Source organism: Ailuropoda melanoleuca, chromosome 11 (genome assembly GCF_002007445.2).
Source record: "Ailuropoda melanoleuca isolate Jingjing chromosome 11, ASM200744v2, whole genome shotgun sequence".
Lineage (NCBI taxonomy): Eukaryota > Metazoa > Chordata > Mammalia > Carnivora > Ursidae > Ailuropoda > Ailuropoda melanoleuca.
In genome coordinates this window covers 78,398,838-78,520,733 of record NC_048228.1, presented here as the reverse complement: position 1 = coordinate 78,520,733, position 121,896 = coordinate 78,398,838, and the positions used below count along the sequence as shown (strand labels likewise).

At 37.4% G+C, this 121,896-nt stretch overlaps 2 protein-coding genes and 1 non-coding gene across 4 annotated transcripts in view; 2 read left to right on the top strand and 1 right to left on the bottom strand.

Annotated features, from left to right (window-relative positions):
* The first annotated feature begins 900 nt into the window (after positions 1-900).
* On the top strand, positions 901-69,545 carry UBE2K (ubiquitin conjugating enzyme E2 K). Of its 2 annotated transcripts, XM_034671927.1 has the most exons (8): positions 901-1,146; positions 6,530-6,574; positions 42,543-42,636; positions 46,746-46,804; positions 54,639-54,721; positions 64,246-64,345; positions 67,625-67,753; positions 68,071-69,545. In XM_034671927.1, the coding sequence occupies exons 1-8, from the start codon at positions 1,084-1,086 to the stop codon at positions 68,143-68,145; spliced, it is 648 nt and encodes a 215-aa protein (XP_034527818.1). In that variant the 5' UTR covers positions 901-1,083; the 3' UTR covers positions 68,146-69,545. The 2 variants fall into 2 exon arrangements, with proteins under 2 accessions (XP_034527818.1, XP_002925212.1); XM_002925166.4 differs by lacking the exon at positions 6,530-6,574 and having other exon boundaries at positions 907-1,146.
* On the top strand, positions 15,973-16,121 carry LOC117804524. Its single transcript, XR_004629006.1, has one exon. It is a non-coding gene; the product is annotated as a U12 minor spliceosomal RNA (small nuclear RNA).
* Positions 69,546-114,535: 44,990 nt separating the features above from the next.
* Positions 114,536-121,896, bottom strand: part of PDS5A (PDS5 cohesin associated factor A) — a 76,230-nt gene continuing 68,869 nt past the window's right edge. Inside the window, exons 27-30 of the mRNA XM_034670955.1 lie at positions 121,493-121,555; positions 120,566-120,711; positions 119,069-119,177; positions 114,536-114,892 (exon numbers count right to left, since the gene is read on the bottom strand). Of these exons, the coding sequence (XP_034526846.1) occupies positions 114,536-114,892; positions 119,069-119,177; positions 120,566-120,711; positions 121,493-121,555 (675 nt within the window). The remainder of the gene's footprint in view (positions 114,893-119,068; positions 119,178-120,565; positions 120,712-121,492; positions 121,556-121,896) is intronic.

Here is a 121,896-nt window from a genome sequence, read left to right as displayed (position 1 = left end):
AGACAGCCAGTGAGAGAGGGAACACAAGCAGGGGGAGTGGGAGCGGAAGAAGCAGGCTTCCAGCAGAGGAGCCTGACGTGGGGCTGGATCCCATAACGCCGGGATCACGCCCTGAGCCGAAGGCAGACGCTTAACGACTGAGCCACCAAGGCGCCCCCAACCTGGTTTTTCTAACAAGCTCTTCAGGGATTCTGATGTACGCTCGAGGTTAAAAACTATTTAAACTCGGTATTAATTATTTAAGTAGCTCAAAGATCAACATCTGGCTTCTAAATCCAACTCAGGCATCTACCTGGGGTACCTGTTTCAAATACACCTGATGGGACCCAACAATGACCGCTCTTAATTCAGTGACGCGTAGTACCTGGAATGATCGTATTAGTAGTGGCACTCTAATGGCTTCAGAACAAAAACGGACCGCAGTGGATTTTTCTGGGCTATACCAACAGAAAATGTGCCGGATCGAGTTCTGGAATGGTGTTTTTATACACTAGACACAGGCACATTAAGTGTGTGGGTTCTGCGTCTGGCTGAGTCAGGACGGCGCTCCTAAGCGCTCGTAGCCGAGCGGGGCCGTGTGAACCCGTTAGGTTGGACTCAGCGTTCAGGCAGAGGCCATGGACTGGAAGCCCTGACCACACCACAGTGATTTCAAGAGGGGCGGAGGAACAAGAGAGGACCCGGGAGGCCCTGGCAGGGCCGGCCAGCGCGGAAGCCGCACCCTCCTGGCCCCAGACGTCTTGCAGGGCGGAGCCGCGCGGCCGCAGCTCGGGCAGAGACGCGCGGCGCGGGGCGGCGCGGCGCGGGCTCGCGTTTGAGGCGTATGGGGCTACAACGGGAGCGGCTGCGCCGCCCGGCCGGGTCAGCGTCTTGCGCATGCGCGGACCCGGCGCCATTTTGGTGGCCGGGCGCGGAGGTGATTCCACACTGAGGAGAGCGCGGCGGCTGGGGTGGCAGTGGCAGTATTTGTGTGCTCGGGTGTGAATCGCCGAGGGAGGAGGCGGTGGTGGAAGAGGTGGCGGCGGTGGCGGTGGTCGTAGCGGTGGCGGAGGAGGCGGGTACGAATCAGCTGCGGGCGGAGACATGGCCAACATCGCGGTGCAGCGAATCAAGCGGGAGTTCAAGGAGGTGCTGAAGAGCGAGGAGGTCAGAAATGAACTCCCGGACATCCCCCACCCCAGCCCAGGGCGGGAGGGTTCTTCCAGCGGCGACCCCAATATCCCCGGTAACCCCTGGGTGGCCCTCCTTGCGGTCGCCCTTCTGCCTGTGGGGAAGCAGCAGTCTCCCCCTGCTTCCGTCGCCTTCTCCTCCCCTCCCTGGGCCCTGGGATGGACCGCCTCGGGCGGGGTGGTCTGGAGAGGAACACGGTTTGGGGGGCAGATGGAGAAGGGGGCACTTCTTGGAGAGGTGTGAGCTCTAGAGAGAGCCCCGAGGCAGTGGCAACAGCTGGAAGTGTGGCTGTAGGGTGTGGAGGGAGCAGGCCGAGCCTGAGAAAACCCGGGAAGTGGGTTGGGGGAAGGGGAAAGGTGGTAACTGGATCCGGAGAGCCGCGCTGCTCAAAGGCCCACACTTTTGAGGGTATTCTACGTTATAGCTAGCCTGTTTGGCCTCCACTGTCCTTTCCTTTGGGAAGGAGCGGTAAAAGGCCTTAGGTATTGATGAAAGAAGGACGTTCAGAGTTACTCCCTCCCTAGTTCGGTGTTGGGAGAGAAGAGGAGACATAATGGGATACTATTTTATTTGAGTGGGAGATAAGGGAATTTTCACCTGAGGTAGGAAATTAATTCCAAATTAGATCATTATCTCATTTTCACCGACCCCAGCAACCCCCAGTTTCTAGGCCTCTTTTCTGTTGACATCTAAAGCTTTTTGATTGGGTGAAGGCAGGTTGTTTGGTGTCTTAAAGGCATTTAAATATTTTTCGTTAGGAAAAAATGATGGTACGAGTAGCTTATTTCAAAATATTGTTTACAAGTTACAGATCAGAGTCTCTCCTAAGACAATGCCTCTGTGACTGTTGTGTTGTGCCATGAAACTTCATTATGATGTCCCTCATAGTTAACTTGATTCTTACTTTTGAAAAACAGCCCTATTAAAAACATGGGATTTCACCAGATCAATACATTATTATACTTCCTTATCGAGTAGGTTTGTCCTGATGTATCATATCTGAAATTATAAAAAACATTTTTTTGTTTCAAGCTGCTCTTGAGTCTTGCAGAATTTACTCTGATGTTGCCCATAGTTATTTATATAGTATATTCAGAATATCCTAGTGATTTGACTCAAAACTATGCAAGAATCAGTACAATTTTTCAGACCCAAATCAACAAGAATGCCAAGTTGTTTTCCTCCTTGGATTTAACAAAGAGAGATGAAAAAGTAATACTGAAATAATTATTATTTTGAAGATGTCACATATCATTATTGAATGTATCATTACTATTTGTATTTTCTCTTATGTTGAAACTTTGATAATCTAAATGATTTGTGAAATTCAGCATTCTAAGTACGTGATGAGTAATAGATATAAGTGATAGTACTTGAGCTTTGTCACTATTCTACAGTGATCATTTTTCCAGTTAGACATGTTGAATATAATTCTCTAAAATTAACTTAAAAATAACAAATACTAGCAGATTTATTGAATGTAGTAGTCTATAAGAAATGATCTGTTTTACAGAGCATGTGTATGAACTCTGACCTCTGTATTTGTTCAAGTGCCAAAACTCTGAATGGAAGGATGACTTTGTATTTTTGTGGTACAGTGCAGAAATAGGGTCATAAGTGTCTGTATTGTTAATACAGTGAAACAATGATTCTAACTTTTAATTTGCAAGAAAATATATTCCAGGATAGTTGACATATATATTCCTAATGAAAGATTGAGTTATACAGTTGCCAACAGCCTAAACATTTCTTCTGTAATAAAGTTGTACAAGCCTGAGACTTAATATAAAACTTTCAAATGCTTTATTTTCTGTTACTTAAAAATGGTAAGTTACTGCTCTCGTAATTCATATGGTATCTTTGCTTTATGTGAGGTGACTTTTACGATATTTTTAGTACTTCAGTTAAAGCTTAAAAGAAATCTAACATTGCTGTAGTGTGCATATTGTTAAAACAATACTGCTCTTTATATGTAAGGGATGCTGAAGCCTTGCTTCAAGTAAGCATTATAGTAGTTCAAAGGAAGAGAATAGAAAATGCAAACAAATTGTTTTTTTGTTTTAAGAGTACCTTTATAAGTCTGTACGGAAACTTCTTCTAGAAAATAAGTTGCAAAGTACATTTAGGAGAGGGTCAGATAATTTAATCTTGCATTATAACCAATAAATAGCTTTATTTTCACCAATATTTTATTTCATTGGTAATTAGTAGGCCCAGTTCTATAAGTGGATTATGTTGATTACTTTCAGCTCATTGAAGGACTTGTTCCACGTGTTTCCTTTTTAAGTGTGGGAATGTAGTATTTTGAGTGTCTGGTCAAGTAATCAAATATTTCATCATTTCATCTGTGTAAATCTCCATGTTTACCAAAGTTTGTTTCATACGCTCTTGTTTCCTAAGAATACCAGTTGATTTAAGGACACTTTTCCCCCCCCTTTTAAGTTGTCTTATAAAGCTAGCTGACATTTGGTGAATTCTGACCATAAGAAGTTACAAGTGGCCATTCTTGGAGTGTGTTAATTAAAATATAGTCTCCAAGATAAATCAAATGTGAAAAGCAAGGTGCAGAATAGTGTGGAGGAGGCCACCATTTGTTTTGAAAGAAGGGGAAAATATGTGTATTTGACTCAATGAGAAATTGGTGAAATTGATTATTTGTGTATAAGGGAGCTGGGTGTCTGGGGTAACAGGCATCAAAGGATCCGTTTTGAGTTTTGAGTCATGCCAATATGTTATTTACTTAAAATAATAAATAATGGCATCTAGGCCTTTTTTCCTTGAGACTGTCTGGAAATCCGTCTCCTTTATGTGTCACACATGAATTGTAAATGTGTATGAATTTTAAGTAATATTTCAAATTGCCAGGAGTGGAAAATTGATTAAAATACATTTTACAGTTATTTTATGAATCGAATTACTAAGTGTTGATTGTGAGGATATAATAAAACTATAATCTGTATTCACATGTTGTATTATTATTGCTGTTAACTAACCACCATTTGTAGAGTGGCTCTTAGTACCATTTGTTTATGCATTATTGCTGATTTTCAAGAACAGTTCTTTGAATTAGATTTACTGTTTCTTAGATGAGGACATTGAGATTCAAAGAAGTTAAATTATTTGTCTACAAACATACAGCTTTGGGATTTGGATCTAGGTCTGCTTTTGTTTATATTGTACCCCACTGTCATTACTTTCCAAGGATAGGCATGCTTTAATTATTTAAAAATAACTGAGACTGGTTTGTATTATGGGTTATGGGATTTAAAAACAACCTAATTTAATAGTTTAAACATTAAAATAAGTGTTACCTGTGGCAGCCTGGGTGGCTCAGTCGGTTAAGCATCTGCCTTTGGCTCAGGTCATGATCCCAGGGTCCTGGGATGGAGCCTCACATCAGGCTCCCTGCTTGGCAGGGGATCCTGCTTCTCCTTCTCACTCCGCCTGCTGCTCCCCCTGCTTGTGCTCTCTCTCTCTGCCAAATAAATAAAATCTTAAAAAATAAAAATAAAATAAGTGTTACCTGTAAATTACTTAAGATTTACTTGCATGTCAATATGCAAAATATTAAAAAAAATTTTTTTTGAGAGAAGGCGTGCATGCACTCTATCTCAAGCGGGGAGAGGGGCAAAAGGAGAGTGAGAGAGAGTCTCAAGCATGCTCCCCATTGAGCTCAGAGCCCCACATCGGGCTCCATCTCAGGACCCTGAGATGTGACCTGAGGTGAAACCAAGAGTTGGACACCTAACAGACTGAGCCACCCAGGCACTTCTGCAAAATACTTTTAAATTTGAAGCTCAGTGAGGTAAAATGCCCTTAATTCAGTGCACATGCTCTTGTTTGTTATATGTTATCTGTAGTTTTTTCATACTGTGATTGTACTTTGCTAACATTTTCTAAGATTTCAAGAGGGAATATTTAAAATTATGGCATTACAAATTGATTTCATGAAAACTGCTATCGTATAAGTTCTCTTTTAAGTGTTTAAATGGATTTTATATTTAGTGTTATTTTAAATTTAATATACTTGATCTAGTTTGATCTATAGAACTAGTTGGCAAGTCTTTAGAAGGAAGTCTTTTGATTTCTGTAGACCCTAGTTTCTTATCCTTAGCACTATTGACGTTTTAGGCAGATGATGAATTCTTTGCTGTGAGTGGCTCTTCTTTGCATTGTAGGTTGTTTAGTAGTACTCTGGCTTTTATCACTGATTTCCAGTAGCGCAGCTAACCCTTCTCCCTACCTCCTTACCCTTTCTCCTTGCCAGTTATATCAACTAAAAATGTCTCCAGACTTTGCCAAATGTTGAGAACCACTGCTGTAGATGAAACTCTTTAGAAGAACATTTCAGACTATTAACTTTGTAAGATGTGTGTAGTATATTTTATCTAAAAGGTGGACAGTAAAGGTACAAAAAGATTTATAGCATGGCTCCTACTAGCTTTGAGTGATGTTTTTTAAGATTTTATGTTTGTTTTCCCTTTGTAAATGATTATTTTTTTCTTTTAAACTTCTCCTTTTTGATTGAAAGAAAAAGGTGAAATTCCTTGCTGGAAATGAATGTAACCAGAATTTGAACATTTTTTTTTAAGAGTAGAAAAGCAGTTTCTACAGTTACATAAGTTACAGCTCTGTGTAACTTATTTATATAGTGTGCCTTATGGGGTTCTGGGTGTGGGCTGACTGAGGAAAGCTTTTGATGGTATTAAAAAAAAATTGGAGCCTGTCCATGTAATACTGTTTGTGGTGCATATCTTGTTTTATTTTACTATTATAAAGACTTTGACCTCTGTCCATCAGGGATCTGGGTGCATCTGGGATTCCCTAGCATGTCACCCCTTTGTGAAGAATATATATTCTTATTTTCCAGTAAATAATGTTATCAACAGTGATTGAGCATATTGACCACAGCCCCAGAAAATTTACTTGGTTGGAGATAAATAAAAATGTTAGGTGCAAAGAGTAAATATTATGGGAGCTTTGAGGGTATGTGTATGGAGGGAGGGTTTTATTTTGTTTTGTTTTTTGTAGTTTTTATTTTAATTCCAGTTAGTTAACATACAGGGTTATATTAGTTTCAGGTCTGTAATATTGAAGGGAGGTTTTTGAGCTAGGTTCCAAGGGGAAGTTAAGACCGACCTCAGATTTCACATGACAGTGCCAAAGGAATTACAGGAATACTGGAATTTATAAGTAAATGATTTTTTTCTGTAGGCACCTGAGTTGGAACTAGGGAGCAGAGATTATTGACAAAATTAAGCAGGAAACACATTTACATATTTGGAAAGGTTGCATGCACAGCTCTGATACACACATAGTTGTGGAATTAGCATCTAAGTATCTTCTCTGTTTTCTTTAGGAAAAAAACCACCTTCTTCACGTTGAAGTAAAAGGTAACCATAAGGTATGACCAGTACCCAGATCAGGTCTGAAACAATATTACCAACGCCACAGGAACGCCCCAGCCATCCCTTTCCAGGCACTTTCCTGACTTAAAATAGTATAGATTAGCTTTGAGTATGTTTGAGTGAAAGAATAGACGCAAATGTTTACTATATGATTGTTTTAATTTTGAAGGTTTTCAGAAGATGCCCTTCAAAATCTTTGTTCAGGGGGCACTTGGGTGTTTCAGTCAGTTAAGCATCCAACTCTTGATCTTGGCTCAGGTCTTGAACTCAGGGTTGTGAGTTTGAACTCTGCATTGGGCTCTGTGCTGAGCGTGGAGCCTACTTAAACACAAAATCTTTGTTCAAAAAATAACATTAGTAGTGTCTTAGAAAATGTGTTAAAATGCATTGCGTATTTGAGTTGAAAGATCTAGGCCAAATTTCTCATCTATAAGACCAGGAAATTGAGGCCTGAAGAGATTATTTAGTGATAAACAGATCTGGTTAAAGAACCCAGGCTTTTTGCATAACAGTCCATTCTAACCATTGTATATGGTTGCTTTATGGGACTATTTTTTTCATAAATGATACTGTAAATGCTAAATGACAGTTTAATATTGACTAGTGTATTTAAGTATATTTTGCTTTTTTTTATCTTGGTGTGAGAACTTAAATTTGGCAGGAGGCAGAGATATTTCACTCCTTAAGCATGATACAGTAAATTTAGCTTAGTGATTAAGAACGTGGGCTTTGGAATTAGATTTGCTTTGAGTCCTGGCTTTTCTATTTAATACCTGCAGCAGTGACTGTATCTTAGTTTTCTTATCTGTAAGAATGTATGAAGATTAAAGGATCTTTATAGTGCTCAGAGCAATTCTGGGACATATGAACGGATAGCTGTTGACATGTCAAAATTAGCTATATGTTCATATTCTGCTTGTTGCTGTGTTGGATCATAAAGGTTTCCTTAGGTGGTGTAGTGATAGCTCTATGTGAATTTGCCTGAAGAAAAGATTTAAATATAAGGGGCTTTAGTACTTCTGATAGAGTTTCTTTGTCATCTGTGTGCGAACAACCTGTGGCACAACCTGTGGCGAAACGGGAATGCAAAAGAAAAATGTGGGCCTTGTTCTCAAGGTGTTAATCTTTCTTTAGGAGACAGTTGTAAATTGGGCAAGAGGTTGTGTTAAAATGTGACCTTTTTAATTGAAAAAGAAGTACTTTATTTGGAAGTCTTTCAGATAATACAGCTTTACAGGATTATTTGGGATTTCTTGGTGTGGCTCTGATTGCCTTGAACTGCACCAAGAAGTCTAGATTCTAATCCTGTGGTATATCTAAAGTAATCTTGAATCCCTTGGTGAAATTCCTATTTTATTTTATTTTATTTATTTATTTTATTTTATTAAGATTTTATTTATTTGACAGAGAGAGAGACAGCCAGTGAGAGAGGGAACACAGGCGGGGGGGGGGAGTGGGAGAGGAAAAAGCAGGCTCCCAGCGGAGGAGCCTGATGTGGGGCTCGATCCCAGGACTCCAGGATCACGCCCTGAGCCGAAGGCAGGTGTTTAACGACTGAGCCACCCAGGCGCCCCAATTTTATTTTATTTTTTTTAAAGATTTTATTTGAGAATGAGAGAGTGCACTCGAGAGCATGGGTGGGGAGAGCGGCAAGGGAGAGGGAGAAACAGACTGCTGGCTGAGCAGTGAGCTCGATGGGGCTCCATCCCAGGACCCTGAGATCATGACCTGAGCTGAAGGCAGACGCTTAACTGACTGAGCCGCCCAGGCGCCCCTAAAATTCCTGTTTTAGAATTGGGTGTTGGAAGATAGAAAGTGGCGGTCACATCCATCTGACATCCGTGGTGTTCTCTTATGTAATTTTGCAAAGGAGAGAACGTTAGTTCATTCAAAACCTTTGTCCTTTTTCTCCCTTTAGTTCTTTGCTTTTACTGCAAATTTAAAATACTAAATACTTAGAGTTGAATGCCTACTATCTGACATCTTATATGTATGGCAGCCTTATGAGATTGATGTTGTTCTTATTTTACAGATTAGAAAATTACAGCTCTGAAGAAAGTAGGTAACTTTCTCTGTATCAAACAACTTGTTGGTGGAACGGGTTGAAAAGTAGGTCTCTGACTCCCAAATATTTACTGATTATGGTGGAAAGACTAGTGTGTACAATCATTTCTGCTCCTTGCTACCTGTCCATTATTTTTAAAGGTGTTTTTTAGAATTACGCAATGTTTTAGATTTAGAAGTTTAGAAAACATTAGGTGAGAATGCCTTTATGTTCATGGTATAGATTTAACAGATCTTAAGTCTCTCATACTTGGTTAACTGGCCCTTTCCCCCAAGAAATAAAACATACAGATAAAGTTCACTTTGTAACCTTTGCCCTTTTCCATTCTCTTTCTTAGAAGTAACCGGAAAATGCCTATATCCTTCCCATTCATACTTTTGTTTTTACTATTGAAACCATAATATTTTTGAGTGTAAAAGCACTTTTTAGTGTTTTTAAAAGTTTAAAATTTTTTTTCATAGCATATTGTTATATTCTACATCTCCTGCAACTTTTCTTTTTATTTTTTTTTTAAAGATTTTATTTACTCATTTGAGAGAGGCCAGCGACAGAGCGAGCACAAGCAGGGGGATAGGCAGAGGGAGAGAGAGAAGCAGACTTCCCGCCAAGCTGGGAGCCTGACATGGGGCTTGATCCCAGGACCTAGAGATCATGATCTGAGCTGAAGGCAGACACTTAACCAGCTGAGCCATCCAGGCACCCCTCCTGCAACTTTTCTTTTTAGTGTTATTTTTTTTTTTTAGAATTTATCCATGACAATGCATATTGCTTTGGTTCTTTAAATTATGTAGTATTTCACATCAGTTTTTTTTGTTGTTGTTTGTTCATTTTCTATGTGCAGCATGTAGTTTCAGCATTTAGCTTTTGTACCAAAAAAAAGCATTGAACATTATTATATAGGTTTTCTTGGACACATACGAGTTGTTCCTACGAAGTAATATTGTAGGATCTGAGTGTTTTTGCATCTTCTGCATTACTGGATATTGCTTCAAGCTACCAATGATTGTATCAATTTACACGCTTCCAGCAGTGTATAAGAGTTCTAGTGACCTTACATTTCTAAGACTTATATTTTTATCAGTCTGATGGATGCGAAATGGTAGCTTATTTTAATTTTAATTTCCCCTGCCAGTAGAGATATTAAACATATTTTTGGGTTTATTGGCCATTAGGTTTGTGGTTTTTNGGTTTTGGGTTTTTTTTTTTTTTTTTTTTGCAAACTTAGTGTTTTCATTCCTTACTCATTTAAAAAAATTTGGGGCACCTGGGTGGTTCAGTTGGTTAAGCATCTGCCTTCAGCTCAGGTCATGAGGGATCGAGTCCCACATCTCTTGCCCTGTGCAGCCTGCACAGTGGGGAGTTTGCTTCTCCCTCAGTCCCTCCCCCCCTGCTCGTGCACCCTTGCGCGCGCTCTCTCTCTTTCTCTCAAAAATAATAAAAATCTTTAAAAAACTTGCATGGTTTGTATTTTTCTTACTGATTTGCAGGAATTCTTTATATATAATTTTATCTACTTCCATTATGTGGGTTAATTTTTAACTTTTTTTATGCTTTTTTTTTGGTAATTGTGGTATACTACACATATAAAACTTACCATCTTGTACAGTTTTAAGTTACAGTTTCATTGTACGTTATTGTACCACCATTACTACTATCTGTCACCAGAACTCATTTCATCTTTTAAAACCGAAATTCTGTATCTATTAAACAGTAACTCTACTTCTCTGTTGCCCAGCCCATGGCATTCATCATTCATCATTCTACTTTTTGTCTCTGTGAGCTACTGTATTATACGTTACTTGTCCTTTTGTGACTGTTTCATTTTGCTTAACTTTGTCATATCTTTTGTCTGAAGTTTAATTTTTTTAAAAAAGATTTTATTCATTTATTTGACAGGGAGACAGTGAGAGAGGGAACACAAGCAGGGGGAGTGGGAGAGGGAGGAGCAGGCTCCCCCCCCACCCTGGCAGGGAGCCTGAGACGGGACTCAGTAGCTGAAGGCAGACAACCAACGACTGGGCCACCCAGGCACCACTGAAGTTTAATTTTTAAGTAGTCACACTTTTAGGGGGGCTCCTGGCTAGCTCAGTTGGTAGAGTGTGTGACTGTATCTTGGGGTTGTGAGTTCAAGGCCTGCGTTGGGGGTAGAATTCACTTAGAAAGAAGTAAGTCACATTTTTCTGTTTTTTTTTTTTTCCCTGTATGGTATGCTTTTTGTATTTTGTTTCAGAAATCTTTTCCTTAATTATCATAAAGATATTTTATATTTGGTTATAGGAGCAAATAAAAGTTATATTCCTTAACTGCTGTACTCAGGCTTCTGTCTCTACCATAGCATATGGAAACTACTTCTCCAGGCATTACCAGTATCTTCCCGTTTGTCAAATGCAGAGTAACTTCTCATCAGTCCATTTTGTACATCTTTCACTTCATTTCTCAGAGCTTGCCTCTTGGGTTGCTCTGATACTGCTGGTTTTCCTTCATACTATGTTATTACCCTTTCTAAGTTGATTTCATCCCTTATTCTCCATTTATCTCCTAAATCTTTGTTTCCTCTTTTGCATTCCTTTTGTTAATCACTCTAGGTCAGGTTGTCATATCCCAGATGGACTATTTATAGTGAAACAGCTTGCTTATTTACATTTATTTCTCTGTAGCCTTTGTTCAACCCTCCTGGTGCCACGCCACAGGATTTATTTATTAATTAATTTGTTTGTTTATTTTTAAAGATTTTATTTATTAGAGAGCAGGGGGAGGAGAAGCAGACTCCCCACTCAGTAGGGAGCCCGACACGGGGCTCCCTCCCAGGATCCTGGGATTATGACCTGAGCCGAAGGCGGACGCTTAACTGACTGGGCCACCCAGGTGCCCCCATGCCGCAGGATTTAATTTTTAAGATATGATCTTGTTGTTTTCCTTTAGTTTCTTTACTGCCTATTGCATAAAGTCAGAACTTTGATACTTTTGTTGTAGCCTACCTTTCTTGACCTATTTCCTGTCAAGTCTCAATACAGTTGCATGCATACACATACTTCACTCTGTCTCAGACCTTCAGCTACACTAAATTGCTCACCATTTCATTGTTTTGTTTGCCTGGAGTAAGCCCTTACCTCCTCCTTTGCCTTCGAAATGTACTTATCCTAAAATGCCACTCCTGATAAACCTTTTGTGAAAACACAGTTCCCCCCTGTTTTCCAGTGTCATTTTGTCAGGATTTTGTTAGTACATATGTCTTGGTAATTGTACATATGTCTTTCTGCTCCGGCCAGATATCATTGAGCTCTTTGAGGATACTTATTCATCTTTTTTCCTTCATCTTGTATAGTGCCTGGAATTGGTAGGCTTAGTAACACAGTAAGTCAAAAAATTTTTGATAGACATCTTTTTTTTTTTTTTGGAGTTGCTGCTGAAAGTGCATAAACCTTTGCATAGCTGTTAGGGCAGGCCTTTTATTCTGTTAATTATTTTCATTAATTAATTAATTAATTAATTTTATTTATTTGACAGAGACAGCCAGCGAGAGAGGGAACACAAGCAGGGGGAGTGGGAGAGGAAGAAGCAGGCTTCCCAGCGGAGAAGCCTGATGTGGGGCTCGATCCCAGAATGTTGGGATCACGCCCTGAACTGAAGGCAGACGCTTAATGACTGCGCCACCCAGGCGCCCCACTGTTAATTATTTTCACCATTTTTGGGATTATGTATTTTTCTAGTGATTACAAATGCAGGGCTAGTATATGTAGCTTTCTTTCTCAAGTGACTGTGGGTACTTTACTTTTAGGTTTCTTTGTTTTGTTTTTGTGGGGTTTTTTGTTTGTTTATTTTTGTTTAATTAAAGAGCGAGAGAGAGCAAGAGAGAGACCGAGACTGAGAACGTGAGTGGGGAGGAGGAACAGAGGGAGAAGCAGACTCCCCACTGAACAGGGAGCCTGATGTAGGGCTCTATTCCAGGACTCTAGGATCACAACCTGAGCTGAAGGCAGAGGCGTAACTGACTGAGCCACCCAGGTGCCCCAAGGTTTCTTTGTTTTATGTGAACTATCCTATTTGGGATTGGCATAAAGTGTGGGTTGTCTGATACTATGGTTTTTCAGCAGTGATAATACATTTTGCTTCATCTTTCTTAAATCCTTCTTAGTAGTTTCTTTTTTTTTCTTTTTAAATAGAATATACTGAAGTTTATGCCTCTATTGAACATTTGGTTATTTCCAGTTTTTGCTGGTGCGTGTGTGTAAGAATGTTAGATGTGTATCTGAGAGTGGTATTACTAGGCTGTTGGGTGTTTGGATGAGATATTAAGTGTTTGGATGAGATATTAGGTGGTTATATGTGTCAGACATTATTTTTATCTGTAGGCTTGGTCATACTTTGATTATATCCTTTGGTGTTTACTTAGGTGCTTTGTCTGCTCTTAGGAACTGTGAGTGTGAGTCATTGAAGGAAGAGACTTATCTTATATTTTCAGTTCTCTATTGCTGAGCTCATTGCCAGGTAAGCAGGAGGCTGTTGTTTTCCCAAATGAGTTTAAGGATTTTTTTTTAAGCACCAGGGAGCTTATCCCCAACCATTATGAAAGTATAACTGCTTATCCTGCTTCTGAGACTAGGGACTTTATAATATGTTGATAAAGGTGGCCCATAGATGAGGTTGGGTTTCTGTTCAGTGTTAAGTGTTGGTAATTTGGTTAGTTTGTGATTTGGGGTGTTATAATGTCAAAGCCAAAAGCTGGGAAGTAAGATGGTGGGAAGGCAATTTATTTATTTATTTATTCTGTAGTTTTCTCTGTTAAAGATCTCAGGGGGCATCTATTCTGTATTATGTATGACATCATGTGTATCACCATGGGTTAACTTTTTAGTTTAAGTCCACATTTTTCTTCATTTTATTCAAGTATTTATTGAATGCCACCTGTGTTGTTAATAAAACATAGTCCAGGGCACCTGGGTGACTCAGTCTGGGCGGTTCAGTCAGTCAAGCCTCTGCCTTCAGCTCAGGTGATGATCCCAAGGTCCTGGGATTGAGCCCCGCATTTCGCTCCCTGCTCAGCAGGGAGTCTGCTTCTCCCTTTGCCCCTCCCCCTGCTCATGCTTGTGCGGGCGGGCACGCGCTCTCTCTTGCTCTCTCTCTGAAAGAAAGAAATAAAATAATAAATAAATAAATAAAATCCTTAAAAAAAAAGACATCGTCCATGCTGTTATGGAGTAAATTATAGTCTAGTAAGGCAATGAAACATTGAACAATTTTATGTGTGTTTGTTGAGTGTAAGTAAGGAGAACGGTTGGGGTGGGGTAACCTAACCTCAGGAAAGAGTTCCTTGGGAATAACCCTTAAACTGATAGTTGGGAGGGTAAATTGAAATTAACTTAGTCATACATTAGGATGATCAATTCTTATATGCATACAGAAAGCACTGGTAATCATTATACAGTCAATGTAGAATTGCTTTTCAGTTTTAAATAAATAGCCAGTTTCTGTGAATACAAAAGTAACAAATGTTTGCTTATTATTGAATTTTGGAAAATGCATAGAGCTATAATAAAGTAAAAATTATCTGTAATCCCACCCCTGGGGATAAGTCTTGGATTTAAAATATTTTTGTTTGGGGCACCTGGGTGGCTCAGTCGTTAAGCATCTGCCTTTGGCTCCCGGGGTCCTGGGGCCGAGCCTGGCATCGGCATTGGGCTCCCTGCTCAGCGGGAAGCCTGCTTTTCCCTCTCCCACTCCTCCTGCTTGTGTTCCCTCTCTCTCTGTGTCTCTGTCAAATAAATAAATAAAATCTTTAAAAAAATAAAATATTTTTGTCTATGAAATATTTCAAACATGTAGAGATACACCTTAATTTTGGTTATTCTATTGTTTTTTTCTTTTAATGTACGTGTACATATATACACATGTTTAGAAGTTTTTAAAAGAGCTTTGAATATAATTCCAATCTGACTTTCAACCCAAATTTGTAATTTTTAATTTTTTTAGTGATTTGAAGCTGTCTTTCCCTACTAAACTCCCTATTTTTTTTTTTTTTAAGATTTTATTTATTTGAGAGAGAGCGGGCATGCACAAGCAGGGGAAGGGAAAGAGGGAGAGGGAGAAGCAGATGACCCACTGAGCAGGGAGCCCAGTGCTCCCTGAGAAGCTCAAGAGTAAGCGTCATGGCTCATCTTTATATCATCGTTACCAACAGCTCTTTTATTTATTTAACAAATATTTGAGGGCTCTCTTTTTCCTAGGTACCATGATATGTGCTGAGACTATAGCGATGAGTGGGGCAAGGTAAGACAGACAAATAAACAAGTAATAAAAGCAACACAGAGAAATACAATATTGTATAGATGAAATTGTTTTTGAGTGGGTGTTCAGAAAAGGCCCTTCCTAGGACTCTTGACTTAAATTGAGATCTGAATGATAAAGCTATGTCTTTAGGGGATGAAAACATTCCAGATCAGAGGAAATAGTGAATGTAAAGGCCATAAATTAGGAAAAAATTTGCTATGTTTAAGCAAGCAAAAAGTTATTGTGGTTGGAGTATTGTAGGTAAGAGACGGTGAATGATGCAAGATGAAGTTGGAGATGTAGGCGGAAGCCAGATCACGTAAAACTTCTAAGTCCAAAGTAAGGAATTTGTATTTTATTTTTTATTTATTTATTTTTTTTAAAAGATTTTATTTATTTATTCGACAGAGATAGAGACAGCCAGCGAGAGAGGGAACACAAGCAGGGGGAGTGGGAGAGGAAGAAGCAGGCTCATAGCGGAGGAGCCTGATGTGGGGCTCGATCCCATAACGCCGGGATCACGCCCTGAGCCGAAGGCAGACGCTTAACCGCTGTGCCACCCAGGCGCCCCAGGAATTTGTATTTTAAGTGACTCTGAAAGCCATTTGAGGATTTAAAGAAAACCAAAAAAAATTTTTTTAAAAGATTTTATTTGTTTGACAGCGCGCACAGCAGGGGAAGCAGGAAGGAGAGGGAGAAGCAGGCTCACTGAGCAGGGAGCCTGATGCGGGGCTTGACCCCAGGACCCTGGGATCATGACCTGAGCCGAAGGCAGATACCTAATGACTGAGCCACCCAGGCACCCCTCAGAATTTTTGTTTTTAAAAGACCACTTTGAGGGCCCCTGGGTGGCTCAGTGGGTTGTGTCCAGCACTTGATTTCAGTTCAGTTCATAACCTCAGGGTTGTGGATTAAACCTCTCATCGGGCTCTGCACTGGGTGTGGACCCCACTTGGGATTCTGTCTTTCCCTCTCCCTCTTCCCCTTCCCCCTCACCCACCCCACCCCCGTGGTGCAAGCTTTCTAGATCTCTCTTGCTTTAAGAAAACAAAAAACGCTTTGATGCCTTTAACTTTTGACTAAGGAAATAACAATTCGGGGTGACGCCTGATTGCTCACTGCTAATGTGAGACGTATTTTTGAGCAGGTAAAGGTTGCCCCTAAGGTTACTTGTCTACTTTGCGGGATTGTTGGGAGTCAAGATCTTCCCGTCCCCCTTTAAAAAACAAACAAAAAACAAAAACAAAAAACACTTCGGCTGCTGTGTGGAGAATGAATTTGAAACTGAAGATGTAAAGAAAAAGGATTTAGGAGTTAGGGGTTGAGTTTGGCTGGAGTAAAGTCAAGACTGGAGAGAAGTTTCCCAGAGTTTCTTGGTTAGGGATTTTACGGTGTTAATAGACTACTAACTTTCAATTTGCCATTCTTAGGAGTTTGACCCTTGTCCTTAAACTCTCAAAATGCCTGTCAGAGGTTCAGACCACATGTCTGAATTTCAGAAAGGGAAAGGCATAACCCACATGTCAGCTGAGTTCACCCCTTTAAAGAGCTTTCTGAGAAATCCCATTCAAAGATTTTATTTATTTATTTGACAGAGATAGAGACAGGCAGCGAGAGTGGGAACACAAGCAGGGGGAGTGGGAGAGGAAGAAGCAGGCTCCCAGCAGAGGAGCCTGATGTGGGGCTCGATCCCAGAACACTGGGATCACGCCCTGAGCCGAAGGCAGACGCTTAACCGCTGTGCCACCCAGGCGCCCCTGGTAAATGTTTTTTTAGCTGAGCACATTGCTCCCCAGTTAAAATCAGGGTTTCATTAAGAAGGCAAAAGGAGAAAGGAAATTGGTTAGGCATCTTGCCCTGTGGAGGTGGCGAGTGGCAGGAATGAACTAAGGAAGACTTTTTGGGAAGCCTTTCTAATAGCCTAGGCATGAGATGATTGTATTTTGGGATTATAGTTGAATAGGAGGCTGAAGAGAAGTATTTGGGATATATTTTAAAGGTAGAGTCACAGGAGCTTGTCGATGGTGCAGATGAAAAGTGAAGAACCTAGAAAAACACCTAGAACTTTGTCTTTAGCAACTAGACAGTTGGTGGTGCTATTTTCCGAGATGGGAAAGAGTGGGAGGAGCACATTGAAAGTGTCAGGGAATTAGGAGTTTTGCTCCGTTCTTGTTAGGTTAAAGCTTAGACTGGGTGACTTACCTCTAGGAGAATTTGGTTAGAAAAGGAGGGAGCCTAGGACAAAGTTCTAGTTTTTGTCATGGACCCCTAGCATCTTTTATAGTTGAGCCTAGAAGAAACATTCAAAGGTAAGGAGAGTGAACTATTAATGATATATTAGGAAAACCAGGGGAGTGTGGTGTCTTTGAAACCAAGAGAAGACAGAGTTCCAAGAGTGGTCAACTTTGTCGTGCTAAGGGAGAGAAATGACCACTGAATTTGCAGCACGGTTATCATTGGTGACCTTGACTAGAATATTTTCATTGGAATGGTGAAGGTGGATGGAGTTAGTAAGAGGAAGTGAGGTGAGGAACTGGCAGCTGTAGTCAACTTTGTAAAGTTTTGCTTTGACAGAGGAGCAGAGAAGAGAGGGAGGAGCTACTGAAGAATATGGCTTCAGAAATCTTTAAAAAATTTTTTAAGATTCTGTTTGTTTTAGAGAGAGAGCGTGCACACAAGTGCGGGCAGGAGAGGGACAGGCTGCCCTGTGCTGAACTCAGAACCCGACTCGGGGCTTGATCTCAAAACTCTGAGATCATGACTTGAGCCAAAATCAAGACTCAGATTGTTTAACCAACTGAGCCCCCCTCCCCAGGTGCCCCTTACAAAATTTCTCATATTCTGTTATGTTTATATGTTGATGAATGGGGGAAATTGATTATGCTAGAGAAAGGAGGAGTGATTGAATTTGCGAAGTCCTTGAGAAGAACAAGGGAGGTATTACTAGCATAAATGGAAGGATAATCTTTAATAGGAGCGGAGACACTTAGGGCAATGTTTTCATTTGGGATTTGTGGTCTTCACTTGAACATGAGACCAATTAATGATAGTTGTGGGGCAGACACAGGAAGGTGGTTTTGTTTTGTTTTTTTAAGTTAATTGGGGAATGAGTTTAACTAGCAGTGGGGCTTTGCCATATGAATACCATGAAGGAACAAAAGTATCAAGGTTAAGGAAGGGAATGATTGATAATGACGGAGAGTGGGTGATGTTTCTTTAAGCCAGCTAATAGCTGGGTTTGGAGTACTAAATAGTGAACTTCATCTAAGGAGGTCGGGAATCTGAGAAACTTGAAATGGATTTCAGAGAAGGTGTGATTTTTGGTGATAACAAAATTATGTGTATGACCATGGGGATAAGAGCTTACAGTCTTTAAATATTTATTAGAAGCACAGTCTTTGTCTCTTTACTACTTTTTGAGAATTTAGAAATGTACGAAGATGTTGAGTATAAGCAGTAGTCTCTCATCAGGTACAAATAGCTATTGCTAGTAACATCCTTTTTTTTTGTTTTTTATTTTTATTTTTTTATTTTTTATTTTTTTGTTTTTTAAACCAAATCAATGTCTTAGTATGTAGTATACTGCTTTGCATTTTTTTTTACTCTTAATGTATTTTATATTTCCTTCCTCCCTCCCTCCCTCCCTCAGTATGCTCCATGGCGGGGGGGGCTTGAACTCACCACCGTGAGATCAAGACCTGAGTTGAGATCAAGAGTCAGACATTTGGGGCGCCTGGGTGGCTCAGTCACTTAAGTGTCTGCCTTCATTTAGGGTCATGATCCCTAGGTCCTGGGATTGAGCCCCGAATTGGGCTTTCTGCTCAGCGGGGAGCCTGCTTCTCCCTCTCCCTCTGCCTACCGCTCTACTACTTGTGCGCTCTCTCTCTCTCTCAAATAAATAAAATGTTTAAAAAAAAAAGTGTTGGATGTTTGAGTGAACCACCTAGGCACGTGGTATATCTTATATTTTCTATGTGGCATTAAATATTCTTTAAAAATGTTTACTGTTTAGGGGTGTCTGGCTGGCTCGGTGGAGTGGGCAACTGTTGATCTCAGGGTTATGAGGTTGAGCCCCACATTTGGTGTAGAGATTACTTAAAATCTTTTTTTTTTTTTCAAGATTTTATTTATTTATTTGACTGGGAGAGAGGGAACACAAGCAAGGGAGTGGGAGAGGGAGAAACAGGCTTCCTGCTGAGCAGGGAGCCTGATGCAGGTCTCGATCCCAGGACCCTGAGATCATGACCTGAGCCAAAGGCAGACGCTTAAAGACTGAGCCACCCAAGCACCCCAAGATTACTTAAAATCTTTTAAAAAATGTTTATTTAGCATTAAATAGTAGTAGTATTTAATTTATATATTTAATATTTAGTATTACCTGACTAAACCATTCTTTTTTTTTCTTTAAGTTTTATTTATTTAAGTAATTTCTACACCTAACATGGGGCTTGAACTCAACGACCCTGAGATCAAGAGTCTTGCTCTCTTTTTTTTTTTTTTTAAGATTTTATTTATTTATTCGACAGAGAGAGCCAGCGAGAGAGGGAACACAAGCAGGGGAGTGGGAGAGGAAGAAGCAGGCTTCCAGCAGAGGAGCCTGATGTGGGGCTCGATCCCATAACGCCGGGATCACGCCCTGAGCTGAAGGCAGACGCTTAAGGACTGAGCCACCCAGGCGCCCCAAGAGTCTTGCTCTTCTAACTGAACCAGCCAGGCGACCCTAAACCGTTCTTTCATTGAACATTTACAAGTTGTTTCTGTTTTTCCCTGCGTGTGTGTGCATGTATTGAATGGAGTATCTTTATATAACTTTTACATGAATTTATTTCCCTAAGATAGATTTCCTGGAAAAAAGTTACTGGGTCATAGTGTCTGAACTTTTCATATGCTGATGACCAAAGTGCTTCCCAGAAAGTTTGTTGTAAATTACTCTAGCACTGGCACTGCATGAGGCAGCCAGTTTCATCATATTCTCACCATTAATACAATTTTTTAAAAGTCAAACAAAAATCATTTGTCTAATTTTTTAAATTTATTTTTTTATTAGAAATTTTTTTCTTTCTTTTTTTTCTTCCTTTCTCTTTCTCTTTCTTCCTCTTTTCTTTTTTCTTTTCTTTTTTCTTTTCTTTTCTCTTTTCTTTTTTCTTTTCTTTTCTTTTCTTTTCTTTTCTTTTCTTTTCTTTTCTTTTTTCTTTTCTTTTCTTCTTTTCTTTCTTTTCTTCCCAGAATTCACCTATGAATTTGCGAGAGAGAACATGAGCATTAGTGGGCAGAGGGGCAGAGGGAGAAGCAGACTCACCACTGAGCAGGGAGCCCGATACGGGGTTTGATTCCAGGACCCTAGGATCCATGACCTGAGTTGAAAGCAGACGCTTAACTGAGCGAGCCACCCCAGGTGTCCCTTATTAAAATTTGCAAGTGGAAAGTTGAAGTATACTTATATTCCCACCACCTAGATTCAACAGTTGTTAATGTTATTGATACGAAGGTAATTCACTACCAAAATCTTGAGATTCCATTTCCTAAAAATAACATTCTTTTACATAACTATAGTATCATTATCCTACCAAAGGGAAGGTTAATTCCTTGGTATATAATATTCATATTTCCTCAGGTTTTATAGCCTTTTTTGCCAGGGGTGGGGGGGGAGCATGTTCTCCTTAAGGTCTACAAATTGCAAATGAGTATAATTTTTAGCGTTTTAAAATTTACAGTGGTTCTCTCATATACACCCTTTTTTTCTCATTTTGATACTGAAAATCCTGGAGATTCCTTTATGGTGGTGCTTTTTATATTTGTTGTAACCTGGGAGTTTATGTGTAAAGGTCTGACTATATTCAGGTTAAACATTTTTGGCGAGAAGACTCCTAGTGTAGTATATATTTCATATTCAATCATTAATAGATGTGTAATAATATCAGGTTGTCTCACTGTTAGCGATGCTAGGTCATTTGATCCTTGCCTGCATCAGTTATTTCATTGGGGGTTGTGGAAAGTTGATTTTCCTAATTGCCAACTTTACATTGCTTAGCTAATATTCTCCTCGAAAGAAAAGTTTTCCATCATCAACTGGAATGAAAATTATCATCAGAGTAAAGATTTGGTATAGTAGTCACCTCCAGTGGCAATAATGGTTTTTCCCTTTCTCTTTTTTTGTTATCAGTGTGTGAATGTCTTGGTCACTGTAGGCTACCATAACGAATACCATAGTCTGGGTGGCATAAACAACAGAAATTAACTTTTTCACAGTTCTAGAATTGGGGATTTCAAGTCACAGCTTCAAAAGTAATTTGAGATCTGTCTCTGTTGTTTGAAATTCTTGTGGTTAAAATAACATTTATGCAAAATGAATTCGTGTTGGATTTATAATAGTGTTTGTGTTTAGGTGAAAGGATTACTAGTAAGTGGTAGAAGTGATGGCATATTTTCTTGTCTTTTCCCTTTTTTAAGAAAGATATAATTTTGTCTCAATTTCATATATATTCTTTGTCAAATTAAGGCCTGTATTTGTCAAATTAAGGCATTTCCAAATACCTTTTTAATTTCTTTAGATTTTGTTTGTTTTTAAGATTTATTTATTTTAGAGCATATGTGTTCCAGGTGGGAGGGTGGGGAGGAGAGGGAGAGAGAAACTTAAGCACTCTCCTTGCTGAGCGTGGAGCCTGACTCATGACCCTGAGATCACCACTGAAGCTGAAACCAAGAGTCCTGTTCTCAACCAAATGCACCACCCTGGTGCCCCTTAATATTTTATTTTTAAGTTATCTCTACACCCAACTGGGGCTCAAATTTACAACCCCAAGATCAAGAGTCTCATGCTCCACTGACTGAGCCAGCCAGGCACCCCCCAAGTACTTTTTGATAAAAGTTTTCATGGAATGAAATCATTCTTGAATTCTTGGAATAAATCCCTCTTGGTCATAGTGAATAGTACTTCAGTTTGTAATGCATGTTAACCGAGATTTTGTTTACAGTTGTATATTTTTTTAGTGAGACCTGCCTGTATTTGTTCAGAATTGTGCTGGGTTAAGTTTGTGGGCGGTGGTCAGAGCCATGTTTGTTTTATAAAATGTGTTTATGATCATTCTACTCATTTCATTTTTTTGAAACAGTATGGGATTATTCTTTGTAAATGGGGGTATGTGTTTGAGAACCAGGTGGCTTTTTAGAGCGGTTGCTGAAAGGCATATTTTTGGTGAATTTCTTTTTTTGTCTGAATGTTCTGTTCATGTTCAAAATTTTTGTCAATTTAGGTAGTTTTTTAAAAAATCTCTTATGTAATACATTTTATTTATTATTTATGATCTGTTACTAACATGTAGCAAATACAGGGTATGATTTACTTCATTTTTTAGTTTCTTTTTTCCACCTTTATTTTACTTATTCTTTATCTTATCCGTTGAGCCCATGACTTTTCTATTTTATTTTACTTTTATTTTCTTAGTGATATAGGAATTTGGAAGGTTAGAAAGTTCTAAATTAAGGGTACAGGGTCTTTGTGAAAATTTTTTCAGTATATTTCGATGTAGAAATATACTGAGTAAAAGTTTTCTCCTTTTTTTGGGGGGGGGCGATCATTTACTAGAGAGAGAGGGGCAAGGGGGAGAGGGAGAGCGAGTCTTAAGCAGACTCGGCACTGAGCCCGCAGCTTGATCTCACGACCCAGAAAGAACCAACTGAAAACCAAGGTTGGATGCTTAACTAACTATGCCACCCAGGTGCCCCAGAGTAAACGTTCTCAATACTTACCCCTTCCATCCTCTCCTCAGTCCTAATCCTCTCTTTCAGGGGGAACTTTCAATAACTTTTTCTATGCATTTATATGTTTAGTAAATACAGGAATTTTCAGTTTATGAACTTTCTTAAATATGAACAAGGGTACAACCACATTAAAAGTATTCTAGCTCTGTGTGTGATGATAGTTGTAAAGGAAGGCTTGTGCAATATCACAAGATTTAAGAACAACAACTTTTGGGGCACCTGGGTGGCACAGCGGTTGGGCGTCTGCCTTCGGCTCAGGGCGTGATTCCAGCGTTGTGGGATCGAGCCCCACATCAGGCTCCTCTGCTATGAGCCTGCTACTTCCTCTCCCACTCCCCCTGCTTGTGTTCCCTCTCTTGCTGGCTGGCTCTCTCTCTGTCAAATAAATAAAATCTTAAAAAAACAACAACAACAACAACAACAACAACTTTTTGTACCTCCTGCTTCCGCAGGTGCATAGCTTCCCTCATCAGCATCCCCTACAAACTACCAAGGTATAGGTTACATTTGTTACAATTTATGAGCCTACGCTGATACATCACAATCACCCAAAGTCCATAGTTTACCTTAAGGTTCAGTCTTGCTGGTGTTTATTTTATGGGCAATGTAATATGTAATGACATGTGTCGATCATTATAATATCATACAGAGTATTTTTTCTTTCTTTTTTTTAAGTTTATTTTTTAGTAATCTCAACACCCTATGTGGGGCTTGAATAATGACCCCAAGATCGAAAGTTGCATGCTTTTCCAACTGAGCCAACCAGGTGCCTCCCCAGAGTATTTTCTTATTTCTTCTATTTTTTTTTTCACATAAAAACATTTTTATTTTTATTATTTTTTAATTTATTCATTTTTATTAACATATAATGTATTATCTATTTCAGGGGTACAGGTCTGTGACTCATCAGTCTTACATAATCCACAGTGCTCACCATAGCACATGCCCTCCCCAGTGTCCATCATCCAGCCACCCCATCCCTCGCACCCCCCTCCCTCCACTCCAGCAACCCTTAGTTTGCTTCCTGAGATTATGAGTCTCTTAGGATTTTTCTCCTTCTCTGGTTTTGTCTTGTTTCATTTTTTCCTCTCTTCCCGTATGATCCTCTGCCTTGTTTCTCAAATTCCACATATCAGTGAGCTCATACGATAATTGTCTTTCTCTGATTGACTTATTTCACTTAGCATAATACCCTCTAGTTCCATCCATGTCCTTGCAAATGGCAAGATTTCTTTTTTTTTTTGATGGTTACGTAATCCATTTTTTGGGGTGTGTGTGTGTGTGTGTACACTACATCTTCTTTCTCCATCTGTTGATGGACATCTGGGCTCTTTCCATAGTTTGGCTATTGTGGATATTGCTGCTATAAACATTGGGGTGCGTGTGCCCCTTCGGATCACTACATTTGTATCTTTGGGGTAAATACCCAGTAGTGCAATTGCTGGGTCATAGGGTAGCTCTATTTTCAGCTTTTTGAGGAGCCTCCATACTGTTTCCCAGAGTGGCTGCATCAGCTTGCATTCCCAGCAGCAGTATAGGAGGGTTCCCCTTCCTCCGCATCCTCACCAACATCTGTCGTTTCCTGACTTGTTAATTTTAGCCATTCTGACTGGTGTGAGGTGGTATCTTGTTGTGGTTTTGAGTTGTTATTTCCCTGATTCCGAGTGATGTTGAGTACTTTTTCATGTGTCTGTTGGCCATTTGGATGTCCTCTTTGCCTGTTTTTTGTCTGTTTTTTGCCTTTTTTGTCCGTTATGTCTTCTGCCCATTTCTTGATTGGATTATTTGTTCTTTGGGTGTTGAGTTTGATAAGTTCTTTATAGATTTTGGATACTAGCCCATTATCTGATAAGTCATTTGCAAATATCTTCTCCCATTCTGTCGGTTGTCTTTTGGTTTTGTTGGCTGTTTCCCTTGCTACACAGAAGTTTTTTTATCTTGATGAAGTACCCTTAGTTCATTTTTGCCCTTGCTTCCCTTGCCTTTGGCGATGTGTCTAGAAAGAAGTTGCTGCGGTTGAGGTCGAAGAGGTTGCTGCCTGTGTTCTCTTCAAGGATTTTGATGGAATCCTCTCTCACCTTTAGGTCTTTCATCCATTTTGAGTGTGGTATAAGGAAATGGTCCAGTTTCATTCTTCTGCTTGTTGTTGTCTAATTTTCCCAAGACCATTTGTTGAAGAGACTGTTTTTTCCATTTGACATTCCTGCTTCGTCAAAGATTAGTTGATCATAGAGCTGAGGGTCCATTTCTGGGCTCGCTGTTCTGTTCCAATGATCTGTGTGTCTGTTTTTGTGCCAGTACCATACTGTCTTGATGATTACAGCTTAGTAATAAAGCTTGAAGTCTGGAATTGTGATGCCACCAGCTTTGGCTTTCTTTTTCAACATTCCTCTGGCTATTTGGGGTTATTTCTGGTTGCATACAAATTTTAGGATTATTTGTTCCATTTCTGTGAAAAAAGTTGATTGTATTTTCATAGGGATTGCGTTAAATATGTAGATTGCTCTGGGTAGCATAGACATTTTCACAATATTTGTTCTTCCAATCCATGAGCATGGAATGCTTTTCCATTTCTTTGTGTGTGTCTTCCTCAATTTCTTTTGTGAGCATTCTGTAGTTTTCTGAGTACAGATTCTGTGCCTCTTTGGTTGGATTTATTCCTGATATCTTACGTTTTGGGTGCAATTGTAAATGGGATCAACTCCTTAATTTCTCTTTCTTCTGTCTGTTGTTGGTGTATAGAAATGCAACTGATTTCTGTGCATTGACTTTATATCCTGCCACTTTACTGAATTCCTGTATGAGTTCTAGCGGTTTTGGGGTGGAGTCTTTTGGGTTTTCCACATAAAATATCATTCTCAATGGGGAAAAACTGAGAGCTTTTTCCCAGAGTATTTTCATTACCCTAAAAATCCTCTGTGTCATCCTGTCCATCTCCCTCCCCCCTACCACCAGTGCTGACCTTTTTACTGTCTCCATAGTTTTGCTTTTCCAGAATGGCATATAGTTGGAATTGCACAATATGTAGCCTTTACAGATTGGCTTTTTTTTTTTTTTAAGATTTTATTTATTTATTTGACAGAGACAGCCAGTGAGAGAGGGAGCACAAGCAGGGGGAGTGGGAGAGGAAGAAGCAGGCTCCCAGCAGAGGAGCCCGATGTGGGGCTCGATCCCAGAATGCCAGGATCACGCCCTGAGCCGAAGGCAGACACTTAACGACTGTACCACCCAGGCACCCCTACAGATTGGCTTTTTTACTTAGCAATAGACATTTACGTTTCCTCAGTATCTCTTCATGGCTTGATAGCTATTTTTATTACATATATGTACATGTAATAAATACATATTTCATATTTCATTATCTGAATGCATCACAGTTTATACATTCATCTACTGAAGTACATCTTGGTTGCCTCCAAGTTTGGCAGTCATGAATAAAGCTGCTATAAACATCTGTGTACAGGTTTTTGTGTGGACATAAGTTTTTAACTCCTTTGGGTAAATAACCAGAGTGTGGTTAGTTCTGTAAGAAACCACGACTGTCAGGGCGCCTGGGTGGCGCAGCCGTTAAGCGTCTGCCTTCGGCTCAGGGCGTGATCCTGGCGTTGTGGGATCTAGCCCCACATCAGGCTCTTCTGCTAGCAGCCTGCTTCTTCCTCTCCCACTCCCCCTGCTTGTGTTCTCTCTCTCGCTGGCTGTCTCTGTCAAATAAATAAAATCTTTAAAAAAAAAAAAAAAAGAAAAGAAACCATGACTGTCTTCCAGGGTGGCTGCATAATTTTGTATTCCCTCCAGCATCAATTGAGAATTTCTGCTGCTCCACATCCTTGCCAGCATTTTGTCCATATTTTGGGTGTTCGAATAGGTGTATAGTGGTATCTCATTGTTTTAATTTGCATTTCCCCTGTGGCATATGAAGCGGACCATCTTTTCATATGCTTATTTGCAATCTGTATTTCTTGTTAGGTGAGGTGTCTGTTAAGGTCTTAAGTTCATATTTTGTGTTGTTTGTTTTCTTAATTGTTGAATTTTATGAATTCTTTGTGTATTGTGGGTAACAGTCCTTTATCAGATACGTCTTTTGCATATTTTCTCCCAGTCCCTTTTTCCTTCATTTTTACGACATTGTCTTTAGCAGAGCAGTTTTTTATTTTAATGAAGTCGTACTTATCAATTATTTCTTTCATGGAGTGAGCCTTTGGTGCTGTATCTGAAAAGTCATAGCCATACCAAGTTTATCTAGATTTTCCCCTTTGTTATCTTCTAGGAGTTTTATACTTTTGTATTTTAAGTTTAGGTCTCTAATCCGTTTTGAGTTAATTTTCATGAAGGGTGTTGTAAGGTCTGTGTCTAGATTTTTTTTCCCCATGTGTACGTCTACGGAGAATATTTGTTGAAAAGACTGTGCTCTGTTGTATTGCCTTTGCTCTTTTGTCAAAGATCATTTGACAGTATTATATTTATGTGGGTCTATTTCTGGGCTGTCTATTCTGTTTCATGGATCTGTTTGTTCTTTGGCTAGTACCATGTTTTGATTACTGTAGTTTTACTGTAAATCTTGAAGCTCAGTAATGTCACTCCATTTTTTTAGTTCTTTGATATTCATCACAGCTTTTTTTTTTTTTTTAAGATTTTATTTATTTATTTGACAGAGATAGAGACAGCCAGTGAGAGAGGGAACACAAGCAGGGGGAGTGGGAGAGGAAGAAGCAGGCTCACAGCAGACGACTGATGTGGGGCTCGAACCCATAACGCTGGGATCACGCCCTGAGCTGAAGGCAGATGCTTAACCGCTGTGCCACCCAGGCGCCCCTCATCACAGCTTTTTGAATTTTCCTCGTATAGTTCTTGCACATATTTTGTTAAATTTACACTCAGTATTTTGGCTTACTCTGGTGCTAATGTTAAATGGTATTGTGTTTTAAAATTCAAATTCCAGTTGTTCGTTGTTCATATATATAAAGTGATTGACTTTTGTGTGTTAACCTTGTATCCTGCAATCTTGCTATAATTACTTATTCTTGGAATTTGACATTTCTTTCAGATTCTCTACATGGGTGTCATTTGTGAACAAAGTTTTATTTTTTCATTCTCAGTTTGTGCACCTTTTCTTATTGCAGTAGGTAGAACTAGTATAATATTGAAAAGGAGTGGTAAGAGGGGATATCCTTGACTTGTACCTGTTGTTACTGAGAAAGCTTTGAGTTTCTCACCATTAAATATGATGTTAGCTGTAAAGTTTTTGTAAATATTATCAAGTTGAGAAAGTTCCACTCTATTCCTAGTTTATAGAGTGTTTTTATTGTGAATGTGTTTTGGGGTCTGTGAAGTGGTTTTTCTGCATCTATTGGTATGATTGTGTGGTTTTTCTTATAGCCTGTTGTGATCGGTACATTAATTTTGATTTTTGAACATTGAATCAGCATGTATACCCGGGATAAATTCCACTTGTCATGGTGTACAATTGACCCTTGAACAACACAGATTTGAATAACACAGGTCCACTTATACATTTTTGACAAATACAGTACAGTCATGTAAATGTATTTTCTCTTCCTTATGATCTTGTTGGTATTTTCTTTTCTCTAGCTTACTTTATTGTAAGAATATAGTATTAATACATGTAACATACAGCATATGTGTTAATTGATTATGTTATCAGTAAGGCTTCTAGTCAGTAGTGGGCTATTAGCACTTAAGTTTTTGGGGAATCAAAAGTTACATGCAGATTTCCAACTGTATAGGGTATCAGCACCCCGACCCCCTTGTTGTTCAAGGGTTAACTGTATAATTCTTTCCATTCATTGTTGGAGTAAATTTGCTAATATTTTTTTGAGGATTTTTGCATATGTGTTCATGAGAGATACTGGTCTGTACTTGTCATTTGTTTGTCTGGTTTTGGTATTAGGGTAATACTGGCCTCATAGAATGAGTTAGGAAATACTTCTTGCTTTGCTTCTACCTTACGAAAGAGATTATAAGCAGTAGAGAGTTGGTATAATTTCTTCCTGAAATGTTTGGTAGAATTCATCATTGATACTATCTGGGGCTGGTGCTTTTTGTTTTGTAAAGTTATTATTGATTCAGTTTCCTTAATACATATAGTTCTATTCAGATAGTCTATCTTTGTTGAATTTTGACAGATTGTGTCTTTCAAGGAATCAATTCACTTCATCTAGGTTATCAAATTTTTGAGCATAGAGTTTTTTGCAATATTACTTTATCTTTTTAATGTCCATGGGCTTAGTGGAGATGGGTCTTTCATTTCTGATATTTAGTAATTTGTGTCTTCTTTTTCCTTAATCTGTCTAGAGTTTTTCAATTTATTGATTGTTTCAAAAAACCAATTTTTGGTTTAGTTGACTTTTCTGTTTATTTCTTGTTTTCAATTTATTTCAGTTTTATTGTTTTCAGTTTCACTGCTTCAACTTTTAAATTACTTTCCTTTTCCTTTGTATATAATTTGTTCTTTTTCTGGTTTCATAGGTTGAATCTTAGATTATTGATTTTGACTTTTTTCTAATATATGCATTCAACATGAAACTCCCTCAAAGCACTATTTTTATCACCTCCCGCAAATTTTGATGTCTTTTTGTTTTCATTTAGTTCGAAATATTTTAAGATTTCTATTAATATGTCTTCTTTGACCTGTGTGTTATTTAGAAGTGTGTTGTTTAATCTCCAAGTGTTTTGAGGTTTTCCAGCTATCTTCCTGTCATTGATTTCTAGTTTACTTTTATTTTTTAAAGATTTTGTTTTTAAGTAATCTCTACATCCAGTGTAATTCCATTGTGGTCTGCAGGTGTACTTTTTATGATTCCTGTTCTTTTGAATTTGTATGATTCCTGATCTTTTGAATTTGTGTTTTATGGCCCCAGTTATGGTCTAGTGAATGTTATATTTGAGCTCGAGAAGAGTGTATTATTCTTCTACTGTTGGATGAAGTAGTTTATAGATGTACATTAGATCCAGTTTGGTGTTCGCTGAACAGTCCATCTATGTCTGTCTGCTAGATCTCTCAAATAGTGGTAGAGGGATGTTGAAGTCGGTCTATGGTAATGGATTCATCTGTTTCTTAAAGTTACATTATTACTGCTTCATGTATTTTGAAACTCCGTGTTTTTTCCCTTAAGATTTGTCTGTTTATTTATTTTAGAGGGGGGAGGGGCAGAGGGGGAGAGAGAATCTTTTTTTTTTTTAAGGTTTTATTTATTAGAGAGAGAGCACACGCTTGAGCAGGGGGAGGGGCTGAGGGAGAGGGAGAAACAGACTCCCCCTGGGGTGGGGCTCCCATCCCAGGACCCTGAGATCTTGACCTGAGCCAAAGGCAGCCACTTAATTGACTGAGCCACCCAGGTGCCCTGAGAGAGAGAGAATCTTAAGCAGACTCGCCTTTGAGTATGGGCCTGACATGGGGTCGATCTCACAACCCTGAGATCATGATGTAAGACGATATCAAGAGTTGGATGCTTAACTGACTGAGCCACCCAGACACCCCTGAACTCCGTTGTTATAAGAACAAGAGAGAGGGGAAGGGGCGGGGGGGGGAGAGAATCCTTAAAATGTGGGACTCTGTCCTCAGACGCTGAGATCATGACAGCCGAAATCAAGAGTCAGACACTTAACTTACTGAGCCACCCAGGCACCCCCCCTTTTGGCTGTCCTTGAATAATGCTGCCATGAAATGGGTGTGCAGATTATTCGAGACCCTGCTTTTTGAGCATGTAGTCGGAAGTGGAATTGCTTGATCACATTGTAATTCCATTTTCAATTTTTTGATGGGCAACATAGTGTTTTCCTTTGTGGCTGCATTCCCACCAGCAATGCACAAGGCCGCGATTTCTCCACATCCATGCCAACGCTTGTTATTTTCAGTTTTTTTGATAGTAGCCATCCCACTAGATCTATGTATCTCACTGTGGTTTTGATTTGCATTTCCCTAATTATAGTTATGTAATGATGCTGAGCATCTTTTTATGTGCTTGTTGGCCATTTGTATATCTTGTGGAGAAATACCTATTTAAGTACTTTACCCATTTTTTAATTGGGTTTGTTTTTTGTTGATTTTAAGAGTTCTTTTCTATATCCTGGATATTAATCACTTGTCATTTATATGACTTGTAAATAATTTCTTCCATTCCATAGGTTGCCTTTTTACTCTGTTGATTGTGTTCTTTGATGCACAGGAATTTTACACTTTGATGTAGTTCCAGTGTATTTTTATTTTTGTTGGTGTCATATCCGAGAAATCATTGCCAAATCCAGTTGTCATGAAGCTTTTAAGTTTTCTTAGTTTTATAGTTTTTCCATCCGCTTTACTGTTAATGTGTCTTTGTCTTTATATTTAAACTGAGTTTCTTTTAGATAGCATATAGTTGGACCTTTTTCTTTATCCACTCCAATAATATCTGTCTTGTTATATTTAGATTGTTGACATTTAAAATTATTGTTGATTATTGTTGATATATTTGGATTAATGTCTGCCTTTTTATTTTTCACTGTATTTTTTTAAAGATTTTATTTATTCATTTGAGAGAGAGAGAGAGAGAGAGAGACAGAGCACAAGCAGGAGGAGAGGCAGAAGGAGAGGGAGAAGCAGACTCCCCGCTGGGCTGGGAGCCCAACATGGGGCTTAATCCCAGGACCTTGAAATTATGACCCAAACCAAACGCAGATGCTTAACCATCCCGAGCCACCCTGGTGCCCTATTTTTCTTTATTTTATTTGTTGCTCTTGTTCTTTCTCTTTTTTGTCTTACACTCTTTTTCTGCCTTAACTTGTTTTATTGAGCAGTTTATATGATTCCATTTTTTTTCTTAGCACATTATTTGTGCTTTTTCTTTTTCTTTTTTTTTTTTTAGTAGTTGCCTTTGAATTTGCCATATATAGTTTACAGGTACTCTTGGTAATAACGCTATACTACTTCACAGGTAGTGTGAGTACTTTGTAGCAAAATTCACATTTCCTCCCTCCTGTCTATTATAACGTTTGTCATTCACTTCACTTATCCATAAGGTAAAATCACCAGATGCTTTGTTGTTGTTATTGCTTTGAACATACTCTTATCTGTTAGATCAATTAAGAATAAGAAAAATCAGGGGCGCCTGGGTGACTCAGTCTGATAAATATCCCACTCTTGATTTTGGCTCAGGTCATGATCTCAGTTTTGTGGGATTGAGCCACACATCAGGCTCTGTCCTGGGCGTGGAGCCTGCTTGGGACTTGGCTGTCCCTCTACCCTTCTCCCACTGTCTTCCCCCTACTCCCACTTCCCGCCTGATTCTCCTCCCAAAAAAGGATAAGAAAGATCGAAGATTTTATTTTACCTTTATTTTTTCTCTAATGCTCTTTATGTAAATTCTGAGTTTCTGATCTATATCACTTTCCTGCTTCCTGAAGAATTTCTTTTAACATTTCTTGCAAGATATGTCTGCTGACAACAGATGTCCTACTTTTATTTGAGAAGTCTTTATCTTTCATATCTGAAGGATAATTTTGCTGGATATAGGGTTTTAGGTTGGTAGGGCTTTTTGCTTTCAACACTTTGTTTTTGTTATTATTCTTTTAAAGTAATCTCCACATCCAACATGAGGCTTGAACCCATCACCCTGAGATCAAGAGTCACATGCTCCACAGACTAAGCCACCCAGGCGTTCTGCTTTTAACACTTTAAATATTATATTCCATTTTCTTTCATGATTTCTGAAGAGAAGCCCAATGTAATTTTTATCTTTGCTCCTTAATAGGCAAGGTTTGTTTTTTCTTCTGATCTCTTTCAAGCTTTTCTCTTTGTGTTTGGTTTTCTTTAGTTTGAATATGATATGCCTAGCTATGGATTTTTTGGGATTGATCCTATTCTTTATTCTCTGAATTTCTTGGATCTGTGATTTAGTTTCTGTCATTAATGACTAAGAAGTCATTATTGCTTCAGATATTTCTTCTTTTCCTTTCTTTTTCTGGTATTCCTATTAGTTGTATGTTATTCTATTAGTTGTATAAGATTCTATTTTATCTTTTTCATTTGTTTTGCCTTTGCATTTAAGATTTTGGAGTTTCTATTGACATTTTTTTCTAGCTCACGGATTCATTTTTTGTTTGTGTTCACTTACTAATGAGCCCATCAAAGGCATTTTTCATTTGTTACGGTTTTTTTAAAAGATTATTTCTAGCATGTTCTTTTAATTTCTTGTTAGAGTTTCCATCTCTTTGCTAACATTACCCATTTGATTTGGATGTTGTCAGCTTTTTCCATAATGGCACTTAGCATATTAATTGTAGTTTAAAATTTTTAATCTAATTCTAGCATTTCTGCCATCTGAGTCTTTTTCTGTAGTTTTGTTTTGGTATGCCTTATAAACTTTTTCTTGAAAGCCAAAGTCACAAATGATGTACTGGGTAAAAATAACTGAGGTTAATAGGCCTTTGGTGTGAGACTTTATGTCTGTCTGTCCAGGGATACTGTTTGCTGTAGCTATAGATATCAGAGTCTAAAAACTCCTCTTATGCTCTTGTTTTTGTCTTCCCTGTTGCCCCTCTGGCTCCTTAGAGACATCTTTTTTTTTTTTTTTAAGATTTTATTTATTTATTTGATAGAGAACGAATAGGAGAGGAAGGGTAGACGGAGAGAGAGAACAGATTTCCCACCAAGCAGGGAGCCTGACATAGGGCTCAGTCTTGGGATCCCAGGGTCATTGACCTGAGCCAAAGGCAGATGCTTAACCGAATGAGCCACCCAGTGCCCCTAGGGACATCTTCTTAAGTCAGGTCTGAGACATGGCAGTTCTTTGAGTTGTAATCCCCAGTTATTATACAGGAGCCTTAGTGATAATGATGGTTGGGGGAGGGGAAACAGTCTATAGTCTCAGTTTTGTGTTTTTTTTTTTTTTTTTAAGATTTTATTTATTTGTCGGGGAGCGGCAGGCAGGTGGAGAAGCAGGCTCCCTGCTGACCAAGGAGCCCCGCTGTGGGACTCAGTCACAGGACCCTGGGACCATGATTTGAGCTGAAGGCAGATGCTTAACTGACTGAGCCACGCAGGTGTCTGTGGGTCTCAGTCTTTTGGGGAGTCTACCCCCCCCAAGCTGTGACCTTCAGAAGTGCTTTTCATTCCCCCCCCTTTTGATGATCCTGGAAGAATGGAAGGGGTTTGGTATAGGGTATTTCCCTTCCCTCAGGTTGGTTAGATCTATTTTAAGACCTCGTTGGTTAGGCTCTGGTGAAAAGTGTCTTTTGAGGGCAGGCCCTGTTAAGAAAAACCGAATACCCTAGGTGTATTTCAAAATGGTTTCTTTCCCCTTCCTCCTGCCAGGAGCATGAGGGCATTTTCATCTGATCTTCACTGTGAAAACCTGGTAGGGAACCTGGAGGTAAAAACTCAACAAAAGCAGGAAGGCCCCTTGAGAGTTTTTCACTCTCAAATTCATCCCGACTGTGCCTCCAACAGGTTGTTAATCAATTATAGTTTAGGTTTTCCTTCCTGGGTTCATGCTTGTGAGCTTTCGCCCTGGTAAGTTTGAGTCTTATTTTCTGCCCATCACCTCTCCACCATTTTGGGGGCAGCAGTTTGCCCTGTGGCTTCAATTCTCTGATGGATTTAAGAGGAGTTGTTGATTTTCAGTTTGTTTAGCTTTTTTCTTCTGTGGATGGGAGTGATGATTTTTAAGTTTTTACATGTTGGATTGGAAACCAGAAGTATACTCATTTATTTTTGTTCGTAGTAGTCTATTAAATTGCACTGTAATTCTTGTAGACATCCCTCAGTTAATGGATACTTAATGTTTTTCATTATATTTAATGCATCAGTGATTTCCGTTATGGTTATATATTTTTTCCTACTTGTAATGAAATTATTTCCTTAGGCAGTTTCTAGGAGTGGTAATACCGGGTTAAAGAGTGTGACAAATTTTATGGTGTTAATACCTTTTGCTGTATTGGCTTTAAAAGGGCTTCTGAGCTTTATTGGTATTCCTTCAGCCTTACCAGTATTGGACATTAAGAATTTTGCCAGTTTAGAAAATGTAAAATGTAATATGAGATTACTTTGCACGTGGTTGTCCAACTTGGTCTAGTACCGTTTTTGTTGAAAATAATTGTTTTTTCCTCCCGTCAAGTTACTCCTTTGTCGGGGCACCTGGGTGGCACGACGGTTAAGCGTCTGCCTTCGGCTCAGGGTGTGATCCCGGCGTTGTGGGATCGAGCCCCACGTCAGGCTCCTCTGCCATGAGCCTGCTTCTTCCTCTCCCACTCCCCCTGCTTGTGTTCCCTCTCTCGCTGGCTGTCTCTATCTCTGTCGAATAAATAAATAAAATCTTAAAAAAAAAAATACAAAAAAAAAAAAGTTACTCCTTTGTCAAAGATAAGTCTGACTGTATGAGTATGGGCCTATCTCTGAGCTCCCTATTCTGTTCCATTGGTCTGTGTGTCTTTTCTCTTACCAATACCATGCTGTTGATTTTAGCAGCTTTATGATAGCCCCATCAGAAGTGGAAAAAATGGAAAAGGGATGACTTTTAATAATAATTTTCAGACAGCACCGTGGTCTGCCATCTATCCCAGATCCATAGTTCTTAGTGTGGTGTTTTTTTTAAGATTTCATTTATTTATTTATTTATTTATTTTTTAAGATTTTATTTATTTGACAGAGATAGAGACAGCCAGCGAGAGAGGGAACACAAGCAGGGGAGTGGGAAGAGGAAGAAGAGGCTCATAGCAGAGGAGCCTGATGTGGGACTCGATCCCATAACGCCGGGATCACGCCCTGAGCAGAAGGCAGACGCTTAACCGCTATGCCACCCAGGCGCCCCTTAAGATTTCATTTATTTATATGAGAGAGAGAAAGAGCACACAAGCAGGGGAAGGGGCAAAGGGAGAGAGACAGGAAGACTCCCTGGTGAGTGAGGACCCTGATTCTGGTCTCAATTCCAGGACACCAGGATCAAGACCTGAACTGAAGGCAGATGCTTAACCGACTGAACCACCCAGCCTCCCCCATTGTTCTTAGTTTTACTACCCTAAAGGAATCACTATTACCAGTTTTTTTTTTTAAGATTTTATTTATTTATTTGACAGAGAGAGAGACAGCCAGTGAGAGAGGGAACACAAGCAGTGGGAGTGAGAGGGGAAGAAGCAGTCTTACCAGTGGAGCAGGGAGCCCGATGTGGGGCTCCATCCCAGGACTGTGGGATCATGCCCTGAACCGAAGGCAGACGCTTAACGACTGAGCCACCCAGGCGCCCCTAAATGTGAAGAAAATAACTATTTTGCTTATTTTTTCTTTATGCGGTCTTAAGAGTGATATATGTAAAGTCTAAAGCTTGAGTAAGTGTAAAATAAAAAAATTCTAGGGGTGCCTGGGTGGCTCAGTTGCTTAAGCATCCACCTCAGGTCATGATTTCAGGGTTGTGAGATTGAGCCCCACATTGGCTTGTGCTGGGTGTGGAGCCTGCTTAAGACTCTTTCTCTCTCTCTGCCCCTGCCCCCTTTAAAAAAATCTAAATGACAAAATATTGTGTTATAGTATAAGTAAAGGTTTTTTGTTCTTGTTTTTTTTTTTCTTACTGGCATACAACAGGGCATCCTATAATTGATGGTATCTTAGAGTCAGTGAAATTAAATCTGTATGTCTTGGCTCAGGAGTCATTTTTGAAACTTGGCTTCACTAATTATTAGCTGTGTGAACTCTTTGTATTTCAGATTCTTTGTTGGTAAATGCATAAGATTGTTAGAAGGGTCAAATGAGTTATTACATATAAATCAGAATACTACTTATAAGGTGTTATATAAGTATTAGCTATTATTTTTACTGTCTGCCAGCAATATTAGCTACTCTCTCCTTAAAACATTTTTCTTCCTTTGGTGCCAGTGATAACAGACTATCTTGGTTTTTCTTGTCTTGCTCATCATCATATCTTCAGCACAGATCACTCCTGAATTTTAGACTATGAACCATGTTCTTGGCCCTTTGGATTTTCATATATAACTCTTCTCTCAACATGTCCGAGTCAGAGTTTTATTTTCCCCTTCCCCAGACTCTGACCTCTCACTTTGTTTCCTTATCTTAGTTTTTTATTGCACTATCATCCAGTCAGTAGAAAAGTAAGAGTGATCCTTGTTCCCTCTTTAAGAGATCATACACTTTTAGTTTATAATAACTTCTTCCTAGAAATTTTACCTCATCTCCCTCTCTTTTTTAAAAAAATATTTTTATTTATTTATTTTGGAGATAGCATGGGTGCAGGAGGGAGGACCAGCAGGGGAAGGAGCAGAGGGAGAGGAGCAGGCCAAATCCAAGCTGAGCAGCGACACTGATGTGGGGCTGATTTTGAGATCATGACAGGAGTCGGATGCTCAACTGACTGAGCCACCCAGGCACCCCTATCTCTTACCTCTCTTAATTCATTTATTTCTTTTCATCCAAGTGGACTTTTCTTTTCTTTTCTTTTCTTTTCTTTTCTTTTCTTTTCTTTTCTTTTCTTTTCTTTTTTTTTTTGTTTTCAAAATGGACTTTCTAATTACTGTCACTGATTCCTAACCTTTCTCTCTGTATCTGCTTTAATCTACCTCCAGGCATTTTTCCTTGCTATAGCGGTTTGTTCTTTAAAAGACTCAAATCTGATTGTCAAATCACAGTTTTAAATGTTTCTCATTGTTCTTCTTGACCCTGCATAATCTGGCTCCTGCCTACTTTCCCTGCTTCAGTTTCTGCTCCTTTATTTTGTGTGTATTCTAGGCACATTGGTGGTATTTCAATTCTTAAATATGCTAGGTCCATTTTTGTTCTGTTTTGCAGAGGGCGGACTTTCTGCCTGAAATGCCATCATTGGCATCATTTATAAATCTTTTAAAGGTAGTTTCCTCAGAGAAGCTTCTTTACTCTCAGGATATTCTGTATTTCATTTAAAAATTGTATAATTGTTTAATACTTTAGAATGAAAGCTCTGTATATGCGGATAGGGTGGGTTAGAGAACATTTCTGGTTGATCATTTTACCACTCAGTACCTATTTGCCTTATGAATAGTGAGTACTCAGTAAATATTCATGGGATTAATATGTTCAGAACTTTATTCTGCATTATATATTGTGTGAAGTATGATGACAGAAATCAGAAAATAAAATTTTAATGACAGACTGTTGTTGTAATTGGAAAGTCTGTTATTTCCTGGTTCTCTGTAGCTACATTTGTCCAGTAGTATAGCCACTAGCCACATGTGACTTTTTTTCAAGTTTTTAAAAACTTCGACTTTTTAAAATGTACAAATCAGTGGTTATTAGTGGTTATATTCACAAAGTTGTGCAAGTGTTATCACTAATTCCAAAACATTTCATCTCCTTAAAAATAATCCTTGTATCTATTCAGATCCTTCCCATCTCTTCCTTCCCTCTCCTCTCTTAACAACCTATAATTTACTTTCTGTATCTGTGGATTGACTATCACATGTGACTTTTGAACACTTGAAATATGGGCAGTCCAAATTGAAATGTGCATATGATTTGTCAATTAAATACTGGGTTTCGAAGACATTGGTTTTTTAAAAAATGAAAATACCTCAGAAATTTTGATTACATGTTAAAATGATAATTTGATATATAGGAGAGAAATTATTAATTTTTCTACTTCCTTCACTGTTTTTAATGTGATTTCTAGAAAATTTTAAAGTATGTTTGTGGCTTACTTTTTTTTTTTTTTTTAAGATTTTATTTATTTATTTTTGCAAGGAAGAGGGAGAAGCAGACTCTCCACTGAGCAGAGAGCCTGATGTGGGACTCAATCCCAGGATCCTGGGATCACGACCCAAGCTGAAGGCAAGACGTTTAACCGACTGCGCCCACCCAAGGGCCCTGTGGCTTACATTATTATATATCTGTTGGACAGCACTGACCTAGAACTTGTATTTAGTAAGGGTCATAAATGTCCCCATGGCTTCAGTTCTTTCTGGTCTCTTAGTTTCCATGTCAGCCTGCTTTTGGTATGTGACATGCCTCAAGCTTCAGAATTGTTTTTACTTATTAACTGCTTGGAAAGTGGATGTCTTTCTTATTTGAGGGGCCTTAGAATAGTAGGGGGGAAAAGGTCATTCATATTAAATTAGGGGAAAATAATGGCAACTCTTAAGCCTTTTAAGCCTCATTTCCAACAAATTAGGAAGAATTGAATTTGACATTTATTTGCATGATACTGGTGAACAGTGCCTCTAAATTTTGGTAGTTGTGATTTGACTAGGAAACAAACTAATAGTCTTTATAGCATATGAGAATGACCTATAACTTTAGGGGTAATTTAGAGTTATAGTTGTCTATCTGAAATTTATATTGAAATTTTGTTTTAGAATAAAATTTCCAGAATAAATACAAGCGAGAGTAGTGTGACAAGTGGGCCTTAAAAAAATATAAAATATTTGCTTTAGGTGGAAGTTTTCTGCTCCTACATCATTGTCAGAAGTCAACATATTACAATATTAAGTGACTACTATACGTTCAGCATTTACTTTGTGGCAGGCATTGTTTTATATATTGTGTTCATTCATTGAATTCCCCCAAGAACTGTATGTAGTAAGTACTGTTACAATTCCCAGTTGACAGAGGTTGAAACTGAGGTTCAGAGCGGTTAATTAACTTGCTTGAGGTCACATGTTAGTTTAAACACGTTAAATAACAATGTACTTAAAGCTTTTATGATAAAAGCAGTTTTTAGTTTTTCTCACTAGAATGTAAGCTCCAAGTGGGCAGATACTTAGTTTTGTTCACTAACACTTGAGATTTCTTTCTGGCATATAGTAGACTCCAGGAATTATTTGGACGAATTTTGTGTTGATGATATCAATTCACCAAGAGACTTGGCCTTCGAAATCTATTAGAATTGCTTTAAATTCAGCGCTATTGATTATTAGCAGTAATGCTGGTTTACCACATTCAGATGAGATTTAACATTATATGCTATTTTGCATACTTTTTTATGCTTTAATAGTTCATTTTAAAAATGTTTATTAGGAACTGTAGCTTCTATTCATCTCTTTTCTTTTTGTGTGGTAGAAACGCATTGGAGCCACAAAGGAACATCAGAAAAACCAGGACTACCAGAAGTCCCAATGTGTGTTTAGTTGAGTTGGGAGAAGAAAGTATAGAAAAGCAGTTTTGCTGATGTCCTCACAAAAAATGTAGTACAGTGGTAACACAGTTCTGCAGGGTTTCATCCAAAAGCCTTAGCGTTCCTGGTCATTAAAATGAATAATACATTGTTTTGTTATTTTTAGAAATAACATTTCCATTTTTAGACTGGAAACAGACCTGTGAAATAAATTTTATATAGTAGGACTTTGAAATCAAAGGTTTTTGTAATTAATGTAATTAGGGGAAGGGTAGCTATGCTACTCCTTTCCAGAAGATTCTCATTTAAATTTGAGGTATGTATTCTCATTTTAGAGTAATAAAATTGAGAGATATTAAATGACTTACCTAAATTAATGCCACAAGTAAGTGGCAGAACTTGGATTCAACTCTCATCTGTCTGACTTCAAAGGCCATACTTTTCAAAATACTGTCATCTTTTGCCATTTTCTGTATCTTCCTTACAGTTCTTGAGTGGGATTTTAAGTTAGTTTGTTGGGGGACTGGGATCTGAATTTTGGATTGTGGAGTAACTGGACGTTGAACTGTGGAGATAATAAAGGATAATTGTTGCGTGATGGAAAAATTAAGCTGTGAAAAATCTGTCTTTAACTTTCCATTTTCTTTTTATCTTTGGTTATCTGCAGATAAAGACCCTACTCTATCTAGACCATATAGGATGCTTCCTTATAATGGATTCATCATGGTGATTGTATTTTTTTTAGCTAATTATTTAGTACATTTTTCATAATGTACTAAATAATTTTCACTAATAGTATGCCTTCTGTAGAGGAGAAAAAAAGATACATTTTCCTCTAATTATAATTTGGGGGTAATGACAGAAATAAGGACAGAGGAATACTAATAAAATCAGTAATTGTTTACTTAGCATTTTACTAACTTGAGAATTGGGGGCAATCTGGAAGGCAGCTTCTCTAATTTCTGTTATCTCCTCTTTTCCTCCCCAAAACTTTAATCATGTCCTTTAGTATCCTTACATTTTAAGGTTATTTACTTCTTTTCGGAAAAGGGGGTATTGTGGGAAACTCTAATGAACTTTGAAAGCATTGGTGATTTGCAAGATCTGAGTACTCTTGTTTTACTTAGAACTCGCAGGAGAATTGGAAGGCTTATAGTTCTACTTGCAGCTTCTTAAATTGGTCAGTGAAAGTGTGGTGCCTTTGATTTTCATTTTAACATTATTCATTCCTGTGCATACTGGACAAGGTATTTTATCATTGGTAAAATTGTATATTTCTTCCACCACAAATACCAAGGATGATAATGATTTTTTTAGGGCACAGGAAGAAGTTTCCCATGTGTATATTTGTAATTAATTTTAATTTTGGGGTAAAATCAACTTCAGAAAAATATGAAATACATTAATCCCAAAGGTAAAATAAAAAAGGTTATGAAACAAACCTACTAATTAGAATGTTTTTTAAAATGCATGGTTTTTAAATCTTATGTTATTATTAAAAAGATAAGATTAATTAGAAGTCATATGAAATCTTTAAAATTTGGGTTTTAAGTTATATATTTTTTCAGTACTTAACATTCTGTATTAATATGAACTGCTTAGTATAGAAAAAGTAAAATTGGTATCTACTTGTTGGAGGTTGGGGGAGGAAGCCATGGACCTTAAAACAGTAATTCTTACATTTTTCATCCAGTAAACAAGCATAAGAAGGTAGGTTTGAAAGCAAAAAATTTACTCTTGAAATCTTGCAAGGCTTTTTTTTTAAGAGTGGATATGTTGTGTTACTTAGTTAAAAATATGAAATTCTAACCCAAAAAATGAAAACATAACGTGTATATTAAGGATTTATGTTTTTAACAATTGAGAAAAAGTGAAGATTTACCATATTAGGAATTTAGACTTAGGACCAGTAAGGTGTCAGTGTAGATTACAAATTGTAAGTGGAGAGCTCGTTTGCAGATAGGTACTTTTGAACGTTAATGTGAATCCCCCTGGAGGGTTTCTGAATCATTTAAAGTCACCGTTGACTCAGAACAGATTGAGAAATTGAAATAGTATTATAGATGTGAAAGGACTTTGAGAAATGTAACGTGCAAAATAAATAGATGTAGATAAATTTTAAATAACAGTCTGTTTTGAAGAGTACGTGGTTGCCACTGAAGTTAAGCAGTTTAAAACAAATTGAAGAAAGCATTAGATGATTCTAGTGAGACATTTTAGTCTAGAAGAATTTTCATGGAAAAGGAAAATTAGCTATATGCTTAGAGTTTTCACCATCTGGGTGGATGGAATACTATTTCAGTTAACCTAAACATCTAGAGTTGTTGTGGTTAGTTTATACCCTACATGGCTTTTAATGACCCTGAGTTTTCTGTTCATATGGATAGAACCCATGTAACCTTTGGGTGTAGTATAGCAGCATTCATCTACAGAGGAATAATAGACTCATCACTTTGGAGGTAACATACATGAAGTTGGCAAATATAAAATAGGTGTCTGCTATTTTTTCTAAACATTCTAGTAAAGTTAACAAGCCATCGTACTATTGTTCAAAGTGGTGTTATTTCATTACAAAAACAATGAAATGAAAATTTGTTAGTGTTTTGGTTTTAAATATTCTTAAAACTGGCTAATTAAATCCTAGAAAAGCACATGCTATTACTTTTACTAGAGCACATAATCAAGTTTATTAAAGAGGGGGTTACAAAATTTTTTATAGATAATATTTTAAAAATAGGCCTTTTTCTTGCTGCTATAACTAACATTTATTTTCTGTTTATTTTTAAGACGAGCAAAAATCAAATTAAAGTAGATCTTGTAGATGAGAATTTTACAGAATTAAGAGGAGAAATAGCAGGACCTCCAGACACACCATATGAAGGCAAGTACTTTTTTCTGTATCAAAATATTGTGCGTATGAGAACTTATCTGAAACATTAAATCAGAATAATCTTAAGCATCTATAAACTACATGGAAGGTTAACTTCATTTGGCTTAGGATATTAAATAATAAATTTAGATATTTATATAGACTGATTTTTCTTACTAAATTTTAGCTAATTTTTTTCTTTCCCCAACATAGATTTACCAGAGCCAAGTTAAAATTGTATAGGTTAAAATTTAACAGTAGAAAACATCTAGCATGTTAAGCCTCTAATATATGGACTATAGATGCTCAATTACCCTTCATATGGTATCTTTAACAAATCTTGCCTTAAATTTCTGACTGATAAATTTTTTTTTTAAAAGCTCCTCTCCTCTGTTTGTCATTAAGTATTTCATTCATTCATATGTTTTCACACAGGCTGTATTCCAAATATTTAATTTTCTTTATTCAGGAAAGGTTTGAGTGATTGTTTAAAGATAAGAGGAAAGAAAGGAGGCAACTTTGCTGAACTTTGTGTTCACAAACTAAGTCTGTAGCTACTTTAGACTATGGAATTGGGTGGCAAGATAAACAAGCATTATAGCTTTTTATTTCTTCATTAGGCAAATCTTCCATAATGAATATTATTGTAAATTTAGGTTATGTAACATAACCAAGGTTCTTGCATATAATAGGCATTCAAATATATGCTTAGTAAAAATCATAACAATTTGTAGTAGTAGTAGTAGCATTTATTGAGTTCTTACTTTTTAGAGCTTTACATGTATTTTCTCATTACCCTTACAACAAATCTTCTGAGGTAAGTAGTTATCACTGTTTCATAGAATGAGGAAACTGACGCTCAGAGAAGTTAAGTACCTTGTTTAAGGTCACACGTCTGAGTGGCACAGCTGGGATTTGAGTCCTAATAGCCTTTGACTTCAAAGCCAGTGTTTCTAATTACTTTCTCCTTTTGAGTAAATGAGGATTGACTGAATATTAGAAGTGGTGGTTATGTCTACTTTGAATGAGGTGGTTTTATAATTCCTTAATGAACAGTTAACCCAAAGTCATCAGAAAAATCCAATATTCTAGAATATTTTTGTTTTCATATAAAATTTTAAAGACGCTAGAATGTCTTTATCATATCCTTCTAAATCTTGATAAAATTTTATTTCCTGTTTTATAGTTCATATGAGCCATTTCTTGACATTATTTGGTTTTGTATTGTTTATTGAGTGCCTCCTATATATGCCACACCTTGTCTGGATGCTTTCATGGATGCTGTTTAGTTAGTCCTTTTGACAATCATTAGATGGAAAAAAGATCTTTAGTAAAAATCAAGTTCTTGTCTTAATAGTAGTTATTGTATGGAATGATACATTAACTTCTTCTTAAAGGCAGGCATCATACATATTCATTCTTGAATCTTTTTTAGGTTATTTAGGTGTATTTTTAAAAGACAGTATGGCAGTAGCATTATCATTCTAGAACTGTTCCAGCAAACTGTTATTTATAAACTGTGAGGCACCTCCTGAACTAAGTTAGATAGGCAGAATGTTCATTACCTTCTTATTTAAGAGTTTGTTTCTGCTGCCACTAAATGAAATATTAATGTTTAATAATACTAGTTTTTGTTTTGATAAGACTAGTTTTAATATGCTTTTTGGGTATGAATTGTGTCCTTTTTATCGTAAAACTATGGAAGAGAAGTTGTTCATTTTATTTAGGAAAAGCACTATTCAAGGGCATAAACTAAGATACATTTTGGAAACATGAACATGAGAAGTATTTTGATAATATTTATTGCAGGGCTCTTGCTAGTTTTTGAGAGGTTTTTTTTTTTTTTCCCAATCTCAATAACTAAGGCAAGTGTTTCCATGTGGAATGTTAAACTGTTTATAATCATTAACTAATGAGGAAACTTTTATGTTGTGTTAAAAGTAATCAGATTGAAAAGTAGAATACCCATGGAAAAATTAACCATATTGTACATGCTACTTAACTCCATTTTCCTCTTTTGCTGTAATAGTGGCAAAGGAACAGTTAAGTTCTTGAGCCTTTCTTCCTAAGAATTGTTCTGAATTTATGGAATAATTGTTGATATTTTTAAAAATCTCATCCCTTCCCCATCTTCTTTTTAGATGAAGTTAAAATTAAAGATTATAAATTTTTAATATTAAAAGGTATTCTTTAAGAAGAAATGATTTATAGTGAAAACTTATGAATAATATAGTTATAAAGCTTGCTTAGTTGTGTTGCTCTGATGTATATATATGTATCAAATAATGCTATGATTAATATTATGGTGGTTATATATTGAAAGCTGTCAGATAATAATAAGGCAAGACAGAGCATATTAATAGAGCATATTAATAGCGTGTGGAGTAAAAACAGAATTGGGGGAACTCTAGGGTCCAGCATTATTTATATAGTATTTTTCTGGGCTCTCACACTGCTCCTAAGAAATTATTTTGGACATTCAAGAAGGAAGAACTTTATATGAAAATTATAGAGTCAGTAATCTAGATTTTATCAGAATAAATCTTCCCAGTAAGATTCTTAGCAAGGAAAAAGAATCCACATATTTCTCAGGCCAAATTTATTATGCTTATATTTGAAGCTGGCATTTGTAACTCTAAACAAAAACAGGTCTATCTATAAACACAGAATTTTCTCAGGTACTCTTCTCTTAACCTGTATTTGTTTCTTTTGTTTTGACTATTTTCCTTTATATTGATTTCACTGTTGCCGTGTGCTCTGTGATTCAGGCATCTAGTTCAACTCATGCATCAGGGACACCATTAAAAAGAATTAGCAAGAAAAGAATTGGGACCAGAAAGGGCTTGAAGAAAGTGGTACCAAGTGAATTGCTCTTTTTGTTTTTCTCCCAGATCCACATTGATCTATTCCTAACAATGGAGGGAGGTGGATTTGAGATAATCCAGGATATACTGAGAATTGATTATGAAATTTTGAAGTTAATAATACTGTGCATAGTTTGTATTTTATTTTACTTTTATTATGGAAAGTTTTAGCTATATACAGAACACAAATGGTATAATGAATCTTCGGTGTACTTATCATCCGGCTTTAATAAATATCAACTTAGGGCCAGTCTTTGATCTGATCCATCCCTTCATTAGTTTGAAGCAAATCCTAGGCATAGTTTCATATGTAAGTATTTTAGTTGTACAGTTTTATTTGTTAACATTTTGGAATAGTGTGTGTTTTATGTTAATGGATCATAAAATCTTAGGATTGGAAGGTTCCTTGAAGTTAGGTTTCAAATCCCCCCTCTTACCCAGTGGAAGACATCCCCCTTCAGAATTTCCTGAGCAGCAGTTACCTTCCCCTTGAATTACCCAGTTATGGAAAGCTAGATAAACTTTTTAAAATACGTATTTGGCTGCTAGTTGCTCAGGATGACTTCAAAACAGAATACTGCATTCTGTTTACACATTACTGGTTAGAACAACCTCTTTGTGTAAAGTGTTTCCTTTTGTATACCTATTGAGAGGAAGAGAATAGTTTTTTATCTTTATGCCTACCTGTTATTGTTGAATTTTATTTTTAAAATTTTAACAAGAAAGTATTGGCCTTTCATCTAGGGCACAAGTTAAAAGTTTGGGGCATTTTTGCATTTGAGGAAACCAGCTAGAAGTAGATTTTTTCAGTTTATGACATAACCATATGTCCTTTTTCCTCTGTACCATCTATCCTGTATACCTCCTTGCCTTTTTCCTTTTTATTCTTTCCATATTTTCTGTTATTTAACAACTCTTCTCAGTGTGGGCTAGAGGAAACAAGGAGACGTGACCTGTATTACCTAACTGACCCAATGAAGCATTGGATTATCTTTGGATTTAATGTATTCGTCTATCTCTAGCTGTTATTCACCGATAAACTAATATAGTTGTGTAAAATGGCTATTTTATATGTTTTAAATAACCTTTCAATTAACTAGTGTTTTTATTATTTCCTTTTTGGGTTTCACCTTTAAAATGAATTTGTTGTAATTGAATATGAAATAGTACATGTTTTGAAAAGTTATGTCATTATATTTGGCTTCAGATATTTGAAGTGAGCAGCATTCTTAACTTTCTGTTTCCCCCATTTTTTAGGAGGAAGATATCAGCTAGAGATAAAAATACCAGAAACATATCCATTTAATCCCCCTAAGGTATTGTAAGCATATTTTTTTGTGCATGAACTTCTAAATTTTTTTCCCATTTAATTTATATTTTAGTGCTTATTAATATTACAGCTTTTTGAGTTGTTGTCTGTATAAATTTAGTATGAACAAGATTTCAGGTAATGGCAGATGGTTTGCTTCTGGAATTAGAACGAAAAGCAAGCTTACTCAGAGGCAGCTAGTAATGGCTGTAGACAGGAATAGGATTTTCATCTGACAGTGGCTTCAATTCTAGGTCTGGAAAAATTTGCAATGTTCCCAAATTTAGAGAACCCTTATACAGATTCTTACTTGTCTCAAAGAAGTATGTTTTGGGTGTTTTTTTTTTTTTTTTGAAGAGTATATTCTGAATTCATTCAATAGTCTTTTGAGTACTACGTGCCAGTGTAGCAATAAATAAGACTTATACTGTCCTTGCTTTCATGGAGCTCACATTCTAGCAAAAAACAAAATTATGAACAAATAATTGCAACTGATGAATATTAAAAGAGGAAATGGAATGCCCTAGGTCATGTATAACAAAGGGAACTAACCTAAACTTACTTTTTCACTGAACAGCTTCCTTTATGTCTTTACTTTTGCTATTATCACTTTAGTTTAGGCATTCAGCTTTATTACTTTACTGTTTTGCCTATTATTTAATCCATCTTTGTCACTCCTACTCATTCTTTGCAGTTCTGTTCTATAAATCTTCCTAAAGTGCAGTTTTGATGTTTCTTTTCTTTCTTTGTTAGTAAAGTCTAAACTCCTTAGCTGGGCATTTAAAACCTCCTACAGCCTGACCCCAGTTGTCTTTTACATCCTAATTTTCTACCACTTTAAATCACTACATGGGTCTTATTTTCCAAAGTGGATTATTTGCTGTTTGTAGATGGTGCTTATTATTTCATACTTTTCTGTCATTTTCACTTGAATCATTATCTGTATCATTTAAAATTCTTCAAGGTTCATCCATATTTCAGCATGTATATGAATTTTACTCCTTTTTAAGGTTAAATAGTATTCCGTTTTTCGTGTATGCCACATTATCCATTCAACGAGGGACAGTTTGGTTGTTTCTACCTTTTAAGCTGGTTGATTTTTTTTTTTCCCCTCTGTTATAAAAGTAGTTTGGGGGCTCCTGGGTGGCTCAGTCGGTTAAGCATCCAACTCTTGCTTTCAGCTCAGGTCATGATCTCAGGATTGTGAGATCAAGCCTTACGTCGGGCTCCATGGTGGGCATGGAGCCTGCTTGAGATTCTCTCCCTCTGCCACTCCCTGCTTGTGTTGTCTCTCTCTCTCTTTCTAAAATAAATAAATAAACATTTTTTTTAAAAAGGTAGTTTGCGCTTTTTGTAGAAATTTGAGAAAGTTATGTTCAATATGACCATTTAGAGATGACCACTATCGTTAAGCTGTCATCTTGTATCTGTGACTTAATTTTCATCCTCATCCTGGTTACCACTGGATTCAGTCTAGGTTTTAATGTTATCATTGGGATGAATGCACACTTGAGGATACTTTAATTGTTGAATACCATAAATTTAACGAAAGATTTTAAATTTTTAAAGATAAGGATGCCCTCATAGCCTAAAAAAGTTTTCTAATGGAAATAAGGAGGAAGAAAGAAAAGATCTCAAAAGATGCTGCTTTCAGCCACTACATTTTTTACTATTCAGTAATGGCAGTAGCAGTATGCCTTTCCTGAAACAGTCTTAACAGTTCTAATAAATGAGGGACCTGAGGCTTAGAGGTTAAATAGAACCTAAATCCCATAGGGCCCAGTGCGCTTTACTTTTTTGATCCTGATGAGGAAGGAGTGAGGGCATAATCTCTAAACCAATGAATATGACTGCACCAACAAGAGCAGTCCACCAGAAAGTTCAAATCTACTTCAGCCATTTAATTGGCTTTATAATTTTTTTTTCAGTAATCTTTGCCCACCGTGGGGCTCAAACTCACTACCCCAAGATTAAGAGCTGCATTCTCCAACTGAGCCACCCAGGCACTCTTGGCTTTATGATTTTAGGCAAGCTGTGTTCCCTAGTTGCCTCATCTATAAAATCCTCACTTAGGATTATAAAGATTAAAGGAATTAATCCATGTACAAATTATTGTAATAGAATTCATAGAATTATGAAACATTTTTTCACATATCTTTATAAGTTTTTTTAAAATTTATTTTTATTTATTTATGTGAGAGAGTGAGTGAGAGCGAGCGAGCATGAGCACGGGGAGGGGCAGAGGGAGAAGCAGACTACCCGAGGAGCAGGGAGCCCGACACTGTGCTCATCACAGGACTCTGGGATCGTGACTCAAGCCAAAGGCAGACACCTAACCGACTGAGCCACCCCAGGCACCCCTTTTTCACATGTTTAATATCTCTGAAATGAAAATACACCTTTTGATGGATGACATGTCATAATTTAATTGGCAGATTTTTTTTCTTTCTCAGGGTACATAAAGTAATGGTGTATTATATAATTCCATGATACCTGAGATTTAATGAAATAGTGAATCTTATAAATGTGTCTACGCAGAGTAAGCACTATATAAATATTAGCATTAACCAGTGACTACCACTCTAAAAGGCCCTTCTTGAAGTAGCCTGTTGGCCTCCTTCTGTGACATCGTTTGAAAGTATAGCATTGACACTTGTATTTCCTGTATAAATTGAAATTCTCATTCATTGCTGGTGAGAATGTAAAATGTTGGAGCTGCTTTGGAACATAGTTTGGTCAAAATGGTAAAGATAGAGTTACCTTATGACCTATCAACTCTACTTCTAGGTACCTACCCGGTAGAAGTGAAAACATGTCCACACAACAGCTTGTATACAAATGTTCATAACAGCACTATTCCTAATGGCCAAAAAGTGGAAATGGCATAAATGCCCATCAACTGAATGGGTAAATAAAATGTGGCATATTTATACCACGGAATATATTTTGGTTATAGAAACAAATGAAGTACTGATAATGTGGTATAAGATAGATGAACTTTGAAAACATCACGCTACATGAAAGAAGCCAGACACAAAAGACCACACATTGTATGATTTCATTTATGTGAAACATTGGAAGCAGCAGATCCATAGAAACAAGAAAATAGGTCAGTGGTAGCTTAAGACTGGGGGTGTGTGAAGGAATGGGGAATGACTGCTGATTGTTAGTTACATGGCTGCTCTGTGAGTATACTGAAAACCGTCATGGAGTTGTGCACTTTAAATAGGTGAATTATGATCTCAGTGAAAGTGTTTATTTCCCTCTATAGTCTTATATAGCTCCAAGGTGATTGCATAGCCCTGGCTCTGTTTCAGGCACTTGATATATTATTTAATGATTGAAATCAATGTTTTATTCGTCCCTCTCTCACCCTCCTTCTCTTAGTACAGTGGGAAAAATACTCTTAACATGAGAACAGAGCTCCTATTGTTCTTCAGGCCACTACTATCCTAATTCCAGACATTCCTTATTGAGGTAGCTTCAAGATTTAGAAAAGTCTTTAATCATTCTAATGTGTCTTCCTCTGGCTTCAACTAGTTAATCTTAGTTGTAATTTAGTATTCTTTTAAATATGGTACTCATCCCATTTATGGCATTAAGCTTTTGCAGTAAATGTAAATGATCATATTATAAATATGTTCTAAATATGTTACTGATTGGTAAATATAATGGAAAAAATGGGGGAGTATTTGTAAATTTCTTGCTGGATTTTGTTCACATACGTTTAATATGTAGGCTCAGGTTTAATTTTAAGCCTCATGAGATAACAGTACTGAAGGTAGCTGGTTGTGTTGTCTTACTATTGTGCAGCTAAAATGTAAGGTTGAAACTTACATGTTTGGTAACAGTGGTCAGAGAGTATTTCTTTTTTATTATTCTGCAATAAATTATTAACCTGAAGAGCAGAAGGTTTGCTTCTAAATAGAGAAGATATATCTTTGAGTCAGCTGAATATAGTGTAGAAGGAATTTAATTCAATGCATACAACCAGTGTTATTTCTAAAGGGAATTATATTATTAATGAAAAAATTCATTGAATTAGGAAGACTCTTCCTCAATGATTTGTCCAGTTATGTATTAGAGATTAGGTTGTGAATTTTCCTGTTTTTTCTTGACATTATAAATGTAGTTTTATATGTGAAATTGACCATAAATAACATTGTTAATAACTTTTAATGGGTCTGCCTATCTGCACATGCATATTTAAAATAATATAGCATTTTTTTTGGTACAATAAGTTAGTTAAAGCTGGTTTAATATCATAACATCCTTGAGTTCAAAGTTTGAAACTGGTAATTCAGTGGAAATGTGAGCTTAAATTTACCATGAAGTAGGTGCTGAAGTGTTTGAACTAAAGAGTGAATGAATAGGATACTGTCCTCCAGGAGGAGATAAGATTAGTGATGGAAAAAACAAATAGATTAGTGATGATGGTGTGCCAATGTAGATAATAAGAATAGTCTCCTTCCTTTGTTTTGGTCTCATAACACTGTGTACATGGTGTTAAGATTTATATTTCTGTATAAGATGTTCAGTATTTTTAAAATTTTTAATATTTTTATGAAAATTTATCCTTTATAAATAGATATTTGTTTATATTTATGTATTCTTAATATTTCTATATAAAGAAGTTCTTTTGAGTGTTCCTCAAAGGTAATGAGTGTTCTGAAGTTACCCAGATGGTGCTGGTATTAGTTTCATTGGTGAAAATAAGGAGGCTTGAATTGTGATTAGTAAGTCTTTTAATACTGTAAACCATTTCATACCTGTTTTGTAATTAGTGTCAAATATGACTAAAGTAGGTCATAATAAATGTCCTTGTATTTTTACTTACTCTTATGCTTCATCCCTTCAAGTGTTTTTGATTCTACATTTTTGTTGATATACAACAGAGGTGTTAGCACTATGAGAAAAAGTGACAAATACAGTAGATGTTAATTGAGTATAAAATAATAGGACACAATTCTGGAACACATGTGGATACCACTAGTAATATTAAGGCTTGAGAAAGAAAAAGACATGGAAAAATCTAAGAAATGAGGTAGTTGATAAAGAATAACAAAAGAAGAATAGGAGATACATAGTGGTAGACCACAGAAAAAAACTAAGATAAATACTTATATCCATAGTAGTGGGTGATGGAATGTCCTCTTGAAAAATTTTTTTTTTTTAAAGATTTTATTTATTTATTTGACAGAGATAGAGACAGCCAGCGAGAGAGGGAACACAAGCAGGGGGGAGTGGGAGAGGAAGAAGCAGGCTCATAGCGGAGGAGCCTGATGTGGCTCGATCCCACAACGCCGGGATCACGCCCTGAGCCGAAGGCAGACGCTTAACCGCTGTGCCACCCAGGCGCCCCTGAAAATTTTTTTATTATATCATTTGGAAATTTCGAAGGCATTTATTCCTAAAACTGTAGATTAGTACAAAGTAACAAAAATAGTTTAATAATTTCCTTGATCCTGCATATATGCGTATTTGTTTTCATACAGAATTTATAGAGATCATGTATTGAAGACTCGTCTTTAAAAAGACACCTTAGATCACTTGCCTAACTGTAAACCTGATGACTTCAGTAGTAATTTAAAATTCCTGGGACACCTGGCTGGCTAAGTCAGTGGAGCATATGATGCTTGATCTTGGGTTGTGAGTTTGAGCCCCATGTTGGGTGTAGAGATTACTTAAAAATAAAATCTTTTTAAAAAATGAAATAAAATTCTTTTTCCAGTGTTGAAGAGATTGAGCAGTTTTTGTTTTAAAGTCACAAAATGCTGTAATGTCCTTGAGTTACTGAAATTGTGGCATATAGTTGTTTCGTATCTTTATACTTTAAACTCAGTGAATGGTAGAAATTAAGATACGAATATCGTGGTTATATCTGTTAGGAAGAAATGTTTGTTGTACATAACACCTGTATGCCTGTCTTTTTTGACCTGCTCTGTATTTGAGAGGGATGTTGGTTAGCTCTAATAACAGGTTTGTCATAATGGTAATTGCCTGTTCATTCAGTGTGAGATACTTTAGGTACTTGGGATCCCTAGTAAGCAGGATAGATACTGAGCCTTTTAGGGAAGACATATAAGGAAGAGATTATAGAAGTGTGATCAGTATGATGACATAAGGAAAGTATGGGGTGCTGTGAGAACAGATCAGGAAGAAGGGATATGGAAACCAAAACTTAAAGGATTAAGTAGGAATTAGCCAGAAGAGGGCATCAACATGTGTTACTGAGCGAAGAAACAGGTATGAAAGACCCAAGGTGGGGGGGGGGGGATTTTTTAATTTTTTTTAATTTTTTTTTTTTTAAGATGACTTGAGAGATAGGCTAGGGGTCAGTTTAAGAGTGCAGGATTACATAAAGGGAATGAGAAGTCAGTAAAGGACCTTACGTAGAGTAATGAATTAGTTATTTTAAAGGGTACTCTTGGTTTCAATGTGAAGAATGGATTGAAAGAAAAAGAACTGAAGGTATTAAAGTCAGTAGACTGTTTAGTAACCCAAGTGTAGGATGATGGTTTTGTTTAGCGAGTTGGTGATTCTGTGGATTGAGAGAAGTAGATACCTTTGAAAGCAAGAATTAAAAAGGACCAATACATGGAAAGATTCCATCAGTTTTAGATGTTTTGAAGTCATTGGTAACTTGAAGTTCTTTTTTAGCATATAAGTTAGTGAGTAATTAAGTGAGGAAGTAATAACAGGTAGTATAGACAAATCCAGTCACAAGGAGAGAAGTGGAAGCTATCTGCTTAGCTTCTTTCCATAAATAGCTTAGATTTGGAGCACATATTGACGAGTTAATTTTTGTAGAGTACTTAGAACATTGCTTGGTTTGGGGCACCTGGGTAGCTCAGTTGATTAAGCATCTGACTCTTGATATTGGCTCAGGTTTTAATCTCAGGGTCGTGAGTTCAGGCCCCACTTGGGCTTGACTCTGGGCATGGAGCCTACTTTAAAAAAAAAAAAAAAGAACCATTGCTTGACTTACAGCAATTAATCTATTAAGTGTAAAGGAGTTTCATCTCAGATGACTATTATATGTGTCAGATATAATAATAATAATAATAGGTCTCCCCTAAATAATAATATTTGGTCCTTCAAAAGCTAGTAAGAACTGATGAACTGGATTTCATTTCATGGTGACCTGTTAGAGTTAGCATTTTCACTTTGTTGGTTTCTTATCCGTGTTAAGACAAATAATGAGGTGATTAGAGACTCAGAATCTGAAATGAGATTGTGTAAGTTTGCATATTGTTCTATTGCTAACTAGTCATTTGATTTTGGATAAATTTCTTAAACTCTAAGCCTCAGTGCCAGTGTCTTTCGAATGTTTGTTGAATTTTTTTTTTTAAAAATCTGAGGAAACAATTTCTACAGAAAATTTAGGAGCCACTTACTACTAAAATGCTTCTGTGTACTGACTTTGCTTACTTTGTCCTTCAGAGCTATCCTGCATCCTACTTGACGCTAAATAAATTGCCATTTACCGTCTATATTAATTTTTATTTTATGTTACTTTACGTAATTAGATTTTAGTCTGTGTTGTAGTTCTCATAGCATGGACTATTATGCTAGGGAAATTGTAAACACCTGGTAATTGTTGGGTTTCTTTAGGGGTGAGCATTTATTAAAAGGTTTAAAAAGAATGTATGTCACTGACAGCATTCAGCTTACTGAATGCTTTGTCTTCCACACCCTTCCCTTCAGCTAGGCAAAATGATGGTAATGTAAGTATGGACTTTTTTTTTTTAATCTGAGGATTTCGTTTTCTTGTGGTTGTACTTGAACTATATGTGTTTTATTTCTTTTACTTAAAAACTCAAGTGTGCTTTATATTCTAGGTCCGGTTTATCACTAAAATATGGCATCCTAATATTAGTTCCGTCACAGGGGCTATTTGTTTGGATATCCTGAAAGATCAATGGTAAGAGATTTTGAATTCACTTTCTTTCCTCTCAGTGAATTCCAAGGCTATATTTAGAGTGTTATACATGTAATTGCCTCAAAACATAAGCATATATTATACTTTCTCTTATTTGGACTGTTACTTTAAAACTATGAAGTCTCTTAAGTGCATAATCAAAAATGTGTTGGGGTGTCTGGGTGTCACAGTTGGTTAAGTGTCTGACACTTGGTTTCAGCTCAGGTCATGAGCCTGAGTCCCATGTCAGATCTGCGCTAATAAGCATGGAGTCTGCTTGACATTCTCTCTCCCTCTCCCTCTGGCCCTGCCACCACCTCTGTAAAATAAATAAATCTTTTTTAAAAAGTGTGTTAGAATTGAGATCACAGTTATTATCCGGGTCCTGGGATCGAGCCCCACATCGGGCTCTCTGCTCAGTGGTGAGTCTGCTTCTCCCTCTTCCTCTGTGATCGCTTTTGCTCTCTCTCAAATAAATAAATAATATTTTTAAATTAAAGTAAATAAATAGTGACTTACTAGGTAATGTCAGATGCTAGCTTTACATCTTGAAAAGTCTTGATTTCATTTATTTTGGTAAATTTGGTTCTTTGCTGTTTCTGGAAGATACTTGGTGAAAAACTAAAAAAATTTATTGAAGTGATCAGCTCTGATTTGGGTGGAATGTAGGCAACAAAACTGTTAAAAGTTGTGTTAAGTGAGCTTAGTTAAAGTTCTCAGATTTGAAGAAAGAAGTACCTTTGTAAGTGATATCTTCGTTTGCATAGCACTTTATAGTGCTTTCCACATGTTTTATCTGATTTGATTTTAGCAGCAGAGTGTTTCCTGGAGCCATTAAGTTCAGTTCCTGACTCTGCCATTTACTAAACTGTGGTCTTGAGCAAATTACCTAGGCTTTGTGCTTTAGTGTCCTCATCTCACAAGATGGGGTTAGTTACTACTTCATAGGGCTGTTAAAAGGATTAAATGAATTGTTTATGTAATTTTCTTAGAGTGGAGCCTGACATATTCTAACAATATGAATGGAAGAAACTAAGACAAGAAGTATCTAAAAAAGATATCAGAGTGGGCGAAAACAGTGATAAGCTATGTGTTTGATTTGTTAAGAAAGGGAAAGAATGGAACCTGAACAAGGTGAAACAGAAATGACAGCATTTAGTGTTGGGTGATTTGGTTTATTTAGTAATTAGATAAACAAGAATTGTTGGTTTGGTTTTGCATTTCTATTCTAGTATCACATCGGAATAAAACCTCCTCCCTCAGATCATCTCTTGGGATCTGGTTTCTTGATCTGTATTCCATACCCTTAAACATTGAATAGTGTGAAATAGAGCTAATTTTATTCTGTCATTCTTTCAATTTGTGACTTTTTGCAATTTGTAGGCCTCAGTGTTTTTATCCATAATGTTATCTCAAAGACCCTTTATAATAGTTTGATCATTCAGCGATACTAATGAATATTTGCAGACATTGTACTTCTTTCACTTGGTCTCTGGGACATTAGTTCTTCTGTTCTCCCTTTTCCTGTGCCTATTCCCAGATTCCGTAACTAGTTCCTCCCTTGTTTCTAGGGGCTTTGCACATGAGAGAGTACTTCTTGGGGCTAGTAAGTCTTTACCTCTGCTACTTTTCATCTATACTCAGTTTCCTGGTATGCTCATCTGATTTTAGAACTTCACTTTGTAAATACCATAGCAACTCATAAATTTATCTTTCTTGGACTCCACACCATGCTGCTGCCTGCTTAACATCTGTACTTCAATATGTATGTAGTAGACATCTCAAACTTAAAGCATGTTGAAAACTGAACTGACATTCCCCTAACCCAAAACCTGTGTCACCCCATCTGAGTTATCGGCAACTACATTGGTGCAGTTGCTCTGGCCAAAACCTCATCATGATCCTTGGTTCTTGTTTCTCTGGTACTCTGTACCCTGTTTGCAAATCTTACTGGTGAAACTTCCAAAATCTAATTAGCAGTTTCATTACTACTACCTGGTCCAAGTCACATTACCTCTTTCCTGGATGATTACTGTAGCCTGCCTCCCTGCTTCTGACTTTGCCCTACCCAGCAATTCTCAGAGAATGATACTCTCCTCCCTGCTCCCCCCTCCCCACATCCCTTTTTAAAAACAAATATAGCTCCAGACTAAAATTTTCCATTCACTCCCCTTTTTGTTCGGAGTTAAGCCAGCAGTTCAGCCACTTCTGATTATCTCTGTATAGACAGTTGAAAGATTATGGTGTATATGTAGAAAGAGAACTTGGCACTTTTGTACTGAAACACTTTTTGTCAACTATTCCATTTCCTTAGGCAGATGTGAAATAGCTGAATTTAGTTTCATTTCATATCTATATAATTGAAATATTTTAAAATGTCAAAGACACATAGATAAAAATAGGTGAGATTAGATATACCTGAATATCATAAGCCCCCCCCCCCCCCCCGAGGTTACTGAGGTATAATTGACAGTGGATATAATTGACAGCCAGCTCTAGGGTTCAGGTCTGGAATTTGGTAAAGAAGACTAGAGGATAGTAATCTTCAGAAAAATAAATTGAATAAACATTGAATAATTTGGGATAGGTGTGCTAGAAAACTGTCTTGGTCTTTTGTTAATACATATGTCAAGTTACCTTTAATATTTAACAACTCTATGTTTATTAACTCCACAGTGTGTTCTATATGGAAACTATTTTCTGATGTTTTTCGACTGACACCTATTATGACTGTAGGTGTCTATTTACCTGGGGAAATAGAAGAAAATGACTACACTTAAAAATTGCACTCAGTGATACTACTTTTCTAAAGGACATGAACAGGCATTAAGAGAATACCTAGATGGTTGATAAGCAGTGCTCAGCATCATTAGTCATCAGGGAAATGCAAATTAAAATTATAATTAGATACTACTACATGCTTATAAATAGTTTTCTTGCATTGTTGGTAGGAATGTGGTTCAGCCACTCAGCCAGCATACATACACCTTTGGTTTGGCCCAGCAATTCCACTCCTAGGTCTATATCCAAGAGAAATGAATGCATATGTCCACCAAAAGACTTGTACAAGAATATCTGTAGCATGTTTATTCAATAACCTAAATGTCAACCAGAAAATGGACATATAGTGGAATAATCGTACAGTGAAACACTACATAGTAGTTAAAAAAAAAAACATATTGGGGTGCCTGAGTGGCTCAGTCAGTTAAGCGACTGCCTTCAGGTCAGGTCACGATCCCATGAGTCCCAGGATTGAGTTCCGCATTGGGTTCCCTACTCGGTGGGGAGTCTGCTTCTCCCTCTGACCCTCCCCCCTCTCGTGCTCTCTCATTGTCTCTCTCTCTTTCAAATAAATAAATAAAATCTTAAAAAAAAAAAGTGTATTGACACAAACAACATGGATAATTCTCACAGACATGTCGAGTGACCAAAGCCAGACACAAAGGAGCACATAGTGTGTGATTCTGTTTTTATAAAATTCAAAGTAAGCCAAAACTAATTTACGGTGATAGAAATTAGGACCGTGTTGGGGGTAGGTGAGGGTTGTGAAAGGGAGTTGCAAGAGTGAGGTTTTTTTGAGTGCTGAGAATACTCTATACTTTGATCTTAGTGCTGATTACATGGGTGTATACATACATAAAAATTCATCCAGATGTATAGCATTTAACTCGGCTTATTATACTTTAATAAAAAATTGTAACAAAAGAGCTGCCAAAATCTTCAAGAAGCAGCCAGTGTTTTGTATAAACATCAGTTATATTGATAGTCTTCTGAAGACCCTTAACAGAAAGTTAGTCAACAATACTGACAATTCACATAGCTGTTTTATGTTTTGAAGGCCCTGCTGAGTCTGTATGCATGAATATTTAATTAGCCATCTTGACTGTGTTTATTGAGATCTGAGCAAAATTAAGTTACTGAAGATAGATTTATAAGGTACATCATCCACTGACTATTAAAATTAGCTGGCACATTTTGAAATTTCATATTCCTGTTTGCCTGTTAGGATTTGTTTTTTACACACTGAATCCTAAAAAAATCTGAGTGCATTATGAGTTTAGTCAGTACTATGTAAAAAGAACAATAAATGGAATAAAAGGTGTTTTTTTACTTGTATACTTTTTTCACATTATTAAATTTAGATTTAAAAATTAATGTAGATCAGTCAACATACACGTTTTTAAATTCTTTTTAAGATTTTGTTTACCTGAGAGAGAGCGAGAGAGCGAGTGCATGTGGGGGGGGAACAGGGGAGGGAGAAGCAGGTTCCCCGCTGAGCAGGGAGCTGGACATGGCGCTCAATCCTAGGACCCTGGGATCATGACCTGAGCTGAAGACAGACACTTAACCAGCTGAGCCATCCAGGTGCCCCCAAAAACATACACACTTCTTTACACTATCAAAGATGTTATAATTTCTATAGTTTATAGAGCCAGAAGACTAGGTTTTGTTTTGATAATAGTTTTATTACAATGGATTATTAAAACAATGTGATTATATACCATTAATTTTTTGTCCAACTTGAAACTTTTCATTTGGGGTTTTTTTTTCCTCTAGCATTTTAAAAAATTCATTCATTCATTCATTTTTACCTGCATCCACTTTTTGTGTGTGTGTGTGTGTGTGTGTGTTTTTAAAGGGGGTGTTGGAGGGGGAGAAAGAATTTTATGCAGACTCCACACCCAGCGTGGAGCCCAACATGCGGTTGGATCTCACAACCCTGAGATCATGACCTGAGCCAAAATCAAGAGTCTGACACTTAACCAACTAAATCACTTCTTTGTTTTTTTTTTTTTTATTGAAGTGTAGTTGACATATAATATTAGTTTCAGGTGTCATTTAGATTTCCTTTTAGCCAGTTCTTAATGGTTTATAAATACCTCCCCCAACATTTCATTATGAAAAATTTGAAGCATATAGAAAACATAACTTTTTCTCATTGAGATTGTTATGAATCAAATCTAAGATTTTTCCTTTCATATTGAGAGCAAACTCTCCCTTTGAACATGTTCATCTTTAGGTTCTTAGTGTCTGATTTTTGAAGTTGTTAAGTTCAGGGGTTTATAAGTTTGTGTCCTTCCAATAAAGACTGTAAATAAAATAAATAAAATATAACTGTAAACAAAAGAAGTAGAAAGTATTTATAGTAAAAACTTACAGATCTCTAAGGGAAAAGCTTCTCACTTTAAAGTTTTTTAAGGACACCTGGGTGGCTCAATTGGTTAAGTGTTTACGTTCAGCTCAGGTCATGATCCTGGGTCAAGGGATTGAGTCCCAGGTCGAGCTCCTTGCTCAGCGGGGAGCCTGCTTCTCCCTCTGCCTGCCACTCCCCTGCTTATGCTCACTCACTCTCTTTCTCTGACAATAAATAAATCGTTAAAAATTAATTTTAAAAAGTTTTTTATATTGTAAAATATCTATGACATAAAATTTATCATCTTGTTTTTTTTAATTGACATATAACATGGAAATCTTCACTGTTTCAAGTAAGTTTACAGATGACTATTATTAAGTATATTCACATTGTTATGCTACCAGTCTCCAGTCCTGTATTTTTTTTAGAGCAGTTCTAGATTCATAGCAAAATTGAGAGGAAGGTACAGAAATTTCCTGCCCCTACACATGCATAGTCTACCCCATTGTCAGCATCTTCTATCAGAATGGTACATTTGTTACAGCTGAGGAACCTGCATTGACCTATCTCAATTACCCGCAATCCTTAGTTTATATTATGGTTCACTCTTGGTGTTGTCCATTCTATGCATTTGAACAAGTGTATGATGACATGTATCCATCATTCTGGTATACAGAGTATTTTCACTTCCCTAAAAATCCTCTGTGCCCTCACTCTTCATCCTTCTACCCTTTCCCTCCTACCTTTTCATCTTTTGAAACTGAAACCATACCTATTAAACAATAACTTCCCATTTCTTTCATCTTCCAACAATGACAAATTCTCCTTTCTGTCTCTATGAATTTGGCTTCTATGAATTCTATGAATTCTCATGAATCATAATATTTGTCTTTTTATTCCTGGCTTCACTTAACATAATGTCATCAGGATTCATCCATGTTGTAGCATGTGTCTGATTTGTCTTCTTTTTTAAGCCTGAGTAGTATTCCAATGTATGTATATACCACATTTTATTCATTCATGGGTTGATGGAAATGAATTACTTCCACCTTCTGGCTATTGTGAATAATCCTTGTTGTGAACATGGGTGTACCAATATCTGAGTCCCTGCTTTCAGTTATTTTGGTTATGTACCTACAAGTGGAATTGTTAGATCATATGGTAATTCTGTGTTTAAATTTTTTGAAGAATTGCTATATACTGTTTTAATTGTTACTCCATTTTGCATTCCCACCAGCTGTGCATAAGGATTCCAATGACTCCACATCTTCACCAACAACCGTTATTTTTCTGTTCTGTTTTGTTTGATAGTAGCCATTCTAATGATGTGAGGTAGTATCTCATTGATTTGTTTCCCTAATGATTAGTGATATTAACATCTTTTCACACGCTTATCAGATATTTGTATATCTTCTCTGGAGAAATATTTGTTCAAGTCCTTTCTCATTTTTTAATTGTTTTTTTTTGTTGTTGAGTTATAGAAGCTCTTTGACATTAACCCTTTATCAGATACATGATTTGCAAATATTTTCTCCCATTCTTTGGGTTGCCTTTTACTCTGTTGATTTTATCCTTTGCACAGGAGGTTTTTCTCTCTACACAGTTAACTTTGATATAGTTAGACCAATTTCTTTTATTTTTTCTGTTGTTGCCTGTGCTTTTGATGTGCTGTCCAAGAAATCATTGTCAACTCCAGTGTCATGAAACTTTCCTCGTATGTTTTCTTCTAAGAGTTCTATAGTTTTAGCTCTTGCGCTTGGGTCTTTGATCTGTTTTGACTTAATTTTTATATATGGTGTAAAACAAGGGTCGAAATTGATTCTTTTAAGAGCTCAAGTTTTAAAGGAAAGGCTTATTGGCTTGTTGAGATACAAATACATAGAGCTACTCATGTAACGTTATTAAGGTTTTGCTAAGATTTTGCAAAGATTTAAATGGCTTTTATGTGTTTTCATGGTTTTTTTAAATGTTTTTTTATTATATTATGTTAGTCACCATACAGTACATCCCCGGTTTCCGATGTAAAGTTCGATGATTCATTAGTTGCGTATAACACCCAGTGCACCATACAATACGTGCCGTCCTTACTACCCATCACCGGTCTATCCCATTCCTCCACCCCTCTCCTCTCTGAAGCCCTCAGTTTGTTTCTATTGTTAAAGTTATTGTGAGTTTAATAATTGTTTTAGTATGAAATACTTCCTTGAGTGATGATTTTTCTTTAATATTCAGATTCCTCAAAAGAAATAACTATTAAAAATTATATAACTTAAGATTTTGTTTGAAGTAACGTCATGACTTTTTCTTTTTTTTTTAAGATTTTATTTATTAGAGAGAGAATGCATGAGCAGTGGGGAGGGGTAGAGGGAGAGGGAGAAGCAGGTTCCCTGCTGAGCAGGGAGCCTCAGGGTTCTGGGATGGAGCCCTGCATTGGCCTCCTGTTCTTTTTAATGCTAGCATTAGCATTTCAGCTAATTTTTGTTTCATAACCACTCTTCTCCTGTTCCTGTAAGTATCTCTAAAAGGGTAAATTGATCAATAAAAATTTTTATTCTGATAGCATTTTAGATGAAAATTCATTTGTAATGTAATTTTTCTCTAATATATAAAATACAGTTCTATAGTTGTGATATTGATTTTATTATATTGGTTTAGAACAGCCTTTCTTTCCTTTTTTTTCCTAAGATTTATCTATTTTAGAGAGGGAGGGAGAGAGAGAGTCTTAAGCAGACTCTGCACTGAGTGCAGAACTTGACGTGGGGCTCGGTCTCACAACCCTGAGATCACAACCTGAGCTGAAACCAGGAGCTGGATGCTTAACAGACTGGATCACCCAATTGCCCCTAGAACAGCCTTTCTTAATTAGCTCAAACTGTAATCCACTAAAGCAGTATTTCTCAAATATTAGGTTGCATCAGAATCACTTTTGGAGTTCTTGTTAAATCACCCCAGAGTTTCTTATTCAGTAGGTCTGGGATGAGGCTGAGAATTTTCATTTCTTAAAGTTCCCCAGGTGATGTTGACACTCCTGGTTGGTGAAACTACACTTTGTGAGATACAGTGCCTTAAGGCATCTGTTGTTGGTAATAAGTTAACTTTTATTGTAATCAACCTTGGAAAATTGAGAAAATAGTGACTTAGTAATTTGTTACATGGTTAAAATGAGGAACCCAGTTGAAAAAGATTTAGAATATCTAATTTGTGTGGTTAAAATGGGCTTATTGTGGGGTGCCTGTCTGGCTCAGTTGGTAGAGCATGCAACTTGATCTCGTGGTTGTGAGTTCGAGGCCCACATTGGGTGTAGAGATTACTTAAAAATAAAATGTTTAAAATGGGCTGGAGTGCTGGGGTCAGTCGGTTAATTGTCTGCCTTCTGCTGAGGTCATGATCCTAGGGTCCTGGGGATATAGTTCCGTCGGGCTCCCTGTTCAGCGAGGAGTCTGCTTCTCCCTCTCCCTCCCCCTGCTCATGTACTCACACTCTCTCTCTCTCTCCCTCCCCCTTTCACTCTCTCTCAGATAAATAAAATCTTTAAAAAAAAATAAAATGGGCTTATTATTTAATACTCTTCAACATTTTAAATATTTCACTGTTGTGTTTATTGTATTTATAAATATATCTATTTTGGCCAAAGAGTTTTTTAACAGGAATGGTAAGAATCCTTGCTGGTTAGGTTAGATACCATTTCTTAGATAACTATTTGCTTCATATAGATGCATGAATTAAGTGATGTATTTTAAGCAAATAACTTGCTCTAGTTCAGAATGTTATGGAATGATTTCATGGTTTCTTGAAAGTTAGGGATATTTGCTTGATGGCATTTTACATGTTTTTGGAGTGGCACTGAAAGAAAGTTATATATACTAGTTTATCACTTTATGTCTAGAGAAATGGATAAAAAGTTAAGTCAGTGAGTAAAGCCGACCAGAAGGATATTGGCAACAATAAGAAAAGCAAGTCCAGTTCAGGATGGTTTGACTTGTCTTAAAAAATAGAAAGACTGGGGAGCCTGGGTGGCGCAGTTGTTAAGCGTCTGCCTTCGGCTCAGGGCGTGATCCCAGCATTCTGGGATCGAGCCCCACATCAGGCTCCTCCGCTGGGAGCCTGCTTCTTCCTCTCCCACTCCCCCTGCCTGTGTTCCCTCTCTCGCTGGCTGTCTCTGTCAAATAAATAAATAAAATCTTTTAAAAAAAAATAGACTCATTTATTCATTGTAAAGTAAAGAAAAACATATGATAGGCAGATATATACATTTATATAAATTACATGATTAAGATAAAATCTAGATAATTTTTAGCTCCAGTAGTTTTTATATTTTATTTAGAAAACATCCACTTTGCTTTTATCATGCAGCATGTTCTTAACTGTGGTATTTTCCTGTTTTGATTTTTAGGGCAGCAGCAATGACTCTCCGCACGGTATTATTGTCATTGCAAGCCCTGTTGGCAGCTGCAGAACCAGATGATCCACAAGATGCAGTAGTAGCAAATCAGGTAAGGTAGCTGCTTTCAAAAGACTTCCTTATACTTACCTTTGAGTCTCTACTACTGTAGTGGTTTTGTAGTATTAACGTTAACGTGCATAGTTCTATTGAAACTAAATTTGGAAGTGGTTTTCTTTTTTTCGGTAAGATTATTTTATCAGATGTAATAGTGCAAACTTTATTGATTTTTAATATACTAATTGGATACATGATAGAAGCTTTTTTTAAAAAAAATTAGTGGAAATTTTCGAACACAATGTCAAAAGATTTATACAGTGAACACCCATATTCCTACCTACATCCGGATTCTGGGATTAACATTTTACTATACATGCTTTATCATGTGTGTATCCATCTGTCTGTCCCTCCCTTTAGTGATAATCCCTCCCTGGTAATAATTGTTTGTAACCGTATAAATGTATTTGCGTGTTATAAAAATAAAGATAAAAATATACATATTTTACACTATTTATGGAGCAACAGTGAATGGTCATTTGATCCCTCTTTCACATTTAAAAGAACTGAAATCTGAGTGCTCAAAGCACAGCCACCCTACTGGAACTATGGCTTTTATGTGCACAGAAGAAAACATCCCTGAGAAGCCATTTGACTTTTTTTTTCTTCAAGTAGCACTCTCCTTGGAGGATCACAGTTTTGAGGTTCAGGTTGTAAAACATTTGCTCCATGTTCTCCCCCACCTGATGATAATATTAACCAGCTCCTGCTATGATTGAAGTGGCATGGTAAAAGTTACCAAGGCTCTTATGGCCAAGTGGAATAAATATTTTTCAGTTCTGATCTTTCAGTTCTGATCTGATCTCCAAGGCAGAGGTCAGCAAATTATAGCTAGAGCAACTATTTTTGTAAATAATGTTTTATTGGAATACAGCCACATCCTTTTGTTTACCTTCCAGCCACAAGTGGCAAGGTTGAGTGTAGTTAAAACAAAAACAGTATGGTCTGAAAAGCTTGAATTATCTGGTTCTGTGAGAAAGTTTGCCAGTCCCTGGCTAAGCCATTAGGATTTACTGAGCCCTTCGCTGCCGCCACCTAGAATTTTTTTCTTCTCTTGACTTCTGAGATACTTTCTTCTCATCTTGGTAGTTGCAATTGTTCCTTCTTAATTCCTACAGTTATTTCTCTTCTTCCTCCTTCTAAATATAGTTTCTTGGTTTTGACACTGTTCCTTTTATTTTCCATTACATATGGTCACTTGGATGATCATATCCACACTGATATTATCACCTATAAGTTGAGAAAAAGTTTAGGCTTGACCTCTCCTTAAGCCCAAGAGTCTGTTGAGAACTGAATAGTTCTATATGAATGTTTCATGGCTATCTCAGCAAAACGTTCCCATGCTGAACGTAGAATCTTAAATCCTGTGAACTTATCCATCCTTATATGTTACCATTATCAGCTTAAATATCCAAGGCACAGACTTGGAATTTTCTGTGCCTCCTGTTCTCTTGGTGATTCCATTCCCAGTATCTCTGTCATCATACTTCTCTGATTTGCCTTAGTTCACATTTTTAAAAACTTCTCAGGCGCCTGGCTGGTTCAGTCGGTTAAGCGTCTCCCTTTGGCTCAGGTCATGATTTCAGGGTCCTGGGATCAAGTCCCAAACAGGTTCTCTGCCCAGCAGGGAGTCTGTTTCTCCCTCTTACTTCCCCTCTGTGCTCTCCGCCCCCTCCCCCAAATAAATAAATAAATTCTAAAAAAAAAAAATTCTCAATTCAGCTGTTCTGATGGCTGTCCCTTCCTCGGCCTCTTCCTCATCCCATCTTCTACATTGATACCAGTGAGCTTTTAAAGTACAAATCTTACTTTACTACTAAAAACCTATTAGAAGCTCTGCTATCGCCTACTTGGTAAATCCACATTCTTTAGTTTGCAGTGTCTTTCTGTGATTTGAACTGTCTACAAACCCAGCTTCATCTCCTAAATTCTTATTGTTCCTTGAACTCCCACTTTTTCAAGATGGCGTTCATTATTACTGGTCATTTCACTCAATGTGCCATGTTTCCTCTGCCTGGTTCCTCATAGTAAACCTGTTCCTTTCCCTTGAAAAGCTCTACACTCCTTATTTTATGTATATCCTTGTTAATACATTTCTACTGTTGTTTGTCTCAGAGTGCGTAGAATTAGGGTTTTACATGCTGTATGTATGTATTGTTCATTTGCTTTTGGTAGTCAGAAGCATGGCTTGAATCTCAGCTTTCATTTCCTATGGAGTTCTGAGCCTCAAAGGCTGAATTTGGACTTAGAGCTTTCTTCTGGCTCCTAAAACAGTTCAATAATTTGACTTCCTCGTTAGGAATTAATAAGGTAGAATCTAGTTTTATCATTTTAATATTATAATAGAAGCTGATCAGTCTTCAAATATTTAATACATGTAAAATACTTTTAAAAGAAATATTAAAGTGAATTGAACAGTTATTTTAAATTTATACTTCATTTGTTAAATAATGTGGGTTCCAGGGTATTTGAGAATAAATTTATCTCTTTCTAATGAGAAAGGGAAGTCTTACCTTTCAAAAGTACTGTGTAGTGAGTTCATAAACATCTCAAAACATGCTGTAAATTAAGGCTGCATATTGAGCATCTGGCTGGCTCAGTCGGTGGAGCATGTGACTCTTGATCTCAGGGTTGTAAGCCCCATGATGGGTGTGAGATTACTTAAAAATCTTTTTTTTTTTTTCCTGTAAGTAGGCCCCATGCTCAACACAGGGCTGAACTCATAATCCTGAGAACAAGAGTTGCACTCTCTACCAACTGAGCCAGCCAGGTGCCCCCAAAATAAAATCTTTTTAAAAAAAGGCTTCGCACATGGTATTTTCTTAAATCATTGTATACTAATACAGTTCTAGCAAAACAGCAAAGTCTAGTTGTATTCTATTTCTGAGCTGTGGTTAATGCAAAAATTGGTTACATTTGTTAGTTAATATCCATACAATTTTAGAAGCAAATAATTGGTTGTATAGTGTTTGACACTTCGCAGTGTTTAGAAACATGTCTGTACCTCACTTCACTTAGTATTAGTTTTCTGTTACTTATATCTATGGAAATTGTAGATTAAAGTTGATAAATATAATTGGTCGTTTTTTGGTCAACACTTGTGAATCACAGCTTCAGGTCAGACTTTTTTTCTTGAGTGATCTCATTTGCAACAGAAAGTTGAATCAATCACATTTTAAATGTAAATTACTTAGAAAAAGCCAGTCCTTAGGTAATTAAGTATTGAATATTGTGACTGCGTTTTCATGTCGTTCAATTTTTTTCTTCATTATAGTACAAACAAAATCCCGAAATGTTCAAACAGACAGCTCGACTTTGGGCACATGTGTATGCTGGAGCACCAGTTTCTAGTCCAGAATACACCAAAAAAATAGAAAACCTATGTGCTATGGGCTTTGATAGGGTAAGTACCAAAAGGCTTGCTTATTTTGATAATATTGATTAATTTAAAATTATTGCATATCCTTGGCTGGCAAAAGTGGTTCAAAGATTATCTAAATCTAGTTTTGATAAACTTTCTTCCGTTATTGCAATCAGCGACTTTTTCTTTTCCTTTTGCTGATTCTAGTCATTGGTTTAGAAGCTTTTTATGCACTACAAATACAAGGCAACTTAAAAAAAAAAACAAGGTGTGCTTTCTCAATGTAAAGATAGTGCATAATTCAGTATTTTAAAAATATTTTGAGATTTGATTTTTTTGTCTCCTTTTCTTCTCTACAGAATGCGGTAATAGTGGCCTTGTCTTCAAAATCATGGGATGTAGAGACTGCAACAGAATTGCTCCTGAGTAACTGAGGCATAGAGAAAGAGCTGCTGATAATAGTCAAGCTTGCCCCTTCTTGAGGAGCATCAGCATCTGTTATTTTTAGGATTCTGCATAGATTTCTTTTAAACTGGCATTCTTGCCTAATGATGTTATCTAGGCAACATTGGAGACTGAAAAAAAATCTCTGCTCTGTAAATAAAGCTAATTAAACGTCTGTGTAAATTTAAAAAGGGGAAATACTTTAATTTTTTTTCTTAATAGTGTAAAAATTCTTTGAGCTAAGCTAAAACCATGGAAAAAACATGCTACTTTAGTGTTTAGCAGTGTACCAAGACTAGCAAGAGTTTGCTTCAGGATTTCGTTGAATAATTAAGATAATATTTTGAGTGTGTCAGGGCCATTCAAATTGTTGGTGTTGCATCACAGCTACCTTAACTGTTTTTAACATGGATCCTCTGTGCCTGTGAATTTACTTGCATGCTTGTACTTGACTTCTTAGGATGGGTAGCTGAAAAGACCACCATTTTAAGCATTTGAGAATTCTTAAATATGAGATTTATCCAGAATTGAAGATGGTGACCTATTCAGAGCCTTTTTGTCCTTGTCAACAGACTGGGACACCATATCTATTTTTCCCCCTCTTACCACACACAGCTAATATTCTAGTAGTAAATTTCTCTATATTTGGTGGAGAAATATGTCGAGGGGCAGTATCCCTTGCTCCATTTTTAGGTCGTCCATTTGGAATGTTTTGTTACAGTTCTTCACTCTTAAAACTTTCCTGTGTGAGTAATAATGTAAAAATGGAGCTGCCAATTTTGTTCCTCTTGCAAAAACAGTAAATACTTGATGTTGCAGTATTCCCAAGATTTAATGAAAGACCCAGCTTAGTTTTTCAGTGAATTTGACATCTGTTTTTAAACTGATGAAATTTTCTTTGAGAACTTGCAAGGATGCAATCAACTATTGGCAGTTTTTTAGCCTAATTTTGGCTTTATAGAGATTGCTTTATCAGGTACTTTACAAGTCACTCTTGCTTGCATTTGCCCCTATTGACATATGAAAGCTGTGTGGTGTTTTACTGTACATACTTCAGATACACATAGGAATAGAAGTGTGTTATAAATCTAGCTTTCTTTATGATGTTTCTGATAATATGAGAATTGAAAACTTTACCTTTTCTTGTACATAGTCAGACTTTCTATTCGTATTAAAGTTACATTTCATTCTAAGTTCAAAAGTTTGAAAATTATTAGTTTTGCAAGCTCAAACACTAATGTGACCATTTTATGAAGGCTGAAATGGATTTATGCAGGCAGTTCTATACATAGAAACACAGTTCTTATTAAATTTTCAGGACCAATGAAAAATAACAAAAATGTAATGGAATGAGAATGAATTAAAGTAAGGCTGTATATTGAAAATCATATTATAAAAGGTTTGCTTTCTTCAAGTGTTATTTATCCTAAATTATAATCATTAAGTGTTTGGAAAATAGTTTTGAACCATAAATTCATAATAGTTTCATTTGACTTCTCAATAATCTTAGAAGCAATAAAAGAACCATTATTAAATATATTGTAATGTTAAAGATGTGAAGGTTCTTCCAAAAACTGTAAGGCTTTCCTAATTAATAGTAAGCTCTTGTAGTTGATATTATTGCATACTAAACACAAATTGCTATGTTTTTTTCCCCTATATATTTGCTTAAGCATAAATTTCTTTATACAATCACCTCCTTTAATTGTTATAGTTTAGTTACTTTCTAAAGATGCCAAAGGAAACAAGATTTTTCTTTATTTATTTTAAATAGCTAAAACCAAGGTTACTTTTCTTTATATTTTGAAGTAAGGTTGGGATTGTGTGAAATGTGGACAGTTTTGTTCCACTGTTGGTTAGAATTAATTTTTTTTTAATGGAGGGTTGACTTGGTAATATTTGGATTATTTTAAATATCAAACACATCTACCCATTTTGCTATTTACCTATATTATCAGGGTGTATTTAATTGTCCTGTGGTTAGACAAAAGAGAGAATGAACTCAGAGGTTACTAAGGTCAAACATTACCTACTTAGCTCTTGGAGGCAGCTATACCTTTATACCTTGCCTTTGATTTTTATGCACATTAACCCCATAGGTAATCTCATCCAACTACCGTTCAATATCCTCAGTGCCCAGGAAATTGAAAAGTACAATATTTGGTATAAGAAGTTATCCATAATGCATTTTTCATTTCAAAAATTCATTTATCTCGTTTACATTAAATATGATAATCCCTCTTTCCTTTCTGGTGCATTTCCCACTTTCCTTATGTTTCTTGTTTTTTACTTCTCTACAGATAAATGTATTTCCCCAAACATAAAAATTAAGGCAATTACTTTTTTTTCCTCTTGGTCTTACGGGTTTGGAAAAAGGACACTAAAACTGCAGGTCTAGAGAAAAGGTACCCTGGTGGAAATTATTTTTATAATTCTCAAATTTTTTGTGATTCATCAGTTGTAAAAGCCTCAAAAATTATGGTTAAATATATATATATATTATATATACATATATAATATATATATTTATTTATTTATTTTAGATGATATTTAGGGCAGGCAGATTTGCTAGAGGTCACTGATATTCCAGTAGGTTTTTGTTATAATTGGGTCTATTTCCGGGGTATATGCCCAACTTTTAAAAGGACAAATACTTAGTTGTTTAGTATTTCACTACAGATTACTGAATGAATGAATAGCAATTTGTCACCCAAGTAAGTATACAGTAGGTGGTATATCAATATTTGAGAACTCTGTACTAAATTAGATTCTCTGAGTTGGCTCCCCAAAATATTTGGAATTGTGACTGTGGTTTACTTAAACACATAATGCATTCAAGTATATATATGTTTGGACTCTGGGTATTTTGCCTTTGAGGAGAGTAATCTATGAAATGTACGTAAGACTGACTTTTTTTTTTTCTTTTTGGAAGTATTTCACATTTGTGATTGTTGGTGGCGCTTAAAACTATGCAAAAATAATTTTTTAAAATATCTTTAAGAAAGAATTGGCAGTTAAAGTGGATATTACTTATTTATGCACTACGAATGCAGCATATTTGTTACTGTTTAGGCTGCTTATTAATAAGTTTATCAATGTGAAAAGCAGATCTTGGCTGTAAGTGTATGCCTGATTTGAGCTTTTAAAACTCTGCAGTAGGGGTATGATAATGTTCCCACAGTACTTGTAGCAAAACAGGAAATAAAGCATTTTTGTTGTTTTAAAGATTTAAGATGGATTCGGGCAGGAAAGGGTTGGAGCCAGGTATACTTTCTTGTACATAGATGGAAACAATGTTTGGATATGATAAAGGAAGCTGTCTGTTTACAGTTAACTTTATTTCATGGACTTTTACAAAATGTATTAATCACTTTTTCTAGTTCAAGAAATTTCAATTCCAGGGTACAAACCATTGGTTTATAAACAAAAATTCGCATTTCCATTCCTTTAGTACCAGTTTAAAATAAATGCTAACATCAGCTGTTTGCTATCAGTGGGGAAGAAGGCAACTTGAAGTATTTACTGATAAATAGCCTTTTCCCCAAATGTTACTTTTCTGCAGTGTCTAACATATGATGTCACATGTTCTATTTGCACTGTTGCAATATGGATTAAAAATCTTGTGGCATAGGGATAGGGGAATGTTAGTCTCTCCCTTGTCCTGTTTGTTCTGTTACTGCTTTATTGGACTGATCTACCCTCATAAACCTGTGATCATCACTTAAATGTAAGTTGTGAATGTGTCACCTTTTGCTTGGTTATTTCAACCATGCTGCTATATATAGTCAGGTGTGGCACAGTTTATCAGTTTGGTTCTGGGGGTGAGTGAATATAAATCATTGCACTGTGCTGTTAAACGATCCTTGTGTGCTTGCTGTTACCTACTTTTTACAGGCATCATAATAAAAGCTAGACTATTTCTTTGGGGGGAAAGAGACTTATTTAATGTAATTTAAAGACTTTTCCAATAGAAAATGAAATACTATTGAAAATAATATCTATTTTTTAGCTTTCAGCAATTGATGGTGCTTTGTTGTGGTGTCTGCTGGAAGTCTACTGCCATTATAGGGATTATCATTAACCTCACTGAGAAAGAACCTTGCTTGTTAGCTTCTCTAGATCTCTATTCTAAACAATCTGTTAGTGATGATAAATTCTGTAGGAGGGTCTATTCTGAGCCATTAACTTCCTGTAAGGGGAAAATGGGAGGGTTACCAGAAAGACCATTGAAGCAGGGTGGGCTATGGGTGGAGGGTTGGGTATTTGTCTTGAGAATTAAAAACTACGAAACACTTTTGTACACAACTGATTTTTTAAAAAATAAACACATTTTTAAAGATGTTGAATTTTTTTTCCCCCCTTACTGGGAATTCTTAAAAATAAATGCATGCATGTTTTCCCCTGAAAATGGTTTATATCTTCTTTCTGGTACTCAACTAGGTAGGTGGTTAAACTTCCACATTATTTTGAGCAAGAAAAAGAAGTAAATAGATCTGTCTTCTAGACAAGGTTCATAGTAATAAGCATATGGTAAGTGGGATAAATTATATTGGATCTTTGAATTTTAAAATGCATTGCAAGTGTTATTATTTGAAAATAGAACACTCTTTGGCTAGGTTCTAATCTGAAATATAGAGTAATCCAGAATGAATTGGTACTGAAAGTAATGTTTACTCTGTTTTCATATATGCGCCCAAATCATCCTGGAAAGGTGGGTAACCTGTTCCCATGGAAAAGACTCTTGAATTGTTTCAGAAAGTTCTGGGTTACTATCCTTGGATTACCCCTGCCTCCAATACTGATCATTAAAGGAGGCTATCTTGGTTAGGGTTTGTACTAGTTTTTTCACAAACTGATTGTTACTTTATGTCTCTAGGGCATTCATAACCAGCTTTCAGCAGACCTATGACTTTTCTGTAGCCTGGAAATGGAATTGCTCCTGACTGGAATACCAGTGTGAAGTGCTCTTTTTGATGGAGCAAGCTGGATCTTTACATATTAAATCAAGAATAACAGATGGAATTCAAGTGAGCTCTCATACCAACCCCTAGCAAAGGATGATCAGATTTAAAGGGTAGTAAACTACTTGGTATATGCTTTGTTTCAATCATCAAAGAATTAGATTTTCAGTGAATTAACATGAATTCTCTAAGGCCTTTTAGGAGTATGTCCTACAGTAATATACTATCCATATATTCATATTGTACTGTTCATTTTACCGCATTTAATTTTAGTAAAAAGACATTAAAGCACAACTGTATTATTCTAATCTCCCTATTGTAAATTACCTTTTAATAAGATACAAAACCAAAGTCAAGAAGGCCAAGCTGTTTAAATACTCAGTGTGCAATATTTGTAGAGCCTTTTTTAAATATACATAGGTAAAATAAGACAAATACTGTAAAACTGGACATTTGAGAAACCCAAAGTATATTATTTCTAACAGTTAATATACCTAATACTTTGTTTTTCATTTACAGCATAACAGCTGTGCTACATGTACAGAATATGCCTAACTTGATTTAAGGGCAACTAGTATTGCCTTTTCTTCACTCACACAACTAACATACAGCTCTTTAAGTATTGTATTTATTTCTCAGTTCATTTTTAATATGTGAAATACATACATTCCTTTTTGTGCACATTATTATTTGCATTATATTGTTAGATGAATGACCTTGTGTCCTAAACAATATTGAGGAACAAGAGTAATGACATTAACATTGCACTGGTGTCTTCTAACCATATTTATAGAATTGTAGAATTTTAAGGGAAAAGGGGGAGCTTCTAGGCTTGCTCTTTTTTTTTTTTTAATAGAAAATTAAATGACTTGGATACCTAGAATCACGGGGTTTTTGCTGTAGAAACCCCATCATATTGTTAATTTTTATGTGCCTACTAAACTTGATAGCATTTTAAGACATTTTAATGCTATTCTTGTTTTCCTTAAAAATAGGAAATATGAAGGGATCATTTGCAAGCATGAAAAGGAAAACCAGTTCAGGTGGGAGTAAGGTCTTCAAGGAAAGCGTACCCAAACCAGTCAGATCAATGGTATGAATTGAACAGAATGTTTTGGTAAATAGCTTCAGCTGTATTTAAGGTTCCATGAATTCTGTTGAAGTTGCTTTACATGCACTAAACATACTATTTTCTGTTTTTGGAATAATAGAATAAATAGCAGTGTTCTTGGTTTATGGAGCCCATAGAAAATGATCTTTTAAACCACAAAATCTAATTGGCCCTAAAAACCATTTTGTTCCATTTGTTTTATTATTTTTATTTTAATATTTTATTCCACTACAGATGCTTCAGTTCATAATTGAATAATGTCATACTTTTGTGTATTTGAAAGCAAGGTATAGTTCCTTTCAGGTTAACCTTACTAAGATGTCATGACATAGAGGTAAAATCAAAACAAAATATTTATAAAGGAACAAATATGGGGCACCTAGCTGTCTCAGTAGGTAGAGTATGTGACTCTTGGGGTTGTGAGTTCAAGCCCTACATTGGACATAGAGCTTACTTAGAAAAACAAAAACGAATTCAGGATAATAGTCTGCTGAGGTGATTATTAGCGTGGTTGATTTTCCTTTTAAAAAACGTTTTTCAAATAACAAGTATTTTTAACAACCAGAAGTAGTGAAGAGTTCATAGTGGAAAATTTATAATCCTCTCCCTACGTGTAGTACTAATCCATTGAGAAAGTAGCTTTTCAATGTTTCTGGTTTTCCTCTTTAGGTTACCTCCTGGTCTCTAAGCAATGTGCATATCTCTCTTTAAGTAACTCTAGGCTTTGTCTGTACATCTATGTTAATTACGTTTCTGTTCCATCAGTTATGAGTAGTATCTCTTGACTCCCTATCTTTATCCCTAACCTTTATTTAGTACAGGTGGTCCCTGACTTTCAGTGGTTTAATTTACAATTTTTTTTTTTTACCTTATGATGGTGCAAAAGCAATATGCATTCTTTAGAAACTGTACTTTAAATTTTGAATTATAACCTTTCCTGGCTTAGTAGTATGCAGTATGATACACTCTCGTGATGCTGAGCAGTAGCAGTGAGCTGCAGCTCCCAGTTTGCCACGTGGTACGAGGGTAAATAATGATGCACTTAGAACGATTCTGTACACATACAGCCATCCTGTTTTTCATTTTCAGTACAGTATTCAATAAATTGCATGATATATTCAGCACTTTATTATAAAATAGGCTTTGTGTTAGATGATTTTACCCAACTATACACTAATGCGTTTTGAGCACGTTTAAAATAGGCTAAACTGGGGTGCGTGGGAGGGTGGCTCAGTTGGTTAAGCGTCTACATTCAATTCAGATCGTGATCCCAGGGTTCTGGGATCTAGCCCTGCTTTGGGCTCCCTGCTCAGCGGGGAGTCTGCTTCTCCCTCTGCCCCTGCTTGTGCTCTCTCACTCACTCACTCAAATAAAATCTTTTTAAAAAATTAAAGATAAAACAGTCTAAGCTGTGATATTAGGTATATTAAGTGCATTTTCAATTTATGGTATTTTCAGCTTGCTATTTTATTGGTACGTAACTCCGTTGTAAGTTGAGGAAGATCTACAGTGGAATTTAGGTTGAGGGAGGGTTGTTATATGCATGAAAGCTTTGAGAAAGTGCGGTGACTTTGGGGCAGGATATGTGTAGGTAAGGGGCACTTACTCATTGGAGCAGTAATTGCTTTGGAACTGAAGCAGAGATAAGGAATAAGTAAACTGAAACAAGGAAATTATGATATCTAGATTGGGGTCACAATGAGAAGAAGAAGATATAACGGAAAGACTGAAAGGAAGAAAGAACAGGCAAAATGTAGTAAAAGATCAAGGCTGTAAACCTGAGGAGGGCAGGATAGGAAGGGAAAAGAGTGCTTTGTTGGAAGACATCCATGTAAGAAGTGCAACAAAAACCTGGGCCCTCAATGGTAATCGTTTTAATGTGCTCAAGTTGCTGTTCCAACCTTCTATCCCCAACTCTCAATTTTTTTTTTTTAAAGATTTTATTTATTTATTCGACAGAGATAGAGACAGCCAGAGAGAGAGGGAGCACAAGCAGGGGGAGTGGGATAGGAAGAAGCAGGCTCATAGCGGAGGAGCCTGATGTGGGGCTCGATCCCGTAACACCAGGATCACGCCCTGAGCCAAAGGCAGACGCTTAACCGCTGTGCCACCCAGGCGCCCCCCAACTCTCAATTTAATTGAGTAGATGAATAACTTTCTTCACTGGGCCTTTGAGGAGCTTCTCCCAGACAGCCTTCTTTATACTCTTTATTAAAACTTTCCATGGGTCTTAGATTATTTTTTCATCATCCAGCAGTTTTTTTTTCCAATGCCTTTTTCCATTAAACTGTTTATGCTTTTATTTTGTCTTTTCCCTACTTTCTACTACACTTAGGAAAGTGCTGCTTCCTGAATAGTTTGCTTCCTTAACCTTTCTTTATTCTTTAATTCTCACAATTTGGGTCTTAGCCTCCATCATAATACTAAAATTGGTCTGAAAATTCTGCAGCCCTTCAAATTACAGATAGAAAAAAAAATTGAGGTCTTTACTTCCCAAAAGTAACTGGATGACTGAGATTGTCAAATTGAGAATTTGGGTTTTCTGTCCACTGTACTTCTTATTTTATTTTTAAAAGCATTTGTGTGTGTCTGTGATAAAAATGTGCTCATTCAGGAAACTTACACTTAAAAAATAAGTCCTAAAAAAAAGTCCTAATCCTACTACCTTCCAGACTTAATATTCTGAAGTATTCTCTTCTTTAATGTACTGTTTTTATGCAACTAAGCTAATCCTATATAATTATCAATATTCAGCTTTTTAAAACTGATAATCACAGCTCTTTAACAAACTTTTATATAAATATTTTGAATGGTAAAGATAGGCCATTGAGTAGGGTTACCATATTTACATGTCAGTTACCGTATTATATGTGTAGATTGTTTTCGATCACACATAATGCTGCAGGGGCTTCTGATTAAACATGATGAGTACCACAAATGCTTTCCTACTTGCTTTCTCCTAAAACTCAGTTGAAATGACATATTTTTAAAAAGAGAAAACAATAGGGATGCCTGGGTGGCTCAGTTGGTTAAGTGTCTGCCTTCAGCTCAGGTCATGATCTCTGGGTCCTGGGATCGAGTCCCACATCAGGCTCCTTGCTCAGTGGGGAGCCTGCTTCTCTTTGCCTGCTGCTTCCCGTGCTTGTGCTCACACGCTCTCTCTCTGACAAATAAATAAAATAAAAAATAGAAATCAATAGAGACAATGGAAAAAAAAAAAACAATGTCAAAATTCTTTTTGGAAGGGGGTGCCTAGGTGGCTCAGTTAGTAGAGTATGTCTCTTGATCTCAGAGTCATGAGTTTAAGCCCCATATTGGGTATAGAGATTACCTAAGTATTTTTTTAAAATGAGTAGAAACTGATTTAGTATAGTAGGTGTAAATTGTCTACAAGAGTGTTTATTTTACAAGCAAGATGATTTGTTCCTTAAAACTCAGAAAGACCTAGAAACGGGAGAGAATAGATCTTGCAGAATGTGGGTATGAAATGTTAGGCTGGGAGTGGGTATTGGTTGAAAATGTATTTCTTTCTGCCCAGTTAGGTAGATAGCTAGGTTACTACTATACATTTTTTTTTTAAGATTTTATTTATTTATTTGACAGAGAGCACAAGCAGGGGAGCAGCAGGCAGAGGAAGAAGCAGACTCCCTGCTGAACAAGGAGCCGATGCTGGGCTTGATCCCAGGATTCTGGGATCATGACCTGAGCTGAAGGCAGACACTCAGCCAACTGAGCCACCCAGGTGTGCCTCTAGGTTACTACTATACTCTTACATTGGAAGGAGAATTACTGTCTTGAGAATTTAAAATAAGTCTTCAGACTGAGATACCAGTTATAGATTGAAAGTGATCAATTAAAATTCTGTATACTTAGATAATAGATTCCTAGTTTCTAGAATGCTGACAGCTAAGTATCAGGGGAGAGGAGACAGGATCTTTTTTTTTTTTTCTTTTTTCCATGTATGCTCCACGCCCAGCATGGAGTCCAATGCAGGGATGGAGTTCATGACTGTGAGATCCAGACCTGAGCTGATATCAAGAGTTGGGTGCTTAACTGACTTGAGCCACCCAGGTGCCCTGGCAGGATCCTTTTCTAGAAACTCCATGATCCCAGAGAAAAGACCTTCAAAGGGATTCAAACATTTGAAGTATTTCCAGTGAGAAAGCAGAGTACCCTACACGAGGAACATCAAAGAATGAACAAACTCAAGAATTACCAGATTTTTTAAAAGATTTTATTTATGTATTTTAGGGAGTGCATGAGAGTGGGGGGAGAGGGAGAGAGACAATCTCAATCAGACTCTGCACTTGAGCATGGAGCCCAATATAGGGCTCGATCTCATGACCCTGAGATCATGACCCGAGCTGAAATTAAGAGTTGATAACGTAACTGACTGAGCCACCCAGGCACCCCAACAAGCACCAGGTTTGTGAAAATTGCCCCAACACCAACAACCAAAACCAAAACAAGATCAGTACAGGAAGAAGAAAATCTGAAAATACAACTGCCTTCAAAGATAGGATAAGCTCTTGTGTTCATGAGAAAAGTACAGAATGTTTTATAAAGTAGATTTTGTAAATTATGACAAAATTTAGTTAAAATATTTGAAGTTTAAGAAGTACAACAATAAAGGGGTGCCTGGGTACCCCAGTTTGTTAAGCATCCAACTCTTGATTTTGGCTCAGCTCATGGTCTCAGGGTCATGAGATAGAGCCCTGTATCAGGCTCCAAGCTCTACATGGAGTCTGCTTGAGATTGTCTGCCTTTCTCTCTGCTCCCTCCCACCCCCCACTTTCATGCATGCACTCTCTCTCTAATAAATCTTTAAAAAAAGAAAGTAGGTAAAATAAAAGTTAAAAATACAAAATGAAATTATAGGATCACTCCAGAAGGTCCAATATCTAATAAACTTTTTTTTTTAAAGATTTTATTTATTTTAGAGAGAGATAGCACAAGCGGGGGGGGGGGCAGGGAAAGAGGGAGAGAGAAACTCAAGCAGACTCCACACACAGCCTGACGCAGGGCTCAATCTTATGACCCTGAGATCATGACCCGAGCTAAAATCAAGAGTTGGTTGCTTAACTAACTGAGCCACCCAGGCTAATAGGAACTTAAAGAAAATGGAATGATGCAAAGTATTAAAATAATCAGGGACATTTAGGGACACTCTATTCTGAGGGAGCCTGTTGAGCACCCAGCACAATGGAAAAAGACCCACAGTAAGGCATGTCTTGTTTCAAAACATTAGGAAAATGAGCCCAAAAAAATGGAATTGGGAGCTTGAGAAATAGGCCCCTTAAATGAACGGGGGATAAGAATGTCCTCAAGTTTCTCAACAGTGATATGGGAACCTAGGTCAATGAAGCAGTGATTGAGAGTTTTGAGTGAAAAATTATTTCTAAATTCTGTTCCCAGCTGAGGTGTCAGTTTATGCTAAAGATAGTCTCATATATTCAAGTCTCAAAACATTTTTTTTTTAATTGTCTTTTTCTTGGGAAGCACCTGAATGATACACTCACCAAAATGGAGAAATAAGCCATACAAAAAAAAGACATGAGATACAGCATATGAACTGGTGGTTTTCTGGAATGAGTGAAGAGAAATCCTGAATGTCAGTTGTGCAGCAGGTTTGAGCAGTCGTTCCAATACATAGAGGACCTACCAGAAGGATGAAATAGTCTGGAGAAGATCAACAAAATGAAAGGAACTGATAGATTATCTAATATATTTTACCATGTGTGAAATTACATTGGAATTAGAGTGCAAGGAAAAAACTGACAATAGTAAATATACAGAAAGCTAATAATAATTAAAAAAAGATGTGGGGTGCTGCGATGGCTCAGTCGGTTAAGTGGCCGACTATTGGTTTCAGCTCAGATCATGATCTCAGTGTCCTGGAATTGGGCCCTGAATTGGGCTCCGTGCTCAGCCAGGAGTCTGCTTCATAATTCTCCCTCTCCTGCTCCCTCTGATTGCTCATGTTCACTCTCTCTCTCTCTAAAATAAATCTTAGAAAAAAGATGTAATCATTCTAGGAAAACAAAGATGTAAAAAAGAAACATTCAAAGTATGGCCATTTAGCAATCAATAACCACATAGTCATGATGTAAACTATTTTACCAGACTTGCCAAGTACTAAACCATGAAAAATGGAAGGGGGGATATGTGATATAAGAGAGCTAAGAACTTGTATACCTTTATGTTTTTAAGTCAATGAATACAAACCTAGTGTAAGCATATTATTTTGGAAATGTTTGCCTTTAAAGATTGAAATGGGATACGTGTGTCAAGATATGCTTTCTATGTGTGTGTTTTTAACAGACTTGCTGAGATGTAATTCACATACCATATCATTTGCCCATTTAAAATGTACAGTTCAGGGACGCCTGGGTGGCTCAGTTGGTTAAGCTTCTGCCTTTGGTTCAGGCCATGATCCCAGAGTCCTGGGATCAAGGCCTGCATTGGACTCCCTGCTCACCAGGGAGCCTGCTTCTCCCTATTCCTCTGCTGTTCCTCCTGCTTGTGCTCTTTTGCTCTCTCTCTGTCAAATAAATAAAATCTTAAAAATAAGATGTACAGTTCAGTGGCTTTTAGTATATTCATTTGGTACTATATTCATCTGTCATTTGTTAGCTCAATTTTAGTCATTTTCATTACTCCAAAACAAAAATCTGCAGCCTTTACTAGTCATGTGTTTTTTAAACATACTACTTTGATAAATGAAAAATGCCGTATTGAATCATTTTGTATGCATTTCAGATTATTTCCTCAATTGCAATCTGCTGGAGCAACTGGTTGGCTCAGCGGTGGAGCATGTGACTCTTCATCTCGGGGTTATTAGTTTGATCCCCATATTGGGAATAAAGATTACTTTAAAAATTAAAGGGACTCCTGGGTGGCACAGTTGGTTGAACATCTGACTCTTGGTTTCAGATCAGGTTGTGATGTCAGGGTCATGAGATTGAGCCCCGTGTCAGGCTCCACGCTCAACACAGAGTCTGCTTGGGACTCTCTCCCTCTCCCTCTGCCCCTCCTTCTCTATGCTTACTTGCACACGTGCTCTCTCTCTCTCTCTCTGAAATAAATCTTTAAATAAAAATAAAATTTAAAAAGGACAATTTGCAGAGGTTTGCTTTATTGCTAAAATACTTTCCTGTGATGTTGTACTAATTAATATTACCATTAACATACATGAAAGGGTCCCTCTTTCTGAAATGTAAGTATTCATTTAAAAAAACACTACTGTCGGGCTCTCTGCTCAGTAGGGAGCCTGCTTTTCCCTCCCTCTGCCTGCCTCTCCCTGTCAAATAACATCTTTAAAAAAATGCTGTGAAGGTGCAAGTAATGTGAGTTTGTTTTTAAGATACACTGTGATTGGGCGTCATTTCAAGGGTTAACTTGCACTGGTATTCCTCTCTGTTTAGGTTCCTTGTTCACTTGAATTTTGCAGTTTTAATTGTTCAAGAAATTAGAATACTTCTCTGAGAATAATCTTAGCATTGTTTTTCAAAGCAGAATGGGAATTAATATTGGGCTTTTACTTTATATCAGATGGCATTTTATTAAGATTTTATTTATTTGTCAGCACAAGCAGGGGGAGCAGCAGGCAGAGGGAGAAGCAGGCTTCCTGCTGAGCAAGGAGCCTGATGTAGGACTTGATCCCAGGACCCTGGGATTATGACCTGAGCCAAAGGCAGACGCTTAATCAACTGAGCCCCCAGGTGTACCTGTGGCATTTTAGATAGTATGTATTATGTCACTGAAAACTTCCAAACAAATGTAGTACTTTTTAAATCCTATTTATTTTACAGTTGAAGAAACAGGATGAGCAACTGACCAAGACTTAATGAATAGTAACCCAACCAAATCAGATATCAAACTTAGACTTCTGTTCCTATTTATCATCCTGTTAAGAGGCACCTTAGTTATTTTCAAAACTACATTAAATATCTGATTTCTCTTTTTAGCATTTCAGTGCTGACTTCTGATTAAAGCTAGAATGGATTGGCATATTTATCCTTCATTTCTCCTAAAAGACCATATTTAAAGGAATACAAGGTGGAGATTAAGAGTTATATACCCTTGGGGCACCTGGGTGGCTCAGTTGGTTAATTGTCTGCCTTTGGCTCAGGTCATGATGCCGGAGTCTTGAGATCAAGCCCCATGTCAGACTCTCTGCTCAGCAGGGAGTCTGCTTCTCTTGCTATCCTCTCCCTCTCTATCAAATAAATAAAATCTGAAAAAAATAAAGGAATACAAGGTAATTATACATATAAGTTGACAACAAAGAAGAAAATAGGATAGATTGAACAGTGGATAAAGCAAAATCCTGCAAAGTAGGAACCAATGGGTGTGAAGTAATGCTACATATAGAAAAAGCCACAGCTTAGCTAGAATGCAGAGAGCTTTGAACTGTGGAGAAGGATGGGCTTTGAAGGAACTAGGTATTGTGTGAAGATATAAGTTGGATAAGAGGCTTAAAATGGGAATTAAATGAAAATAAGGATATATAAAAATTTTTTAAAAGATTTTATGTATTTATTAGAAAATGAGAGAGAGGCAGGCTCCCCACTGAGCAGGGAGCCCGATGTGGGGCTTGATCACAGGACCTTGAGATCATGCCCCCAGCTGAAGGCAGACACTTGACCAACTGAGCTACCCAGGTGCCCCAAGGATATATAACTCTAATCCCCACCCTGCATGATTATCTTTTTTAAATTTTTTTATTTAATTTTAATATTTTATTTATTTGTCAGAGACTACAAGCACAAGCAGGGGGATTGGCAGGCAGAGGGAGAAGCAGGCTCCCCACTGAGCAAGGAGCCCAACATGGGACTTGATCCCAGGACCCTGGGACTTGACCCAAGCTGAAGGCAGGTGTTCAACCAACTGAGCCACGCTGGCATTCCCAGTTCAAGACTTAAAGTTGTTTGATGACACTTAGACCTTTAACCCTATAAAGCTATTGCCTGATCTAACCCAATCTTACCAACTGGCCCTCTCCACCTCCTTCCACCATGCCCTAATTCATAGAACTCTCAGGAGCAAAACTGAATCTTGGTTACTTCCTGAGACCACTGTTTTCCCTGGAGTCTCCGCAATTGGTGGTTATGTATATATATTTTTTTAACTTATTTTTTGGGGCACCTGGGTGGTTCAGTCATTAAGCGTCTGCCTTTAGCTCAGGGTGTGATCCGGGTGTTCTGGGATCGAGCCCCGTATCAGGCTCCTCTGCTAGGAGCCTGCTTCTTCCTCTTCCACTCCCCCTGCTTGTGTTCCCTCTCTTGCTGGCTGTCTCTCTCTCTCTGTCAAATAAATAAAATAAATAAAATCTTTTTAAAAAAAAAAAACCCTTTTATTTTTTATTTTTGTAAGTACGCTTTACACCTAACATGGGACTTGAACTCACTACCCCAGATCAAGAGTTGTGTGCTAAGGGGCGCCTGGGTAGCACAGTTGTTAAGCGTCTGCCTTCGGCTCAGGGCATGATCCCAGCATTCCGGAATCGAGTCCCACATTGGGCTCCTCTGCTGGGAGCCTGCTGCTTCTTCTCCCACTCCCCTGCTTGTGTTCCCTCTCTCGCTGGCTGTCTCTCTGTCACATAAATAAATAAAATCTTAAAAAAAAAAAAAAAAAGTTGTGTGCTAAAAAAAAAAAGTGTGCTCTACTGACTGAGCCAGCCAGGCATCATCTGGACCTAGGGTTTTCTTTTTTGGAAGATATTTAGGTACAAATTTGATGTCTTTAATGGATATAGAACTATTCTATTGTCTCTTGAGTGAGCTTTGTTGTTTTCAAGGAAGGAAGTTGTCCATTTCATCTAAGATGTTAAATTTATGGGTATAGAGATTTCTGTAGTATTCCCTTATTCTTTTAATGTCTGTGGGATTGCTAGTGATATCTCCTGTTTTGTTCCTGTTATTGGTAATTTATATCTTCTCCATTTCTTTTCTTAGTCATTCTGGCTAGAGCTTTATCAGCCTTATTGCTTTATGAAACCAGCTTTAGGTTTCATTTATTTTTTGGCTTTTTAAATTCTTCACTTTCATTAATTTCCCTTTAATCTTTATTATTTACTTCTGTTTTCTTTGGGTTTAATTTGCTTAGTTAGGTGGAGGCTTAAGTTATTGATTTTAGATCTTTCTTTTTTTCTTAATATAAACATTTAATGCTGTTAGTTTTCCTCTAAGCACTGCTTTAGATGTATCTCACAAATTTTACTGTGTTGTATTTTCATTTCCTTTCAGACTAAATTATTTTTTAAATTCTCTTGAGACTTCTTCTTTGATCTAAGGACTAGTTTATTAATTCCAAATATTTGGGGATTTTCTAAATATTTCTGTTGATTTCTAATATAGTTCTGTCTGAGAACATATATTTTCAGATTTTTGTTACTTATATTTGTTAAGATTTGCCATATGGCCCAGAACATGGTCCATGTTGGTAAGGATTCCATGTGTACTTGGAGAGAATATATAATCTGACATTTTTGGGTAGAATATTCTGAATGTCAGGTCAAGTTGGTTGATAGTGCCGCTCAGGTCATCTCTATCCTTACTAATTTTCTGTCTACTTGTCAATTACTGAAAGCATAATGTTAAAGTCTCTGGTTATACTTATGGATTTATATATTTTTATTTTCATATCTATTTTTGCCTTGTTGTATTGAAGTTCAGTTATTTTAGGTGCATGTACATTTTGGATTGTCCTTTGTTGGAGAATTGACATCTGTCATTTTCTAATATCTCTGTTTGTCTCTGATAGTATTCCTAGTTCTTAAGTCTGTTTATCTGAAATTATTTAAATATTCCAACTTTCTTTTGGCTAGTGTTTGCGTGATATATCTCTGTCCTTTTACTTTTAACATGTCTAAGTCTTTATATTTAAAGTGGATTTCTTATAATTAGCATATATAGAGTTGGATCTTGCTTTTTAATCCATTCTAACAATCTGTTTTTTAATTTTTTAAAGATTTTGTTTTTTAAAGTAATCTCTACACTCACTGTGGTGCTTGACCCCATAACTCCAAGATCAAGAGTCACTTGCTCTACTGACTGAGCCAGCCAGGTCCTGCCACCCCCACTGCTTTTTATAGATTTTATTTACAATCTCTGTCTTTTAATTTGTGTGTTTAGACCATTTACATCTAAAGTGATCATTGATGTGGTTGATTTAAAATTCTCAGTAGCTGTTTTTAATTTCACAGCCCAAATTCCTGAAGGTGAGGCATGTATACTTGTTATTCAACTTCTTCTTTACCCAACTTAGTTTCCATGGGACATCATCATAATTATCCCTTGTCCCTTGCTTCCTGGTCTTCTTTGCAAAATCTCATGTGTCTGCCTACTCAACTCCTATACCTTCATAGCAGAATTAACTGGAGAAAAACACAGTTAAGCTGAATGTTCTCACTGTGAGCTGATCACCGGTATTTTCAAGTGCGCCTTTTGCACTTAGCTTCAGTCTTATATCTCCTTGATCGTTTCAATCTTCTGTTCTCTGAGGTGACTATTTTACAACTTATTTGCCTCCAATCTCCATCAGATACTTCTAATTCTTCACAGTTAATGAACTAATTTCTTACATTACTGAGAGACAGAAGCAAGGAGCACTGCATCTTTTCATCATCAAATGTATCTGCCCACCTGCATCTATTGTTACATACTTCGTCTTCCTCTGTTTTGGGATTTTCCTCCCATCTTTTTCTCTTATGTTATTAATTTCTCTCTTTTTTACTTCAACCTGCAAACTCATAATATCTCCATCTTAAAGAGATAAAGGAAGGCTTTATAGTTTCCATACCCCATCTGGTCCAGGATTTGAACTCATGGAGACCATCTCCATGCTTTTAACCACTGTGCAGGATATTTCAATCTTAGATTTAAAAAACGAAATCTTTTTTCCCTTTTCATCTCCACCCAAATCTGCTGCTTCCTCCATCTTTCCTTAGGCATTTGAAAGGTACCATTATTTATCCAATTGTTAAAGTCAGACCCTCCACCCCAAATCACCCTTCACTCCTTTATCTGCCTAACAGCCCATCTTCATTAGCAACTCTTACTAGGTCAGCCTTCAGGTATGCACCTGACCCTTGAACAGCACAGCTTTGAACTGTGAGTGTCTACTCTTTGGATCTTTTTCCCAGTAAATATGTTACAAGTGCTGTAAATATATTTTTAAAAAAAATTTAAAGATTTTATTAGGGAGAGAACGTGCGAGAGAGAGCACAAGCAGGCGAGAGGAGGGGCAGAGGGAGAGGTAGACTCCCTGCTGAGCTGGGAGCCTGATGAGGGGCTCCATCCTAGGACCCTGGGATCATGACCTGAGCTGAAGGCAGATGCTTAACTGACTGAGCCACCCAGGTGCCCCTAAATATATTTTCTCTTACAATATTCTAAACATTATTTTTATATTTATTATAAGAATACAGTTTATAATACATATAACATACAAAATATGTGTTAATCAACTATGTCATGTAAGGCTTCTGGTCAGCACTAGGCTATTAGAAGTTAAGTTGAGGAAATCAAAAATTATTTGTGAATCTTCAGTTGCCCAGGGGTTTGGTGCTTCCAACCCCCACATTGTTCAAGGGTCAACTATATTCTGGTTCTGATTTCCACTTACTGCTATCACTACCTCCCTAAGCAAGCCACTGTCACTTTTGCTATGACAATTAAACATCCTCCCTCCTACTCGTGAGCTTCTGTAGTCCATCTGCCACATAGTAGCCAGAATGTTTTTTTTTAGTGATACTTCCAATCAAAATGACTTTTAACTAAATTTAGAGTAAAATCCATGTTCCTTACTGTAGCCACAATACTCTAACCATACTACCTGTTATGCTTCTAACTAGCTTGTCTCTCCAGAGTAGGCCAGAGACTGGAAAAAGGTGAGCAGAAGAGATATTTTCATTATAAACCTGTTCTTTCTTTAACCACCACTTTATTCTTTGCATAAAAATACAAGTTTTTTTTTTAAGGTTTTTATTTATTTGTCAGAGCAAGAGCTGCACAAGCAGGGGGAGTGGCAGGCAGAGGAAGAAGCAGGCTCCCGCTGAGCAAGGATTCCCAATGCCAGACTCAATCCCAGGACTCTGGAACCATTACCTGAGCTGAAGGCAGACACTTAACAGACTGAGCCACCCAGGCATCCCAAAAATAAAAGTTACTTTAGGAGGTCTTTCATTTGCTCCCTATAGTAATGTTTCTCTAAGTATACATTGTGCTTCCTCAGTGTTTGAAATTGCTGTTGCTTCTTTTGCATATGATTCTCTTCCATTTCTATAAATTGAAATCTTATCCTTCAAATCTACCCCCAAATGCTGTGACCTCCATGAACCTTTCTAAATCTCTTATAGGAACTTATAAGTTCCACTACCTATGTACATTCTACCTTATATTCTTGCTAGTCATTTACCCTGGTTGCTTGTAAGCTCCTTAAACACAGTCTTGGTGGTTAATAAATGTCAAATGTGCACTGAAGAAATATCAAAAACAGAGGAAATGGGACTGAGAAGGGCCCTATCAGCAACATTAATGGCGTCAGAATCATGGAGCAGATGAGAGTTAGTCATTGCATTATTGGCAATTGTTTCATCATTTTGTTAGTTTTCTTCCAGTATCTGAGCAGTTTTGACAAACTGATGGAATTAACAATCAGCTTAGAAGTTAGAGAATGGTGAGCTAAAATAGAGAAGTTTGGCTATTTTTGAAAAGGGAACTAAAATAATTAGCAAGTATTGTCAGGTGAAGGTTTGCTTTCGAAGATGAGAGAAACTTGTGCATGGGCACATTTTGACAGGAGAAAAGTCATTGGAGAGAAATTAAAGATGCTGGGAAGATGTAAAATAATCTCTTGGTGAGAAAAGTGGGATACAGAACAAGTATGGATTGTATAATCAAGAAATATATAAAGGGGCGCCTGACTGGCTCAGTTCATGGAGCGTGACTCGATCTTAGGATTGTGAGTTTGAGCCCCACATTGGGTGTAGAGATTACTTAAAAATAAAATCTTTAGGAGCGCCTGGGTGGCTCAGTCAGTGAAGCATCTACCTTTCGCTCAGGTCATGATCCTAGGATCCTGGGATCAAGCCCCACATCAGAGCAGAGCCTGCCTCTCCCTCTCCCTCTGCCATTCCCCCTGCTTGTGCTCTCTGGTTCTCTCAAATAAGTGCAATCTTTAAAAAATAAAATATTTAAAAATATATATATATAATTTTTAATTTTGATATAAAATGCTATTGTAACTATTTTGAAGGAATTATTGTCTGAAGTATAGATGGATGCAAATATAACCTGTCAGTAGGAGGAACCATAGAGATCTTTGAGGCAGATCTCATTTTGCTCGTGAGAAATTCAAGCTGAATTGCAATTTGCCTAAGGTCATTTATACATTGTTAATGAATCATGTAGTTGGGATTTGAACTGTTTTCCAAATCTATATTCTCCCTATTTTCCTACCCAGTCTGAAATAACCTGTCTCCCTCCTGATGAAATCCTATTTAACTAAATGTCAGTTTTCTGAAACATTTTCAAGTTTCTTTAAACTCCCTCTCAGGCACAGTAAATTTTTTCTGACTCCTATTTTTTGTGTAAACTTTTAATATAGCACACATCATACTGCATTAACACAATTGGTTTTCATGTCAGTCATTTCCTCTTTAAGGGTTGGAATCATGTCATCTTTACTTTTATTCCTAGTGCAAAGACTGCCAGATAACTGGTGCTCAACCATGTCTTCAGATTGGAATTCTTGTTATGAATCATTTTGATCTGTGGAAATTGTCCCACAGGTGCTATTTATAAGCCATGCCAAAGATATCCAGGGAATTTATGCTTGTGGACAAAATTTTGGAAACATAAGGCATCTAAATAGCCAAACAGAAATGTGAGGTGTCTCAAGCCCCAAAAGACTTGGGTAATTCTAGTGATCAGAACTTTAGGCCTCTGTGATAGCCAAGCGAAGGGCTGTTCTCAGAAATGAGTTGGAAAAAAAGGAAAGTGAAATTGAGTGTAACAAAGCTCTGTTTATAAAGGTTTTATATTGTATTTTTCTTTTACGGTCTATTCCTTCTTTTGCTTCTTCCCATATTTCGTATCTGTACCTTTACAAGTATCAAAAAAGATTTGAGGCAAGTTTTAAGAGCAAGTAAAATAATTGTATTAGGTCCAAGGATAAGAAAACTATGCAAGCACGAAATTGTTATACATCCTAATAGCTTATGTCCTCTTAAAGGGACCAAATCAAATACCATTAGTACTGTGTCCTGGCCCAAGTCTAGGATCTCTGGGTAATGTCTGTTTCTCTTCTTAATATGATCCTGTCCAGATACTGTGTAACCTGTGGACTAATTTGAAAACTTAACTGCAAAACATACTCTATATAAAATAATGCAGAAAAGTGGAAAATAGCTTAAAATATAAATATATATATATTATTTAAATTTTATGTAGGCTACTGAAATATGTGATGTTATTCAAGTCATATAGCAAAAAACCATAGTTCATTGCTGCTTCTTATATCTGCAACTGGTCAGTGACGCAGTAGCTGACAAGTGTCACCATTATGATTTCCCTTTATTACAAATTCACCTTCCATTGGCTAGCTCCTCAATAGATTAGGCAGCTTTTTATAGAACACCAGTTTCCCTAGATTTCTCCACACCCCTTTCTGCCACTATTGTGGAACAGTAACATATTTCCCTATTTGGTAATATAGATCATTCACCCCAGTCAATTCTGTAACATTTTCTATTGGTGACATACCCAGTGTATTTAATACCTGGAGTGAATAATTTTTTAACACCTTTTATGCTACAAAATTATTATCAGTAATCATGTAATAAATACAAACTGAACATTTTTATTGAACATCATTTATGTATAATCATAAGATTTTGCAGTACAAAAGAGGAAAAGTAGTAGACTAATGATTTTAAATTACATTAATATCTTTTTTGAGTAGACGGGGAAATGTATTAGTCTTGCACAGTGAATAATGTTGTGATTTCTATTTTTGTTTTAAGGATTTACTTATTTTGAGAGGGAGTGAGCATGAGTAGGAAGAGCAGAAGGAGAGGGAGAGAGAATTCCAAGCCAACTCTGTGCTGAAAGCAGAGCCCCACTCGGGGCTCGATCCCATGACCCCGAGATCATGACCTGAATCAAAATCCAGAGTCAGGGCACTTGGGGCGCCTGGGTGGCACGGCGGTTAAGCGTCTGCCTTCGGCTCAGGGCATGATCCCGGTGTTCTGGGATCGAGTCCCACATCAGGCTCCTCCGCTTTGAGCCTGCTTCTTCCTCTCCCACTCCCCCTGCTTGTGTTCCCTCTCTTGCTGGCTGTCTCTATCTCTGTCAAATAAATAAATAAATACATAAATAAAATCTTAAAAAAAAAAAAAAGTCAGGGCACTTAACCGACTGTGCCCCGCAGGTGCCCTGCTATTTGTGTTTTTTTGTCTGACTTCCCATCTACTTATTTTGCAATTTCTTTTTTTTATTATTTTTAAAATTTTAATTACAGTGTAAGCCCCAGATCTCTATAAAGTGTCTGTTTTTTGGTTTCTCTCTCTTTTTTTTGTTTTGTTTTGTTTCTCAAATTCCACATATGATTCTTTCTCTGACTTATTTCACTTAGCATTATGCACTTTGGATTCATCCATGTTGTTGCAAATGGCAAGATTTCATTCTTTTCATGTCTGTGTAATATATATATATATATATATAAAAAGAAGATATGCCATGTCATTCATTTATCAATGGACACAGTGCATATATCTTTTCAAATTAGTGTTTTTGTATTTTTTGGGTAAATACCCAGTAGTGGAATTACAAGATCATTTGGTAGTTCTATTTTTAATTTTTTTTGAGGAACTTTCATACTGTTTTCCACAGTGACTGCACCAATTTGCATTTCCACTAATAGTGCAAGAGGGTTCCTTTTTGTCCACATATCCACCAATCCTTGTTGTTTCTTGTGTTTTTGATTCTAGCCATTTTGACAGGTGTGAGGTGATATCTTACTGTGGTTTTGATTTGCATTTCCCTGATGATTAGTGGTGATATTGAGCATTTTTTCATGTGTCTGTTGGCCATCTGTATGTCTTCTTTGGAGAAGTGCCTGTTCATGTCTTCTGCCTGTTTTAATTTAATTTAATTTATTTGTTATGTTATTTTAATTAATCAACTAATTAGTTAATTTAGAGGGCAAGAGTGGGGAGGGACAGAAGTAGAGGGAGAAAGAATCTCAAGCAGACTCCACACTCAGTGCAGAGCCCAACATCGGGCTCAATCTCATGACTCCAAGATCATGACCCAAGCTGAAATCAAGAGTTGGATACTCAACTGACTGAGCCACCCAGGCGCTCCTCTTCTGACCATTTTTAAATTGGATTATTTTTTATTTTGGTGTTGAGTTGTATAAGTTCTTGATATATTTTGAATCCTAACACTTTATCAGATATGTCATTTGCAAATATCTTTTCCCATTCAGTACGTTGTCCTTTAGATTTGTTGATTGTTTCTTTTGCTGTGCAGAAGATTTTTATTTTAATGTAGTTCTGATAGTTTATTTTTGCTTTTGTTTCCCTTATCTTGGGAAACCTATCTAGAAAAATGTTGCTACAGCCAATGTCAGAGAAATTATTGCCTGTGCTGACTTCTAAGGGTTTTTATGGTTCTGGTCTCACATTTAGGTCTTTCATTCATTTTGAGTTTATTTTTGTGTATAGTGTAAGAAAGTGGTCCAGTTTCATTCTTTTGCATGCAGCTGTCCAGTTTTCCCAACACCATTTGTTTTTTGTTTGTTTTAGAGGATTTTATTTAATTTTTGAGAGACAGAATGAGCAGTGGGGAGGGGCAGAGGGAGAGAGGGAGAGAACCAGACACCCAGCTGAGCCCGAAGCCTCCAGGACCTGGAGATGATGACCTGAGTCAAAGGTAGACGCTTAACCAACTGAGCCACCCAGGTGCCTTTTTTTTTTTTTTTTTTTTGAGAAGACTGTCTTTTTCCTATTGCATGTTCTTGCTGCCTTTGTCAAAGATTAATTGACCATATAATGGTGGGTTTATTTCTGAGCTCTCTGTTCTGTTGATTTATGTGTCTGTTTTATGCCAGTACCATACTGTTTTGATTATTACAGCTTTGTAATATATCTTGGGATCTGGGATTTTGATACCTTCAGTTTTGTTTTTCAAGATTTCATTGGCTGGGGCACCTGGGTGGTGCAGTCGTTAGGCGTCTGCCTTCGGCTCAGGGCATGATCCCAGCGTTCTGGGATCGAGCCCCACATCAGGCTCCTCCGCTGGGAGCCTGCTTCTTCCTCTCCCACTCCCACTGCTTGTGTTCCCTCTCTCGCTGGCTGTCTCTCTCTCTCTGTCAAATAAATAAATAAAATCTTTAAAAAAAAGATTTCGTTGGGTCTTTTGGCTCTTTTGTGGTTCCATATACATTTTAGGATTCTTTGTTCTAGTTCTGTGAAAAATACTGTTGATATTTGGTAGGGATTGTATTAAATCTGTAGATTGTGGGGTGCCTGGGTGGCTCGATCAGTTAAGTGTCTGCCCTCAGCTTCGATCCCAGGACCCCGAGATCATGACCCAAGCTGAATTCACACACCTAACCGACTAAGCCACCCAGGCATCCCGCTAGATTTTTATATATATAGTATCATGTCATCTGCAAATAGTGAAAATTTTACTTCTTCCTTCCAATTTGATTACCTTTTATTCCTTTCTCTTGTCTGATTGCTGTGGCTAGGACTTCTAGTATACTATGTTGAATAAAAGTGGTGAGAGTGGAATCCTTTTCTTGTTTCTGATATTAGGGCAAAAGCTCTCAGTTTTTCACCGTTTGTATCGTGTTCATTGTGGGTTTTTCATAGAGGCCTTTATTATGTTGAGGTATGCTCTCTCTAAACCTATTTTACTGAGGGTTTTCTTTTTTTTTTTTTTTTTTGAAGATTTTATTTATTTATTCGACAGAGATAGAGACAGCCAGCGAGAGAGGGAACACAAGCAAGGGGAGTGGGAGAGGAAGAAGCAGGCTCATAGCGGAGGAGCCTGATGTGGGGCTCGATCCCATAATGCCGGGATCACGCCCTGAGCTGAAGGCAGATGCTTAACCGCTGTGCCACCCAGGCGCCCCTTCTGAGGGTTTTCTTTAATGAATGGATGTTGTACTTTGTCAGATGCTTTTTCTGCATCTATTGGGTTCATCATATGGTTTTTATCCTTTCTCTTAATGTGATGTATCATGTTGATTGATTTGCAAGTGTTGAACCACACTTGGATCCCAGGAATAAAGCCCACGAGATTGTGTTGAATCATTTTTGTAATGACTCAGTTTACTAATATTTTCCTGAGGATTTTTGTATCAATTTTTCCTCAGTATTGGCCATACTTCTTTTTTTGTTGTGTCTTTATCTGGTTTTGGTATCAGGGTAATGCTGGCCTCATAGAATGAATTTTTAAGCTTTCCTTCCTCTTCTATTTTTGGAATAGCTTGAGAGGAATGAGTATTAACTCATCTTTAAAGGTTTGATAAGTTTCACCTGTGAAGATTTCTGGTCCTGGACTTTTGTTTGGAAGGTTTTGATTACTGATTCAATTTCATTGCTAGTAATCGGTCTGGTCAAATTTTCTACTTCTTCCTGATTAAGTTTTGGTAGGTTTTGTGTTTCCAGGAATTTATTCATTGCTTCTACATTGTCCAGTTTTTTGACATATAATTTTTATAATATTCTCTTGGGTGCCCGGGTGGCTCAGTCAGTTAAGCATTTGCCTTTGGCTCAGGTCATGATCCCAGGGTCCTGGGATTGAGCTCACGTAGGGCTCCCTGCTCAGCAGGGAGTCTGCTTGTCCCCCTCCCTTTGCCCCTCCCCTCTGCTTGTGCTCTCTCTCAAATAAATCTTAAAAAAATAATATTCTTTTAAATCATTTGTGGCATTGGTTATTTTTCCTCTTTTACTTCTGATTTTGTTTGAGTCTCTTTAAAATTGTTGTTACTGTTGTGTGTTTCTGTTTTGATGTGTCTGGCTAAGGGTTAATCACTTTTGTTGATTTTTTTTAAGATTTATTTTAGAGAGAGAGTGTGAGTGGTGGGAGAGGTGGAGGGAGAGGGAGAGAAGCAGACTTTCTACTGGTTTCAGGTTTTGTTCTGTTCTAGCTCCTTAGGTGTAAGTTGAGGTGGTTTATTTAAGTTTATTGTTTTTTTGTTTTTTGGGGTTTTTTGCTTCTTGAGGTATGTGGGTAATGCTATAAACTTCCTTCCCTCTTAGAACAGCTTTTGCTGCATCCTGGAGATTTTGGACTGTTTCATTTTCATTTGTCTCCACATATTTTTAAATTTCCTTTTTGATTTCTTAGTTGACCCGTCTGTGTTTTATCCAGATTTTTTCTTGTGATAGATTTCTAGTTTCATAGCATTAAGGACAAAAAAAGATGCATGATATGACTTTAGTCTTTTTTAATTTGTTGAGACTTCTTTTGTGGCCCCACACGTGATCTGTTCTGGAGAATGTTTCATGCGTACTTGAAAAGAATGTGTATTGTGCTGCTTTAGGATGGAATGTTCTGAATATGTTAGATCTATCTGTTCCAATGTGTCTTTCAAAGCCGCTGTTTCCTTGTTGATTATCTGTTTGAATGATCTATCCATTGATGTAAGTGGGGTTTTAAAGCCCCCTACTATTATTGTATTACTATTGATAATTTCCTTTATGTTTGTTATTAACCACTTTATGTATTTGGGTGCATAAATACTTAAAATTGCTATATTCTTGTTGTATTTTCTTATGCTTATCTAGTGTTCTTCCTTAAGTATTGCCATGCTGGCTTTCTCTTCACTTCTATTTCTATGATAAATGCTTTTCCATCCCCTCATTTTCAATCTGCACATGTCTTTAGGTCTGAGATGAGTCATGCTCAACTGACTAAGCCACCCAGGCGCCCCAAGGGTCTTGCTCTTTTATCCATTCCATCACCCTGTGTCTTGATTGGAATATTTAGTCCATTTACATTCAAAGTTATTATTGATATGTATTTATTTCCATTTTGTTACTTGTTTTATGGTTGTTTTTGTAGTTTTTGTACCATTCTCTTGCTCTGTCATGGCTTGCTTGCTGGCTTTCTTTAATGATATAGTTGGATTCCTTTCTTTTTATTTTTGCATATCTATTTCTGATTTTTTATTTCTGGTTACCATTAGGTCTATATATAATATCTTATGCAAATAGCAGTCTGTATTAAGTTGATGGTTAAGTTTGAACCCATTCTAAAAGCACTAAATTTGTACTCCTCTTCCTTCCACCATGTTTTAGGTATAAATTGTCATACTTTATATCCTATTATTTTGTGAACCCCTTGACTGATTTTTATAGAGTTACTTTTACTGTTTTTGTGCTTCCTACTTTTCTTACTCCTGCTTATGATCTTTCCTTTCCGCTCAAAGAGTCCCCTTTAACATTTCTTGTAGGGCTGGTTTAGTGGTGATGAATACCTTTTAACTTTCGTTTGTGTGGAACTTTTTAAAAAGATTTTTAAATTATTTTTATTTTTAAGTAATCTCCATACCCAGCATGGGACCCGCACTTACGACACTGAGATCAAGAGTCACACACTGCCAATTTAGCCAGCGAGATACCTCTGTCTGGGAAACTCTTTATATCTCCTTTATTTTTTTATTTTTTTTTAAAGATTTTATTTATTTATTCATTTGACAGAGATAGAGACAGCCAGCAAGAGAGGGAACACAAGCAGGGGGAGTGGGAGAGGAAGAAGCAGGCTCATAGTGGAAGAGCCTGATGTGGGGCTTGATCCCATAACGCCGGGATCACACCCTGAGCCGAAGGCAGACTCTTAACCGCTGTGCCACCCAGGCGCCCCATACCTCCTTTATTTTGAATACCTTTGCTGGATTGAGTATTCTTGGTTGCAGTTTTTTTTCTCTCAGCACCTCAGATATATCATGCCGCTACTCTCTGGCCTGCAAAGTTTATGCTGAAAAATCAGCTGATAGCCTTATGGATTTCCCTTGTATGTATCTGTTTTCTTTTTTTCTTGCTGCTTTTAAAATTCTCTATCACTGCTTTTTGTCATTTCAATCCCTATGTATCTTGGTGTGGACCTCCTTGGGTTGATTTTGTTGGGGGCTCTCTGTGCCTTCTGGATCCATATTTCTGTTTCCTTCATCCTTTGGGAAGTTTTCAGCTATTATTTATTTCTTCAAGTAAATTTTCTGTACCGCTTTTCTTTCTCTCCTTCTTCTGGGTTCCCTATAATGTGCGTGTTATTATGCTTGATGGTGTTGCTGAGTTTCCTTACACATTTTCATTTCTTCTTATTTTTTCTCTCTCCTCTTTAACTCAATTGCTATCCATTATTCTGACCTCCAGGTTGCTGATCCGTTCTTCTGCTTCCTGTAGTCTATTTTATCCCCTCTGTGCATTTTTGATGATTTTTTTTTTTAAATTTCAGAGAGAGCATGCACAAGCATGTGTGGGGGGAGGGGTAGAGGGAGAAGCAGACTCCCTGTTGAGCAGAGGGCACTGTGTGGTGCATGATCCCAGGAACCTGGGATCATGACCTGAGACGAAGGCAGATGCTTAACCGACTGAACCACCCAGGTGCCCCCCCGCTTTTTTTTACATTTCCCTCCCTCCCTCCCTCCCTTCTTTCTTTTCTTTTCTTTTCTTTTCTTTTCTTTTCTTTTCTTTTCTTTTCTTTTCTTTTCTTTTCTTTTCTTTCTTTCTTTCTCTTTCTTTCTTTCTTCTCTTTTCTCTTCTCTTTTCTTTTCTTTTTTCTTTTTTCTTTTCTTTCAATTTCTACATCCAATGTGAAGCTAAAACTCACAACCCTGAGTTCAAGAGTCATATGCTCTACCAACTGAGCCAGCCAGGTGCCCTCTAGTGTATTTAAAATTTTAGTTATTGAGTTCTTCATCTCTGATTTTTTTGGTAATGTTTTCTCTCTCTTAATATTGATGATTTCACTGAGGTCCTCCACTTTTTTCCCCCCCAATACAGTGAGTATCTGATGAGCATTTCTTTAAATTCCATTTCATTTAGTTCTTGCTGTGATTTTGTCCTGTTCTTTCATTTGGGACATATTCCTCTGTCTCCTCATTTTGTCTGACTCTTTGTTTCTGTGTGTTAGGAGGGTCAGATATATTTCCTGCTCTTGGAAGTGGTGGCCTTATGAAGAGAGATCCTCTTGTGCCCTGTAGTGCATTGTCTCTTGTTCACCAGAACCTGGTGCTTCAATGGTGTCTCCTATGTGTGTCGCATGCATCCTACTATTGTGGCTGTGCTGCATTTGCCTTCCGTCAAATTGTCTGCAATGGCTCTCTTTGCTTATTGTGGGCAAGGTTTGGTCCCTCTGTTGTTAGTGACTTAAGTTGAATCACATCAGGCAGTTTCCAGAGCTGCAGTAGCACCAAATTGCAGGGCACTCTTCCCTTGAGAAGCTTTAGTTGGTGGGTGGGGCATACAGTCAGAACAGATGTTTGCTCCCAGCCCACTGCTGTGGCCACAGTCTAACTGGCATGGGTGATTATCTTCCCTTCTCCCCAGGGAAGGAGTCACTTTGGAGTGGTCCTGGTCCCTTTTGGGGCTGCTTGCACATTGTCAGGCTTGTGGCACCACTTTGGATGAATAACTGCCAAGGGCATGTTGGGGGGCAGATTGGCAGGAGAATGTGGGGGTGGGGCATATGGTGCCAGCAAGGTCCTCATCAGTCTGCTGCAAGAGGGGCCTTACAGCTGCCTGGGAAAGTGGCATAGGCTGGGATGGAGGGGACACATCCACAGGAGAAGGTGGGGGTTGGGGAATGTGCTGTTAACAAGCTAGGTGGAGAGTGTTCGTGCTGTGCTGGTTCCTATGGTGTCTGTGTGTCTAGGCTGTGCGGTGTCAGAGGAAGATGGCACCTGCCAGCTATGTTGTTCTTGGAGAAATCGCCCAAAGATCCTTGTTCCTCCAGCACTTGCTATGAGATTAGTAAATAAATCTTCCTGTATACCTCAGGCATTTCTCAAACTGCTGCTGCTTTGCTTTATCTCAGTGGGGCTGTTTGTTGTGTTGTCTCTTCAAGGGTTTAGGACTCAGTTTCTTTTCACTCTCCTGTCTCTCCCAGAGCCAAACCCAGTGATTTGAAAGTTTGGATTGTTAAGCCCCACTGATTGTAAGAACTCGAAGTTAGGCCCCTCTGGTTTTCAAAGCCAAATGTTATAGGGATTCGTCTTCCAAGTGCAGGTTTCTTGTGCATGGCATGCCTGATGCGGTGGGGTCTGCTCCTCTCCACTCTCCATTGTTCTTGGAGTCCCTCCCTCCCACAAACAAACCTGTGGGTCCATTTGGCTCCTGACTCTGTCTCCACCCTCCCTACTGTCTTTGAGGTAGCCTCTTATCTACATTTAGCTTATAGAATGTGTTCTGCCAGTCTTCAGGTCATTTTCTGGGTTATTTACACTGATGTGGGTGTTATCTAGGTGTATCTGTGGGATGAGGTGAGCTTAGGATCCTCGTACTCTGCCTTCTTCCCTGAAGTTCTCTCACAATTTCTGGTTTTTAAGCCTTAAGTTCTTCAAATTTATTAATGGTATTGTCAAAATTTTTTTATATTCGAAAAAGACTATACCCAGATTTGTCATCTATCCTCACTCATACTTAAGCAAAGAACACTATTTATTTTAATTTTGAAAAGTATTGCATGAATCGAGATCAACAAATTATGGGAAAAGTCTTAACCATAAGTTTATGTGTGTCAGAATTTCATAAAAGTCCCGTGTCACAATATATTCCAGAAATTGCAATATTGTTAGTGTTTTTGCTTTTCAGGAATGATTCTAGCAATTTCAGTAGAGAACAATTCAAACACAAAAACTCCAAGTTGTCCTAAAGAATGACGAGACTGATGTAACTGAGGTACAGTTCTTTATCTGATTATTTTGAATCTAGGATCTTCTGTCTTCTGCCTTGAAGGTGAAGAAAGCTATAAAGAGAGTGATTACTACTAATCTACAAAGTCATTTTCTTTTTTTCTTTCTTTCTTTTTTTTTTTTTAAGATTTTATTTATTTGACAGAGAGAGAGCCAGCGAGAGAGGGAACACAAGCAGGGGGAGTGGGAGAGGAAGAAGCAGACTCCCAGCCGAGGAGCCTGATGTGGGGCTCGATCCCAGAACGCTGGGATCACGCCCTGAGCCAAAGGCAGACGCTTAATGACTGAGCCACCCAGGCGCCCCAACACAGTCATTTTCTTGAACCCATCAGAGAATTGAAGTAACCAGATGGCCTGAAATCTAAACAAAGGTGCCTCAGACACAAAGGGAGTTTTCATCTACTCATAGGTACTTTTACATGGTCATTGATCAACACTCACAGGGACTACTGGGCACTGGTGGAGACCAGAGACAAGCCTTTCTTGGTAGTGCAGGCCTGGGGAGGTGAGCACGTGCTGCTGTGTCAAAGAAACCAAGCCCTGCCTGGATTCTTCTTCCCTATGTAACAAAACTCATAGCTTCTGGGAAAGGAAAGCAACTCTTCACCCCAGAGTATAGGTGAAGATCAGATAAGGTTGGGGAAAGAAAAAGATCCCTATCCCATGGAGAAAGGGCAGAAAACCATGGGAGAGGTCAGGATCACAGAGGAAGCCCCATCCCTTAGATTGTTTTCTACTGGGGGATCCATTTTCTGGCGAGGTCTCTCATCCTGCATTGCAGCTGGCCATCTTCTCACTCTGTCCTTACATGGCCTTTTCTCCATGTGTACAGCTGGAGAGAGAGTGCACATGTGAGTTCTTTGATATCTCATAAGGACAGGAACTCGTAAGAGAAGGAACTGATCAGTCATTGTGAATATGTTGGTCTCTTGTTTACGCATAGTATTTTGTATCTTTGGTTGATAAAGTCAATTGTGGCCATGACCACAGTTGGAGAAAATGGTTTCCAGACCTGCCTAGCTGAGAACCAGATTGACTCCAGCAAGTAATCCTGTGAGGAGTGGGTGTTTTGCCTGCAAATTCAGTTATTGTTAATAATGGTATTTTTGACATGATGTGGATTTGACAGTCTGGTACATAGGTGGATGCTGCATTATTTTTCATAGTTAAAGATTTTTCGAAGACGTCTCATTTATCTTTTTTTTTTTTTTTTTCTTTTAAGTAATCTCTACTCCCAGTGTGGGACTTGAACTTAAGACCCGGAGATCAAGAGTCGCGTGCTCTACCGACTGAGCCAGCCAGGTGCCCTGTGTCTCATTTATCTTAAGCTTTATTGAGGTATAACTTACCATAAAATATAATTCAGTGGTTTTTAGTAAGTTTATTCAGTTGTGTGACAATCACTGCAATCCAGTTTTAGAACATTTCCATCACTCTGATAAGATCCCATGAGCCCATTTAGAGTTTATCCCTGCTCTTAGCCCTCGCCAACCACTATTCTACTTCATATCTCTATAGATTGGGCTTCTCTGGATATTTCATATACACGGAAGCATATAATATGTAGTTCTTTGTGTCTGGCTTTTTTCACTTAGCCTAATGCTTCTGGGATTTATTGATGTTGTAGCATGATTAGTATTTCCTTCCTTTTTATTGCTTAGTATTCCATTGTATATACACATCACCACCCCGTTGCTGTCTCATTGCTGCTGTGAGGTACTGAACCCACGCCTTCCAGGGTTCCTGCCCGAATTCACAGAGCAAGTGTCGTCTTTGCATCTCAGCAATCCGTACTCTCAGAGATTCAGCTTTCCTTGGGGCAGAGGTTCTAGCTGCAATGCCAGCCCTTTCTGAGCCTCTTTGCTTAACTATTATTGTTGAAAAATACTGATCACAAGCAAGGATATTAAACTGGACATGAACTCAGGCAGAAATCTTTCTAATCTGTTCCTTCCCACATTCAAACCTTATTCTCCCCAAAGCCAAATAGCCGTGTTTGCACAATGGCTTTCTTTTTGTCCCTGCTAATTATTATGGAATATTCATAATGCCTTCATCCTTCCGTAGGAATTCTAATGTTTAGCTGTTCTCACCCTCAAAACACAATGCCAAAATTATCAATAAAATAGAGATGCCTCAGTGAAGATCAGGTCTTTGGACAACAAACACTTTGCTGCTATTTATGTTGCTATTGTCACAAAAAGGCAGAATCATCAGGAGACTGGAGATGATATAATATTTGGTTCATAAAGTATTTGTGAAAGTTTTCCCTGAATTAGCTTTGGAGACTGGGACCTGTTGACTGTCACGGCATGGTGGATGCCTTGTGATCAATAGAAGATCCTAGTTGCATGTATGTGTGGAGACAGAGAAAGGCAATGGGATCTGTCTAGTTTTGATCCCAGTGAGCTCTGACTTCTAAAAAAGAGGTAGGCCCTTCTGTTTGTAATTCTAAGAGTCCATGGGCAGACCAAGCTGGGCTTGTTCTACATAGGACATTTAAAAGAACCCGCTGTACAATGGTTACAAGTTAAGTGGCTTGAGGGGTACCAGCCTTCTGCCTTTCAGTTTTTTTTTTAATGTTTTTTTTTTTATTATGTTAGTCACCATACAGTACACCCCTGTTCTCCAATGTAAAGTTCGATGCTTCATTAGTTGCGTATAACACCCAGTGCACCATGCAATACGTCCCCTCCTTACTACCCATCACCAGTCTATTGCCTTTCAGTTCTTAGCCTGAGGTAGGTTGCAAAGGGGCAGGTTCCTTTTGTGTGCTGAAGCTGGCCTGTCTCTTGGAAGAGTACACTCCATTGTAAGCCAGGGGACACCGGATAGCAAAACTGCCAAACCTTTTAGAGGAAAATGGTCTCAGGCACTTTTTTGGGATGAGGGTGTATGGCCATCAGGGTGAGTCTCGTCTAAAAGGCTGATAACAAAGCTAAAAGAGATGCTTCAAGGAGACACTGCCTGGGTCTCTGCCAGAATTTGGAGCACAGTAAGGCCCTACGGTTACACAGAGTTTGTCCAAAGAAGCTACAGAAATTGTCAGCACACTCAAATTTGTGCTTGGGGAGGGCGTGCACTTAGGACAGCGGGTGAGCAAGGTTTGGGGGCTGCGACCAGGTCTTCCAGTTTTCAGAGGAGTAATGCTTCATGCATGGGAAGTGCTCAGGCAGTTCGCCCTCGTGATCTAGCAGGCTTCTTTCTGGTCCTTCCCTGGCTGCAGTTTGTCCTTTCTTCTGGTCACCTTTGCTCAGAGGGTCCTCAGCCTCCTGTATCAGATCCAGCTCATTGTGAGGCACAGGCTTGCTCAGCGCAGTACTTTTTTCAGAAACTGCATCTCCTCTTACAGTTCTCAGAGTTGTATTTCTCTATATAGAAAAGGTAGGTTTCATTTCTATAGGATCTATCAGGGCTTTGAAGTCCAGACAGTGTATCACCTGATAGTCGTATCTGCCTGTGTTGTGCCATTTGCTTTGTATTACTAGTCCTTCTAAGGCCCCAAACTAGCGTTTTCAGTGTCAGCCCCTGGCATTGTGCCTAGTCTGTACAGATTACATAAATACCTGTAATGAGGAAAATCGCTACCCCTTACTCTTCAGTTTTTACTGGCTTTCTGTAGACTTGGACCTTGCTCCTTACATGCATAAATGACCTCCAATTGATTGCTTTCCAAGCTTCTCGCAGAATTTGATACAGTGCTATTCCTAAAAGGAATGGATTTTATTCAGAATACATGGTCTTTGCTAGAGAACAGGAGTAACTAGAGAACGAGGGGAAGGAAACTGCCTTTAGCTGGCAATCAGTATCAATAAATGTTATTTGAGAAATACCCCAAAATTGAAATCCTGATCACCACCCTGGCCCAGGTTCCTTAGAAATGGGACCCACATGTTCCTATTGGCCTTTCATCTCTTTTTTGAGCGAGCGTGCGCACACGCGTGAGCACACAAGCTGGGGGAGGGGCAGAGGGAGGAGCAGACTCCCCCACTGAGCAGGGAGCCTGATGTGGGGCTCAATCCCAGGACCCCAAGATCATGACCTGAGCTCAAGTCAGATGCTTAACTGACTGAGCCACCCAGGTGTCCCCATTGGCCTTTCAAATAAGACACAAAATGAAGTAAAGGTTTATTACTGTTACGGAAGTGAAAATTTACAGCTCTGGTTTACAGGCTGAGAAGGTATGTGATTTTGCACATTCATTTCCATTGTTCTACACTGTTGTTGGCTTATGGCCAACTTTTACTTCTTGTGAGCAATGCCATGATTATATTGAGGCAGGCTGCAAAGCTTGTCAGACTGTTGGAGACTTGTTGGTCTCCAGTGGTTTCTATGAACAGTTTATCCATGTGAATAGTGCAGTTAGAAAAGTCTTGACAATACAAATATCAAGGTGTAGAATGGTAATCCCATTGAGGGTAAAATACAGAACCGGGCAGGATAGCTAGCTTTATTTCTCATTCAGCTCATTTCTTATTCCAGATACATGCAATCTGCTTCCCGTCCATCAGTTTTTAAACTAAATGTGCATGTCCAAAATTTGCAGTAAATAGATGTATCAAAGTATAAATGAAAGGCCACTTTTAAGTTGTTGGGTTAAAAAGCAACTTCTAAAGTTCCCCAAATGTTTACCAGAATTTATTGTCTATTATGTTCTCCCTGTCACTGTAGGTTAGATCAGAGTTAGTAGCCAGGAAGTTTGAGGGTCTGATTTTTTGATTTATGATTACATTTGATTTCTTATAAGGATATGCAGACTCCAGAATCCAAAGAGAAAATATGCAGATATTTTATCAGCTTGTGACATACCAGGGGGTACATGAATATTCAGGGTTCCACACTACTATATAATGCTGCATTTCTTGGTTTTATTTGAAACAATGCATATTTTTAGCATTTTATGGTAGGATTTTACACTCATCATTTACACAAATTACAAGGTTCTGCTTCAAGTTTTTAAAAAATTTTTTAAAAATTCAGCCCATGTGCAGCACAAGAATATGCAAAACTACTTTACATTATACACACTTTTTATCAAAGGAGATACAAAATTCTGGCTTGTAGTTTTAGACAAATACAAGAAGCTTCAAACTAGACACAAAGGGTTAACATTAATTCTCAAATATAAGTCTGCACTTTGTGTTGTATTTCTCTGAGATGTGAATATCAAATTCCTAAGGGATTTAACTTTTTCCTTTTTTCAAAGGAAAATTGACAAATGTCCCTTAAATCCCTCCCCATCATCTCAATCTTTTTATCCTCCTATTCCCTTCCCTTAGTGCCAGAGGCTTGCATTATATTATGAAAACCAGGGGGGCCATTTACATACACCTGTGGACCAGATCCTTTTAGCTAAACTCCTCCTCGCCTGCAAAAAATCAAGCAGCACAAACAGATGCAAATGGTTCTGCTACATTATGTTGTACATATGACTTAACACTAGGTAATCTAGCTGAGTAATCAAAAGGAGTTGAAAAAGGTCCCTACCAGTGTGCTTTTTAATTGCTGACAGATCAGTGGCCTTAAGAATCAAGTTGTCTGATGCTAAGAGCACTTTAAAATCTTTCTAAATATACATGTCCACTGTTTGCTTGAGGGACTTCTTCTCTGATGCTTCTGCATAGATATTCTTTTTCAGTATGTTGGAGGAAATATTTTATACTTTCCTTCTAAAGGGTAATGAAGAGGCAATAAGAAGAGTGAGGACTTTTCATGTCCTTTTAAAAGGTATTGTTTTCTATCACTTGTATCCACTGTTCCCTAACCATCATCCAATCCCTAAATGTGTGTACATGCATATTTGAAAGAATTACCCATCTTTCACTGAGTCAATATACAGCCAACTCTTGATTATCTATGAGATACGTGACATTTACTGGCAAATTTCACATTCAACATAATCATTCTTTTTTGATGTAGCTTACATTCGCTGTTTTATATCCATTGTAGACTACAGCCTCTCAACACCAAGTTCTAATGCAAGTGTCATTTATGTCTTCTGACCCTCACTAGGAATGTGCAAGGCAACTGAGTGAGCACATTCAGTTAGGGCTTCGGGAAAGAGCCTCAAGTACAGCATGGGGGGCAGCTACAACTCTGATCACGAAGAAGGACAAATTTCAAGTTCCTCCTGAATTAGCTCTTGCAATATACTTGCTTTCATTAAGTTTGTGATTTAAATTATGACTGCAAAACTCAAAACCTGAGGCATAGTCACTATTTTATATAGATAATGGAGAGTTGACTGTAATCATGTTCTTTGTGTATGACTTTAGCCCTTTCACATAAAAAGAAACTCACAAGAAAACATAATATGGTAAAGAGATTAAAAAAGACTACCATATGACATCTAGAAGCATTTATTTTATGCAAAAAACTTAAATATGATTATGTGTACACAAAAAGTGCACACATTACCTATGCTGAACAATGCCAAGAAACAATATATTGATGCAACAGTTGTCTTCTAAAATAAACATAAAAACTGAGCCCAGACTGGCAGACAAAAGCAATATACTTACTTCCCAACAGCGCAATGCTGAAGATTGATAGCAATCCTAAACACCTCCAACTTTCCTTACAAAGCTGCCAAAGTCTGACTATTTAAAAAAATTGACTTTTTCTTTACATCAATAATAAAAATCTGGTGACAAACATTATAAAACCAAATGCTGGGCAGTCTTTACTCCTTTAAAATTCCAAATATTCCAACATAATCACAGGAGTAAAAACCATTTTAAAGTGATATGCTTTATGAAACAAACAACAATATGTACATTTATTGCAAATTATATTAAACTAAAATGGAGGGGAAATCAAAATATGAAGTGATATGAAATCAATAATAATTTTAATTATTTTCTCACTCTGATAAAAATCAGAAAGCAACATATTTTATAAAATTGCCACCACATCACTTTTCATAGCAGGGAACTGAAATCTGTACATCTCATTTTTGCAGAAAAGTAGGCAGGCAGAAAGAATTATACATAAAAGTTTCCAAAAGGAAAAACAAAGAAATATTTAATCTGATCTCTTTTCTTCTAAAAAATTAATTCAGTAGACTTCTATTTTTTTTTTTTTTCTTTTCTGTGTAACACGGGAATTCCTGGCTCTAAAATTGATGAATTTTCAGTGTCAGTGTAAGGACATCCTGTTACTTTCTTTAAAATAAAAACTGCAGCATGGAAATTAATGGTGTATTATGCCTTTTTAAACTCCAGATATGCAGGAACTGGAACCAAGTGTTAAGCAATTTGCTTAATTATTGACTTTTCATAAGAAAAGTCTAGGGGGAGGGTAGAATAGAGTTGCTTTTAGCCTCTCTCTCAAGAGTTTCTGCTGTACATTTCCATCAAAGGACTTGTGGTCATGTGAAAAGGAAGTAATAGTTTCTTTCAGTTTTCAAGGCAGAAAGTGTGTTCTGAAGTTAACTTCATTTTCTGTTCAGGGACCTTGTGAATCCAAGTTTTTGCAGAAGCTGGAGCCTGCTTCTGTTTGGCTTTCATTTTCTCCCTTTGCAAATGAGTTTTCTTTTTACCTTGCGGAGGGGAGTAGAAGAAAGAAAAGTTAGAAAAGACATAAACGGGAAAACACACCAAACCAGAAGAACTACTTCATTTCTATAGTTATTATCTAAAAAATCTCAAATTTATTTTTCACCTGAGACCTATTTTAAGGAATCTTTCTCTAAACTATATAAACACAAAATACCAATGAAGTTTTTACTTTCAACCACTAGGTGCTGCTACCCAATCAACGGCAGATCTGCTTACAATAATAAAAACAATAAAAGCTATTTATTTGAAATAAATAACTAATCTGTCAGTATTATTTCAAAATGGTATTAAAGAAAAAAAATTACTGGGCACTATTTATAAGCGGCAAAAGAAGTTCTGACTTCTGAACTGGGTAAACATATTTTATCATCTTTTTAAGATTGTATTTATTTAATTGAGAGAGCCCAAGCAGAGGGAGGGGCAGGGGCAGAGGGAGAGGGAGAAGCTGACTCCCCACTGAGCATGGAGCCTGATGTGGGGCTCGATCCCAGGACCTCTGAGATCATGACCTGAGCCAAAGTCAGACACCCAGCCAACTGAGCCACCCAGGGGCTCCACACACATACATTTTAGTATACTAAAACAAAAACAAAAACAAAAAAACAAACGAGGGAAATTTAGCTTAATTCCTTTAAAGAGTTTAGAGGAATCAAATCCCCACTGGTCCCATTTCCCTGCTAAGGAGAGACAGTCTCATCTCTGGAAGCATGAGCATGGGGGAATATAATCTCTTTTCTCTCACCTAAGTCCTCTTTGGGAGGAGGAAGAACCCATCTAATAGGTGAGGGGCAAGGGGTGGAGGAACTAAGCATGCTGGGCTTGTCCTCTCCTAGATTTGTTTTCTTTTGCCTCCGAAAGGGGCATTCAGGTCTGCCTGTGGTGGTTCAATTCAGAGGCAAGGCATTAGTAGCCACCTGGCCTGTCATTTCCACATTTTTCATCAGCCATATTAGCATTAAAACTGGGTCTCCTTTGCAACAATTCCAAACTTGGGAGAAGGATAAGGGAGTTGTTTACTTGTATTCCACTACATATACATTTTATTAAGATGACAATGCTTAAAAAACAAGCTAAGTGATTAAGATTCTTACAGAGACTTAGTTTGTTATAATATATAAAACAGATTTAATAATGTGATATCAAAGAATCCTCTAGAAGCTGCCTGCTGCACCTTCAGGCAGCTTCCCTTTATGAGCTCTGAGTCCTCAGTATCTTCCTGGCTGCTCTCACAGACTTCTAAATGATCCAGATCACTGGAAGAATTTCATGAACTTGATTCTATGTCCCAGAACTGTCATCACACCCAAGCACCTGGCTTCTAAGAAATGTCATACTATTTTGATAAAAGTTCACCTGTCACTGAAAAAGTATTCACATCGAAGTAATATATGGTTGTGTAACACATGAAGATACATACTTGGGGGTTACTATGATATTAAGATATGAACCCAGGTAATGACAAGAAACTTTCTCAATATACAAATATTTGGGCACAGGAAGTAGGAAATTCTTTGCTTAAAAAAAAAAAATTCCAAGATTCTTGAATACTTCCACTAAACATGCTAAGCAAAACATAGTCATCCAAAGATGGGAAAACTATAGTCTGTTTTCCTATAGATAATTTCTTTATATTTAGTTTCCCCAGAAGTCCCAAATTTAAGGACTGTTTCTCCACTGGTGTTTCCTGATAGTCTCTTCCTTGTGGAAGAATTTAGCCTTAAGTGTAAGCAGAACATACTGAAGAATCAGCAGACCAAAAAATACATTTTCAATGCAGAATGTCTGGAATTGTTTGCCATCTGGATAATAGCTCAAAAACAAAGGAAAAACAAGTAAACTAAATAACTGAAATGATCTACCCTTCACTCAAAACTCAGGAAGCCAACATTAATTGTCCAGTTGTCAGATACTGTTTCCTGACCATAATACACAAATGGCTAATTATTATAAATGTATAGGTAAATTCCAGGAATTTTCTTGAAGTAACAATTCCAAATATAGCCCAAAATACAGACAGGAACATTTACTGGAACGCACGCACACGCGTGTGCGCACACACACGTAAATGTAAATAATACATTTACTGCAAAAATCCAAGGGGATCTAAAAATTCTATAGTTTACAAGTTAAAATGCTCAGCATCAACTCCCAGATTAAGAAATAAAATCTACGCCAGTAAATTTTTGTACATACCATACGTGTTTTGGATAAAGTATCCATCCTTGAATTAGTAAATAAATTATACAAGTAGGAATCATACTAAAAGTAATTATTTACCTAATGCTTACCTTACCTCAGTAAGAGGAATTCTAAGGGGTTAGCACCTGCCACACATTACAAGTGCTGGCTGTGGTATTAGAATAGCTCTAGAGGCTACCATTTACCAAGAGTTCTACCTAATAGCACTGAAGGATTAAACAAGGTAGCAGACATGAAGTATCTAGACTGGTTGGCATATACTAGGGTCCCCAAAACGCTTTTCATTAATAATATAACCACACAATGATAATACAAATATCAAGCAATAAGATTGGGTGAGTTTTCGAGAGGCGGCGGTAGTAGCATAAGGTGTAGAGAGGAGATGGCATATTCAGAAGGACAAAGGAATACATGGAGTAAAGATTAGGGTAATGTCAAGGGGAGAGGGTCCTGTTGGACGTTACTGTGGAAACCTGTGACCAGAGCAAGAACAGACCATCTGAGTGAGAAATTAAGTGAAAGGTATGAAGAATAATGCAAGGGTGAGGAAGAGACTGAAGTGGCATGTGAAGTTAGAGAGCAGGGTCGCAGAGAAGCACTAGGGTACTGGGCCTTCCTTATCGAAGTCTTGCATTCCTGATTCAAGTCAGGGGGGCAAACTACTTTAGTGCAGCAATTCAGACCTCATCTCACAAGGAAAGGCCTCTAGGCGAGGCTTTGAGTCTCTAGGGCAATAAGCAAGCTATCACCCTGGGGTCATCCCTTGCTCACAGATTTAGTGTTTGACGGCTCTCATGTCTGGCAACACTATTTCTTCTAGTGATTAGCTGGTTGGAATTTTAATGACAACCTTAACAGGATGATTCAAGGTGCTGGATTAGCTCTATATTGAGAACTGTAATCATGTGGCTTTAATCTGTGTGTGATCCTCACCAGGTCTCAGGAAAATACAGGTGGGATGTCAAATCAATCACGGGTAATACTTGCAGTTAGTAAGAAGTATGTTTATTTTTCCTTATGTTTTAGTAAACTCTATGCCCAATGTGGGGCCTGAACTCACGACCCCGAGATCCAGAGTGGCATGCTCTACCGACCGAGCCAGCCAGACACACCAATGAGAAGTAGGTTTAGAATCTTGTAGGAGGGTGGAAACTACGACATGTAATAAAAATAAAGCCAGTACCTTCAGGATTTTGACCATTTAACATTTCTCCTTAAGTTGAGATAGTTAAAATATCAGCCAAATCACAAATCAGGAACTTTTGTTTTGGTGTGTCTATTCCATCATTTGATGGTAAATACACATTATCTTTTACACCATTACACAACATCTTTTACATTTTAAGAGGAAAAACAAATAGAGTTCTGAATGTTCACAGTTTAAAAATGTTTAAAATACTGCATAAATTACTGGAGGAACGACCACACTGAGGTGCTTACTAAGGGATGCTCCTAGATTTGACGTAGGTGCCTGGAGACAGTCTGTTCAGGTCTCCTTACCTCTAACATCGGGTTGTACTTGCCTCCTATTGACTGTTGGCAAGACAAATATAGGTTTAACAACCTTTCCCTATTATTACTATTGTTTCTATTAATAAATATGCCAAGCACCACCCCAAATATCTTCGAACATTATTCTACCTAATTTTCATCAGTCTATTTTTTTTTTTTTAAGATTTTTTTTATTTATTTGACACACAGAGAGACAGCCAGCGAGAGAGGGAACACAGGCAGGGGGAGTGGGAGAGGAAGAAGCAGGCTTCCAATGGAGGAGCCCGATGTGGGGCTCGATCCTAGGACTCCAGGATCACGCCCTGAGCCGAAGGCAGACGCTTAACGACTGCACCACCCAGGCGCCCCAGTCTGACAATGTTCTTAGCATGAGGTGCTTCGTTTAAGTGTGCCACTTTCAAGAATCTCTGATCTATTGCTTGATTTATTCCTCTCTGATGCTAACATGCAGGGACTTCTGTTTTCATGTACTCTGAAAGAGTTAAAAAAAGATGACTATAGTTGGTCTGTTTGGCTTAACCTGTGGTTATTTTAAATAAAATAGCTTTAGGAGCGCCTGGCTCGCTCAACTGAAGAGCATGCAACTCTTGACCTCAGGGTCTTAAGACTGAGCCCCATGACGGGTGTAGAGATTACTTAAATAAACTTAAAAATAACTAAATAAACTAGCTTTTCACATTAGAGTTAGAAAAATTAACAATGCAGGGCACCTGGGTAGCTCAGCGGTTAAGTGTCTGCCTTCGGCTCGGGTCATAATATCAGGGTCCTGGGATTGAGCCCCATATAGGGCTCCCCGCTCACCAGGGAGTCTACTTCTCCCTCTCATCCTCACTCTTCTTCTCCCTCTGTGCTCCTTCACTCTAATAAGTAAATTAAATCTTAAAAAAAAAAATTAACACATATGTACTTCATTATGGAAACTATTACACATATCAACTACATTAGCTATTTAAGATATACAAGAAAATAAAATATACAAGTATTTTCAGAGCACTCTCTACCAGTTTTGTGCACATGTATAGTGCCTTAGAATTAAGACTTAATTTTATCTTAAAATACAATATACAATGGCAGTTACAAACTCTGGAGAGACTTTGCCTGGGTTTAATCCTGGCCCTACTATTTACATAAGCAGAGACCAAAAGCTACCCCTATACCTGGGTTTCTTCCTCTTTTTAAGCTGGAAATAATGGTAGAACTTACCACAAAGAAGTGTTTTAAGGATTTAATAGGTTAACAAAGAGTTCAGAATTGAGCCTGGCTCATTATCAGTACTACATTAGTGTTAGAGATTATTATCCTATTTAGCAATTTTTTTGTTGTTGTAAAATTTATATGACCTGACATTTACCATTTTAACCATTTTTAGGTATATGGTTCAGTGGCATTAAGTACATTCACAATGCTGTACAATCAAGGCATTCATTTCTAGAATGTTTTCATCTTCCCCAAATGAAACACTGTACAACCACTGAACACTAAAGCCTACTCCCTCTTTGCCCTGGCAACCACCGAATATTCCACTTCCGGTCTATAGCAAACGTGATGGCTCTGGGTACCTCATATAAATGGAATCATATGGTACTTGTCCTTTGGGGTATGGCTCATTTCACTCAGCGTAATGTCTTTAAGGTTCATCCATGTTGTAACGTGTCAGAATTTCACTCTGTTTTATGTAGTAATAAAAAAAAAAAATCCTATACTTTCACTGTATCAATCAGCAGACCTAATGTGAAAGTTTCCTGGTCTCTTCTGGAGTTGATAAGCTAGGGAAATAAACTGTTTGAGGGCAAGAACCTTTCCACTTTGGAAACATTTGTACTGCCAACACTCAGCATGATGCCTAGCACTCTTATCAGTTGAGTATTTGTTAAAAGAACAAATGACAAGTACCAGGAGCAACACTGATGTGCCGACAAGGCATTCAGTTCTATTCAAGAGGGGATACTCTTGCATCCAAGCAAGGTTGCATCTAGTTTGTGGAGTGAGCTTTCCCTGAACAGTTCATCAGGATTCCAAGCTTAAGTCATAATGCTAGAATGTAAGGGCAGAGCTGTATATTAGATTTGGGAAAAAGATAAAAGAAAGCTGGGAGAAAGTTTCAGAATGTACTATGTTTTGTTAAATTAGCAGCAGACAGTTCAATCAGATATGTGTGCAAAATATTCAATCTATTTTCCAGAGTTAACACAGTACAGTGTTGTCAAGAACATCTAACTTAACCATCTGACTTCACTGAGAATATAGACCCCATCACAGAACTCTGTTTTGGCTAACACACTACTCCCCGCCCCCAATGACCTACTAGCCAGCATACTTGAGACTTCTAAGGTGTTTTTCACTCAAGACATTTTTAGATTTTCAAGAAGGCTCAATGCTATTTTTAACCAGTCTCTGGCACGGAAGCCATTTTTGTTGGTTTGATGATGTTGGGGCACATGGCGCCAGCAGAAGTAGAGCAGGGGGCTTTACAAGGCGCTGTCAGAGATAAGATCTGGTTGCTACTGAAAACATTTTCAGGGACTAAGTAAGTACCTTGAATATTTTTGTTAGAAGGCAACAGGACAGTTAATGAGAGGTCAGGTCAGGTGGCTCAAGCGGCCTGTGTGTGATGATCAGTACTAATGGAACGGCTAGAATAGAATTTTAGAAACCCTTCAGAAAAATTCTGGCTATCACGAAGGAAACTGTTCAACTTCTGTGTAACTGAAAAGTGTATTAAGAGGTAGAGAAACTAGAATTCAAAACAATGGTTATAACAATGACTGAGCATTTATTTTGTGAAAGGCACTCGGTTAAGTGTTTTATATTTACTGATCCATTTAATTCTTAGGACAGTCCTTTGAAGAAGGTAATATTATACTGTCTTACTGATGACAAAGAGGAGGCAGAGGGTAAATATGATGTTCTAGGTCAAAGATCTAGATCTGAGGAGAAAAATAATAAATTTGCCCCCAAGAACTTTCATTATTACACTTATTAGTCCATAAAACTAGAAGTGAGTAGGAGAATCACCCATTACTTAGATCAGGTTTGGGCCTGGATCTGCTCCCATGAGATGTTGTAAAAGACAGCCTGAGACACTTAAAATATAAGAAAATATAACATGAATGGTAATTTAAAAAGTGTACTTTTAACACATACGCTTCAGGCAACACTATACTTTATAAAAATACTGAAGCAGGATCGTAGGGTCATCCTGAGATGATCAAAACTGTCTCTCTCCTACAAGGAATTCAGATGCTTACAATCTTATTCAAGGGCAGATGAGGTAGGTACAGATACAGAAAGAAAAAAGAAGGGGGAGGGCTAAGTTCTAACTGTAGGCCAAGTATGAAAGGAGCCGACTTCTAGATCTCCAGCTGGAACACCACCATTACCAGGTAGAGAAGCTGAAGTCCCAGACCAAGAATGATCAAAGGTGAGCTGCTGGGAGGTAGTTTCACTGGAGGGTGGGGGGGAAGAGGGAAGTTGTTGACATATATTAAAATGAACTCTAACAAGAGGAATTCAAGAGCAGGAGATATGTGTTTGTGTGTCATGACTTCTGTCTTCTCCATTCTAAGAACCCCCCCCCTTTTAAAAAAGATTTTATTTATTTATTTGACAGAGAGCAAGAGCACACAAGCAGGGGGAGCAGCAGAGGCAGAGGGAGCAGCAGGCTCCCTGCTGAGCAGAAAGCCCGATGCAGGGCTTGATCCCAGGACCCCAGGATCATGACCTGAGCCCAAAGGCAGACGCTTGACTGACTGAGCCACCCAGGCGCCCCATTCTGAGACCTTTTTACCCAAAAGGTAGCCCTTTAAAAATTAACTAAAGCCCATATAACTATGTGAAGGATACCGAGCAAAATTTAATACTGTCCTTGCTAGTAAGCAGAAAAACAAAACAGGATATCCTAATTAAAAATTAAACAAAAGAAACAAGATCTCTCTTCAAATTGGCATCCTGGAGGTTATGAGATCAAAAGAAATGCCATTATAACCTACGCAGGAAAACCAAGGGCAGTTTTCAGTCCCAAATGCCTCGGTGTTTGGGGGGGACTGGCACATACTAAGAATAGGGCAAAATGTCTAAACTGACAGTTCAGAAAGAATGGCGTCCATTACCTTTGTAAGTCAATCTGTCTCTCTGCTGGTGCTGCCTTTTTGGCTACATCTTGCAGTTTGGGTGCTTTGGCATTACCTGCTTCCAGACCCCCAGGGCTTTCCTGACTGACCGCGGCTCTCTTTCTTCCTTTGCCAAGAGGTTTGTTTATGTCATCATTTTTGGTTGCATTGCCCTGAGATTCAGACTTGGGTCGGCGTCCTCTCCTGGGTTTTGAAGGGGCAGGTGGTCCTGATTCATCTGCTTTCTCATCTGTTTTTTGTTGGATGTTCTCTGTACCAGCTGCTGCTACACTTCTTTTCTTTCCTCGGTCACTGCTGATGTTGCTCTGGGTAGTCTGATCAGAACTGATCTCCTAAAAGAGCACAAAACAATTCTATAAACACAAATTCCTTAAATATCAATGATCTGTACTGGAAAGAAGTATTTTCAAAGTATTTTCGAGGAGCTGGAATTCCAAGGCTTCTAATGAACTCCTTGAGGGTAGGACCTGAGAGCAGTGCCTACCATGGGGCACGGCACATATAATCTATGCAGTAAATGCCTATTAAAATGCACAGGTGGTCTACAGAGAGAAAATCTACTCAGTTTTGCTTTCACACTCATTCTAAATGAAAAGGTCCTTTTAATCGATGGTATGCTCTAAATTTATCATTTTTTAAAAAAGGAGAGCATGTTTGCATAACTGAATATGCTCTTTATCTATGATGCCCCTTTGACTATAATAATTTCTGTAATTCTGTGACATGAAGTTCTTCAATTTCTCACTCTGCTCATACATTCTAATTTTTGTCACTTTTTTGCTGCAATCATTAACCTTCTACTTTCTTCTGAACATTTTTTTCTCTAGTTTACCAAATATATATGTTAAGTCATCTAAAATGTTCAAAGTAATAAAATCCCATTTTAATATAATAGATATAATGGACTTTAATAGTTTTTAGAATAGAAAGTGACCTTTATACAAAGGATATTTAGGAATCACAATTTTAACTGATAAAATTTTAACTGATTAAAGCAAGACAAAGGAGCACTACCATCATCTAAAAAACGAGTTAATCTTTTCAATTAGCTAATTTTCATTTTCCCCAGAAAATCTTTTCAGAATGACTGGGTAAAAAATATTTATAAATCTTTCATGATTCAAGAAAATTTACTTAAATGGGGGCGCCTGGGTGGCACAGCGGTTAAGCGTCTGCCTTCAGCTCAGGGCGTGATCCCGGCGTTCTGGGATCGAGCCCCCACATCAGGCTCCTCCGCTATGAGCCTGCTTCTTCCTCTCCCACTCCCCCTGCGTGTTCCCTCTCTCGCTGGCTGTCTCTATCTCTGTCGAATAAATAAATAAAATCTTTAAAAAAAAAAAAGAAAAGAAAATTTACTTAAATGAAAACTCATGAAAATAGTAATTTAAGTGAAAAGATTCACAAATCAGTGTTACACTTTGCTGGGCAGCAATGTCAAGTGTTCTACTTTCTCAAGGAAGCAATATGGAAATATCTAAACTCTGTAATACATTTTACTCTTTGACTCAGGAATCTCACTACTAGGAAGTAAGCTCATAGAAATAAAAATCACCAGTAAATGTTTGATGCACATGTAATTTTTAATGTACCATTGTCTGTAGTGGCAAAAAAGGGGAAAGGAAATATTTATGTGTATACACATGTGAAAATGGTTAAGACAAGAATAAAATTAACAGATTACTTTTCAAAAGGAACAAAGACTGCATTAAAAATCATGCACATGACTGTACTTACACATTTATGAATATTATGTACATGTGCATATGTTTAAAGAACTCATTAAAAGGGAGATGAAAGAGGAAAACAACTGGTCAACCACAGGTATGAAGAAAAAGAAGCCTCCTTAAGGACAACAGTGGCAGCACTGCTTGCCTGAATCCACGGGATATGTCTTGCTTCTTTTAACCACCTCCCTGAGTCATCCTTCATATTACAATTTGATTTCCCTCACAGAGTAAATAATAGGAGAGAATGTCCTGATTTTCTTTTTCTTTTTAGCAATATTTCCATATTGCTTCCTTGAAGAAGTGGAACTCTTGACATTGCTGCCCAGCAAAGTGTAACACTGATTTGTGAATCTTTTCACTTAAATTACTATTTTCATGAGTTTTCATTTAAGTAAACTTTCTTTTTTTAGAGATGGGGGGTGGGGGGGCTGGGGTGGGCAGTAGGAAAGGGAGAGAGAGAATCTTTTTTTTTTTTTTTAAGATGTTATTTATTTGATAAAGAGAGACACAGCAAGAGAGGGAACACAAACGGGGAGTGGGAGGGGAAGAAGCAGGCTCCCCGCTGAGCAGGGAGCCCGATGCGGGGCTCAATCCCAGGACCCTAGGATCACGACCTGAGCCGAAGGCAGATGCTAAACAACTGAGCCACCCAGGCGCCCCAGGGAGAGAGAGAATCTTAAGCAGCTTCCACACCCAGCACAGAGCTGGATCTCAACATCACAACCCCGAGATCATGACCTGAGCCAAAATCAAGAGTCGGACACTTAACTGACTGAGCCACCCAGGCACCCCAAGAATGTCCTGATTTGTAAATACCCATATCTAGTTTGCTGGATAATTTTTATACACATAATATGTTGGTTTACACATTAATCTCTTTGAAAAATTGGTTAGCAAGAAACACTATCTTAGATCTTAGTGTTTTTTTTTTTTTTTAAAGATTTTATTTATTTATTTGAGAGAGAGAGACAGCCAGTGAGAGAGGGAACACAAGCAGGGGGAGTGGGAGAGGAAGAAGCAGGCTCCCAGCAGAGGAGCCTGATGTGGGGCTCGATCCCACAACACCGGGATCACGCCCTGAGCCGAAGGCAGACACTTAACCACTGAGCCACCCAGGCACCCCAGATCTTAGTCTTCTTTTGGTATACCAACAAGATAGTTTTTGAGCCTGGAAGACTGAGGACTCGGATTTTGGAAAGAAATGACAACATCAACTTATGGGAGACCTGCCTAGGAAGTGATTAAGTTTTGTCAAAATACAACTCCTGTGTGTTGAAGGCTATAGCGAATCTGTTAAAACATTCTTTGGAGGGGGTACCTGGGTGGCTTAGTTGGTTAAGGGTCTGCCTTCAGCCCCTCACCCTGCTCGTGCTTGCTCTTTCTCTCTCTCTCAAATAAATGAATGGTATCTTTGGGGGAAAAAAAAAAGGAAAAAGTAAAAGAAAAAAGAAAACATTCTTTTTTTTTTTTTGTTAAGAAAACATTCTTAAAAAAATTCTGTGGAAGTGTGAAAAAGTTCAAATAAGGGTTTGGAACAATATTATAGATTAATCATAAGGTCACATTTTGGCTTCTCAAAAATTAGAATTTAAATATCACATTTTTCTATTATTAAAGTATAACTGACATATAACATCAATTTGTATCTTACACAGAATTTTGTATCACAGGAGAGTAAGGTTATAGATAATTGTTAATGCCAGATAAACGTTTTTATCTCTGTACCACCTCTTCCTAAACATGTTAAATATGTTTAAATGAATGTCTATGGCAATATGCATTTCTGAATCTAAGTCTGATTACCTGAAGACTGTTTAATTCTATATAAGAATCCCACAATATTCAAGTCTATTGGTTTCTAAATTCCAAGAGTTTTGACAGTGAGAGGCTCTCTGTTACCTGAATCTACTGACATACTGAACTTCATATAACAAACAGCAAGAGGTTGAATAGTGAGAGACTGATCTAAAAATGTATCCTTATCTATTCAGTTTGAATTCAGATAATGAGCTTGCACAGTTCAGCTACTGTGGAATAACTGTACAGTCTTGTATTTTATGTACCTGATGGTGATTCCTAAAACATTTGATAACACTATAAATATACGGTGGGCAATACAAAGATAAATATGTTGAGAATATGATTCTGTAGGAAAAGATGTAATAGTATTTCCATGCCACTGCTACTGAGGTAAGTTACTGGTTTCATTCTATAGTTAAGCAGAAGCTTAGAGAAGTCAAGCAATCTGCCTAAGTAAACACACAGCCAATGAGTGGCAGAGCCAGGACTCTGACTAAGGTCTGATTCTTACCAATGTTTCTCTCCTTCCAAAAAGTTTTTAAGAAAATTGGGTGCCATATTTATAAGGTCAACAATAAAGAATGTAACAAAAATTCAAATATATTTTAAAAGGTTAAATCATAAATTTAACTTTTAAAAAATAGAAATAAAACAGTGTACACATCCCTCATAGGAGTCAATAAACTTTTCAAAGTAAGATGTCAGAAACTCTCAATTCCTAGTCTTTCAAGTTTTGGGAGACGTAGTGTGGGAGACAGATACTGTTAGGAGTGACTACATAAACTCTTGAAACGAGTGCTTGTAGGCAGAATCATTTTTTGGAGAGTGGAAGCATGGTAAGCATAGTGAGAGGTGGTACACACAAATGCAGAATAGAATAGGTAGTATATATTAACTTGTTAAGTGGGGGTTTCTCAACATCTACCATGAAACTGTAATCATCTCTGGGAGAAATCCATTTGTTAAATTTTAAAAATTTACCTTATTCTTTACCGGGTCAATATTCTTTACAGGTGTGACAGAGATAATTCTCACAGGGTTCTCTTCATTTTCACTAACTCCAGTTTCTACTGCCTCTGAACTCTGTTCCCTGTTGAAGAAAAATAAACCAAAGCTTCTTTATTTCACCACACGGACAGATAGCCTACACTTTCACTAACCAATAAGGAAGCAGAAGCTTATGGTAGTTTAGAAGCCCAGCCAAACGAAGCAACATCAGCAAGATTCAGGTGTTCTGTGGTTACAGACCACTGCTGTTATTATATCATGTTATTGATTCCCTTTCACCGTACCAATTTAAGACACCAGTGACTGCCTAAAATCACCTGACAGAATGATTAGCTGTCTAGAAACAGAATCATACAACTATTCTAAGACTTTCTCTTGGGGGTAGAAAACCCTAAAACAAGTAAAAATACAGTGATAGATGTATTACAGATGGTGTATAGTAGAGCTGTCTCTAGTCTGTGCGGTTTTTTTTTTTTAAGATTTTGTTTTTAAGTAATCTCCACGCCCAACATGGGGCTCAAACTCACAACCCTGAAAGCAAGAGTCGCATGCTCCACTGAGCCTGCCAGGCGCCCCTCCAGTCTGTGTTCTTAATGCTCTGCAAGGGAGAGGGGCTGGAAGAAGACATCACAGGGGAGGTGTTTGAGACCCACCATTTCTCTAACCACAGATGTTCCATGCTAATTTATTTTATATTTTGGGGTTCTACTGCTAAGAATGTGTTTAAAACAAGACCAACTGAGTTTATACTTAAAATTTCATGAGTAAGAATAAAATCTTTAGAAGCTTTAATTTTTAGTGTTGATAAGAGTAGGGTCAGGTGGAAATTTTTATGCAGTAGCTAACATGGTAAAAGACTTGACATGTTAAAATGAACATGGAATATTCTTACAAGTAGAAATGTTATAACAATGTTATCTTAACTCATGCTATACTAATTTGAGTTAAAAATTAAAAAGCATATAAATTCAATTTATTTAAGAGTTATATGTTCACAGTTTTCCTAAGTGTTCAATTTTTTTATATAAACATTTCCATGTAAATTAGTTATACAAGATATTCTTAAATTTGGGTTGTGTGGGTGGCTCAGTCAGTTAAGCCTCTGCCTTCGGCTCAGGTCATGATCCTGGGGGCCTGGCATTGAGTCCCGTGTCAGGCTCCCTGCTCAGTGTGGAGTTTACTTCTCCCTCTACCCTTCCTCCCCTCATGCTCTCTCTCTCTCAAATAAATAAATAAAATCTTAAAAAAAAAGTTCTTAAATTTGTTCCATTTACTTTTTTACACACTCGGAATGTTATATGGGTTCAAAATGTAATTTCCATCACTAACTGTACTAAAACTCAGCACTATTATTTTATGCCAAAATGTTTTCTAAAGTCTATTGTTGTAATCTAGTGCCTTAGGTAAAAATTAAAAGATGAACCAAGTAGTGAGTGATAGTAAAAAAAACAAGTGGAGAAAAAAAATTGCCTTGATCGATTTCCGGTTGAAGGGTTCAGTTCTGAATTTACATTAATATTGCTTCCAGTCTCAGCTCCAGTGCTTCTAACATACGGTTTCCTTCCCGTTGCTGATAAAGGCTTGTTTACTGCACCTAGTACTCCAGCAGGTTTTGGCTAAAAATTACACATATGCATGTTATTTTATACTTACTGTAAAGAAGTTACATAAATTTAGACACATGTAGAAGATAATGTTTAGCCTAAGCCAAGGAATTGTTCTTACTCTGGAAAGTTAAATTCTAAATTTATTAGAAATGATAATTTTGCAAAACCGGTTTTGTCTGAATACAATTACAAGTCTCAAGTATTACTTCTACATAAAAATAACTAGGCAATATTTAATTATTTCTTATTGCTCAAAATAAAAAGTGCCCCTAAACACACAGTGAAATACATAAGATATTAAAATGTCTTACAAATAAACTATTAAATGTATATAATAATAGTTTAGACAGTGTTTTTATCAAAAATTAAATCTCTCTTGCTCTTTTAGGTGTCATGATACTTTTAAAGAACATAAATTATCTAACTCATTAATACCTTAAAATTATTTATAGAATATAAATTATCTAACACATTAATACTTTAAAATTATTTTTTTAAAAATCTTATATATCTAAATTTATTATACCATTTTTCAAGAAAATCAGCTCTGTGGATTCTGAGTAACTTGAAGCCTACTAGTACTGATGAGAACACATGGTCGTAATTTCAAGAGTCACTTACGGCAGAAAAAAGCCTGAGAGAACAAAGACTTTAGATGCTACAATCTACAATACAATCCTTAAGAATCAATAACTATAAGATCTGTGGGACATTTAGAAGTTATTTCTAAGAAGAGCAGAAGTAATATATATATGAGATAAAGATTTCCAAATTATCTAGTACATAATACCTTTCCTGTTAACAGAAGTACTCTGGTCTCTTCTGAAATATAACTCTTGTCATTACAGAAATCCTACCAAAAAAAAAAACAAAATCAAGTGAATATGTGTATTTTTACTGTCCAAATAAGACTTTTCAGGCACTGTGCCTTACAATAACAATTACATTTGGGCCAGCATACACATTAATTCCTCAAATAAAGCATATTTAATGAACCATGTCATTAAGTCTAGCTTTAACTCAATGGCACATAAGACTTGGAAAATATCAGAGTTCGATTACTTAAATTTTAAATAAAACACATTCCTATTTTTTTCCATATAGTTCAGGGCAAATAGTCTCCAGGTTATTCAATGAGCTACTTTCTTCACTTTATTGTAAAATCTACTTCATCTGGGATCCCAACACATCCAA

Bases quoted from the DNA above. Each gene is read 5' to 3' on its own strand.
- UBE2K (XM_034671927.1), top strand. From the start codon at position 1,084: ATGGCCAACATCGCGGTGCAGCGAATCAAGCGGGAGTTCAAGGAGGTG. The intron at 6,575-42,542 runs GTATGACCAGTA...TTTATTTTTAAG, and splicing joins AAGTAAAAGGTAACCATAAG to ACGAGCAAAAATCAAATTAA. The intron at 64,346-67,624 runs GTAAGGTAGCTG...TCTTCATTATAG, and splicing joins ATGCAGTAGTAGCAAATCAG to TACAAACAAAATCCCGAAAT.